This window comes from Hippopotamus amphibius, chromosome 16, assembly GCF_030028045.1.
Source record: "Hippopotamus amphibius kiboko isolate mHipAmp2 chromosome 16, mHipAmp2.hap2, whole genome shotgun sequence".
Taxonomy (NCBI): Eukaryota; Metazoa; Chordata; class Mammalia; order Artiodactyla; family Hippopotamidae; genus Hippopotamus; species Hippopotamus amphibius.
The window spans coordinates 32,064-153,959 of NC_080201.1; the positions used below are offsets into that span (position 1 = coordinate 32,064).

General features: G+C 55.3%; 7 protein-coding genes across 22 annotated transcripts; 4 read left to right on the forward strand and 3 right to left on the reverse strand.

The window, feature by feature from the left end:
* Window positions 1–19,890: 19,890 nt before the first annotated feature.
* PRDM7 (PR/SET domain 7) lies at window positions 19,891–33,619 on the forward strand. Its single transcript, XM_057711701.1, has 11 exons — window positions 19,891–19,966; window positions 20,371–20,487; window positions 20,810–20,917; window positions 25,698–25,747; window positions 27,533–27,689; window positions 28,329–28,430; window positions 28,646–28,917; window positions 29,503–29,570; window positions 30,679–30,872; window positions 32,583–33,021; window positions 33,355–33,619. Exons 1-11 carry the CDS (start codon window positions 19,891–19,893, stop codon window positions 33,617–33,619), a joined length of 1,848 nt encoding a protein of 615 aa, XP_057567684.1.
* A 10,248-nt stretch (window positions 33,620–43,867) lies between these two features.
* On the forward strand, window positions 43,868–46,593 carry LOC130838512 (5-hydroxyisourate hydrolase-like). Its single transcript, XM_057711710.1, has 4 exons — window positions 43,868–43,998; window positions 44,314–44,510; window positions 45,731–45,866; window positions 46,322–46,593. The coding sequence occupies exons 1-4, from the start codon at window positions 43,939–43,941 to the stop codon at window positions 46,409–46,411; spliced, it is 483 nt and encodes a 160-aa protein (XP_057567693.1). The 5' UTR covers window positions 43,868–43,938; the 3' UTR covers window positions 46,412–46,593.
* A 73-nt stretch (window positions 46,594–46,666) lies between these two features.
* GAS8 (growth arrest specific 8) lies at window positions 46,667–62,056 on the reverse strand. Of its 7 annotated transcripts, none has more exons than XM_057711702.1 (11): window positions 61,990–62,056; window positions 60,151–60,237; window positions 57,155–57,352; window positions 56,686–56,892; window positions 55,152–55,206; window positions 54,443–54,648; window positions 53,842–54,009; window positions 53,465–53,551; window positions 50,758–50,967; window positions 49,163–49,228; window positions 46,667–47,004 (listed from the first exon to the last, which is right to left on the reverse strand). In XM_057711702.1, exons 1-11 carry the CDS (start codon window positions 61,990–61,992, stop codon window positions 46,855–46,857), a joined length of 1,437 nt encoding a protein of 478 aa, XP_057567685.1. In that variant the 5' UTR covers window positions 61,993–62,056; the 3' UTR covers window positions 46,667–46,854. The 7 variants fall into 7 exon arrangements, with proteins under 7 accessions (XP_057567685.1, XP_057567687.1, XP_057567688.1 ...); XM_057711704.1 differs by having other exon boundaries at window positions 57,155–57,816; window positions 61,990–62,015; XM_057711705.1 differs by having other exon boundaries at window positions 57,155–57,472; window positions 61,990–62,013.
* Window positions 62,057–66,106: 4,050 nt separating this feature from the next.
* Window positions 66,107–73,204, forward strand: DBNDD1 (dysbindin domain containing 1). Its single transcript, XM_057712262.1, has 4 exons — window positions 66,107–66,145; window positions 71,473–71,619; window positions 71,760–71,900; window positions 72,958–73,204. Exons 1-4 carry the CDS (start codon window positions 66,115–66,117, stop codon window positions 73,113–73,115), a joined length of 477 nt encoding a protein of 158 aa, XP_057568245.1. The 5' UTR covers window positions 66,107–66,114; the 3' UTR covers window positions 73,116–73,204.
* A 1,843-nt stretch (window positions 73,205–75,047) lies between these two features.
* LOC130838931 (AFG3-like protein 1) lies at window positions 75,048–98,798 on the reverse strand. The gene is given in 19 exon segments (XM_057712656.1): window positions 75,048–76,298; window positions 76,351–76,488; window positions 76,566–76,766; window positions 77,177–77,265; window positions 78,220–78,330; window positions 80,587–80,712; window positions 81,314–81,421; window positions 82,740–82,893; window positions 83,106–83,243; window positions 85,153–85,285; window positions 85,287–85,394; window positions 85,810–85,852; window positions 85,855–85,933; window positions 88,999–89,067; window positions 91,215–91,364; window positions 93,967–94,061; window positions 96,762–96,849; window positions 98,076–98,694; window positions 98,737–98,798. Coding segments are annotated over 19 exon segments (2,853 nt in total). The 3' UTR covers window positions 75,048–75,956.
* Window positions 98,799–99,003: 205 nt separating this feature from the next.
* LOC130839382 (tigger transposable element-derived protein 1-like) lies at window positions 99,004–101,012 on the forward strand. The gene has a single exon (XM_057713631.1). The coding sequence runs from the start codon at window positions 99,375–99,377 to the stop codon at window positions 101,010–101,012; it is 1,638 nt and encodes a 545-aa protein (XP_057569614.1). The 5' UTR covers window positions 99,004–99,374.
* A 5,100-nt stretch (window positions 101,013–106,112) lies between these two features.
* Window positions 106,113–119,137, reverse strand: DEF8 (differentially expressed in FDCP 8 homolog). Of its 10 annotated transcripts, none has more exons than XM_057713634.1 (13): window positions 119,025–119,044; window positions 116,503–116,728; window positions 115,017–115,149; window positions 114,250–114,347; window positions 112,356–112,505; window positions 111,328–111,469; window positions 109,923–110,087; window positions 109,255–109,382; window positions 109,026–109,139; window positions 108,106–108,186; window positions 107,400–107,540; window positions 107,191–107,300; window positions 106,113–106,242 (listed from the first exon to the last, which is right to left on the reverse strand). In XM_057713634.1, the coding sequence occupies exons 3-13, from the start codon at window positions 115,138–115,140 to the stop codon at window positions 106,140–106,142; spliced, it is 1,356 nt and encodes a 451-aa protein (XP_057569617.1). In that variant the 5' UTR covers window positions 115,141–115,149; window positions 116,503–116,728; window positions 119,025–119,044; the 3' UTR covers window positions 106,113–106,139. The 10 variants fall into 10 exon arrangements, with proteins under 10 accessions (XP_057569617.1, XP_057569620.1, XP_057569619.1 ...); XM_057713637.1 differs by lacking the exon at window positions 119,025–119,044 and adding an exon at window positions 116,781–118,454 and having other exon boundaries at window positions 112,356–112,475; window positions 116,503–116,691; XM_057713636.1 differs by lacking the exon at window positions 119,025–119,044 and adding an exon at window positions 116,781–118,454 and having other exon boundaries at window positions 112,356–112,478; window positions 116,503–116,691.
* Window positions 119,138–121,896: the final 2,759 nt, after the last annotated feature.

Genomic DNA, 121,896 nt, shown 5'->3' on the forward strand with positions numbered 1-121,896 from the left:
GAAGCTTCAGATAAGCAAAGGAACCAGAGAATGAAGCTGAGCCCCTGGTGGCCACTCCTTTCTGGCTCTGAGTTGCTTCCAGCAGGACCACCGTCACCTGCACCTAGTCTGCTGTGACCCACCGGCCCCTGCCTGGCCTCTCCTCTTCCTCCCTGCGATGATTCCAGTGACCCTTCCAGCCTGGACCCCTCGCCCAGGCCAGGCGCCTCTGTCCAGCCACCGCGTCCCCATCTCACCTTGGGGCCAACAGGCCCCTCGGAGGACGGCGACCCTGCTGCTCCCCACGCCCAGGAGGCAGCCCCGCCTCCCTGGTGGCTGAGCCCAGACCCCTGCTGGGACCGAGCAGGACCCTATGGGGACTTCCCCAGACAGAGCCCTCCCCCATATGCTCTGTTGCAGCTCCTCTCTGAAGTGCCTGGATAATAGTATCGGATGCAGGCTTCCTGAGTTGTTTCACAGATGCTAAAACCACCACCAAATGGAAGAAATAAACTACCTGGTGATCCTGAGCACAGAGCCCCCAGACCGACCACTGCCTGAGAACTCACAATGCTAACTGCCTGTGACGTCCCCATCCACCAGGGCTCAGACTGCACAGGGCCTGCTCTCATTCCTCTGTATGTGACTCACAGGAGCCTCAGGAACGGAGGAGGGGGTCCCTGAGGAGAGGCACAAGATAGATGCTAGGCATTAACATCATGGCATTCACGTAAAACGTGCCTGAGCTACAGTCACATGAGAGGATTCTGTCCTACACGTGCACCCCCAGCAGCACCTTCAGGCTGAACTGCAGACCTCTGGCTTCACCATCTCCACAGAGGGTGTTCACTTCACCTGCTGTGAACCACCTCCTGTAGGATTTCCAGAACCACACAGCACGGAAGAGCTCATGCTGGTGTGTAATCACATTTCACAGGACCCACAGACCGTGCGCTAGCATCCAGGAGACCCTCACAGCAGACCGCCCAGCTGACCCCAGAACCCGTTTTCCTTTTTCCTGCTCACAGCTACTCTGCACCTCCGAGCCTTCCCATCCCTTGAAGCTGGGGTGCAGTTTCTCCTGTTACCAAGGGGAAGTGGTGGAGGTGGTGCCGGCCTTGGCCTGCCTGTGTCCTAGGACAAAGGGTCTGGTGCCTGTATGGCCACCCCAGCCCCTGCGGGTTGGAGCCCTCCACCCAGAAGCGGGGAAGAGAAACGGTGGACAGAGCCTGGGCCCTGACACCCACTTGACCTGGACTCTCACATGGAGGAGACAGAGACACGCTGAGCCTCAGCCCATTTTGCGGGGGACACTTTGTTCCAGTAACAAACCTTTGCCCTAAAAGCCAAGGTGCTTCACAAATCCCCACCCAGGAGTAACCGAAAATAAGGCTTAACTTCATCACACTTTTCTCAAACCACAGCCCACGCTGCGACCACTACTCAGGTGATGGTGCTTCAGCGCAGCCCCTTTAAAAGACCCCTGGACCCCAGCTCCCCGAGCTCTGCCTTCAGTTTCAGAGAGAAGTTCCCTTGACAACCTTGACAAACCTGCTCACTTTCCTTGACAACCAAACTTCGCCACCTCCCAAACTCTTCTTCAAACATTTCTATCCTAGGCTTGCTGCACCTAAAGTGACAGTGCCATCATCACGTGCCAGAAAGCGACGCCTCCAAGCCCGTATTTGTTACGTGATGCTGTTGATGAAATCCCAGAAGAGCCAGCTTTGCAAGGAAACTGCTGCTGGACTTGGCACTGGGCCCCTTTCCACGTACAGGATGGAGTGGCTGCTTCCACAGGCCCCGTGGCGGAAGAGCTCACCTGATGACGCCAGGCCTTGATCCTTTCCAGGATCCTCATTCTCCCCAGACCACCATCCACATGGCTGCTGTCTCTGACAGTCTATAGGAGACCTTGGTAATCTCCTAAAATGAGGGTTATTTTATACACAGATAATGGGTTGAATGGTGGCCCCAAAAGATGTGTCCTCCCAGAGCACATGAACAGGACTATATCTGGGAAAAGGGTCATTGGAGATGTAGTTAAGGTGAAGTCATCTTGGGTTAGAGTGGCCCTCCATCCAATGACAGCATCCTTATAAAAGACAAAAGAGGAGACACACAGACACAGAGGAGAAGCCCCGTGAAGACAAAAGCAGAGAGGGGAGGGAGGCAGCCACAACCCTGGGGACGCCTGGAGCCCCCAGAAGCTGGAAAAGGCAGGAGGAACCCTATCCTGGAGCCGCTGGAGGGACCTCAGCCCTGCAACACCTTGATCTCAGATGTCTGGTCTCCGGGACTGGGGGAGGATGAATTCCTGTTATTTTAAACTTCCCAGTGTGTGGTCATTTGTTAGAGAAGCCACAGAACAGTCGCACAGAGCCTGCCCTGTAGGATCCTGGGTCTCACTACAGGCAGGTAGAAGCTGGATTACAGAACCCTTAGAGTCAGCGTTGGGCTCCCAGAATCCTAAAGCGGTGGCTGGACACCCGAATGTTTTTTTTTTTTTTTTGGACACCCGAATGTTGAGGGGTCAAGTCAGAAGCCCATCCCGAAGGGTGCCTGCTGCACACAGCCTCTGCAGGTTCTCACACCTGTACATGTGGGGGGTACATATTTCCATCCTGATTCAGGACGTCTGATGTCACCATTCACGTTGCTAATTAAGAACTCAGCAGTTACACAGGTGAAAACCCAATCAGGAGACTTGCTACAGTGATAAACAAATCTGAAGTTGGTCAGAGGTGGGGACTTTCTCCCATGCAGCCAGCAGCCTGCAACAAGGAGCGTCCTCACTGGAAACCTGGTGGACCATGCAGAGGCGTCTCTGAGTAAACGTCAGCTGACCCCCAGGCCAGCTGCTCCTGAACCTTATCCACCCTCCCCAGGTCAGCAGACCTACATATGTGCAAAGGCCTTACAGGCTGGAGGGAAGGGCTTGGAGCCGCCCCAGCGACAGCATGCTTTCTGGTTGGCTCCTGCAGGCCATGCGAGATGCTCCTGGCCCCAGGCACTCTCATGGTACCTTTCCATTTCCCTGCCTGAATTACCCCTCCTGGCCTGGCCCCCACCCACTGCCTTTTACTCTGCCCGGGGAGAGCTTCCAACAGCAGGTACAGGCAACACATCTTCTTCCTTAGCAGGTAGCAGCCCAGCAACTCCTGTAGAAGGTCCAGCACAGGTCCACTCAGACTGGACCACCCACAAGACTATGGCCCCTCACTCCTTCCCTCCAGCCCAGCCCCACAGCCACTGACGGGGCAGGAAGTACGGCAACAGGCACAGCTGCAGGTGCGCATGCAGCCTGCAGGGTGTTTATACAGACCTCAACCCAGGCGCACCTGGGGAGGGCGGGCCGGCAGGTCACGCTGCCCAGGCCGGCCAATCCCCACCCACCAGGGGCTCACAGTTGAGAAAATAGTTGTTGTGCTGGCCAGGTCCAAGGAACAGGTGTCCCCAGGGTGAGGATGGACATGGGGCTGCAGCTCTGGCTTGTTTTCTAATCACTTTAACTAGCCCACGAGTGGGAGACAATTTCAAGAAGACCCTCTCCTCACAAGAGGAATCCAGGAGTCAGGGAGAGGAGGGGTGGTAGGTGGAGACAGGGACCCGGCACCCTCGGTGCAGTGTAAGCCTCTGGAAGACCCAGCAGAGGGAGGCTGCACAGAGTAAAGCCCAGGGTCACAGCCCTGTCCAGGAGCTGCTGTTTGTTACTTCAGGTCCTGCTGTGAGGTGCCCAGGCTCAGCTCTGACCAACAGGTGAGCCAGGGGTGCTGTGCAACAAGGGCTATGTGCACGCTTCCTGTGCGCCTGGGTGCCTGCCCGGGGGAGCTCCATGTCCTGGGAGGGGCCTGCCCACCAGAGCCCCGTGCACTGGGAGTGAGGCCAATGGACAGACAATAGGGGTGTGGGGACAAAGCTGGGTCACGGTCCGTTGAGAAAGGGTCCGAGGAGAGAGAACATGGCTGCCCTTGCCTGGTGAGCTAAGACTTAACGTCCACCCTGTGTCCGTCACGCCTCCACACACCCCACTGTAGGGCTTCCTTTCCTGGGTCCTGGGGCAAGGTCACGCGTGGGTGAAGCGTGTGGGCACGTCTGGAGGGAGCCGTCACCTGTCAGCGCAGTTGGATTGAGAACACCGACCAAGGGTGGGCAGGTGTGGGAACCCAGGGGAGCCCCAAGAGATGGTCCTGGGTGAGCGCTGAGGCTGGACAGAGGCCGTGGAGCTGGGGGTGATGGTGGTTGGCACGAAGAGCTTACCACCCGACAGGAGAAAGGCCAGCCCAGGCAGCAGGCGGAGGTGAACGCTGTGCTGACAGGAGGACGTGCAGTCCTGGGTAGGGTCAGTGGACAGACAGGAGGAGCTGTGTGGGCCAAGGATGGTGTCAGTTATGCTGACAGTCTTACATGGGGGGAGGCAGGGCTGGGCAAGGTGTGGGCTTGAGTCCTGCAGGTGCCACAGAGCAAGGGACGTGGGCCAGGCAGTGGTGCAGGCCTTACACCTTGACGGGACAGGGATCGTGGCCCTAAGAGGTGACCTCACACTTGCTCATCAGGGCCCTTCTGTGCAGAGTGGACATGTCTATGTCCAGAGTCACATCCTGCTGCTTTGGGACCTGACTGCTCAGACCTCTGCGTGACCTCTGCAGGCCAGCCTGAGTGGGAGCATGTTGTGTCAGGAGCCTCAGGCAGGTCACATCCTCCGGGTTCAGGGAGGACCCCCAGGAGGTCTTGGAGGCCAATTCCAGTTGGGAGGGCAGGTGGAAGGGCCCAACTCCAACCACCATGGGGAAGGTGACCAGGGTAGCGGGCGTCCCATGTGGGTGGGGCAGTGTCATCAGCGCACCTAAGAAAATAAACTTTCATGGCTCCTGTGTGTTATATACAAATCATGTTTCTACCATGTGGGTTTTCCAGTAACTGGAGGTGCTCCCGTCTTACTCTGCAGCTGTGCTCGTGTTCCAGCAGTGACCACGGACTGACTGCAGCGGCGTCCACCTCTCACCCCGAGGCAGGTTCCAGCCTCGGGGTGAGGGGAATCAAGCTAGAGGCTCCAGTATCCAGGGCTGCGGTCACTCAGCCAGTGCACGGCCACGAGCCCCCAAGGCTCTCACAGCTCGATGATAAAGCCGGCCAGCCCTCCCAGTGGACTCTGTCCTGCGCTGTTGGGGAGGCATCCGCACATGGGCTGAGCACCGGGTCTGCCTCTGGACTGTCCCGGTGTGGGGTCATTCATCCCTTCATGTACACTCCACAGCCCCTACATGGTCACCCAGGCGTCACCTGGGCAAGCAGACGGGCTCTTTCAGTGGAAAGGCGAATTCCCTGTGGTGTCAAGTTGTTGATGTGATGAACCGTGATTTTGTTTTGTGATAAGATATATGTAACATAAAGGTCACTATTTACCATTAAAGTGGACAACTCAGTGGCATGTATCACGTTCAGATGTTGTGCACGCACCACCTCCACCTGGTGCCAAAACGTTCTCAGCCCCCAGAGGAGACCCCGTCCCCGTGAGCTGTCACTTCCCATTGCTCCCCACCCCCCCACCCCCCCACACCAGCTCCTGGTGCCACTAACCCACTTCCTGTCTGTGGATGTGCCTGTTCCGGATGTTTGCTATAAATGGAATCATGCAGTTTGTGGTTATTCTGGGCTGGATGTTTGTGTCCCCACATAATTCACCTGTTGAAATCCTAACCCTCAAAGTGGTGGTATTAGGAGAGGGGCCTTGAGGAGGTGATGAGCTCAAGAGAGTGGAGCCCCCATGAATGGAATTAGTGTTCTTATCAAAGAGACTATAGAGAGCTCCCTCGGCCCTTCCTCCCCGTGAGGACACAGTGAGAAGACACCATCTGCCAACAAGAACAGAGCATCACCAGAACCTGCCCACCCTGACACCCTGATCTCACACTTCTGGCCTCCAGAGCTGTAGGAAACATATTTCTGTGGTTGAAGCCCCCAGCCTGGGGTTTTGCTGCGGCAGCCCAAGCCGACTAAGACAGCGTCCCTCTGTGCCTGGCTTCTCTCACTGAGCATCGTGTTTTCAAGGTTCGTCCACGTTGCCATGAGCACCAGTGCGTCACTCCTTTTCACGGCTGAGTATATTCCATTGTGTGGAGGGACCACAGTGCGTGTACCTGTTCTCTCTTTACCTCTGGATGGTCATTTGGGGGGTTCTCACCTTTTGGATGCTGTGAATCATGTGACTATGAACATGCGTGTACAAGTGTTTGTGTGGACACGTTTCTCTCTCTTAAGCTTATACATAGCAGTGCAGTTGCTGGGTCACGTGGTGACTCCATGTTTGACATTTTGAGGAACTGCCTGGCTGTTTTCCCAAATGGTGGCACCATTTCACTTTCCCACCAGCGGTGTTTGAAGATTCCAGTTTCTCCCCTTATTACTGTCTGTCTTTTTTATTCTAGCACTTTATTGGGAATGAAATGTTACGTCATGGGGGTTCTGTCAGCCCATCAGACCCTCACCCCTTTTATATCAAGTACTTTGTAACACTCCCTCACTTTCTGAAGTCAGATACAGAGATAACATAATCTCACTACACATATAATTTAAGCATAATTATACTTATGTGAGTATCTATGCAGCTATAGTTACAATAGAGAATTCAAGATAAATACATTTTAATGAAATAATGCGTAATTTAATACATGAGTGCATGGCTTCAACTACACTAAGTAATCAGATGTTTGCTTAAATTTTTCTTCAATTTAGAATTAAAGATAGGCAGGTAACATTTAACTTGATTCAACCTTTGCATTTAATATTTTTAAATGAGGACAAATAGGCATCATTGTATATAATTTGAATTACTGTGGTGACAGCAATCTTGGTGCATTTGCTGGCAATTCAGAAACTCTGAGCCCCTTTACCAGGAGATTTGATTTTCCAAAATGTCAGAGACTTCTTGGTAAACTTCTGAGTAACTATTAGAACAAGCTTTGATAGAATCACATCATTATTTTATTCTTGCAAAATTTAGCATATATTAAAGCCATACAGAAATAACTTGCTTGTGAAGTAGAACAGAGTCAGATTCTTGGCTCAGAAAATCATGGGCAGGTCCTTCCCAGGAAGGGCGGTCAGGCACAGGGAAGCCCTTCCTGCAGGATGCCTGGCAGCTAAGGGCACCCCCACGACGAGCCCTAGAACCCCAACTTTTGTGTCAACCACAAATGCACAATTCCACGTGTGCCTGAGAACCCAGCTGAGACCAGATGTTCCCAAACAGGGACATGTGCCCCCCTGTCCAGGGCGCAGGAGAGGGCATGGTTTGGAAAGGGTCACTTTGCAGCTGCCCCTGCGACTGGCCTCCCTGGAGCTCCTGCGTGCAGAGCAGCTCACATGCAGAGGCACCCTGGTGCAGCCCCCTCTTCCCAGGACATTAAATCCTTACGTCCCCATAAACGCAAGTTGTCTTAACTTGGCTACCACAGCAAATACAACACACAGGGCTGCTTAAACAACAGACGTTTGTTTCTCACAGTCCTGGAGGCTGGAAGTTCCAGGGCAAGGTGTCAAGCAGGGCTGGTTCCTCCTGAGGCCGCTCTCCTTGGTGTGTGGACAGCCATCTTCTCCCTGTGTCCTCATATGGTCATCCCTCTGTGTGTCTGTGTCCTAATCTCCTCTTCCTATAAGGGCACCAGCCCACCCTGGTGGCTTCATTTTACTTTAATCACCTCTTTAAAGACCTCATCTCCAAACACAGTCCCATCCTGGGGGTGAGGACACACCTTGTGAATTTTGAGGACACAGTTTAGCCCACAGCAGGCACATGCCCGTAACACAAGACTGCCTGCCTTTCCCGGCCCAGGTCAAAGACAGGAGATGAGGCAGGTGGCCTCACCGGGCAGCAGGACATCAGCTGTGGGGGGAGCCAGGATAGTTCTGCACGCGTGTCTTGTCCATCCTCCAACAACATGAGAACCACTGGCCACAGTGGAACCCACGAGGACAAGGTGTCCACAGCGCCGGTGAGAGGGGTGAACACAAAATTGTATGACTTTTTTAATACAAGCAGTTCTTCTCACCTTTTCTCTACATGAAAGGAGAGACCCCAGGAAAGTCACAGGTTGTCAACGGTCACGCTGTCCAGGACTGGGGTTGCGCCTGGAGCAAGCACTCGGTAACTCTTCCCAGGGGGTGTGCTTTCCTGCAGGGGCCAGAGCTGCTTCTGTTCACTCCATGTGTGGCTGGTCCTCATCAACCCTTAGAAAATGTTTATAACTGTTAGTAGAGTATCTATCTGCACACTTTTCTATTAATACAGTGCATTATACCTGCTGACCTGATCTGCCCCACCCCACCCCCAATACATACGTTTCTATTGCCTTGAAGTTTGACTGTGATAAATGCATTGAAGGCATTTTTTAATCTTTATGTCTTCTTAGTTATTTATTCTGAAGCTGAAAAAAAATTAATACACCCTCCCCCCCAACCCACACACACACTAGCAATGTACATTTCCAGAAAATACAAAGTAATCTGTAGGGACTGAAAGCAGATCTGAGTTTGCCTGGATGGGGAAGAGCGGGAGGAAACTTCTGGGAATGAGGGTATTGATGAAATAAAAATTCATATTTTAAGGCAAGACAAGAAAAATATTAAACATAAACCTTTTCTCTGCCCCTTGGCCTCCCCCCTCCCCACGGGGGTGCATGTGCACCTGTGTTCTGTGTTAACCTGGGCTCCCCAGTGGCAGAAATATCTGCTCAGCCACAAAAATAAATTTTTCTCTTTCTGGCAACCACGTAACTCCTTAGAAGATAACCTCCCCTTCCTTATTCTGTAAGGGGTCTCGATGACCCACCACTCACCTTGCATGTGCAGACATCTTTGGTGGACTTCAGGGACAATGCCAATGTATCATCTCCCTTACAGACAATGACTGGTGCAGAACAGATTGGTCAGACAACCGGGGGAGATACTGGGCTGTACCTAAAGCAAGTTCTTAGCTGAAATACTTACTTATGACCTTACTAATGTCACTAGCTGTATTACTTGTATTCTGCCTATTTTACAAAACTATTGCTTTTTGCATTACCAACAGTGTGACTGAGCCTCCAATACAGATAATGATGACTAGGTGACCTAAGACAATTGACCAGATACATAGTTCCGTAAGATCAGTGATGTTAATAGGGTAGCTCTAGATGTGGGAAGAAGCCACAGAGGGAACCATTTCCTGGAGCGTAACAGACTAGCAGGACAGGCGGCCCAGAGGCTTCGGGCTACGGTTAACAGCGCTCGTCCAGTAACAGCACATTGAGTGGCCTATCAAGGAAATCCTCGCCTGACCTGGGAGTGAGCATACCTAGCGCCATGGGATAGATTCGTCATGAAATGCCTCCTAAACCTTGGTCAATGTTAAGACCAAAAGGGAGGGAATTGTGACAAAGAATGTTGCCCACCATCCAGTTCTACAAGAATTAAGTCATCAACCTCCACCGTCACTGACTCACAGGACAGCCTGAAAGGCATTCAGGGCGAAGACCAGGACAAGGCACTTTGTGCCCTGGGGAAACTGGCAGAACTGGCCTTCAGATAGTTAGATATTTTCAGGACAAAAGGTTTACAACCCTGGATTCCTGCCTCTTCCCACACTTAGAAAAGCACTAAAGGGACTTCCCTGGTGGCACGGTGGATAAGACGCCACGCTCCAAATGCAGGGGGCCCAGGTTCGCTCCCTGCTCAGGGAACTAGATCCCACACACATGCCACAACTAAGAGTTCACATGCCACAACTAAGGAGCCCACCTGCTGCAACTAAGACCTGGCTCAACCAAATAAATAAATAATAATTTAAAAAAAAAAAAAAAAAAACCACTGAAGGGCTTCCCTGGTGGTGCAGTGGTTAAGAATCCTCCTGTCAATGAAGGGGGGGACATGGGTTCGATCCCTGGTCCAGAAAGATCCCACATGCCATGGTGCAACAAAGCCTGTGCACCACAATTACTGAGCCCACGCACCACAACTACTGAACCCACACACCACAACTACTGAAGCCCACGTGCCTAGAGCTTATACTCTGCAACAAGAGAAGTCACCACAGTAAGAAGCCCACTCACTACAATGAAGAGTAGCTCCCCCTCTATGCAACTAGAGAAAGGCTGTGCACAGCGATGAAGACCCAATGCAGCCAATAAATAAAAAATAAAATAAATAAATTTAAAAAAAGAAAAGCACTAAAGCCCTGAAGGCATCTATCTGTTCCTCCTGAACAGCAGTGGCCTCCTACCAAGCTGACTTCTTGGTTGCACGTACCCCTTTGTCAAAGCCGCATATATACTGGCCTCCCCTTACCTATTCAGAGCAGCCAACAGAGCTCCCTGAAAAATTGTCTCCCGGGTTATAATGCTGAGGTCGGCACACATACAATTCTCCTTTTCTTGCTTAGGTTGACCACTGAGTACTTTTTCATCGACAGTATAATCATTATCTTGATGGGGTACACGTGTTTCAAGTTGTACACTTTAAATATGTGCGTTTGTCGTATGTTGATTACACCTCTATAAAGCTGTTAAAATACCCCAGGGTTTTAGGTACTAATGCATCACTGCATGTCCAGCAGCTTAATGAGAAGCGGCATTTTGATCCCTCCTGCTTTGGTGGCTTACATAGGAACCATGACCACCCAGCTCCACTTTACTCTGACCTCAGCAGGGCTGCTCTCAGGGATGCGTCCTGCCGTTTGCCTCTCACCAGTTTGGTGAGCCTCCTCGCAGCACAAACACATTTTTCTTGCAGTGAACATTGAAATGAGTCTTGACGATCAGAGAATCCAGCCAGGCTGGTGGGCCAGGCAGGGAAGACAGACATGCCAACCATCTTCCACAAACAGAATAAGCTAAATGCGCAGATTTGAAGAAAATGCACTTACAGCACATTCTGCAGTAAGAGCCCTTTATTAAAATAGAACACCACACGCACAAAGGGGAAATACGATGGACAGTGGTGCAGCTTTCCCAGGCCCTCAGGTTAAGCAAGACTGTCTCAGAGAAAAAGTAGCTGCTCAAATCCACAGTTGCTCAGTTGCTGAGCCTGGAGAAGCCTTTGTCCTGCTTCCCAGGCACTGAAAAGGGATTCTCATAAATCCTCTTGGAAGTTTCACATGGTTTGCTTCCAATAAGATGTAAAGAAAAGCTAATCACACTGTCAGCTGATAGGTTACCAAACTTTCTGTGTAATATTTGGGTATGTAATTGGCAAGGAATTGAAAGAAAAAGTGGCATCTTTAAAACAAAACTCCCGCTCTTATCTGAACAAGGTGTCTCAGTGCTAATATCTAAAAAATACAAACTAGGAATGGATCTAATTATTTAATCTTTTCTCTTCCTAGCAATCAGTCATGGTCATCCTTGAGTAGACATAAAAAATGAAAGGGAAAAGTTAAATTCGTTCTATTAAAAGGTATAACTATTTGTCTTTGTTTAATAATATAAAAATGTGTAATCATATATATATACTGTTTTACTGACTTGTAAGTACTTATAACTGTGATAATAATTCAGAAAAAAATGTAACCCTTATAACTGTATGGTCATAGTTAATATAACAAAAATTTAGTTATCTCTTTATAAGCATAGATATGCTGGGTAATCAATGAGACTTTCAGGCATCAAAGTCCATCGCATTGGAATAACATCCTCTGAGTGATGTGGAATGAAAAGACAATTTCAAATAAACAAAGAACAGGAAGTTAGTCTGAGACGCTATGTCCTATGTGATTCCAACCAAATGACATGTTGGGGAGGGTGGAGTACAGAGACAGTAAGAGGGTTGTGTTGCCAGGGGCTGGGGGCATCAAACAGGCAGAGCACACAGGATTTTTAGGGCAGAGAAATACCCTGTATGTTACTATAGTTGTGGATACATGACATTGCACATTTGTCTACATACATATACGCTGATGTATGCACACACACATGTGTGTAAAATTACCCAATAATCAACAGCCATACGTATGTCCCAATCACACACAGCCCAGCAGAACACTGGGCCGGTCGTGCACAGCATGTCACAGGAGGGCACACGGAATGGGATAATCCACAGTGGGGAGGTGGTCCTCGACACGCGCCTTGTCCTATGTGGTCTGAGGGCCCACAGGGCTTCTCTTTCACCCACCGTGTTGGGGGAAGATGAACCAGAATGTCCAGCCCTGGGCCCTGTGTGTCTGACATGCCCCCGCTGGCCCCACTGGACATCTGGCTCCCAGTGGGGGAAACACAGCCCCTCGAGTCCTCTTTGGTCTCAGGTACAGGGAGCACCCCTCTGTGGCCCGGATGCCTTGGCACAGAGCAGCCACGGGCGGGGGCAGCCCCCAGGGAAGCAGCAGAAGAGGAAGGCCGCTGTCACCACGGAGGTGACCCTCTTAAAGAAGTACTTGTCCAGGGGAAGTACTCTGCGCAGGTGCAGCCACAGCAGGGAGACATGGGAGGGGACATGGGAGCTGCTGGGCGCGTGGTGGGGGAGGGACACGGGGGTGGGGCGGCAGGGGAGGGGTGCTCCACACCAGGCAGGGTCGGTGGCTCGAGCCCGTGGCAGCACCGCAGCCCTGTGGAGCCCTGCCTGCCAAGATGCCACGTGCGCCTGATCACATGTGTGTGTACCCGCTGGCCTGTCACATGCACGTGATCTCACATGTATACTCACTACTGATCCATCACATGTGCCTGATGTCACACACACATGTGTGCTCACCTGCTCCCTGCAGGCCCGTCACATACACTGAATCACACACCCACTCACCGCTGCCCGTCGCCCCCAGACCACATGGGTCGAGTCCTATAAGGAGGACGGAGTCGCCCTGCTGGACCTCATCAGCCCGTCCAGGGCTGCAGCTGCGAAGGGGAGCCTCACGCGGAAGCTTCCTGGGGTCCTTCACACTCGGGCCGTGAGCTGCACTCTCCTGCCCAGGTCAAGAGACCAGGCAGGCTCGGACCTTTTCGAGGGGCTGGCGTAGGTAAGGGGCTTGCTTCTTTTCTGGGCAACATTATCTGCTATCTCACAGTGAAGGGAAATTGTGTCCACCCAGGGAAAGATACATCCACATCATGACCCCAGGGACTCAGGATGTGACCTCATTTGGAAGTAGGGCCTGGTCGTGTAAGAAAGTAAGACCAGGGCATTACGGTGGCCCCAATCCCATGTGACTGTGTCCTTATAAGATGAGCAGAGACACAGACACAGAGGGAAAGCCACGTGAAGACGAAGGCAGAGGTGGGACGGAGGCAGCCACAAGCCCAGGGAGCCTGGAGCCCCAGCAGCTGGAAGAGGCAGGAAGGACCCTCCCCTGGAGCCTCAGCACTTTCCAACTAGACAGCTACCATGAGCAGGCCTGACCTGAAGGCAGCACCGTGGCCCCTGACTGTTCTGTCTTGCCCACATGGCGCCCTGGGGAGCAACTCTCACAGGACGCTGACCAGCGAGTTGATTTCACATGACACCATAGGACTCTGGTCCTGTAAACATTCAGGCCCACCTCACCCTTCCTCCTGGGCTCTGGTCACACAGGAGGACTGTGCCCTGTGTGGCGCTGGGCTTTCAGCCTCTGCACAGGACCCCTGGGTGTTGGTTAAAAGTGCAGGTTACACCCCGAGAAGGACGGAAGGTGACTGTCTCATCAGCCCTGTGCAGTGTAGGCAGGAACTCACAGTAAATTACAGCGTTGGAAGCAGAGAGGGTGACTGTCACTCAGCCACGAAAAGCAGTGACGCGATGACACAGGCTACAGTGTGCATGAACCTCGAAAACACGGGGCTCAGTGAGAGACGTCAGACACACAAGGACAATGAGTTCATTCCACTTACACGAGCTGTCCAAACAGGCACATCCGCAGAGACAGAGAGTGGCCGGGTGGTGCTGGGGCTCCGGGAATGAGGGATGACCTCTAAACCGTGGGGTTTGGGGAGATGATGCAAATGCTGTAAAATGGACGTGCTGGTGGTTGTACAACCCTGTGAACATGCACACACCACTGAGCTTTATACTTAAGATGGGTGACCGTGTGGTATGGAAATTAAATCTCTATAAAGATGGTATCAAAAGTGAAAAACTGGAGGCTTCCAGGCCCACCTCCAGAATCTGACCCCAGAGGTGAGTGGTCTGGCAAGACCTGCATGTCTGAAAGCCCTGTTGTGTTCAACCAGGTGGTCTGAGGGCACCTCACGAAATCCTCCCTGTGGCGTCAGAAGCATGGGGCCCTGGTGTGGTTAGGCCTCAGGCAGAGAGGCTGGATTCCGTGGCCTTGCCGTCCTCTCTTAAGGGTTGTGGCATCGTCTCCGTAGAAGGAGGTGGGTCAGCTTGAACCCCGCTTCCCTCTTCTGCACGTTTCTTCTTTCTCTCCCAGCGATGGTGCCGGCTGAGCTGTGCCAGAGCTACCAAGGCAAGAGCATCACGCACAGAATGACCGAGCAGTCTGACTGGGTGGGCACCCCTCAGAGGCAGTGACCCAGGGCCCAGGGCCCGGAGCCTCCTTCTGAGTGTCGTGGCCCCGGTGCCCCGCTCACAGGAGTTGTTGTCAGGCTCGATGGCTGAAGCAACCATGGTATCGAGATTTCACTGGCTCCGGAGGTGGATGGTGGTCGGGGTTGCACAACAGTGCAAATTACTTCATGACCCTGAAATGTGCACTTAAAAATGGTTAATGTGGTAAATTTTATGTTCGGTGTATTTGACCACAGTTTTTAAAAGCTTTTTTTAAAACAACAGGAAATAGTCCATGAATGCAAGAAAATGCACAACTTCACTAATAACCCAGGGATTAAAACCATAAGGAAAACTGCGTACACCTAGCAGACAGGCAGACAGGAAAGACACAGCATCAAATGTGAGCAGGACGTGGAGATATGGAGCCTGGTACCCGGGGGGGGGCAATTTTCACTTCTGAAACAGTCAGGCCCCAGAGAGCAAAGTCCGTGCACACAGACCCACAGGGCTGCTCCCAGTTAAACACATACTCACCAGCACTACACCAGGGCACACGGCCACAGACTCCACGGCCACAGGAGCCAAACCTGAAAAAACCTGGAGGCCATCACAAGAGGGGACAGAAATGAACCCTGCACAGGCCTGTGAAGGAATATCGCACAGCAGTGGAGTACGTTTTTGCTTACGGTTAGTAGAATTATAAAAAATATTTTAACAAACCTAACACTAACCCTAACCCTCACCCTCACCCTTACCCTAAGTACCGAACTCTACCCTAACCCTAAACGGTAAACGCTAAATACTAGCCCTAATCCCCTAACCCTAACCACGTAACTCTAACACTAACCCCATAACCCTAAACCCTAACCCTAACCCTAACCCTAACCCTAACCCTAACCCTAACACAGGGGGTGCTCATGAGCTTGGCGGGGAGAACCGTATAGAACGCTGTCACCATAGAAAAACCAACTGCCGCCATGGTGACGGTGGTCAGTGAGACCAACCTGGACTCCAATCTATGATGTTGAGTCAAAAATTCCCTGCACTCTGTTTATATTAAAACATCTATAAATTCTACAGCCAGAGTGCGGGTAATTTTTGACTCACCCTCATACTTCAAGTCGTTAACTCGGTGGCCATGGTGGTCTGGGATCACCATCCCGCCCTGAAAGGACCGGGAGCTGACCGGTCAGGGCTCTGACACCTCGTGCCGTTTTCACTTTAATGCAGTGGCCTAACTGGAGGCGGCGCAGACTACTGGTCAGAGCATCTTGGCTGGCAGATACTGTCAGCCAATTGTGGCCGAACACATGTGGGGCCAGGGTAAAACCCGGCCCTCCCTTGCGCCTCTGGGCCTCTCTTTCCTAGACCCTTAAAGGCCATTAGAATCTATAAAACTCCAAACGCTGCTGCTCAGGCAGACGAGCAGTGCAGGCAGAGGCCTGGGGTCCATCACACTCGCCCGGAGGCAGCTAGGGAGAAGTCCTGCCCCTGCCCTCCCCCCCCACCCCCCCCACCATAAGGACGCCCAAATCAGCTGGAAGCAGTGACAGAAGAGGGGCCTGCACACTTAGCGCCCCAAGAATGAAGAATGGGACAAAAGGCAGTGGAGGGGTTTGTCACCAGCGAAGCCCATTAAAAACTCCTGAGAGATAAGAATGGAATCTGGGCAACAAAATAAAGTGTAACCTTTTCTTCCCTTGTGCTTATTCGAGTTTCACTTGCTCCTAGGGTACCACGTGCAGAGGCCTCGCACCGGAACTTCAGAGCCAAGTTCCTCAAATGGCTGGGCGGACACCTCAGCGGACAGGCTGCGCGCAGTCACCCCACCCGGGGAAGAGCTCCGCCCCCTCCCTCCCGCGGACCCATCCAAGTACAGCAGCCCCGCCCACGGCCTGCTGGGGGAGCACATGCTTTCACCTCTCCGTTCTCTGATCAAAATATAAAGGTTCCCTTGGCTCCTTATCCAAACTCAGTCTCGTTCTATTGGGTCCAACGACACCTGGCAGCTGGACCCTTGTTGGGGTCTGACTCTGGAGGATCAGTAACAGAAATTGAGAACATTGTAACTTCAGTGAATGGACACATTAACCAAACTGCAATTAATGTAGAGCAGTGTGTAAGGCTGGTATAAAATAAGATGTTTCTAACACTTCCATTTGATATTTCCATCACTTTATTATAAGCAAGTTTAGTAGAGGGTTTTTGTCGTGTTTGTCAGGGCAAGTTTAGAGAAATTACGTGATTTTTTTCCAAGGATGCACATCTAATAATGTTGAAAATGGTGACTGAAGTTTCAATTTTCTTTTAAATGCTTTTCCATTGAAAATGATACCTCTCTTTCAGCTCCCTCATTTCCGAGGAATATAAAATCTTATAACTTATGCTTATATGGTTATAAGTTACCAAAGGGGAAAAGCAGGGGGAGGGTTAAATTAAGAGTTGGGGATTAACATACACAGACTGCTATGTATAAAACAGATGATCAACAAGGACCTACTGTATAGCACAGGAAACTACACTCAATATTTTATAATAACCTATAAAGGGAAAGAATCTGAAAAAGAATAGATATGTATATCTACGAGGGTGAGTCAAAAATTATCTGCACTCTGGTTATATTAAAACTTCTATAAATTCTACACCCAGAATGCAGATAATTTTTGACTCACCCTTGTACATCTACATCTATAACTATATCTACATCTATATCTATATGTCTATCAAGACCAGATCTGCTGGAACCTAAGGGAGGCCAATGATGACCGGGTCTGACCCTCAAGACTTCAATCACGGACCTCCCTGGTGGTGCAGTGGTTACGAATCCTCCTGCTAATGCACAGAACATGGGTTTGATCCCTGGTCTGAGAAGATCCTACATGCCTCAGAGCAACTAAGCCCATGTGCCACAATTACTGAGCCCACGTACCACAACTACTGAAGCCCACGTGCCTAGAGCCCGTGCTCCACAACAAGAGAAGCCATTGCAATGAGAAACCCACACACTGCAACGAAGAGTAGCCCTTCCCTCACCGCAACTAAAGTCCTCGTACAGCAACAAAGACCCGATGCAGCCAAAAAATTAAGTAATTAAAAAAAAAAGACTTCAGTCAACTAAAGCCTGGACTCTGCCTACCGCCCAAGGCCCTTCATGAACATGCATATACCCATAGCTTAAAAATTCCCCAGTTTGGGGGTTCAGAGTGACACTGCTTTGGAAAGATCCCTGGTGTTATCCTTACTTGCTGCAAGTGATACATCTTTCCTTCTCCCGAGCTTTGGCTGGGCTGTGTCTTATGGCTCAACACCCACCAAGACACAAACCCAGTTTTCTGGTAACATCTCTCCATCCAGAGTCCCAACCAGCACCGGTGGTCCCACCTTGATAATTCTACAGTCAGTGCTTGCTTCTAACACATGGAAATCGTGTTATTTTTCTGTGACCAAAGCTAGGGAAGGGCCAGAAACATTCTCCCCATTTTACCTTGTAACACCACCTCTGCGGATCCATTGGCCTTGAATTTGATGTCTCATTTTAATGGAAAACACTTGCTGGGATTTTTGGTTTTATTATATCTCATTTCCTAAGCCTTTTTAGACAACTACATTACTTAAACATACAGATTACTCATAAATGCCACTGCTACTTTGGGATTAGAAGTTCTCCCAGTGTCGAGATTAGGATTGCCATATATATATTACTAATAAGAAAAATAATACCAAATTGTACGCTCTACATATATGCAGTTTATGGTATGTTAACTGTATCTCAATAAAAGTTCTTTTAAAAAAATTCTCCCAGTATCTTTTCTAATATACTTATTTTCCACTTGTGGCGTTTAAATCTTTGACCATATGTTGCTTATTTTGTGTCTCCTCATATTTTAGTTAATTACATAGTTTTCCCCTGAATAAAGCAATACTCATCACATACAGTTCTTGCCAAAACTGGGTTTTACAAGGAGGGGCACAGGTGGGCCTAGGAGAAAGCTCGAGAGCACGACTACAGTCCGGTGGAGCAAAGACTCTGGTTCAGGGCATTGAATGGCCACGTCCATCCTAAACACCCACCGCCCACTTGAGGACCCAAGATGTGGACTGACTGCCTGACAGCGGACGGACAAAACCATAAAAATCTCCAAACTACGCCTGCGCGCTGGAGGCTTTTTGACAGACATTCGCGGGACCCAGAGAAGCCAATCCCCGAGCGGAGGGGCGGGACCTTCCGCGCGCTCCGCACAGATCCGGCCGCCTATTGGCGGGACCGCTTCGGTCGCAGCGCCGATTGGTGGCTTGTGCCTGACGCAGTCGTACAAGCCGGCTCCTGGCGGTGCGCGTCGCCTCAGCTCGGGAGGACGCGAAGCTGCCGGGCTCGGAGCGCGCGCCGGGCCGGGGTGGGCAGCGCGAGAGGACAGCGGGGAGACGGACGGGAACACGCCCGGCGAAAGCCTTAAAAGCCCTCAGCCCGAGGCCTTCACATTCCAGGCAGGGAGGCCCCAGAGCCCCTCACCCTGAGGGGCTCCACATCCCGTCAGTTTTGAGGCACCCCGGCTCCTAACCTGAGGGACCTCACATCTCCTCAGCTTCAGGGACCCCAAGTCCCTTCACCCACAGAAACACCAAATCCCCTAATGCTTAGGCCCCAAAGTACCTGGAGTAACCCCTAAAGGTTAGGCACCCTAAAAATAGCCCCCGCGGAGAGGCCAAATTTCCCTAACCGCAGAGACGCTGAATACCCTCAGCCTGGGAGCTCAACCCCTTCGTCCTCGAAGACCCCAGCTACCCTCAGTGTGGGAGAACCTGAGGCCCCTTAATGAGAGACCCCCGATGTCCTCCGCCTCAAAAATCCCAAGTTCTCTCAATCTGCGCATTTACATCCCTTCAGCTAAAAGACCCCAAATGCCGTCAGCATGAGGGACCCCGAATCCCCTCGGTCTGAGGAGCCCCAATCCCCTCAGCCGAGTGACCCCAATCTCCTCACGCTGACCAATCTCTCCCTTAGGCACAGAACGCACGTTATGCCCAGATTTTTCCAACGTCCCCAGGTGGAGACCCCCAAAACCCTTCTAGGAGAAATATTCCCTTTCCCTCGCTGCAGCAGAGCCCTGATGGTGAGCCTGACCCCAGCCCAGCGGTCAGGGGCCTCCAGGTCTCCTCTGGACTCCCTCAAACACCCACAGACACGTCCCTCCCGGTGCCTTTCCTCAGAGGGGGCCAAGGTGCAGGGGAACTAAGGAAACCAAATCTAGTTCTGGTCTGTTGTGGCCGGAAGGATCCGTCCATCCCATCCATACCCCCCACCCTGGCTTTCCCCACATCCTCTGATACTCACTGGGGTCCCCACACCTTCCTGGTCTGGGCACCCCACCCAAGGAAGACAGACCTGGCTCTGCGCAGTGGTCTGGGCTATCTCAGCACCTTCTCCTTCCACAGGCACCTTGGCCTTGAGGTGATCCCAGGGCCATGAGCCCTGACAGGTCCCCGGAGAAGAGCACTGAGGGAGACACTGGGAGAACAGAGTGCAAGTCCACGGTGAGAGGTGGCAGAGGCAAAGCCAGGCTCTAAGCCCATTCTATAGGAAGGACAAGGTGCTGGTCCCCGGAGGACCACAGACTCCTGCCCTGCACTGCTGGGTGACCGTCTCTGTGAATATTCACAGGGTGGAGGTGCCGGTCTTGTCTGAGGTGGTGGGTTGGGGGTGGGGGAACAGGATACTAGTGTCGTCAACTGCTCTGTGTCCAGGGAGAGTTAGGAAAATGCTCAGTGTTTGCTCAGGTAAGCATGACAGAGGCAGGAAGGAAAGTCTTCATCCTTGTCTCACAGAGACCACCCAGCGGCCTCAGGCTACACCCTGCACACAAGGTGGAGGACAAGGCCCAGCTCTAAGTTCTGACTTATATTAGTAAGTCACCGATGAAATCTATTATTTTCTTCAGGCCAAAGATGCTTTCAAAGACATTTCCATATACTTCTCCAAGGAAGAATGGACAGAGATGGGAGAATGGGAAAAAATCCGATATAGGAATGTGAAAAGGAACTATGAAGCACTGATTACTATAGGTAACAGGAAATGCTGGGTGCCTATGAGCCTGGGAAACACGAAACAGGTCTTCAGTCTCAGTGTTGGCTTGGCTCTCTCTTAGGTGGCTTCATCTGTTCACAGTTTCCTTCTGTGCAGAGACTAACCTGGGGGACATTTTTGTTCCTTTGTATCAGTGTGGAGCTGGCCCTGGCAACACAGAGCTCACCTCTTGCCTTGTTCTAGACTCTCCCAGCCCATCCTACTAAGTCACACTGACCTTGTGACGCTTTCCATTGCCTCTGTGCTTTGTTCCTCCTTCCAGCTCTTCTCTTTTAGAACAGAAATGCTTCTTCTCTCCAGGTCTCAGAGCCCCTCGGCCAGCTTTCATGTGTCACCGCAGGCAAGCTGTCAAACCCCAGGTGGATGACATTGAGGATTCTGATGAAGAATGGACACCAAGGCAGCAAGGTGAGGGGCCAGGAGCATTTACAGGTGTCTTCCTGAAACCAACCTGGGTTTAGGTCTCCGCTGCATCTCAGGCATTAGCAAATAAAACATAATTGTTCAGCAAACAAGCAAGATGCAAAACAGAATATTATACAGTAAGAGACTATCCATGTAAAGTTTTAAAATATGTAAAAGAATTAGCCTCCCCTGCTCTGCCATTCTATGTGCTGTTCACCCTGCTCCTCACCATGTCTTCTCACAAGACTTTCAGGATCAAGCGATTCCTGGCCAGGAAACAAAAGCTGAATCACAGGTACAACTCTAAGAGAAGACATTGGAGAAGAACCAAGCTGGGTCTATAAAGAGCTGCACATGAGGTGACACACATATTTATGCTGTGTCAAGCTCACTTTCATCTTCCCATATCACTCTGAAAACATCACTACTCTCTGAACAAATGCATTCGTTTTATTGAAAAAAATTTTCTCTTTATGTCACTGTTCGTGTGCTAGTGCTTTGACTCAGTAATAAATATGAAACCTTTGTTGGAAAAATTATATATATATTGTTTACATATATATATACACACATATACATATACACACATTAAAAACTGGTAAATATATAAAAGTCTGAATGGGAGTAAGAAGTACCAAATTCATCACCAGAGGAGTAAGGGCTGGCAGGTGGCTTCACTGTGTCTTGGTTAGTTTTTTGTTTGTTTTTATTTTGTTTTTGAATTTTGAAATAGAAATTAAAAGATCTGAAGTGGCTGTGGCAGAATGTTGACATAAGACAGAATGGGGGTGGATGTATAGGTTTCCTAGTATAATTCTCAAGTTTTTTTTTTAATGTTTAAAATTTATCGGGACTTCCCTGGTGGTGCAGTGGTTAAGAATCCACCTGCCAAAAGAAAAAAAAAGACAAGAATCCACCTGCCAATGCAAGGGACATGGGTTCGAGCCCTGGTCTGGGAAGATCCCACATACCGCGGAGCAACAAAGCCCGTGCGCCACAACTACTGAGCCTGTGCGCCACAACTATTGAGCCCTTGAGCCATAACTATTGAGCCTGCTCGCCTAGAGCCCGTGCTCTGCAACAAGAGAAGCCACCGCAATGAGAAGCTCGTGCACTGCAACAAAAAGTAGCCCCCACTCGCCACAACTAGAGAAAGCCCACGTGCAGCAATGAAGACTCAACACAGCCAATAAATAAATTAAATAAAATTTAAAAAATAAAAAACAAAATAAAATTTATCATTATTTTTCTTTTTAAAAAGGATTATTTTTGTTAAACATTCTTAACTAATGAAAGGGCAATTAAAGAAACCTTAATTCGACTGTAAATTCACCAAAGAGCTTTCTAATACTAATCTCATAATAGTTCAGTTTTTGGATTAAATCTCTTAAAAGAGAAAATGATTAACATATTATGTCAAGATACATTATTTGTGTATGTATATTTAACCACACTACATGATCTTTTTTTTAATAAATTTTTTTACTTATTTATTTATTGGCTGTGTTGGGTCTTCATTGCTGCGCACGGGCTTTCTCTAGTTGCAGTGAGCAGGAGCTACACTTCATTGTGGTGCGCTGGCCCCTCATTGAGGTGACTTCTCTTGTTTCAGAGCACGGGCTCTAGGCATGCGGGCCCCAGTAATTGTGGCACACCGGCTCAATAGTTGTGGCTCACAGGCTCTAGAGCACAGGCTCAATAGTTGTGGCACATGGGCTTTGTTGCTCCGCAGCATGTGGGATCTTCCTGGCGCAGGGATCAAACCTGTGTCCCCTGCACTGGCAGGTGGATTCTTAACCACTGCGCTACCAGGGAAGTCCCCGCATGATCTTCTCACCCCAAGATGAACTTCATTTTTTCTCTTGATTCTGGGAAAGTGTTTGAGAGAACTAGTCTCCCTGATCTTTCCCACATTTCACTGACAGCATCAGGTAAATACACTAAAGTACAATCATCATAAAATAGAAGTGCTGCTGCTCAGACTAGAGAGTTTAGAAGAGTCAATCTGCCTAGGCTGGAAAAAGCAAGGAGATTAGTTCTATGATTCCCCATCTATGGATTTCCGTTCCCTTAGACTCATAAAAGTAGCATAAGAGACGTGAAAACCCAATATGTGGTTGTCTGCAGAAGTTTTTTTGTTTTTTGTTTTTTATAAATTAATTAATTTATTTATTGGCTGCATTGTGTCTTCATTGCTGCACACGAGCTTTCTCTCTAGTTGCAGCGATCAGGGGCTACTCTTCATTGTGGTGCATGGGCACCTTATTGCGATGGCTTCTTGTGTTGCAGAGCACGGGCTCTAGGCACTTGGGCTTCAGTAGTTGTGGCACATGGGCTCAATAGTTGTGGCGCATGGGCTTCTTGCTCCCCAGCATGTGGGATCTTCCTGGAGCAGGGATCGAACCCATGTACCCTGAATTGGCAGGCGGATTCTTAACCATTGCACCACCTAGGCAGTCCCTCTGCAAAAGTTTTGACATGAAAAGAGATTCTCCATAGGGAACACATACCCCACAGTTTACCATACATCCACACATCTTTATTTTCCCTCTTAACAAGTCTTGAGTGTACAGTACACTATTGCTAACTATATGCACATCGTTGTACAACAAATCTCTAGAACATTTTCATCTTGCATGACTGAAAGCCTATACCCATTGAGCAACAATTCTCCATTTCTTCCTCCCCATAGCCCTTGGCAACCACCATTCTATTTTCTGTTTCCATTAATTTGATTAATTTAGGTACCTTATATAAGTGGAATCATGCAGTATTTGTCTTTTTGTGATTGGTTCATTTTACTTAGTATAATGTCCTCAAGGTCCATCCATGATGTAGCATGTGACAGAATTTCATTCCTTTTTAAGGCTGAATAATATTTTATGTATATGTATGTGTGCGTGTGTGTGTGTGTGTTCCACATTCTCTGTTTATCTACCAATGAACATTTAGGTTGTTTCCACCATCTTACCAACTGTGAATCATGCTTCAATGACCATGGGTGTGAACATATTTCTTCAAGATCTTGTTTTCAACTTTTTATGGATATATACGCAGGAGCTGGATTGCTAAATCATATAGCAGTTCTATTTCTAATTTTCCGAGGAAACTCCATACTGTTTTCCATAAACAGGGAAGTCCCTAGATCTTCATTCTTTTGCATGTGGATATTCTGTTTTCCCAGCGCCATTTGTTAAAGGGATTATCCTTTCCCCATTGTCTTGCTACCCTTGATGAAGATCATTAGACCATATATCCAAGAGTTTATTTCTGTTTATTTCTGGCTCTCTATTCTGTTCCATTGATTTATATGTCTGTCTTTACACCAATACTAGACTCTTTTGGTTACTGTACCTTTGTAATATGTTTTGAAATCACAGGCCTCCAGCTTTGCTCTTCTTTCTTGATTGTTTTGGCTATTTGAAGTCCTCTGAGATTCCATATTAACTGTAGGATGGCTTTTTTCTATATCTGCAAAAAATTGCATTGGAGGGACTTCCATGGTGATGCAGTGGTTAAGAATCTGCTTGTCAATGCAAGGGACACAGGTTTGATCCCTGGTCCAGGAAGATCCCACATGCCACAGAGCAACAAATAAGCCTGTGCACCACAACTACTGAGCCTGCACTCTAGAGCCCACAAGCCACAAATACTGAGCCCACGTGCTGCAACTACTGAAGCTTGTGCACCTAGAGCCCGTGATCTGCAACAAGAAAAGTCACCACAATGAGAAGCCTGTGCACAGCAACAAAGAGTAGCCCCCGCTTGCCACAACTAGAGAAAGCCCATGCACAGCAACAAAGACCCAACTCAGTCAATCAATCAATAAAATTTTTTAAAATTTTTCAAAAATTCCTTTGGGATTTTAACAGGAATTGCACTGAATCTTTAGATTGCTTTGGGTAGTATGGACATCTTAACAATATTGTCTCCCAATCCATGAACACAGGATGTCTTTCTATTTACTGTGTCTTCTTTAATCTCTTTCACAATGTTTTGTAGTTTTCAGTGTATGTCTTTCATCTCTTTAAGTGTACTCCTAATTATTCCATTTTTTTTATGCTATTATAAATAGAATTGTTTTCTTAATTTCTTTTTTGGAATGGTCATTGTTAGTGCATAGAAAGATTTTTGAGTGTTGACTTTGTCTCCTGCAACTTTACTAAATTCAGTTATTCTAACACGGTGTTGTGTGTGTGTGTGTGTGTGTGTGGAATTTTAAAGATTTTCTACACATAAAATCATGTTATCTGCGAACAAACATAATTTTACTTCTTTCTTTCCAAATCGGAATCTTTTGTTTCCTTTTCTTATCTAATGCCCTGGCTAGGAGTTCTAGTACCATGTTGAATAGAAGTGGTGAGAGTGGACAACCTTGCCCTTTTTTCTTGATCTTAGAAGATTTCACTTTTTCATCAATGAGTATGATATTAGAGGTGGACTTTTCATATATAACCTTTATCATATTGAGGTAATTTCCTTCTATTCCTACTTTGTTGGGTATTTTTTTCATAAAGAGCCAGTAAATTTCTTAGATACTTTACGAACATAGGATGAAGCACAGATGAGGTTTTGTCTGGTTTGGTTTTTTATTTTTTAAGAAAATTGTGTGATGCTCCCAGTAGAAGCACAGGCACTGATAATACAGAAATCATTTTCCATTCCCCCTTTGGTAATCTCTGTACTTGTCACTCTCTGGTTCAGAATTCTGTGTCCTTAATTTGAATGCCCAGAGTTTGCAAACATTTATCAACCAAAACACTGATTTCTCATCATGTTCTAGTTAAACCTTCTTGGGTGGCCTTCAGAGCGGAGCACAGTAAATACCAGAAGGTGAGTATGCTCACTTCCTGTTGACAAGAAAATCTTCTTCATATACAAAGCATCTAGAAACTGCTGCCTTCCTTACCTGATTCTTTAAAACAATGTCTGATATTAGAATCATTTTTATAGTTAATAAGAATAGCAACAATAGTAGGTTGTTCTGTTTTCACATTATTTCATTTTCATAATATTTCAGACTTTATTTTAAGCATTTTACAGGAATAAATTCACTTAAACCTTAAAATAATCCTGTAGTACCTACAGGTGGGTACTATAACTGTCACCATTTCTGTTGACTAGATCAAGAAACTGAGGTAAAGAAATGTTTGATTATATGCCTGAGATCACAGTATCACTGGTAGTGCAATCTAATCCAAAGCTCCTTCTCTAAACCATTTATAAGCTGATTAAAACTTCCATAGCTTTATGAAGTTTACACTGTCTTATGCATACATCTTTATATCATCCATCTGACGGATGAGTTCAACCTCAGTTCTTTTGTGCTAAAGTGAGTGACATGCTAGGACCATCTCACTAAGGGAAACTGACAAATCTGTAGGCAATCTGTAGAGTGGATGGTCCGAGATGAAGACGGAGATGGAACCCCCCAACCTCAGAGCCTCCCACTCTAATGAGAGGAAGCATCTCCCAGCCCTGATGAGCTTCAAGTTTGATCATTGAAAACAACAAATAACTTAACGAATTCATAAAGGTTACCCGCTGTGCAGTAGAAACTCATCCATCTGGCACTGATTTCAAACGCTCATTCTCACAGGAGGAAGTGACAGCTCCTTCCTCTGAGCTCTAATTAGGCAGCTTGCATATTTGGAATCATTTGTTTAGCCTGCCCCTAGGTTGGGAGCTTTGACAGCCTGGTCCATACCCGTTTCTTCTCAGAAGTCCCAGGCCCAGCTCAAGGCCCCTGAGGGCCCCCTGAATGTTTCCTGAGTGAGTGACTCCACATTTAAACATTCAACTAGAAGCAAGAGGGTCAAGGAACGCTAAAGATAATATCTGTGAGCTAGATTTCAAATATGGAGACAGCTGAGGGGGTAAACTGATAGCAGGGCTGGACACTCACATTCACACTGCATTAAATAGCTCACAAAACAACTTCGTGAACGTTATTGAATTTCACGTCCACTATAACATTAAGAATTAGCATGTATACCAGTTTATGGATCAGCAAGCTGAGGAGAAGTGGCTACTCGCACAGCCTTATTCCAGCAGAATTGATGGGAACCAGCTAGTCTAATCCCAAACATTCTCTCTGGGATATGGCAACCTGCAACCTTCAGTATCATTTTCTTTATTGTCTAGATATGTTTCTGCCAACCATTTCTTTGTTCTCTTCCCAGTCTCACTGCTCTGTCACCTCATTTTGCAGATGTGTTTTGTCCCCTCTGTACTTTTCCACATTTCCTGGTCCATCAAAGGTCCACTAGTTACTAGAAGACCCCCTCCTTTTCTCCATAAGCCCTTACCCGCTTCTTTCCCAGGCTTTGTTGATTCTTCCCAAGTGTTCTCCCTGCCTCGCTCTTAATTTAATGGAGAAATTTGAGATAAAGTTGAAGGGAAGGAACCTTAAGATATGGGTTCTAGTCCTGATTCACTATTCACTACCCACTTGGGCCCTTTGTTTACGCTCTAGTGTTCAGACCCCCCCACCCCCCGCCCAGGGCACTTCCAAGGGTTGTTGAAGTATAACTAAAGTCATGCCTGTGAAAACACTTCATAAGCTCTAAAGAACTAAAGAAATGCATGTTGTCTTACTGTGTGACTCTCCCATTGAAGGGAACATCCCAGGTGCCAGTAAGTAAGAAATCTAGTCTGAGGGAGCTTTCAGGAGGAGCACAACTGCCAAAGGCAAGTGGCCCCGAGCGGGCCCGGAGATCAGCGCCCCCTCCCGCAGAGGCAGGCACCTCCGGACGGCACGCTAGACAAAAACTGGGTAAGAGAAAATAACTTGGGTCTAACGGACCCTCTAATTCCTCTAGAAAGGCTGATAAGTATGGCCGAGGTGTGTGGGGTGGACTTGGGGTAGGTGTGGCTTTAAGCTGGACTGATCTGAGACCTGAAGTTAGCACTGGAGCCTTGGGAAAATCTTACACATTTTCTGAGGTCCTGATGCTAATGTGTAAAATGAAGATAAGGATACATGACTCACAGAGTGTTTGAAAGCATTAAATTAAATATAAAAGTACTGACACAGACAAGCTTTTCTAAAATCCATCTGTGATAACAGGGACCATGCTTTCTCAGTGAAGGCCTCTGCTCAATGACTAACGTGTAATGTGCCCTCAACAAACATTTTCTGAATGAGTAAATGTGTCAATGAACCATTTTCTAAGTAGAAAGGTTGGAAAGTTAAACCTAATAATGGCAGAAACAGGAAGCTAACATTGAACTGGGCATCTATAGTCAGTGTGGAGCCTCGGTCTCTCTGAACCGGTAGTTAAAGAGGGGAAAAACAAAGTATACAGAAGGACAGGTGATAATTTGATGGGAGGCGATTTCACATTTTCTGATAAAACAGGGACCAATACTCCAGACCCCACCAGGCTCGCTCACCTACTCTTCTCCAACTTAGAATGCAGAACAAAGGAGACTGAAGTGAAGATGTATAGCCTACGAGAAAGAAAGGGCCACGTGTACCAAGAGGTCAGCGAGCCCCAGGACGACGACTACCTCTGTGAGTGACCCCGCCGGCCCACCACAGAGAAGCCTGTTATGTCTAGGTACCATAATCTCACCTTACCATTTGGTCCCCAAATCATCCCCTTCCTCTAGTGACTTGGGGTACAGGACTGAGGCCAAATGAGGTGAGCGCCCCGGTTCTTTCTGAAGGTCTTTACAACCAGGAACATGCACTATACCTTCCCAAATCTCTGTTGCTCTCGCCTCCAGATTGTGAAAAGTGTCAGAACTTCTTCATTGACAGCTGTACTGCTCATGGGCCCCCCACATTTGTAAAGGACAGTGCAGTGGAGAAGGGGCATCCGAATCGCTCAGCCCTCACTCTGCCCCCTGGCTTAAGCATCAGATCATCAGGCATTCCTGAGGCCGGGCTTGGAGTGTGGAATGAGGCATCCGATCTGCCGTTGGGTCTGCACTTTGGCCCCTATGAAGGCCAGATCACAGAAGATGAAGAGGCTGCCAACAGTGGATACTCCTGGCTGGTGAGAAACATCTGCCTCTTCCCCAGTCCCCTGGCCTCCACATCCCTTCTGTGGATGGGGGACCTCACGTGCGACACGCTAGGATGTAGATAACATGCTTAGCTCTGTATCCTGAATGCACTTTGCATGAACACGGAACTTCTATTTAAAGATCAGAGGAGGGACTTTCCCAGTGGTCCAGTGGGTGAGACTCTGTGCTCCCAATGCAGGGGGTCCAGGTTCAATCCCTGACCGGGGAACTAGATCCTGCATGCATGCCGCAACTAAGAGTCTGCAAGCCACAACTAAAGATCCTGCAACTAAGACCCAGCATAGCCTAAATAAATAAATAAATATTAAAGATCAGAGGAGAGGTGGGAGCACAGTGGCACAGGCACAAAGAAGTGGCTCCTCCTGTGTGGGGCCCTCGACCTGAGCGGACAAATGGACTCAGACGTGTAGATGATTATCACGAGGTCACGAGTGGCAGTTGAATCCACACAGGCTGAAGAGCACTGGTGGCAGCAAAGTGAAATAACTCTTCTACTACCTCCCACAAAAAAAAAAAAAAAAAAAAAGCCGTTAACTTCTTCTTCTGACACTCAGATCACCAAAGGGAGGAACTGCTACGAGTATGTGGATGGAAAGGACAAGTCCTGGGCCAACTGGATGAGGTAAGTCTGGGAGGTTTCCAGGCTCCAGAGAGGACACTCACCTCCCTCAGGCCCACATCCCTTTCCTTCTTAAACTGCCCCCCCCTATCGTTTTTACACCTTCTTTTCCTCTTTTTTTCTCCATAAAATGCTCTTTCAAGAGACGTTAGGAAAAAGGAAATAAAAATATAGTGTATGCCTCAAAGTATAAATCTCTATGCTCAACAAAAACGGGGTACTTGAAAAGGACTTGAGGAGTCTAGATTCACCACGGACACTTTACCTAATTAACACTTAGCAGCACTTACTATTAACTTCCAGTTTAGACAACGGAGTTCACTACTTAAACAGATGACACAACCCATGTCCTTATGGAGGAGATACTGCAGACAGGCATTAAACAACTGACTTCAGGAATATTTAACCATAATTTTCCTATTTTTTCAAGAAGTGCACACCACCAGGATAACCTAACAAGAGGGACCTTTAGTCTGAGAGGGCGGCAACCTTCCCAGCCTCGGATCCAACGAGAACTGGGTTCTGAAGCCAGGGAAGGGGTGGGCTGCAGGAGGGCTGTGAGCGGCCCCTTTCTCTGAGGGCCTCTCCTCTCATCAGGGGAGGCAGAACGTGAATAAACTACTGTTGTTCTGTGCTTTGAGCTAAGTCAGAGAGCTCTCCAAGTTTCCACAGGAACCTGGGGGGGGGGGGGGGGCAAGTGAATGGGATCCTGGATACACCTGGGGAGACTAGAGGAAGGCCTCTCGAGAGAAGGTAGGCTGGGGCTGAGTGCTAACCTAGAAGCACTAAGTTCTGTGGAACAAAAACAGAGCTTAATCTGGAGTCTAGAGAAGCCAGAGGCCACCCGTTTTATGGCCAATCCAGGTGGAGACAAGTCTGGAATTGGGCTTTGGAAAATGGCTACTTAGGTAAGGAGAGAAAAGCACTCTGGCCAGGATCTGGTGATAGGAATTCACACGACATTGTCGAAGGTGTGAACGCAAGATTCCCGAGGAGTGGGGCCGGGCCGAGGGCAGCACCAAAGCAGGAAGGCAAGGAGCTGGCTTGGGTGCGACAGGTGGAGGGAACTCACCGCCTGTGCTTTCTCCCCCTTTCCCGGCCTCAACCCCAGGTACGTGAACTGTGCCCGGGATGACGAGGAACAGAACCTGGTGGCCTTCCAGTATCACAGGCAGATCTTCTACCGCACCTGCCGAGTGGTCAGGCCGGGCTGTGAGCTGCTGGTCTGGTACGGGGAGGAGTACGGCCAGGAGCTCGGCATCAAGTGGGGCAGCAGGTGGAAGAGCAAGCTCGCGGAGGGGAGAGGTGGGCGCCACTGCTCTTCCCACACAAAGAAAACAATCCTGGGAGCTTTCACGGCCCAACTCTTAAGTAGAGTAAAATCCACAATAGAGTCAGTAAAATTTCAATTAAGATGCTTCAGAAATTGATTTAGAAGTCTTTGACTCTTGGGAAAAGTTTTTATATTAAACATTTTTTCTTCTACCTTTTTTAATACTTTATTCAAAAAAATATATAACACCAAACAGGGCTGAAAGGCTTAGAGACAAAAGACCAAGTTATCAAACACCTACTAGCTCTCTCACCTCTAGTTGTTTCTTAATTTCCTCCACGTTTCCAGATTATATGTGCCCACACATTCACATCCAGCCACTATTTCGGTGTGTTGTCACGTGAGTTCATACTCCATGCGAGACAGGGCTCCGCGAACTGGAAATAGAGACTGAACAGCATGGTCAGAATCACTGCCCTAGAGCAGCACGTGCTTCCTACCAGTCAGGGGTTAGTGCTCTGAGGGAAACCAACCCAGGAGAAGTGCCTCGGGATCAGTGTGAGGACAAGTGGCGTGTGGCGGAGGCCAGTGGGGAAGGCTCTCTCCACAGATAGCATTTATGCGCAGAGGGTTCCAGGCAGGGGGGCAGCCAGTGCCACAGCCCCAGGGCAGCAAACAAAGGCCATTCGGTGGTCAAAGAAGGAAGCACAGAGGGAGAGGAAGGAGACTGGACAGAAAGTGGAAGCCTCAGGGCCTATGATCCATGCACATATACCGAGGCTCTTCCTGGGTGACGTGGAACGACTATGCAGTTTTCAACTGCAACTGGCATGTTCTCTGCTCTAAGATGACACTTTGGCTCATTTTTGGAAAGAGACAGCAGTGGGGAATCCGCTCAGCAGTCAGTTCATCACCAGGTGAGGGGGAGAGTGGACTGGCTGAAGAAAGGCAGGAGTCGGGGTGTATTTTTGAACGGGACTTCCTATTGCATTTTAAATGAACTAAGATGGAATGAAATGAATGAGCTGTGAGTACTCGTGAGGCTTGAGGGAGGACATATTTTCATTTTCTGATTTATGAGAAACTGAGAGAGAAGCAGTTCATGACTTCATGGGGGCAGCAGGAGCCAGAGTCCTTTAGGCAGTGGGACCTGGAGCACTCAGTCTCATCCACTCTGAATCCCACTTCCTCACAGAGATTCAGACACAAGACTGCTCGACTCTCATCTGTCTGTCTGAATGAGGAGCCATATACCCAACTTTACTCGCGCACGCTCTAACCACTACTCTATCCTGCCTCCCACATCCAGAGAGCTCCTGGCTGAGTGCCCCTAACTTGACAAATCCCCTTCCCCTCATAGAACGTCACCGGGGTGATTCCACCTAAGTCATCAAGAGTGTTCTCTCTCAACAGGATGAAATACCTGTGGCTACTGTGTCACAGAGTGACAGGACTTTTCAGATACTTACACATGAGCAAAGGTCACTGCAGTTCCACCTCCCGTAAGGAGTGACGCTACCTCTGATGCCAGTTGAAGGTCCTTAGTTTGGGCCATATGTAGAAAAGGCCCTTGATACAGGCTTTCTGGATTTCTGAAGAAGACATAGTGAATAAAAATGCATAGGAAAAGTAGATGGTAGAGGCACACTTGGTGGGAGACAGAGCTTGTCAACACTAAGATGATTAGTGGAGCAGGCCTTACCAGAGACAAACCACCTGACAAAAACTTCCTCTTTCAGCAGAACCAAAGCCCAAGATCCATCCATGTACCTCCTGCTCTCTGGCCTTCTCCAGTCAGAAATTCCTCAGCCAACACGTGGAACGCAATCACCCCTCACATATCCTCCCGAGAACATCAGCAAGAGACCACCTCCAACTACAGGATCCCCGCCCAGACAATCAAAATCAGCAGCAGCAATATTCTGGTTCACACAGCTGGAGTGACAAACCTGAGGGTCTAGAGGTCAAGGAAAGGTCCAAACCTTTGCTGAAACGGATAAGGCTGAGGAGGATTTCAAGGGCCTTTTCCTACGCACCCAAAGAACAACTGGGGAGTTCTAGGGTATATGAGAGAATGATGGAGGAAGAGCCCAGCACAGGCCAGGAAGTGAACCCAGAGGACACAGGCAAATTATTCATGGGGGCAGGAGTGTCAAGAATTATAAGAGTCAAGTACAAAGGGTGTGGGCAAGGCTCAGAGGATAGGTCAAATCTCATCACGCAACAGAGGACACACACGGGGGAGAAGCCCTATGTCTGCAGGGACTGTGGGCGAGGCTTCAGTCATAAGTCAAATCTCATCAGACACCAGAGGACACACACGGGGGAGAAGCCCTATGTCTGCAGGGACTGTGGGCGAGGCTTCAGTCGTAAGTCAGGTCTCATCACACACCAGAGGACACACACGGGGGAGAAGCCCTATGTCTGCAGGGACTGTGGGCGAGGCTTCAGTCATAAGTCAAATCTCATCACACACCAGAGGACACACACGGGGGAGAAGCCCTATGTCTGCAGGGACTGTGGGCAAGGCTTCAGTCTTAAGTCAGGTCTCATCACACACCAGAGGACACACACGGGGGAGAAGCCCTATGTCTGCAGGGACTGTGGGCGAGGCTTCAGTCGTAAGTCACATCTCATCACACACCAGAGGACACACACGGGGGAGAAGCCCTATGTCTGCAGGGACTGTGGGCGAGGCTTCAGTCGTAAGTCACATCTCATCACACACCAGAGGACACACACGGGGGAGAAGCCCTATGTTTGCAGGGAGGGTGAGTGAGTCATTACCAGTAAACCGCATCTTAGCCACAGGGGGAGAAATGTAGCAACCACATACCTCTGCTCTGAGGGGGCTTCAGAGGAAGTCTGTGACCCCTTACACTCCCCAACAGTGTGATGTGCACAGAAATAACTGGTTAAATAGATCCTCCACTTTCATGACAAGAGAGGAAGTAGATAAACAGCAGAAGGTTTCTTAAGTGCTCTGGAGATGTTCACACCAATTCCCTTCATGGTTTTTTGGACTCCTGTTCCAATAAATTGTGTCTCTATACAAATCTGAAAGCCAGACTATGTACCTCACTCCCCCCTTATCACTGAAAGCAGTAGGGCCCAGGAGGGTCACAGAGAACTCATACTCTCAGCCGTGTCCTCCACAGGAACTGAGGCCCTAGAAAGGCATTCTCCCTTGGCCTCTCCTGGTTCCTCTCTGGTTTCCTCTGACTTCTGTAGCCTCAAAGGTGAAGGCCACATGCACGTGTGCAAGTACATGTGCCTGGCTCGGTCTGGGGCATCTGGTCTCCCTCGCTCTCCCTTTGCTGTCCCCTCAGGGTCGGCACAGCCTGTGCACTCCAGATCAGCCCTGCCCTCACCAGCTGTGTGACCTAGGGCAGGGTGTTCAACCTCTCTGTGCTTTTCTAATCTATAAGATGGGATGGGAGCACCAGCCTTTGGTCTGACAGAGAAGCGCAGGCAGAATCTAACACAGAGGCTGGCTGAGAGTGCACAGCCCGCCTCTGTTACTCTTTCCCTGCCCACGTCTTCCAGGTCTTCAGAGCCATTCAGGCACCAGGCAGACACGGCCGCCCTGATGAGGAGGTCAGGATGCTAAATGCGGGCGAGCTCTCCTCCACCACTGCCCTTCCCGCTGAGCCTGAGCGGCCCCGAGACCCTCCACACAGGCCGGCAGGCAGCCCTCACCCACCCCTGCTGAGCCCGGCGTCTACAGCAGCCTGATGAGCCCCCCTTGCACAGAGTGTCGGTGAAGCCCACACAGCAGCTTCTCCAGTGCACATGCTGTGTACCTGGGCCCGTGCGCTTCAGGGCAACGCTGCTGCCACCTTGAAATTCTTACCTATTGAATATTTTATCCTTATACTTAGGTTTTCTAAGTGAAGTCTGATAGACAACGGGACGCGCTGTGGGCAGAGCAGACTGGTGCGGTGCGGGCTCACATTTAACGGCCCTGAGGCCCCGGGACCACCGGGTTCCCGTGGACCCAGCAGCGGAGGCGTGGGCTGCGTGTGAGGACGAGGGGGGCCTCCCCCGCTGGGTGGGTGAGGCTGCTGACTGCTCCAGGAGGCCAGGCTTTGCTTAGACCGGAAACTGAGTTCCAGCAGAGTGAGGCGGCGGTGTCCTAGGAGTCCACCCCATCCTCTCCTCCGTCAACGACCTCCCTGCCCTGAGGGAGCCCTCACGTAGCCCAGTCCTGTTCCCGCCAGGCTGGGGGGGGCAAACCCCATGACCGGGAACAAGGGCCTTGGTCCCCCTCCCCGTGCAGGCTCGTGAAGCATCTCTGCGTGAACCATGTGGACACCAACAATAAACATCCACTGTTATTTTCTCTTTTCTTTCCTGCTTTTTAAAGGAACATGTTTCCTTTAAAAAGTTTTGGCTTTGTTTCCCTATGGGAAGAGAAGCAGCATAAACTTTCCATCCTCTGCGGCTTTCAGCAGAGGCCACGGGAGGCACAGAGTTAGGGGCTTCCACAGAAATACGGTGGGAATGGGGCCCAGAAACCCAGGAGCTTCTTACCTGCACCTCCCACCAGAGCTGGCCCTGGAGTCCCCTGGAAGGTGGGCAGTTCAAGGCCTGCTCCCTCCCCTCCCCTCCGGCAGCAAACATCCCTCCAGGTGTGGCGGCCAGCCCCCAAGATGCTCCAATCCCCACCCCCCACCATACAGCCTGTGTGGTGCGATGGTGTGTGACCCCAGAGCTCGGGCACAGAAAGGCACTTCGGCCTCTCACCTGGTCTCAGCTCACCTCTAGCAAGGGGGCTGGTGGAAGAGCTCCAGGACTCACCGAGGCTGAGGGGGCCCTGAGACGCCAGTTTCCGATGGCAGGGAGACATGCAGGAAGATGGTTACTGTTGTTACGGTTTCTACTGCAGATACTAGCTGCAACGACGCATAATAAAGAGAAAGGCGTGATTCTTGCAGCAAAAATAAAGGCGCAGGGGGGTGGGGGGAGCAGGTGACAAGAAGGGCTGAGTAGAGAGAACAAGCAAATCCTGTGACCCCAGACCAGCTCTGCACTCCATTCCCTAGTCGCCTGGGAGCCTCCGCGTCCCCTGCTGTGGGGCTGATACACAAAGTTCTCAGCATAGTCACTGCTGTCATTAGTAGATGCTGAAGGCCCTCTAAATGTGGCGTCCCACCCAACAGACTGTTGGCCACACCCTCTGAGCCTGACCAAGGCCCAGACAAAGCCTCATATCACTGGGGACCCAGGTCCCCTCCCTGCTCTGCCCCCCAGGACGCCCTCACCCACAGTCAAAGTGAGTTCCCGGCCGGGTCCACACTCCACACCTGAGTGGGGAGAAGGAAGGGGCTGGGGGGAAAAGTGCCTCCAAGCAAGCAGTGCAGGAGTTCACCAGTCACCCCTCGTGGTCCATCCCTGGAGGCGTGGTCCCGTGTCACATCCAGCTGCAGGGACATGTGTATCCAGCTCAGGCACTTTCTGTGGTGTACGCGAGCTCTCTGCTGTGAGCACTGAGGCAGGAAACTCTGAGCAACCCTGCTGGGGCTGGAAGACTCTCCGGTCCTCAGGACATGAGACAAAGCTGGACAGTGGGTTCTCACTGGGACGGGCCTTCTCTAGACCGGCTTGGGGACAGCAAGGGTAGGACAAGGGGCCCCATGGAGACTGTGCATTCACCCGGCGGGTGGCCTTTAAGGGGTCTGTGACGGAGGAAGCCCACCACGCTAGACAATGGAGGGTTTTAGTAACACATGGCAGCAAAATTAGGGAAAATGTGAAGACTCTGGGAAACTAGACCACGAATATCAAAGAAAACCTCCCTGCACTGAAGGTTCCTCTTGAGATGAGCAGGGGCAGTTCCAGGCAGCAAAGGGTTTGTGCTTTCAAGCAGCAGAGACCCTGCTCCTCAGGGTTGGCACTGGGGGCTGGGGGACTGGGGGCTGGGGCACAGGCAGAATCTCACAGAGATGGGTCACAGGGATGACAAAGCAAGGAGGCCCTTCTAGGATTGTGTGGCTGCTGCTGTCCAGGCTCACCTGCCATCCAGGGTCACCCACCGTCCAGGGTCACCTGCTGTCCAGGGTCACCTGCTATCCGGGGTCACCCACCATGTGGGGCCACCCGCCGTCCAGAGTTGCCCACCGTCCAGGGTCACCCACTGTCCGGGGTCACCCACCGGCTGGTGGCCGCACCCTGGCTGCGTCCCTCCTGCTCCCAGACCCCCTCCACTGCGGCTGCTCCCATCCCCAGCTCCGCTGCTGGCTCTCTTGCTCCCTTCCCTTCATGCTCCCAATTCGTGCCCCTGAAAACAGGAACCTGATTGACTGCCCCTGATTCCAGGGCCAAAGTGATTCCCGCCAGCTCTCCCTTGGTGGCCACCCCAGCAGCTGCTTCTCCGGAAGCTTCCATGGTTTCACAAGGCACCACGGACAGCACTGCCATGTCCATGTGCCCAGAGTTTCTGACCGACACCTGGGGACGGATGTTGAGGTTCTAATCCTCCGGGACTGAAAGGTATCGGACCTTTCACGGGAAAGGGAGCTACGAGAGGGTGCTCTCTCTCCTCTCCTGGCCTGGGACCAGCAGCCACTCACACCTCCTCCTCAGTCTCTTCATGCCACCCGCCGGGCAGCACAGGCCATGTTCTGATCACTCACCTGAGGCACAAAACCATTTGACGTCCGCTCAGTGGACCAGACACCTGTCCCAGCAACCAGGACCCACTGCCCCCAACCCCTGAGCCCAGCCCTCACCACTTCCCTCCCTCTGGTCTGGGTGCTCAGCCCAGCTCCCGCCACGTGGCCAGTGTCCAGACGGGACTCCCCTGACAACGGCAGGAGAGAAAGGAGGACAGAAGGGGCCTGAGAGCAGTGGGACGGATGGAAAGGTGGGATACGGCACGCCACCCTCCCCGCAGCCACCTAGCAGGGTCTCAGCCCTGAAGTTAATCACGTTGATGGCACACAGGGTTCCTACAGTGACAGGTACATCAAAGGATGCCCTAAAGAGGGAGGGAATACGGGGATATGTGTATAAAAACAGTTGATTGAACTTGGTGTACCCCCCCAAAAATAATAAATAAATAAATAAAATTTAAAAAAAAAAAGGATGCCCTAAAGATTTCTGAAAAACTAAACAAATCATTTGGAAATAACTATAATGCTTTGGTGAAGTATTTAAACTGGAACTTCCATCACTGATGCAGTTTTACCATCCACATAGTGAGTAGACTAAAAAAAGGGAACACAATTTTAGATTTTATATTAATTCATTTTGTCATGCTGGTTGTTAGCTGCTGAGACTCCTTTGTCCCCCCAGGAACCTCTGCAGATGGTGACAGGGCTGTGGCCAACACAGCCACTGCCCACACCCTCAGCCACGACCCTCGGCGCCGCAACGCAACATGCTCACATCAACCAGCACACAGGAACTAGCGCTGTGCCCACTGCTGAGCTGGACCCACAGGCCAGGGGTCAGGAGTGGGCCACCCAGTGATGCAATCAAATCTACATCTGTCCCAGCTGGCGAGGCCAGACACCAGCCATGAAGACATTAAATGTAAGACACGACACCATAAAGCTCCTAGAAGAGATCATAGGCAAAACATAGTCTGACATAAATCGTACCAATGTTTTCTTAGGTCAGTCTCCCAAGGCGATAGATATAAAAACAAAAGTAAACAAGTGAGACCTAATCAATCTTACGAGCTTCTGCACAGCAAAGGAAACCATAAACAAAATGAAAAGACAACCTACAGAATGGGAGAAAATATTTGCAAATGATGCAACCAACAAGGGCTTAATTTCCAAAATATACAAACAGCTCATACAACTCAATAACAAAAAATCAAAATAAACAACCTAATCGAAAAATGGGCAAAAGACCTGAAAAGACATTTCTCCAAAGAAGACATACAAGGGACCTCCCTGGTGGTCCAGCGGTTAGGCCTCCACACTCCCTGTGCAGGGGGCCTGGATTCAATCGCTGGTCAGGGAGCTAGATCCCACACGTCACAACGAAGATCCTGGGTGCTGCAACTAAGACCTGATGCAGCCAAATAAATCAATAGATATTTAAAAAAAAAAGACATGCAGATGGCCCAGAGGCACATGAAAAGATGCTCAACATGGCTAACGATTAGAGAAGTGCAAATCCAACCTACAATGAGGTATCATCTCACGCTGGTCAGAATGGCCATCATCAAAAACTCTACAAATAACAAATGCTGGAGAGAGTGTGGAGAAAAGGGACTCCTCCTGCGCTATTGGTGGGAACGTAAGTTGGTGCAGCCACTATGGAGAACAGTATGGAGGTTCTTCAGAAAACTAAAATAGAACTACCATATGATCCAGCAATCCCACGCCTGGGCATATATCCAGACAAAACCACAATCCAAAAAGATACCTGCACCCCTATGTTCACAGCAGCTCTACTCACAACAGCCAACACATGGAAGCAACCTAAGTGTCCATCGACAGATAAACACATAACGAAGAGGTGGTACATACATATGATGGAATATTACTTAGCCATAAAAAAGAATGACATAATGCCATTTGCAGCAACATGGATGAAACTAGAGATGATCATACTAAGTGAAGTAAATCAGAAAGGGAAAGACAAACACCACATGACATCACTTGCTCGTGGAATCTAAAATATGACACCAATGAACCTATCTATGGAACAGAAACAGAATCACAACATAGGGAACAGACTGGTGGTTGCCAAGGGGGAGGGGTTTGGGGGAGGGATGGAGTGGGAGGTTGGGGTGAGCAGATGGGAGCTTTTATATACAAGATGGATAAACAACAAGGTCCTACTGCACAGCACAGAGAACTATATTCGATATCCTGGGATAAACCATAATGGAAAAGAACATTTTTTTAAAGAAAGCATATACGCAGGTGAGTCAAAAATTCTCCGCACTGTGGCCACAGAATTTATGGAAGTTTTAATATAAGCAGAGTGCGGAGAGTTTCCGGCTCACCCTCGCGTATGTATAATTGAATCAAGTTGCTGTGCAGCAGAAATTAACACAGTATTGTAAATCAACTATTTGTCAACTTAAAAAAATCCATTAAAAAAGAAAAAAACAGACACCATCCAATCAAAATAGACACTCAACCCAACAAGAAGAGTCTCCTGACCAACTGGAGCACAGACCAAGCGGTCGGAGGCGGCGGCTCTGCAGACAGGATTAGGCTGGTGCATAGGCAGGGTCAGCCCCGAGCACAGGAAACCCTGAGGTATCCCTGGAGGAAATCAGAACAGTACCCAGAAGACCTCTCCTCTAACTTGCAAAACGAAGTGGTCTGCCTCCCACAGAATGAGACTACGTCCCCTGGTGAAACCAGAAAACATTCCTGGCATCCTGACCCCATAAGTGTTGAACGCATAACTGCAGGGGTCCCAGGACCCCCCAGTTTGGTGCTAGGACTAGAAGCATGTCGATCAGATCCCAATCCAGGCAAGTCTCCTCCTGGGTCAGTTTCGGGAGGAGATGGCCTGAATGTATCAACGTTTGCTTCTCTGGAGAACATGGGCCACAATGAGCCCCGAGGTGTGCCTGACAGGATGGCGCTGGGCAGCCCCACGTGTGGTGCATCTGCTCTGGTGGCACCTCTGACCCCTGTGTGCAGAGTGTTGCACACGCAGCTGCCTCCACAGCTGCCGGCCCCCAAGGTGAAGGCTTGTGATGGGAGCCATGATCACAGACACTGACAGCACCAACCCTCCCGTCCTCAGCCCAACCACCAAGTCCACCTGAGGCCAGCAGATGTCTCGTGAACTACGTTCTACACGTGAGCATCAGCGTCACGGTGCAGGCCAGGGGTCCTCAGCGTGGAGGAACGTTAGGACCCGCTGGGGCGCATTGACCCACAAAGGCTCCCCGTCCCAGGCCAACGGCAGCCAATCCTGGGCCAGGCAGTGACCCGGAGGGGCACACGAGCGCAGAAAGCAGAGTCCACAACACAGACAAGGTACGGCTGTCCCGGGGCAGGGGAGGGGCCCCACCTCTGGCCAGAGCCCTCCAATCACCTGGCTCAAGAATAAAGAGGCCTTGGGCACAGCAGTGGGAACAGATGCAGAGCTGCTTCGGAGACGCGCAATGCAGGACACTCGGGTGACTGACGGACAGAGGGAGTTTCCCGTAAAGAAACCGAGTGTCTGGGCGGTCAGGTGGGCTTGGGGTGAAGCTGAGCCCTGTGGGGGCTGGGACGCAGAGCCTGGAAATCCTGTCTACATCTTTCCCGTGCTCTCTCTCATCTCCGCCCCTTTTCATCTACTCACCTCCCACCCTGCAGCCTGACGCCGTTTGGCCATGCACATCTGCACACTCATTCTGTCCATTCACTCAGAGGGTATTTCTTTAGCACCCACCTCTGGCCAGGTCCTGTTCCAGGCACGGGGACAGCCTTGAGGAAACAGACAATAACCCCAGTTCCCAGGGAGCTGAAATTCTCCCGGGGGCCAAAGGCGCCCCTCCTGTGGGCCCTCCCCACCCCCAGACGTGGTTCCATCTCAGCACCTCCCCTCCTCCGAGAAGACCACTCTCTAGACTGGCTGCCTGTCACCCTCTGGCACTGCACACCACGCGTCCTTCCAGCTCGTAGCTCCGCCTCAGTGTGCCTGGCACGTTCAGGATTTCCTGAGGTCGTGAAGGAAGGTCCCAGCTGCCGTCACGTCCTTTCTGTTGAGTTCTGACCACAAATGCCCATCACAGCGGCCTGGAAGGACTCCCGGGATGGGGTGTGGAGTAGGGGTGGGGGCTCAGGCCCCCTTCGTGTCACAGCCCAGCTGCAGTGGGGCCCTAGAGGGTGGTCCCATGGGGGCCTCTCCAGGGGTTCAGGGTAGGGCAGGGCCCCAGACTGCAGCCGACCAGCTGCCTTCTCACGGGGAGCAGGAGGAGGGGAGTCTCCTGTCACTGCTCAGGGTCTTGGCCGCTGGGAAGAATCGTCAGGTCCAAGGCACTGAGCACCGTGTGCTGTGTTACACGTTTTACCTGCAGGACCTCAACTCCCTGAAGCAGAAGTGCTTTGGGCTACATGCCTGGAAAGATCCACAAGAGTGGTTTAAAATCACTCCACGTGACACAATCCAGACATGGAAGGCCTCACCCACCTGCCAGGCAGCCAGCGGCAACACCAGGGACACAGCTGCTCTCCTCCTCCTTCCGCGGGTCTGTCTTCCTTAGCGCGTGTGTCCTGTCCTCCTGGTGCCAGGAGGGCTGCTGCACCTCCAGCATCACACTCAAACCGTCAGAAAGGAGTGGGAGGGAGGCAGTCAAGGCCGGTGTCTGGTCTTTTTTTACCAGAGGCCCACCAAGCAGACTGTGCTGTGTTCCCAGGAGTCAGAAAGTGGTGTGTGGCCACTCCTGGCTGGAACGTGCTAGGCAGCATGGTTACAGCTCAGGGGTCACACAGCGAGTGTGGCATGGCTGGCACTGGCCCTATTAGGCTGGATCCTCACACCTGCTTTTAATCAGTACACTGCCCTCCCAGAGGCACAGGGAAACTTCCAGATGAAGCCTGTATGTGGGGGAGGGGGCCCTAGAGGCCCTGCGACAACCTCCCAGAACTCGGGGCACAGAAGGCGTCAGAGCTCTAGAGGGAGGAGGTGAAAGGGCACCCACCAAAAAAGGTTTGATTGTTGTTACTTGTCAGCTTGCTTATGACATACGAGACATTGACTGTACAAAGAAAGGTTACAGGCTGGAAATAACCCTTGTCAACACTGCTTGTCCCAGAGGTGGTCCTGGTGTCAGTCTTTTGTGTACCACACTAGAAAATATTCCAATGCGTGGCCCCTCTGTGCCTCAGTTTCCTCCTCTATAAAACAGGGATTCTAATAGGTACACCCTGAGCTTCTGATGGTGATAAACAACCTAACCTTTGTAACAGAGTGAAAGCTATTGCAGATTTAAACCATGAAGCTATACACACTCCTCCCCTGCTTTGCCTTGTCACCAGCTGCAACTCCAGCAGACCGTTTACCCGGGCTGCACAGCTTCTGGTGTGTGGCAGAGCTCATGTATTTAACAATCCCCCATGGGGACAGTCTGGTTGTTTCTGGTCCTGTCCCCATGGCCGTTTGCCAGAACAGGTGTGTGTCTCTCTGTGGTTATCTCCTAAAAACAGAAGCCCTGCCAGACGTCACGTGCATTTAAATCTCAAATAGCCATTTCTTGATTACCTCCAAAGCAGCTGTAACCAACACCCAAACTCTGTTAGAAAGGTCTCCTTCCCCTCCTCCGCGGGGTCTGATTCTTAACGTAAAAATTAGCCACACTCACCATCCAATACTTAGAAAATGCACTTTGGCAAGAAGAAAAATAACCCCATATCCAAAGCAACACAACCCGGCAGGCATATTTTAATCGTCACCCAGATTTTAAACACAGAATGCCCTTATCTTTATTCATACATTATATAAAACCTGCTCCACGTGTACATCACGTACTATTTCAACACAATGATGGACTCGCGCCTGTGGGCTCCGCCTGTCCCTCGTTTCCTCTTTTCTGCGTAGCCCAGACCCTGCCCTGCCAGCGCGCAGGGCCCCTGCGCCTCGGGGGTCGAGGGCCAGAGGGGGAAGCGGGAGGGGCGGGCAGTGCGACCGCAAGGACACCGGTCCTGCCTGAGGCGCCACCGCGTGTCCCGTCGGGGCTTCCATCAAACCCTGCCCACCCACGGGAAGAACACGGACCACCCTGCTTCAGCGACTCCTGGGGGTCTGCAGGCTCGCCCCGCGCCTCCCGGCGGCCAGCGTGGACCCTGGCTGGACCCACCCGCCCCGCCGGAGCCCCGGCCAGGCCCCGCCCACGTCCCCTAGCCCCGCCCCCGGGACCCCGCCCCCCCGCCACTTCCGGCCTGAGAGGCGCCTCCGCGGCCCGGAAGGCCAGCGCGCCCACGCCGCCCGCGGAGTCCCCGGACCCTCCGGGTGAGCAGCGAGGGGAGGCCTCTCCCCGCCTTTCGCCCCGCCCCGGTTTGCAGACACGCGGCGCCCGGGGCCGGGGAGGTGCCAGGGGCAGGACAGGGCCGGGGCCCCGGGGAGGTTCTGGGGGTGGCGGCGTGGGGCGACCTCGGGCCACCCCGCCAGTCCCCAGGCCGGCCAGGCATGAGCTCCGGGGCCGCCTGGCGGCTGCAGACGCTCCAGCGACACCTGCGCTCCCCGGAGGCAGGGGGGCAGGCCCGGACCGGGACCTCTCCTCCGCCTGGGGCTGAGGGACAGAGCTGGGTGCCGGCAGGAGGACCCCGCGTGGCCACCCACAGCCGCCACTGGGCGCGGAGCCCCTTCAGTGCTGGGGGAGGGGGCTTGCTGCGGGCGAAGGAGGACGGGTCGGCGTTGTGTGCAACAGTGTGTTACCGCAGCCTCGGGGGCTGCTCGGCAATTCCACCCCCAGCCCCCCACCCCACCCCACCCCCCACCCAGGAGCAGTTTGGGACTTTGACCCCCGGGGCTGTTTACTCCAAGGCCACTGCCTCCTACCAGCGGGTGTGGACGCAAGGCCGGCCCCACACGCGCGTGGCTGCCTCTCCCGGGGCCCAGGGCATTGGGATGGAGCCGGCTGGCAGCCCACTGACCACGCACGTGCTGGACACTGCCTCAGGGCTCCCGGCCCAAGGCCTCTGCCTCCGTCTGTCCAGGCTCGAGGACCGTGGCCAGCAGTGGACCGAGCTGAGGAGAAGGTAAGAGGGCAGTCGGGGGCAGAACTTGGGTCCAGACAGCCTCCCCCCACCCCCCAGGGCAAGGGGTGTGGGCCGGAGGGCAGGGGGCAGGGCCGAGTGCAGCCAGATGGTCCCCTACAGACCCTCGCAGCCTCTGCCTCGCCAGGCTGTGCGGTCCTGGTCCAGGCCTCAGAGCGAGCCGGGACAGCGCACACCGCACGTGCCCGCTGCCGTGGGAACAGGGGTCTGTCCCTCCCTGCAGGTTGGGCCGGCCGAGGCCCGAGGTGGAGCCTGAAAGGCCTGGTTGCCACCGTGCCTGACGGGTGACCTGTGCTGGGCAGCAGGCGAGCACTGGGCGCCCTTCATGTCCTCACTGCACCCTGTGTGCAGACACCACGGGCACCCCGCACACGGGGGGGGGGGGGGGGGGGGCCCGAGGCAGCGAGAGCGCCACCGCCAGCAGCACTGCCCTTGCCCCGGCCCCGGGCCCAGGCTCTGCTGGGGAAGGCCCAGCCCAGACTGGCTGGCGCCACAGGGCGGCCTGTGAGCAGCTTCCCCGAGCCTCTGTCTAGGAGGCAGCTCCCGCTGGTGTGGGGTGGAAGGCTGGACCCCAGAGGTCCCGGGGCTGAAGGTACGGAGCCCTTCGGAAAAGCTGGGGGTCCGGGTCCCATGTGAGCCTGGAGGAGCACGTGGAGTCCCAGGGTGGGGGGTCACAGAGCCACTCGCAAGCCTGCTAAGCTGCGCTGCTCAGTGCTGCCCTCTCTGACCACAGCACAGACACCTGTGAGCAGGCTGGGGGTGACGAGCTCCTACAGGGCATAGGCCCTCGGAGCCTCCACGGGTGCGGCTGGAAACGGGCCCCACGCAGACAGTGGTCTGGGCACAGTTACTGAAGCACGAAGCCACGTGCTACATATTAAACGAGAAGCACACATCATGAAACAGCGTGACCCGTGTAACCCACTTCCTAAGTTTGTAAATAAACATAGGTATGCGTGGAGAAACTCGGGACGCACACGTACCAGACGCACAGTGCTCCTTGCTCACGGGGTAGCCCGCGGGAGGCTCCCCTCGTGCTTCTCTGTGATTCCCCACAGACAGCGCGGCACTGCCCCTGGGCTCACCCGAGTGCCATTCCGGCTGCGGGGACACCGGAGGCCACTGGGCACGCGGCCCCAGGAGACAGCCCCGGGGGTTCCTCACCCCCCTCTGCAGCACCCCTCCCCCCTCCCTCTCCCCAGCTACACGGACCCTGATGGCCGCTGCCCTGGGCTCCTGCCGGCAGGCCAGATGAAGGCGGGCACCTACAAGCTGTCCTTCGACACCGAGGGCTACTGGCAGAAGAGGGGCCAGGAGAGCTTCTACCCGTATGTGGAGGTGAGGGCCCAAAAGGTGGAGGCCCGTGATTCACTGGGACCCGCAGGCTGGTCCTGCCCCTCCCGCCACCTGGCACCTGCTCTGAGCTCCCAGAAGAAAGAGGTGCTGGACTTGACCACATGGTGCCCATCCCTGCCTCGCCCCGGGGTCAGGCTGACTCAGCCCCTGCAGAGAGAGGTTCACCCAAGCCCTGTCCACTCACTGTCCCCCTTCAGCTGACCTGTTTGGGGTGGACCCCTTGGGAACCCACAGGCCCAGGGGCCCCTCAGATCGAGTGCTATCTCTGGGCAGGACGCAGCCCCACACACAGCACCCCGGGGGCTCTGGGGCTCCTGCCCCCACAACTGCAGCCCCAGGCCGGCCGTCTGGGCTGCTGAGCCTGCGGCGGCACCAGGGCCAGGCTGTGTGCACTCCGCGCTGGCCCCTGGCTCTCCCGGTGCTCCCTCTGCCTACAGGTCGTTTTCACCATTACGAACGAGACCCACAAGTTCCACGTGCCCCTGCTGCTGAGCCCGTGGTCTTACACCACGTACCGCGGGAGCTAGCGGCTGAGCGGCAGCTGGCCTGCGAGCCGGGACCTGGCAGCACGGCAGACTGAGCCGCCCCCAACCAGCAGGACGGGCTTGTTCCTCATGGGCACCAGGCTCACACGTCTGGCAACGTTCTGGCCCCAATTTCCCAGTGGCAGTTGTCACTCAGGCTTCAATAAAGTCGCCGCTGGCCTCTGCGAGGTGGCTGCAGTCCCTAGGCAAGCTCGGCTGGAGCTGCCCCAACCCCAGGTGGGATGCGGGCGGGCGTGCACACAGAGCAGGTGGGCTCAGGGAAGGGGCCGGACGGCACTGGGGGCGCCTGTCCACACAGCCATGCAGCAGGACACGCGGCACATGCGGAAACCTTCATTTGCTGAGGTCGCAGGTCTACACGACAGATACCTGCTGTCCTTGGTGTATGAAGGGGGTGTCATCTGGGCAGTGGCCCCAGGCAGGGGCTACGTCGGGGTGCCCACGAGTCCTGCGGGGCCCTGTCCCAGCGTCTGCCCGATCACAGCCGTCTCCAGGGGCTTGAAGCCCACGTTGTCCAGGGGGACCCCGAAGGCCAGGAGCTTCGCCTCGTAGGTGCGCAGCAAGTCATTGTGGGCCTGTGGGGACACAGCGGCGTCAGGGGAGGGGCGGCCAGGGCTGACCCTCGCTCAGGCCCACCCAGCCCCATGGAGGGCCAGTAGCCTCTCGCAGCTGCTCACAAGCCCAGACCCAGGCCCACACACACTGACTGACATCTGAAGACCTAACTGGCTTTACTCATGGCGGCATCCGGTCTGGTAAGTGGAAGGGCGCCCTGAGGAGCTGTCCGAAGTGGAGGCTTTATGGGCACAGCATGGTGGCATGAGGACGTTAAAAGGGCGAGTTCCCTTAGGAGAGACAGGCGGTCTTAGCTCACCTCCCTAGTGCTGACTGATGGGTTTTAATGTCCACCCTGGGGAGGCTGAAACGTCAATTAGGTGAGGAATTAAGTCTTGGTAGGGTTCACATGAGTGACTCCACTTTGGGCCCCTTGTCTCTGTTTAATTGTCCCCCCTTTGGATCAAACTCTCAGCCTGAGAGATGTGGTCAACGTTGAAGGCTTAGTGCCGCCTCAGCTACCACCTGTATTCTCAGCTTTTGCGGATTCTGTTTGGGTTTTTGTTTGTTTGCTCCCTGAATCTCTGGGTTCACATTTTTAAGTCCATCATTCCCCACTTCTCTGCCAACATTCCAGTCTCGAGGAGGTGGCTTGCTCGGTGGTTAGTGGCTGTGAACACACACCTGACCCGCGAGAGACTGTGACGCACTGGGGTGGTTGTCATTACTACAGGCAGCACACACACCCCCGTTTGGAACCCTCAAGACCAAACCAATCAGAGAAAGGCCGCGTGGAAGGAGCCACCCTTTTAAGCCAGGCAGCTTGCCCAGGGACCTCACGTAGCTGAGTTCCCACCGCCCCGGGAGAGTGGGTCCAGGTGAGCAAGTGGTGACGGCCAGGCGCAGGCACCTCCCGCTCAGGGAGAAGACGACCTGGAGCGTCCCTTCTGTCAAGCACAGCTGGCCCGAATCTGAGCACGTCTCTCAGGCGCTACCCAGCCACTTCCTGTGTGGGACCTCGGGGCAGCCACGATGGGAGAGCCCCCACCATCCGTTTCACTGCTGGGGAGGCTGAAGAGGGGGTGCACTCAGAGCAGGACTGAGTTCCCAGTTCCCCACGGGCACCTCTCTCAGGCTCAGCACCCCTGCCTTCCCAGGGGTCGCCTGCCCCCACCTCGTCTGCCAGCATCTGCCCCCTCCCCCCACCCCAGGAAAGTCGCGATCCGGGCAGCAGCGCTGGCGGGGCCCATGCAGACGAGGTTTCTGTCCCCCTCTAGGAAACAGATGTTTTAAAGGGCACACTTCACCAGAGGGCGGCAAGGGTTTGAGGAGCTGACGTACGCAAATGCTCAGAGCCTGGCCTGACGACAGAGCAAAAGCTCCAAGGGGCTCCCTGTCCAGCATCAGCCAGACAAGGTGCTGGAAGCTGACAGTAAAGGGGGAGCCAGGCTCAGGCCCCAGGACGCACTCGGGCTGGGCCCCGGCCTTCACCCTTCTCTGGGTTCAGCCACAATCAGATGTGGGTTACGGAAATTCCCCCAAGAGCTGCCAGTGCGTGTACATATCAGGGCTTCCCAGGGCACCTGGGGAGGGCCCGATGGGCAGGGAAGGCCCTGGGGGTTTGGTCGCCACGGAGCCCGGTGCCCATGACAGGCACTGCCTTCGTCCTGGGGCTGCAGAGCCCAGGCTCACATCTGAGTCTCACCTGCGGGGTGCACGCTCTCAGTAAGTGCACCTGCAGGCAGCACTGTCTGCGTCCCCACAGGCCAAGCCCTGACCGCTGTGGGCTCGGCCACAGGGCTGGGGATGCTGGGGGCAGGGCACCGCCCTTCCCACCTGCAGGAGGCCCCTCTGTGTGGCTTTCAGCAGACTCACAGAGGACTCAGGAAAGGTCAGATTCCTAACTGCCCCTGCTTGGACAACGTGGACGTGAACCTGGGGGAGCAGAGACGCTCCCCCCAAAAACCGCCCCAGAGGCCAGGCTAGCCCTGTGGTGCCAGAGCAAGGGTGGGACAGGGACGTGGGGACACAGCCTGCCGGACACGACACCAGATGTGCAGCAGGCAGGCCCTATCAGGGACTCCAGGACAGCATCAGAGCTGTGGGGACGTGCTCCAGGCCACATGCAGGCCTGGGTGAGGGAGGGGCTCTGAAGGAGGGGTGGCGCGCTCCTCACACCTTGCAGACCCGGGCCAGCTCGTACTGCAAGTCCTTGATGGCACTGTTCTTCGATTCCAGAACATCCTGAGGGGAGAAAGGTGTCAGGACGTCCACACGGGGAGGGCTGGCGTGGGACGGTCTCGAGGGAAACAGGACCTGCGTCTCCATAAGGAAACTGCCCCGATGGTGAGAAGGGGCAGCCTGGCCTGCTCCTGGAGCCACCCCTGCTGCCAGCTCGTCCCAGGGAAGCCCCCTAGATCCCCCACGCACCCTGCCCCGGCCGCAGGCGCAGCCGCAGGGACTGCCATGGGTGGGTCTGGTTTTCGCCCCTCATCCTGGTCGCTGGCAGCACAGGACCTGGTCCAGCCGAGAGACCAGCTGCCCTTCTCAAGAGGAGAGCGGGAGAGCCGCCCTCTCCTTTGTGCTTCACACACAAAAGGGACGAGGGTAGAGAGGAGCCCCCAGATTCAGGACCGTGGTGCTGCCGGCCCAGACGCAGGCCCCACCGTGAGGCTGTCCGGCCCCGAGAGCCTAGCCCGGGGAACGAGGGTCCCCCAGGCACTGTCACCCAGAGCCAGCACCCGCCACTTCCCCTGTGAGCAAACACCTGGCCTCAGCCACAACCACGGGCACGACATCACCTCAGCCCCCAGCCCCTCCTCCACGGGTGACAAGTCCTCGTTCTGCGTCAGCCCTGCCCACCACCTCCTGCACCCTACTGCCATCTGTGGCCTGTGACCCAGAGGATCTGCTTCTGTGTGAACAGACAGCAGGGACACACAGGGTTCTCCAGCCGGGAGGGTCTTCCATGGAGTCGTGGAGGCCAGCTGTGGTCTGCGTCCATCTCCCAGACCCCCAAGGAAGCCGTCCCTGGGGCCACCTCAGGCGTGGCAGCCGCAGGTCACCCAGCTGGCCGAGACCCCAGAGCCAGGCCACGCGTCCCTGGCAGCACCGCAGGCCCCTGTCCAGCGTCACCCGTGCTTCCTGTGGCACACCCCAGCCAGGCTGGGGAGCAGAGGGACCAGGCCAGTTCCAGGTAAGGCCGCTGTCAGGGACATACAGCCTCCTGCCTGCTGAGCCCGCTGCCATCCTGAGTCCGCAGCTCAGCCCGCCGGCTTGTGGGCACCAAGGCCTCGTCTGTCTCTCTACTGCTGTGCCCGCACAGACCCAGCACAGAGAAGAACCACAAACAACTGCAGACCCACACGTGAACAGGCACTCCAGCCCCTGCTCAGACATGACTCCCTCTGGCAAGCCTTCCCGGGACCCACCACAAAGGCCACCCCCAGCCCTGCGTTTCCCCCGCCGTGGCCTCAACCAGCACAGCTCAGCTTCCCAGGTGGACGGCGACAGCGGCCTCAGCTGAGAGGCTAAGCTGGGACGGGCAGTGCACTTGGGCCAGCAGGTGCCAGAGGCTAAGGAGGGGCCGGGGCAGACCGCAGAGACATGAGAGCAGAGCCCGGGAGCCCAACGGCGCACACAGGCCTGGGCGCTCGGGCCCGGGAAACCACGACAGCCCCTCCCCGAGGTGAGCTGGGGGTCTCCAGTGGAGGGACGGAGGCTAAAGCCCAGGCTGCCCGCGGCCCCCTCCCTGGGAGCCCTCCAGGGCCTACCTCCAGCTTTCGGGACACGAGGGTCAGGGCCGCAGGGTCCAGGTTGGAGGCCGCCAGCACCTCATTGAACTGCACCTCCTTCTTCTCCACAGCGGCGGTCAACGCCTGCACTTTGCGCTCCAAAACAAGGTTCTTGAAGCCTGCCTTCTGCTGCACCTCCAGGATGGCTGCGGTGAACTTCCGGTACAGCTCATCCCGCTCCTGCTGCACCTGCGGGACAGGTCCGGGCATGTCACTGGCAAGAAGCCCCTCCCAGCTCTGCCCCGGGGCCACGACACGCCGCTTGCACCAGCGCCCAGCCGTGGGCAGGTGAGTCTGTGTCGTCTGCGCTGCCTGAGCCCCACTCTCTGTGACCAAGTTAAAGGTGTCCACACCGTGGGAGGTAAGAAGCACCTCTGGGAAGGTGTCTCAGGAAGCCACAGGTCCCTAGAACAAGCTGCAGAGACCCCCAGAGGGGCCGGAGCCAGCCCTGCCCTGGGTCTGGGCAGTGGGCTCAGGACCACATCCCTGATCATCCCCACGAGGTCCAGGGCCTCAGACTCAGCAGTGCTGGGGTGGGGTCTTCTTGGGGGTCCACTCCCTCTGCCAGCCCAGACCCTGGAAGCCCCCTCCCTGTCTACCAATGCCTGTGTCCTTTTCATCTCTTTTTACTTTTAACTGCACCATTAAAAAATCAAGACTTAGTAGGGAGACTTCCTAGGTGGCGCAGTGATTGAGAATCCGCCTGCCATTGCAGGGGACACAGGTTCAATCCCTGCTCCAGGAAGATCCCACATGCCGCGGAGCAACGAAGCCCGTGTGCCACAACGATTGAGCCTGCGCTTTAGAGCCCGTGAGCCACAACTATTGAGCCCATGTGCTGCAACTACTGAAGCCCACGCGCCTAGAGCCCGTGCTCTGCAACAAGAGAAGCCACGGCAATGAGGAGCCCGCACACCACAACGAAGAGTAGCCCCTGCTTGCCACAACTAAAAAAAGAAAGCCCGCACACAGCCAAAAAAAAAAAAAAGAATCTGCCTGCCAACAGCACAAGGGACGTGGGTTCAATCCCTGCTCCTGGAATATCCAACAAAGCCGTGCACCACAACTACTGAGCCTGCACTCTAGAGCCTGCAAGCCACAACTATTGAGCCTGTGTGCCGCAATTACTGAAGCCCACGCACCTAGAGCCCGTGCTCCACAAGAGAAGCCACCGCAATGAGGAGCCTACGCACTGCAATGAAGAGGAGCCCCCACTCGCCGCAACTAGAGAAAGCCCTTGCACAGCAACGAAGACCCAACATAGCCAATAAATAAATAAAATAAATTAATTAAAAAAAAAGACTTAGTAGGGGTGTTAAAAGGAGAAAGTAAACACTCCTCAACCCCACTTCCCAGAGACCACCATCTGAGCATGTGCTGTGACTCCTTCCAGAATGTTCTGCACACCCGTAAAAACACACATCACTGCTAGGAGAAGAGGGCCGTGCTGAAACCCCGTAGCACCGTGTCCTTCAGGATCTGCTCAATCCAGTCCTTCTTTAAAACTTGACGAGGGAGGGAGGGGATGTGGGGATATGTGTATACATACAGCTGATCCACTTTGTTGTGCAGCAGAAACTGGCACGACCGTGTAAAGCAATTACCCTCCAGTAAAGAGCTGAAGAAAAAAAAATGTTTACATGCGACGAATCTGGCTTTCTAAGGCGACACCGCCTGGCTCACCTCCCGCGGACCACACGCACACAGAAGAGAGGGCGGCAGAGCGCGCGGACGCCCTGTCCGCCTGTGCCCCCCCCCCCACCCACTCACGGCCACCTTGGCCAGCGGCACCTCCCCGGTTGCCTGTGGGCCCTGCCCTCGGGCCGCCCTCAGCCTGTGAGACTGCTGGAGGCTTCTCGAGGGCGAGTCCAGCTCTGAGCGCTTACAGGAAGTTCCCGAGGTACCGGGTCCTTTCCACGGCCACAGTCTGCGATGGTGAATCTCAGGTGAGAAAAGGAAGTGGCTGCGCTCACAGCTCACACGGGGGGCGGCTCTGCCCTCGGCCAGACCCCAGGGAACCGCGGAGGCAGGGAGGGCCGGCTCTGCAGACAAGCCAGTGAGACAGTTGCCACCCAGTCACGTCTGCGAAGACCTGGGGCCGGCGGGAAGTGGCCCCTTGGGCGCTGTGGGTGAGGCCACATCTCTGAACAGCCCTCCAGGCAGAGGAACACAAACGTTCTCACCCAGCAACTCCCCTGCGAGGAATCAACCTTCCTAAGAGGGATGCGCACAGAGGTGAACTTAACAGGATGCGCGTAACAGCCGAGGGTGGAAACAGATGTCAAGATCCGGACACAGGCCAGGCGGAGAGCGCGGGCGCATTCCAGGCGCCCCCGCTTCCGTGAAGCAGCAGCCCGACGCCAGAGCACACGGGAGTCTGCCCAGAGACACAGGAAGCTCTCGCCACGTGTGAGGACGCGCGCACGGCCCCAAGGCCGTCGTGTTTTCACCCACGGGCTTTCTTACACACACATAAAACTTTAGGACTCAGAAACACACACAGACGAGACAGGCCCTCCCTTCCAGGGGCCAGGCCGCCTCTGTGCTTCGGAGGAGAGCCCGCGGGGACGGCAGTGGGCCCCACCGGCCCGCCACCAGGGACGGCTCTCTGCGAGACCCGGGCCGTCGCCTGAGAGCTGCCGGGGCCGGGAGCCCAGCCCCACACCCGGGCGCCCGGGGCGCTCACCTCGAGGAACCGCTGCTCCAGCACCTCGTGCTCCCACTGCAGGCTCTTCAGCTCCTTCTCGGTGACTTTCAGACGGGCTTTTGTGCACTGGAGAGAATACGGGGGTGGGGTCAGAAAGCCTCCCCGGCGCAGGCACCCACATGACGCAGCTCCTGAGCAACGGCCAGGCCCGGCGACGGTCAGAGGGACCCGGCTCCCAGACGCGAGGGGCTGAGCCCACCACGCGGCCAGTTGGGGGCCACCTGCCTCCCAGAACGGGAGCCAACCTCACGCGCCCCAGGAGGACACCCGGCTGGCTCAGGAAGGAGGGATTCGGCAGCCCTGCCCTCCCTGCCCCGCCCCCCCAGGAGGAGGGCGGGAACTGGGCAGAGACCTACCAGCAGGACCTGCTTGTCCCCCTCGCAGCCCCCGAGCTGCTTCTGCATCGCGCTCATCTCCTGCCGAGCCTTCTGCAGGGGGTCTGCCAGGCGCCTGTTCTGGGCCGACACCTCCATCATCTCCTTCTCCAGGTGCTCCTCCTTCTTCCGCATGTCCTCCATCTGCTCCTGTGGGCACGAGGGCAGGGGGTCGGCAGGCAGGACCCGGGGCCGTGCCTGCAGGGGGAGGGCCGCGAGCGCTGCTGCCCGCAGAGAATGCTCCAGGCGGCACCGTGGGGACCTACATCTGTTTTGTGTGTAAACACAGAGTGTGTTTTTCACACTGTTAACGTGCTGTGAATTTTCCAGTCATGCAGCCTCCGTGTAAACTGAGATGACACTTTGCGCGTGCCCCCCCAGGGGACGCTCTCCGTGGCTGCCAGCACTTGGGTGACGGTGACGCCCCTGCGGTTCCGCCTGACCTTGCACGTGTCCCAGCGCACACAGGTGTAGCAGCTCCCCGCCACGCGAGGGTAGGGCAACAGCCTGGCCGCAGCGACGGCTGCAGCGGGCGGCAGGACCTGTGCGCGTGGCTCGGGGGCAGCAGCGGGGGCGGCGGCACCTTGAGGGAGTGGATGAGAGCCAGGTTGTTGAGGGTGATGTCGTTGTAGTAGTTCCTGATGTCCGTGAAGGCCTCCTCGTGGCGCTGCATCAGCACGCCGATCTGGCCGTTCTTCCTCTCCTCCACCTCGCGCACCTCCGTCTTCCTGCGCAGGTCAAGCTCGTCCCTGAGCATCTTCATCTTCTTATCGTACTTGGCCTCAATTTCTGAAAGGCAGCGGCACACAGAACAGCTGAGCAGAACACGGGCCCTGTGGCCCTGAGAGCGGATGGCAGCTGTGAGCAGGCCGCGCACACCCAGCGGGAGGAAGGCCACCCCGACGCGCTCTGCAGACAGCAGGACGGGGCGGGGAGCGTCTGCCGCTCTGTGGCACCAGCACCCACACCCGCTGACCACGGCCACCCAGCCAGACAGACTTGGGAGGCCGGAGCCCCCGTGGGCCAGGAGACATGGACACTGCCCACCAGGCTGGATGACTGGGGCGGGGGGCGAGTGGGCGGTCCTCACAGCCTCCCACCCCACCTGGAAATAAGCGGTTCTGGGATCCTGAGTGGTCCACCAGCCTCGGGAATGACCATATTCTCTCGTTTTGCATGTCTGGGCTGTTTCAAGCAGTTTAGCAAGTGCTGGTCTGCAATTCCTGCCTGATGGGCCGGGGGCGGGGGGGCGGCTCTGGGGCCACCGTACACGGAGCGCGGGAAACACTGACCTCGCACCTGCCGCTCAAAGTCGTTGCGCATCTTGGTGACCTCCTCGGTGTGTCTCTGCAGTGGCGGGAGCGGGCTGTCACTGGAGGTCAGACGGGGCCCGACAGACGCAGCCCCTCAGCCCAGCCCCACTGTTCACGGGCACTAAAGCCCGGCTCAGAAAGCCCTGCTTCTGCTGGGCTGCTCACCTCCAAGCTCAAGCGCGTGGACCCAGCCCTTTAACAAGGTTTGGTAAATTCCACGTTTCATAATGGACTTCCCTGGCAGAGGTCACCTCTGAGCTGGCCGTGCCAGCCCCTCCCCCACCCTGCCCACGAGCTGGACGGCACGGGCCAGACCCACAGAGAGCTGCAGGCTCCCCGCTGCCTGCTTCCTGCTTTGGCTGAGAACACCACTGCAGATGGCTTTCACAGACAGTTCTACATTTTGAATAAAAAGTTTAAATTATACTTTAAGCATATTTTCACAAAGACGGGCACTCTGACCATGTACCTACTCCACGCCCAGGCCTCGGGTAAGCAGAGAGCCCCACACCACTGTACCCTCTGGAAGCCAGTCCATTCTGTGCTTCTGTCGAAAAAGACCAGACCGCTCTCGAGGGCCCAAGACTTCAGCACCCTCAAGGTACACGGCAAAGTCTGCCATGTTACCAGAGTTTTTCCAGATTCCGTTGAGGCTGGGCAGCCTCCAGACATGAGGCAGATGTACTGACAAAGTGTTTCAAAGCCCAGCCAGGAAGAACCTTTGAAAACCAAAGCTGGACACATCCTCCCTTGGCCCACAGCCTCCAGAGGTCCCCGACCCAGTCCTGTCCCCCAGCCCCCCCATTCCTCACTCCTCGGGGCCTCCACCTGGTGCATCCCCAGCCCTTCTCACAGCCTGGTCTCCCCCAGCGCTGCCTCCCCCGCCTCTGCCCGGGTGTCACCTTCGCGGTCAATTCCCGGAACACAGAGGAAAATGCACCCTCCCTCGTCCCCAGCACCTGCCCCCAGTGCTGCTGCCCACAGACCTACGACAGGCATCTGACAGTCTGTCTTCTGTCTCAGGGGCAGCCTCTCCATCTCAGACCACCAGCCATGCGTGGGGAGACATTCTGTCAGCTCTGTCCTCTGTGTGCCCAGAGATCAGAACCAGGCCCGGCACTCAAGAAGGAATTCCAGCCTCCACCTGGAACCCCCCAGCCTGCCTCAGAAAGGACCAAAGAGTCTCAAAGGTCAGGGAGGTGCTCGAGAGCACAGCTCACAGGACAAACTGCCACGGCCGTTCACTTCGGGGGCCGTGTGCTCACCTCTGGGTCAGGGGTTAGCAGCCCATGGAGAAGGACCCTGGGCGGGATTTCCCTCTTGGGAAGCCAACCTGCCCCTCGAGCCTGAGACAGAATTCTGCCCCTGGCCCCGGATGGGCTTTGCTTGGCTACATGCTGCTGCTGCTGTTGAATATTTCAGCTACTTGCCAACATGAGAGAGTCTTTGTACAGAAATACAAACTCCCCGTCCGGCTGAGCCCCGAGGGGTTCACGGCCGCCGCAGCACCTACCAGCCTCAGGTTCCTCACCACCACCTCGCTGGCCAGCTCCTGCTCCTTCAGCTCCACCTTCAGAGCCCGCATGTCCCTGCGCAGCGTCCCCTCCTGCGCGCGGTGCTCCTTCTGCGCCAGCGTCATGACCACGGTGCCCTCTGCCTTCACCTCCGTCAGGCTGTTCTGATGCTCATACAGCAGGTGCTTCACCTTCTGCTTATAGACCTGCGGGCGGGCGAGGGGGAGCACTGCGGCTCACCTGCTCTGCCCGCGCACCTGCACGCACCTGCCCACCTGCACACACCCCACCTGCACACACAGGCCCACCTGCACACACGTGCTCTTTTTGTAAAAAATACCTTCAGGTTCCCAGCGTCAAGGACACACAGGGCGGTGACTCCCAGAACTGCGGCGAGACAACGCCCCCGCCCCTGGTCCAGCTCCCCTGCCCGCGAGGACTCCACGCGGAGCGGCCAGCCCCACGCACCTTGATCTCCACCTGGTGCCGCTCCTCGGCCTCCTCCATCTCCCGATCTTTGTTGCGCAGCTCTGCCTTCTTCTCCTCCAGCTGCCGCCGGGCGATCTCCCAAAAGGTGTGCATCTTGTCCCGCTCCAGCTGGAAGTAGTTGCGCTCCTCCCGCTCCCGGTCCAGCTCCTCCCGGATTCGGCCGATGTGCTCCGCCACCTGCCGGGGAGGGCAGGGCCGCTGAGGCAGCCGGGGGCCCACTCACCGCCACGGAAGGTGGACGGAGAAAGGCCAGGAAGACGGAGGGAGGGGCCGCTCTCGCCACAGAGTAAATCAGAGCTACAAGTGAGAAGTTAAAACAGGGGGCCAAGAAGGCTCGGGGACAGGGAACTTTTGGCAAACAGCAGAAATCTCCTGTATTTGGCCAAGAGTCATATAATGATTATATCCTTTTATTCATTCCTGGGAATTTACACTAAGGAAGCTTCTCAGAAGAACACAAGAGCTTTCTGCTTAAAGATATTAGCTACACCATTATTACAACAGCAAAAAAATTAAAAAGGAAATGATCTAAGATGCTTTTAAATAGGAGAATGGCTGGGAACTCCCTGGCGGTCCAGTGGTAGGCCTTCTTGCTCCCATTGCTGGTTTAATCCCTGGTCGGGGAACTAAGATCCCACAAGCTGTGCAGTACAGCAAAAAGAAAAAAAGAAAAGGAAAGGAAAGAAAAGAAAAAATAAAGGAGGTTGGTTAGAAGTTGGCCTGAGTTTGGGTTGACATGGTCATTCAGTTGCTACTAATAAAATTTTTTTAAAAAGGAGGGGGGGAATGTAAGTGAGAAAATTCATCTAAAATGCAAAGCAAGGGAATTCCCTGGCAGTCCAGTGGTTTGGGCTTCACGCTTTCACTGCCGAGGGCCCAGGTTCAATCCCCGGTCAGGGAACTAAAATCCCACAAGCCGCACAGCACAGCCAATAAACAAACAAACAAACAAATAAACAGAATGGCTGAGAAACTAGAGTACATCATTTACAAGGTTATATGGCCCAATGATATAAAGATATGAGAAAAATGTGAATATGTTCATAAAACAATGCAAAATGTAAGACCTTTCACCTTTAAAGATATACGTTAAGCAAAAAAATATACAGAACCAGGACTTCCTGGGTGGCGCAGTGGTTGAGAATCCGCCTGCCAGTGCAGGGGGACACGGGTTCGATCCCTGCTCCAGGAAGATCCCACATGCTGCGGAGCAACGAAGCCCGTGCACCACAACTATTGAGCCTGCGCTCTAGAGGCCACGAGCCACAACTATTGAGTCCACGTACCACAACTACTGAAGCCCACGCACCTAGAGCCCGTGCTCCACAACAAGAGAAGCCACCACAATAAGGAGCCCGTGCACCACAATAAAGAGCAGCCCCCACTCTCCGCAACTAGAGGAAGCCCGTGTGCAGCAACGAAGACCCAACGCAGCCAATAAATTTATTAAATATATGTGTATATATACATATGTGTGTGTGTGGGTGTGTGTGTGTATATATATACACACACACACACACACATGCAAAACCAGTAGACCCCAAACAGGCATGAGGGTTTTATCCAGAGCCAAATGCAAATCTGCAAATGGGCAAAGAAAAAAAAATGATGGATTCCCAGTTTCTTGGGACTCTCACTTCCAAGAATTTGTTATCTTCTGAGCATCACCCCAGGCCACTCACTGCAAAGTTCTTCTCTTTTGATAACCACGTTCCGACAAGGGAACCACATTTCTCGCTTCAAGAGTGGACCAAAACAAACACCAAGGAGGAAGGGCCACTGGGACGCGAGGAGGCCCATCCCCAGGAGGCAGGCCTGGCACCACGAGGGCTGCGTCTCCCAGTCACTCAACAAAGAATGTAAACCAGGCTCCTCCCGACCCTGACTGCCTCCTGCTGGATGTTCCATCACTCGATATCTAGATTTCTTATAAATATCTAGATTTCTAGCTTCTCTTCAAAATTCAGCAAACAGACAGCTCTGGAACCCAGCGCCCACAGAGTAACATGCAGCGAACTGGCCACAGCTCCCTGAGTCTCTCACTCCTGCCTGGACCCTGGAAGCTTCCAAGGTGTCCATCCTTGGAACACCCAACAGCAAGGCTCTGCTCTGCAGACCGACCCCTGCCGTGTCACAGATCTGTCCCCACCAGACAGGAAGGAAATGGGGAGCTGAGAAAACCCTGACTGTGGGGGCGACACGGTGGGTAAGCCCTTCTCCACACAGCAGCCCAGTGATGGCTCCAACGCACACCCTGACCCCACGAGCCTCTGCGGACACGGCCGACAGGTTCCCTGCCTGTGACACACAGCCTCTCCACCACCATGCAAGGGCCTTGGCCCAGCTCTCCAACTTCACGTCTTATGCCTCTTTCAGTCTCCTCTGATTTATCTTAAAACCATCACAAGTAAGGAAGGGTCATTTACACGGACAGGAGCGCTTGTCAGACGTTCCCAGACCACACTTGCTCTCACAGTTTGCACGTGGTACAGGTTTCAGGAGCCTTTTAATTGAAATTGTAATTATATAACCATGTTCTCTAGCCCTTAAATTCATCAAAATGAGCAAGTGGCCAACAGTAATTCACAATGTTTAATAGTAAAATAAATGAGAATGCTATAGGTGTATGTACTATAACAGCTCTGTAAACATCAGGTACCTAACAAGGATAAGAATGAAAGAAAATACAGGAAATGTAAAATAGCTTTCATATCAGAAAAGCATTTCCTTCCAAGTTCCTACTACCCTGTAAAAAAGGTCCCCCATGTACCTGCACTGCATTGCTTCACAACATGTACTGCACTTGGGAACAGGGGAGGCATATCCTGGGGTGGACAGGGAGGCAGGAGCCAGGCTGAGGGTGGTGGGCGCGGAGGTGGACGAGGTCTGAAAGCGGCTCCCAGGACAAGCACGGGGCAGCAAGCCCATCCCACCGGAACCCAGCACTGGGCCGCGGCTCAGGCCGGGCCGCTCACCTGTTCCTTGCTCATGTCCTCCGGAGCAAGCCCGTCAACAATCGGGGTACCTTTGGCTTTTCCTTTCTTCCCTTTCTTTTTGGGCGCCTTTGGTTAGAGAACAGATGGTTGGGTTAGGATTCACCTCCTGGCTGGCTGAGTCCTCCCAGAGCCGTTTGGGAGAGGAATGCCTGTCCTGGCTGTCCGCCATCCGACAGCCCACTGTCTCAGGCTCCCACCTGGACCACATCACTCTGCCCTGAGCTTTCCCACCCTCAACCACAGGCACATCCTGTTGACCCCTTTGGAGCAGCAAGCAGAAATCTTTCTCCTCAGAAGAGAACACTGTTTTCCCTCAGAAAGGAAGGGAGGGAAACATTCCTTAGTACATAACAGACCTCCTTGGTGCGGATGCAAAATCTACTCAGCCTCAAAAAGGAAGATCCCTAGCACCACACTGGCTAGGATGCTTGCCCAGCACCACAGAGAGCCCACGACAAACTGCTCAATGCGTGCAGGGAGCACCCATGAAGCGGCACGAGGAGGCTTCCTTGCCTCCAAGCACACGACTTCAGAGAGCCCCGGCGGAGAGAGCCGGAGCCCGCTGTGACGCTCACTGTGGGCTGTCAGTGGGGTGACGCCTGCTTTTAGCAAATTCAACAAGGTGCCAGAGGGAACCTTCCGCCCCCACTCCTTCCCGAGGGCCACTCAGCAGATACCGAATCTCCTTCTCCTTCTGCCTTCACTTCTCCCAAGTCTCTGTGGCCCAGGTGCTTGTGCGTGTGTGTGTGCATCCACATGTCTCTGTGACATTTTTATTACAAAAAAAGTTTATGTGGAAATCTTAGAAAACGTAAAGAAGCAAAAAGAAAAAAAAAGGAAAATCACCCATATTACCACAAGCTAGTGAGAGCAGATGTATTTTGGTGGTTTTTCCAGTTGGTTTTCAAAAGACCCATCCACAGAAATCTTCACTCCTTATACACTGCCCTCTTTCTAATCCTTCTACTCCAAGAAGTCTAAGCCATCAGAAGAGCCCAAAGGTTTGTCACCACCCAGCATCTGGGGCAGTCACAGCCAGTGGCCGGGCCTGGAAGAGCCCCTGGGGCTCCCTGACACAGAGGCATTCCCCCCCCACCCCCGCTGACGGCCACCCTGCCACACCTGCCTGGAGACTTAGTTACCAACAACCCTCACATCATGGCAGGGGTGGGAGGCGCAGCTGAGAGCCCTACCACAGAGAGGGGCAGGGATGGAGAACCCCAGAGGCAGCAAGCTCCCACCTTGCTCTGCTCAGTAGCGGCCTGACTCCTCACAAGCAGTTCCTCTACCCTGAAGCTCTGCCCTAAGGACTCCACGGGCACTGCACCCGCTGTCAGGACCCTCCGGTGGAGAAGGTCCTCTAACCACCCTGGTATGCCCCGGGCTCTCGATCCCAGAGACTAGAGAACCTGTGTGTCCCAGACCCCTGCCAGGTGAGACCCTAGGTCCCGAGGATCTGTTCAATAAGCCTTCCGTTCCAGGTAGGAATGCCCCCAGACCCAGGTTCTCTGTTCTGGACGCCGGGCACACCGGGCCCTGGGTCTGGGGTCGGGGGAGGCGGGTGCTCTTGGACCACCCCCACCCGCCGGGAGCACAGGATCCTAGCGAGCCCAGGTTTCTCAGCTCCAGGGGCGTGCGGGGCCTGGGGTCCGCACCCGGGCCCTCCCCGCGAGGACTCCAAGGGAGCACCAAGCCCTCGGTACCAGGACCCCAGCGCGCCAGGCCTCCCGTCCCGGGGTCTCCCTGCGCGCAGGGCCGGCCGGCCGCCGAGCGCCAGGACCCCGGCGCGGGCCACACCAGGCCCCCAGCTCTCCTCACCATGGCTCCAGCGTCCCGCCCGCCTGGACCCGCAAACCGACGCGCCCTCCCCGCCCAGGCTGCGCGGTCTCCAGGCAACCGCTGCGAGATCCCGCGCGAAGTCTCGAGGACCCTCGCGAGAGTCCGCCCGCGCAGGGGGCGCCTGGCAACGGCGGGAGCGCGTCCCTAGCAACGCGCCGGGCGGCGTCCCTAGGTTTGGGCTGCAGCTGGGCGTCAGCCGCAAGCTGGACCTCCACGACGCCCGTGAACACGTTCGCTGCGGGACGTGTCTTGTTTATCGCGGGTCTTCCCCGCTAGGACTCAAGCTCCATGGAGGTGGGAGGACCTGCTTCCGTCCACTTCGTACCCACCGTGCGTACGCACGGGTCCTACAGCGCTCAGCTTCAGCGAGCGAGGGGAGGGGCCGGAAAGACTCGCACCGCGACGTTACCCAAATTAGATTCAAATTCGGGCTGAGGCTCTGCCCCTGGCCCCACCCTACCCTGCCCATCTTTGTAGAGTCCTCCTACCTGAGGCTGGAAGGTAGCTGCGTTTCCACAAACCCTCAGAAGAAACAAAAGAAAAGATGTTCCAGCTGGGTCCAAAGTTTTGAAATCAGCAAATCCCCCCTTCACAAAAACTAACTGCTCTGCCTGAAGCGGCCTTATCCTCGTGGTGAGGAAAAACTAGAAACATTTGCCAGAGGTTTCCAGACAGGCACTGCAGAAAAAATGTCATCAAGTTCCTTTCCTAACCTCTTACTCTGAAAACAGCTAACCGCTTTAGGATTTTCCAAAGAGAATTTCCAATCCTTCCTACCACCCAATTAGCTACACACGAGGTGCTGTCTTTATACACCATTTGTTGTCTTCTTTTCTACATTCTCAACTTTAGCACCTTCCTAAATAGTGGTTTTGCAGCGGGTCATGTTTTTGCAGTAGTTTGGGATGGAGAAGAATCTTCTTTCCCTGCAGAGCTGCCTTGGGGACGGAGTGCAGGTAATGAAGAGATGCTCAGGTGGGGACGAGGGTGCCTCAGGCTCAGGCACCCATGGAGGGGCGCACATGTGAGAGCCACAGCAATGAGCCTGGAGGCCTTCCTGTTTGGCCACCCCAAGCCTTGATTGTTCCTGGAGAGGAAGAGCCCTTTGGAAGAAGTGTATCGACCCAGCTTGCCCAGAGCGGTGATTTGTTTATAGCAGCCCTGAGGCCTTTGTGAGGTCTGGTGCTGTCACTGTGCCTGGGCAGACAAGAGTCTGAGCCTCTGTGTTATAAGCCTCTGGCATGACAGGGGTCTTCTCCCCCAGGGTGTGGTCCTCCCAGAGGGGTTTTGGCAGGTGAGGCAGTGCAGCTGGGTAGCACAGCAGGGTAATGATTATTATTTAACACTTACTTTGCAGACCCAATATGCTAGGTGCCTCGTGCTGACTGGCTTTTTGCTTTAGAAGTCTGGCTGGGAGCCCTGAATTAAATAAATGCATTAACGATAATTCCTTTCAACAAAAAGGACCAGAATAGGAGGGTTAGCTCAGGATAATGAGACAGGGTATTCATGTGTCACAAACCAACAGCACAGCGTGGTTTACCAGTGTGCACTGCAGAGATGAATAGTTCAGCGAGGCCTTGCTGCCAGCTCTCTGGGCTCCTGCCGCGGCCCACAGTGACCTGTGCTTTTCATATTGGATTTGAGTTCAGATTTTTAGAAATGACCCTTTTCTTCACATGCGTGGCTTGTGATACTTTTATTCAGCATCAAGCTGTGCATCTCAGAAATCCAGATAAATGGCATCTGGTTTCCTGTAAAATCATAGACCACATGTTAATACATACAAACCCACTGACCCATGTCTAACATCTGGCTCTTCCTAACACCCAAGTACCTGGTCATCCAGGTAAACTGCCTCAAAACCTCAACAGCAACTCAATGGAGGCCTAGATGTTAGGATAACAGAGTGCTTAAGAAGACTAAACTCTCTCCTGGACATAAACAGTGAAGTATTTACAAATGAAATGACATAATACATATAGGATTTGCTTCAAAACAACCTAGCAGTGGAGGGGAAGTAGAGAAAAGCAGGATCAGCCATGAGGTGGTAATTGTCAAATCTGGATGATGGGTACTTGTGCGTTAATTGTGCTATTCTCTCTACTTTTGTTTGAATTTTTTTTGTTTTACTTTAAATTTATTTTTTAATTGAAATATAGTTGACTTACATGAATGTTTTTAACGAAAAGTTAAACACTAGCCTCTGGAATCAGATAACCTGCTGTTTACCAGCTGGGATGCCCTTGACAAGATTACCTCTGTATCCATTTATTCATCTGTCAAATGGGGATAATTATTAAACACCAAAACTGCTACAGTTACTATGGCTGTGTAACAGGCTGCCCCTCAATGAAATATAGTGACAACATCTGTTTTGCCCATGAATCTGCAACTTGGCTGGGACTCAGTGGGGACAGCTCACCTTAGTTCCACATATTATCCCCGGGGGTGGCTCAAAGGAAGGTTCTCATGTCTGGCTACTGGCTGAGACTTTATGTCTGGTTTATTGGCTACTGTGGGCCAGAAAACACTCAAGTGGCCCCTCAAATGGCCTGGGCTTTCTCACATAGGTTGGACGGGTTCCAGGGGAGCCTTCGGAGAGAGACCTGAATCCTACTTAAGACCCAGCCTTGGAAGTCACCTGGCATCAACCTGCCACAGTCCACTGGCCAGCAGCCACACGCCTTGCCCAGGTTCAAGCAGAAGGTTCTGGAAGACATGGGGAATCAGAAATACTGCTCTGACCAATCTGAGACAGTACAAATTTCCACCCCAGCTGACTCTGAGCAGCCAGTGCCCACCCACTGTCCTGACTGTCCCCACCACCCACCGTGCAGCACAGTTCTGTCCCCGAGGGGCTGACCTGCCTCTGGGGCAGCACAGAGTGCAGACTGCAGCCGCTGCTCCGGGTCGACACTCGGGCCACGCCGCCCTTGTCTTAGTGGCTCATGAGATCATTTTAGCAGTTTTTCTTTTGCTTTGCTTTGTGAACTAAAGAAAGACGGGAACGATCAGCCTGCCTCACTGACTGACAGTTTCCCAGGCCGTGGCTCAGCCTGCCGGGCTGGACTGGGTGGCGGGGGCCTTGGCTGGCTTGGAGCTGCACAGACAGCCTGCCTCTGGGAGGGCACCTTTCCCGCCAAGGCCAGGTGCATGCTCACCCTCCTCCCCTGCGGAGTTTTCCACTTCCCTCTGGGAACAAACTCTGTCTCCCTGACGCTCTCCGGCTTGTTTTGTCTTTGTGCAGACCACGTGCTTGCATTTGGATCTTCTGGCTTCCCGCGCCTGGCTGTGGCCCCTTGGTCGGGCTACCCAGCCTCTCTGTTCAGCTTCACCTGGAAAATCAGGATCCAGTCTTCCAAGGATTCCCCGGGAGAACTAATGCGACACTGTGCACAAGAGCTTGGCACAGAGCCGCCTTCCAGGGCCTCGTGCAGGGCCCAGCGTCTGGAAGTGGGACTCCATCGAACTGTCTGGTGCTCTCAACAGGCCCAGACCCTGCCTCCCTTCCGGCCGCCGCCTCTCTGCCCGCCTCCCTCTCCTTACCTCCCTCCGCCGCCACCCCCGCCTCTCCCCCCAGGCTAGCCCTGAGACGCTCTCGCCCCTCCCCACCCCGCAGGTCTCTGCACAGCGTTTACCACCTTCTGCAGTTCTCGGCTTATGGGCCCCAAGGCAGTGTGCGCGCCCCCCTGCCCCGCGGAGCGCGGGCACGTAGTTGGCGCCCCACCGTTACGTGGGGGAGAAAACACGCACGCAAGGCGGCGCGGCTGCTGCATCAGGGCGCGCGCAGGGGCCGCAGGGGCCGGCCTGGGGTGCGGGCCGCGGCCAGGTCCGGGCGGGCCGCGGGGGCCGCGGTCGGCAGGGGGCGCGCGCGGGGCGGGGCGGGGCCGCACCTGTGCTGCGGGGCCGGGCGGGGGGGCCGCGGCCCCGGAGCAGCTGCGCGCCCCGCCCCGCGGGCTCCTCCCCGCCGCCGCGGCCCCCCGGCTGCTGCCCCGATGCGCTGCGCCGGGAGCCGGGGCCGAGTCGCCGCCGCAGCCGCAGGGGCGCCCGGCCCGGGGGACGCCGCCGCCGCTCGCGCCCCTCCCAGGCCCTGCCGGCCGCATGGAGCTCCCGGAGGGCGCCAGCCCGGGAGGTGAGTGCGGCCCCAGCCCCCGGGAGCCCACGAGCTGCGCTTTGCCCGCAGCGGCCCGCAGCCCTTTCCCGCTGGGCCCGCTCATCCGCCACGCCCCGGGGCCGCGAGGACGCCCCCGGCGGCCCCGGGCCCCCCCTGCGCCGGCCCGCAGCGGGGGAAGCCTAGTCCGCCGCGCCCGGGAAACCCGGCCAGCGCACCTCCCGGAACGGCCCCCGCGCTGGGCGGGGGGCGCACGGACCGCGTCCCCGCCCCCTCGTCCTCCGCGCTCCCGGCGCGGGCAGCGGTACCTGGCGTTCCCCTGAGCGGGCGGCCCAGAGTTTGGTCCTGAGCCCCCTCCCAGCCGAGCCGGGCACGCGGCAGACGGGGCGTGCCGGGGCCAGAGTCGGGAAGCAGGTCAGCGAGGCGTGGGGAGATGCTGCGTCCTAGCCGCGCGTCCGCTTTGTTCGGCCCAGCCGCGCCTCCCGGGGGAAGGGCGGGGAGGCCGCGGCCGTGATCCTGCGGGGCACCAGGCTGAGATAGGGGCTGGGAGCAGGGAGTGCACCGGGGTCCGCCTGGGGGCCTCCCACGGCTGCAGGGGCTGCTGGCCGGGCCGAGGCCCAGGAGCGCACACATCTGGGAGGCCAGGTGTGCACCCCTCCTCACGGCCCGTCAGCTGTCGGGCAGTAGAGATGTGCCTGGGGTCCCTCCCCTTGGAGTCGGCCCTACCCTGGCCCTAGCCTGCCGGTGGGAGGAAAACTGTAGGAACTTCCCCTTTCAGGAGGGGTTTTCCTGTGCCATAGGCCTAGCAACTTGGATGCAAACTGCCGGGCTTCTCCACCCACCCAGCCAGGCCCCAGATCACCCGGGCTTCCTGGAGGTCCCATCCCAAGGAGCCACTCCCTGACCACACCGGGATCCGCTGGGGGTCCCCTAGCCACACCAGTGGCCTCCTCTGGAGACCAAAGTGCTGGCCCTGGAGGTTCCTGAAACAGTGAGTCCAACCTACTGCTCTGTCTGCAGGCAGTTGGGCAGGTGCATTCCAGACAGCTGTCTGGGGGCCCTTGTCACCCTCCCTCTGAGCACCACCAGACACACCCAAGGGCTAGTGGGCGTGGGTTTTCTTTGTTTTTGTTCGAGGGAGGGATCCAGCTTTTTCTTCCCATTGGCAGTACCAGAACCCCAGGGCTTGCTGGTGGCGACTTTGTGAGGATTTGATGGGGAAGTTTGGAGAGCAGGGCTGGGGAAGTGGGGAAAGTAGCCAGGCTCCCCTGCGCCGTGTCCCCTTCTCTCAGTGGAGACCCCCTTCCCTGCAGAGCAAGACAGCAGGGGGCAAGCGTGAGGGAGGGGAGCTTATCTGCCTTCAGCTTCTGCATCACTTACTGGAGCTCCAGAGACCTAACTCACTCAGGGCCCAGGCCCTGCGCAGGTTCCGCGGTGGGGCTGCAGCCACAGCGGGGCAGATGGGCTTCACACGCTTCCTCCGCCATGTCCTGCCCGCACAGCGGGTCACATGTGGGTGGCCAGGACATCGTCCTCGGAGTTCGCTGACTTTGGGAACTTACTCTGTAGAATGGGACACACACACACAAGTAGAGAGAACAGTATGGTAAACCACCCTCCCCCCCGGCCCACGCCTCCACCGACCTTCCTTCAGTAGTAATTTGTAGCAAATCTAGACATGTTATTTCATCCTTAAATATCTCTGACATTCCCTCTAAAATATAAGGTTTTTATAATTAAAACATTTTTGCACCTAAACAAATTAACTTCTTAATATCAAAGTGCACAGACATGGAGGGGAGAGGTGGGCGTGCACGTCTTGAAGGCGCTTTTGGGAGAGCAAGTCTCTAGCCCACCTACCTCCAAGTCTGTCTGACTGGCGGATAGAGGCCGGGGCCCTGCCCTGGGGGGCTGAGCCTAGACGGGGCCCACCCAGCGTCCTTGAAATCCTCCAAGGAGGAGCACTGACTCCAGGGCCGGGGCTGGGGACGTGGAGGACGGTGCCCACCCCTCCCTCCCTGAAGCCATGTTGGTTTTTATGCTCTCTGTTCATTCCCTTCATTGATTCACCCATCCTCTGTGGATGTGTGCAAAGCACCTGCTCTGTGCTTGAGGCAAAACCCCGGGCACGGCAGGGAACTTGAGATTGGGGCCAAGTTCTTGGCACGAGTGTGCCGGAAACTAGGTCAGCAGTGTAGCAAGGGTAACCCTGTCACATCCGTCCATTCCAGGCCCTGGCCCCCCAACTCCAGTCTCCCCGTGCGGGTGCTGCTTCCACAGGTCAGGGCGGCAGGCCCCCTGCAGGGGCCGTGGGCTTCACCCCCTTGACAGGGGCTGTGCCAGGCTGCTAGTCCACTGCTGACCCTGGGGCATCAGAAACACCACTCACCTTTGCCCTCACCCGGGAAACCCTGGGGTCTGCCCGCGGCTCAGCCAGGCTGCCGAGCACCCCTGCCCCCTTGCCTGCCTGTGCATTGGGTCACTCCTCTGCTTCACACCCCAGGAAGAGCAGGCGGTCTCACCCGCAGACCGTTTGTCCTTTCTTCCTACAAGGGCTTCTCGACAGGGTATCAGGTAGACTCAGGTGACTCCGAGCACAGCCGTTTAGGGACTCGGGTGGGGTCCTGGGCTTACGCGTTCAGCCAGCATTTGTGGTGCACCTGCTGTGCACTAGGACCAAGCCAAGGTCCTATTTCTTTCATATCCTTCCAGCCCAAAGATCAGTGTCCTTGATCCCAAAAGGTGCATCTTCTGCTTTTTCCTCCTCCTCCCCACAGCTTTGACACAGGCAAGGACACCAGGATTTACAAAACAAAGACCAGACCACTGCCAAAGGGAGATGAAAATAAAAAAGTAGACAAAAGGTGACTAAAAGTTCGTGGTCACCACATTCCATCGGCTCTGCAATACCTTTGACTAGATGGTTTGCTGCTTCTGGGATGACGAGATTTGATAAAGTGTGCTTCTTACAAGGAGTACAACAGGCCACTGTGCCTATGCGGGCTGGAGGTCTGTCGCAGGGGCTGTCTGGGGTCCCTGGATCCCAGGATCTATAACAAGGCGTATCTGCGTGCCCAGCCCTCGCCCCAAGGCCGGATCGGGGAGGAGGTCCTGCTTCCTTGCCGTGCCCCCATCTCAGCACCTGTGGACTTCCTCCTTCCCACCTGGACTGCGTGCTGTCCTATAAACGTGCAGGTAGCGGCTGTCCCGCTCAGCTTGGGCTCCCCCCCAGCTCACTCAGAGAGCAGCCAGAGGTGTCTCCCCACCAGTGTCCCCCTGCCCTCACCCACCCCGGCCATTCCTCAGAGGCAGCCATGTTCCCCGCAGGGCCTCTGGTGATGCTGTCTCTCCCAGATCTCACCCAGCTCCCACCCTCCTTCAGACCTGTCCCCAAAACGGGACCACAGCCCCCAGGGCTCCCTGGGCTGCCCCACCTCAAGAGGACAGTAATCACTTATTTTGTTCCGCACTCAGGAACCTGTGGGAGGAATGGGTGGACGGTGCCTTGTTTTCTACATGCGGCAAGAGAGGGCGGGTGTGAGCGGAGACCCTCCCCTGCCCCGGCTTTTACCCTAAATCCCCCTCCACCTGGTCAGGGCCTAGCTTCCCTGTGGGCACAAGGTTCAGAGGTCTCCCCAACCTCTGCTGGCCAGCAGGTGGTGGCTGAGAGCTACTGCTTCAAGGCCCCAAGTCACGAACCTGCAACACACGGAGCCTCTCGGGGTTCAAGGACAACACTCTCTGTCCCTCCCTCAGAGCCGGCTGTGACATTAGCTGAAGCACATATTGCAGGGACTCTGCCTGGCACAGAAACCCATGAGCCACTGTCACTTTTTGTGATTAACCCAGAGCCACCTGCTGCGTGTGGAGGCGCCAGAGGCACGGCAGCACCTGGCCAGAGCCCCCACCTCCCGCGACAGGCCACGCATGTGCACATGCAGCAGGGCCCTCCAGGCACGTGTGCGCCCTCAGGGAGGGGCCCCCGGCTGCTGTGCCGCCTCCCTCACCCCGAGAAAACAGCGTCCTGCAGAGCAAAGGTCCCCAAGGGCTTCCTGGGCCCTCGACCCTCAGCAGGGGTTCTGAGGGTCGGGAGGGGGCCCCCGCTCACCCCAGCTCCCACGCCCTCTGGTCAGGAAGGTGTCCTTGGCGGGCTGGGCCGGCGGGACACCAGGGGGTGTAACCCTACCCTCCAAGGATGCTCAGACACCACGTTCCAAATGCGGCAGCAAGGTGGAACCCAGATCCCGAGCCCCAGCGCAGCGGGCCAGCCCTGGGCCCTGAATGATGACACAGCACAGGCAAGAGCCTGGCAGGGCCCCTCCCCTCAGCCACGCTTCCCAGGGAGGGCAGCCCCACTAGAGGCCAAGGGCGGGCCGGCCAGCTCTGCAGCTACAAACCCCGCTCAGCCGGGCCCCGCCAGGCCCACCCCTCACCGCCAGCTGTCGGCACTGGGCCCCCAGGACGGCCGGCCACACTGCTGAGGAAGTGGCGAGGCGTTCCTCACTCTTTACGGAGCACCTGTCCAGCAGGGGTCCCTCAGCTGAGGGCAGGTGGGGTCTCTGGGGGCGGGTCTCAGGAGCGAGCAGCAGTGGGGATGCCGGGGAGCTGAGGGGTCCAGCTGCCTCAGGGTGCGTGCCTGACAGATGACCGGGACCCTGGCTGTGCGGGGACGGAGGGCCCTGGGACATTCTGGAGATGCTGACAGGAGGCGAGGATGGAGCTGGAGCGCAGCCCCTCACGACAGAGGGTGCAGCAGCCCTCGAGGGGCCTCACCTGTCACCCGACGGAGAATTACATGAAAACAAAAACTGCACTGAAAAAGCCCTGGAGGAACAGTCCCAGTCCTGAGGCGTGGTTGGTGGGGGAGGGGTCTGCCACGTCCCGACCAGGAACTGTTTTACTATGAGAATGTGTTGTTTGGATTCAAACACAACACAGGGCAGGCAGGTGAGCGGGTCTGGATTAAAGGGCACCTGAGGGCAAGGAAATACACGACCGCCCACCGGACCCCGGGCTGGACCAAAACAGCAGAGACAGGTGACAGCACTGGGGTCTTGGGGGCTCTGACAGGACCAGCAAGGGTCCCCACGAGACCTGTGGTTGTTCCTGCTCAAGTACTCAGGGCAGAGGGTTTGGAAATCAGAGGAACAGGGAAGGACAGCGTCCTCAGAGAAGACCCCACCCCGTCTGACCTCCTGACCCAAGGCCAGCCCTGGCCACTGTGGTCACTGCCCAGAGCCTCAGGGGAAGGCTCAACGGGCCAGGTTCTCAAGTCCTCCCAGCCTGCATCCCGGGGGTGGGGGTGGAAGACTGCAGTCCCTTCCCAGGTAACGCCTTCTCTGTTGCAGGGACAGTTAAGGAGGTCAAGGTGCCACAGGCTGCCCTGGGCACCCCCGTCCCTGGGACGGGGACCGACGGCCACTCAGCTGTGGCCGAGGAGGAGGTGGGCATCCCGGTACCAGCACCAGGGCTCCTGCAAGTCACAGAGAGGCGGCGTAAGTACAGCGCACCTGCCCGGCGTGCTCCTCGGGACCCACGAGCCCCCTGGGGGGCAGGCCGGGGACGGGTAGGCACCCCCCGGGTCACACCACGCTGGCCTTCACTGGGCCCCGCTGACGCACCCCTCTGCCCCCAGAGCCCCTGAGCAGCGTCTCCTCCCTGGAGGTGCACTTCGACCTCCTGGACCTCACCGAACTAACCGACATGTCCGACCAGGAGCTGGCCGAGGTCTTTGCTGATTCAGACGACGAGAACCTGGCTGGCGAGTCGCCTGCAGGTGGGAGCTGCTGCCGGGGTCTGGAGGGCACTGCGGGGAGGTCCCGGGCCCGCAGACCACCCAGCACCGCTCCCTAGAGACCCGTTTTGGAAAATGATTTCCTTTCTGATGTGGGGTGGGGGGGGGCTTTTTGTTTTTTTATTTATTTATTGGCTGTGTTGGGTCTTCGTTGCTGCACGTGGGCTTTCTCTAATTGCTGCAAGCGGGGGCCACTCTTCGTTGTGGCGCGTGGGCTCCTCATTGCTGTGGCTTCTCTTGTTGTGGAGCATGGGTCCTAGGTGCATGGGCTTCAGTACTTGCAGCACATGGGCTCAACAGTTGTGGCTCACGGGCTGTAAAGCGCAGGCTCAATAGTTGTGGCACATGGGCTTCGTTGCTCCGTGGCATGTGGAATCTTCCCAGAGCAGGGCTTGAACCCATGTCCCCTGCATTGGCAGGCGGATTCTCAACCACTGCACCACCAGGGAAGTCCTCTGATGTGTGTTTTAAATGTCAACACAACACCATTTCACTTAGCATTTCTGAACTTCATACACCTTTCTGCCAACTTTAAGGGATTTTCTGCCCCTCCTCAATTTCACTTTTCAAACGCCAACAGAAAGTCACGGCCACAGTCCCACTGAAAGCAGAATTCCCTACGCGGGCTTAATCACAAGCAGGCAGAGCACAAAGCCGGTGGCACGCACCAGCCCCAGCCCCTCCTCCGCTCAGCTCCCGGGAAGGACGGGCCCCTGCAGGCCGCAGAGACAGCGCGGGAGCCAAGGGCCTTCCTCCCTCCCTGCTCACAACCCACGCAGGCTGGCAGCTGAGGGGGCGGCCCCTGCTCTGGCCAGGCTCACACCAAGGGTGGGGTCTCAGCTGCATGGGGACCCTCCTGGGGGCAACAGAAAAGCCCCTGCCTGGGCTGCACCCAGACCCACGTGTACACACTGCTGGTGCCCAGGGGACCCCAATGTGGCTGGACCCCGTGTTGGAGGCACACACAGGCCCAGCCCAGTTGCTGCAGGAGTGACCTGAGACCCCAAGCCACACTGACCCCAGTCCATGTTCCCGCCAGGCCTCCACCCGCTGCCCCGGGCCGGCTGTCTGCGCTCCCCCTCCTGGACACGCACCAGGGCCGAGCAGAACCGTGAGAAGCAGCCCTTTGGGGACCCTGAGCGGCAGCCTGCCGTTGCGGACACGTTTCTCACCGTGGAGAGGCCCAAGGAGGACTAGTCTGGCTGGCCCAGGGCCGAGGCCCCGTGGACGCTGCCCGCCCCACGTGGCTGCGGGCTGGGGTCTCGGGGCACCTCGGCATAAGCACAGCCCAGTGGCCTCACGTCCAGCTTGTTCCTGGTCCCTGGATCGGGGGCGAGGCCCGGAGATGAGACGAGACTCCTGTCTGTGAGAACAGTGTTCTCACCCGTCACCTGACCCCGGGGCGGGGTGGGGTGAGCAGGGACCCGCCCGTGAGTGGCACGCTGCCACCCCCGGGGGTCTCGGGGTTCCAGTCTGTGAACAGCAGTGCCGAGCTCAAAACCACGGGACACTCTGCTGTCTGGCCAGGTAGTGGGTAGGGGAGTGAGTCCTGAAAACCACCACCTGCATCCAAACCCTGCCCACCTCCTGCAGCCCGGGAACTGTCCGCACCAGACCCCCCCAGACGCTAACACCCTGCTCGTCCTGGTCCCTGCCTGACAGCCAGACCCACCTCCTCAGCTCAGAACACCAAACATGTCACGACTGCCTCAGGCCGCCGGGCAGGGCAGGGGCAGGCAGGTACCGCCCCCTCCACGTCCTTGCCATGACAGCCCCCACGGCCCCCCAGGCGTACACACACACACACAGGCATGCACACGCGCGCAGCAGCCCAAGGGGTGGGGGCGTGAGGGGATCTGGGGCGCTGGGCTCGCGGCTCCGACGCTGCTTAGCTCTGCTAAGGGACAGTGCTGGCTTCCAGTCTGACAGCCAGTCCAAGGGTTTTAAAATAAACATGTAACCTTGCTTGTTGTCCCCAAGGCCACCTGCCATGACCCCTTCTCCACTGAAGTGTTTCTGGGGAAGGAAAGCAGACTCCTCTGTTGAAGCCCTGGGCACGTGCTGGGTCCACGGAGCGCGGCTACAGCACGGCCTGCCGGGACGAGGGCTGCCCTCTAGGCCAGGACTGGGGCGCTGTTCCCCCAGCGTCACGGGCAGCAGCACGGAGGCATCTTCCAGACACCACCTTAAGAGGGGTCCCATGAGGACAGCCGCGCCCCCACCCCCACCCGAGTCTCCTCCCCGGTTCCCACCCTCCTTGCTACAGCTTCTGCAGAATCTCCTTTCCAGAGAGCGGGATTAAAATGTCACCCTGCGCTACGCCTTGCTGACCCGTCTCTCTCTTTCCAGCTAACTCGGGAGCTCAGGGGTGCAGTCCGGGCTGGGCTGGCGGGGGTGGCAGGGGCTGGCTGCTCTAGGAGCTTCCAGGAGCCCACACTCTGGCTCTCCCCCAGCTGAAGCCACTGGGGGCTCTGCTGGGACACGCTGGGCTCTTATTTGGGTCATGTTTCAGAGACAAGTGCCCTGGTTCTCAAGGTATTAAGGAAGTGAAGACCCTGCCCCCACAAACTCCAGCTGGCAGAGGCGCCCCCAAGAGGCTCTTCCGAACCCAGGACAGGTTCCCGGGCAGGCAGCCGGCAGGTGGGACCCGTCTATAAGCAGAAGCCCAAGGAGGAAGCCTAAACCCCACTGGTTTTAATCACTGTGAGATGCAGGCCCCGTGCCCCGGGCCAGGCGGTTCCTCCCGCAGGGCCGAGCCTCCCTGAGATCCATGGCCAGGTCTCAGCCCAGGTGGCGTGATGGCCCGAACGGGGTCAGGGGTGAACGGGGGCTAAGGAGACGAGGGGGTGTAGACATGGGGCGTGCAGGCAGGGGAAGGGTGTGCCCTGGGCCCAGGGAGGTGCTGCACCCAGTCTCCCAAAGGACAGACCCCCAGGCTTGCGACAACGTGGGGCCTTCCTGGGGTCAAGGGAAGCACCCCACCTCCATCAGAAGGAGCCCCCAAGACAGGCCCCGGCAGGACCCCACGCAGCGCAGCATACAGAGGCTGAGTAGTGGAGACTGCATTAGAGGGTGAGCCCCAGAGATTTTACAAAGTCAGCAACACACGTTTCACAAACAAGGTGGAAAGTGTCTGTCCCAAGTTGGAAACTTATTTTTGAGGGAAACATACCAAATGATTTGGAAAATCTCATCCCTGAGGCCCAGCGTGTGGCTCTGGCCGGGCCAGCGGCGGCAGGCACGTGGGGCGGTGGCCCTCCTCCCGCAGTCGGCCCGGGACGCCCGTCCACCCACCCAAGACAGCAGCTGCCGCTACCGTCGCAATTCCGACACCTGTGACGCCCCGGCCGTGTGCTGGGGCCCTGAGGGACCACTTCCACCAACCCTGGCTCCCCGCGGGCTGGGCCCTGGTCTCACTCCAGGACCAACCAGACAACGGAAGGCCTCAGCCCTACAGCTTAGCTACGACCCCCTCAGTGGCTGTCCTGTCACGTCAAGCAGCCCAGAGCTCCTGCTCCTGGATTATGACAACACGGGGCCACAGGGAATGCAGCTTCCTGGAGACACACAGTTGGTAAGGCCCCCACCCTGAGAACGGGGATGGTTTTCTCCTGGTGTGACCCCCTCGGCTCAGACCCCCACGGACCCCCCCCCACCTGTGGGAATGGCACGTTCCCTCCATAAGGGCTACCTGGCCTCCCACCACCCTAACAGCTATTCCCTTGACACCTGGCTCATATTTTCCTTTCCTTAATTCTGAACCGCATCAAACGTTGAGGATTTCTGAACTGGGCCACAAGTCCCTTCTCCATCTCTCCCCGAGGCAGGTAAGGTGACCAGCACTGACGCCCCCACACTGGGTGGCTGTCCCCAGCAGATGAGCCCACGGCCCACCTCGATGGAGGCCCAGGGGGTCCCACACGCAGGCCCCGGGGGCGGGTGACTCTCGGCCAGTGCCCTGCCCTGACTCGGGCACAGGAATCCCCGTGGCTCAGAGGACCCTGATCTGAAAACACCCGTCTGCAGTCATCACGTGTTTTAATTTGCTCTCTGGAGATGCTGGAGGCAGCTCTGCAGGCAGGAGCACCAGGCCGGGCTCTCCTGCACAGGGCACTCAGTGCCGCCCTCCTCCAGCCCCCAGCGCCAGCCCCTCAGCCCCTCGGGCAGGGACGCGTCCTCCTCCAGGCCGCCCGTGCCCTCCACGAGCTCCTCGTAGGCGGTCTTCTCCACGGAGGGCCGCGGCCCGAGCAGCTCCACCAGGTCGGCCCGCTCCAGCACCTCCTTCTCCGGCAGCCGCCGGCCCACCCGCACACCAGGAGCGTCAGGCCGCCCGCGCACCCTGCGGAGCCCCCTTCCGCCCCCAGGGACGGGCCGCCCCCACTCGCCACGTCCACCTGCTCCCTGGAGGCACGTCCGCAGATCCAAGGTGCACGCGTGCACGGAGCCACCGCGCCTCCCGGTCGATGAGCTGGGCCGTGGCCTCGCCGTCCGGCTTCTCCATCAGCGCCTCGTCGGGCCGGGGCAGGTCGGACACCTGGCCCAGCTTCTCGCTCATCCCAAACCGCACGACCTGGGGCAAGCAGGCGGCTGGGTGAGCGTGGCGGACAGCGGCCCGAGCCCCCGCCACCCCCGCCGCCGCCACTCTACCTGTGCGTGGGCGCTCCGGGTGACCTTCCTCGGGTCGTCCTGGGCCCCCGCGGTGATCGGCCCGAAGAAGAGCTGCTCGGCCCCCCGGCCCCCCAGCGTGGCGCACACGCGGTCGCAGAGCTGCTCCCGCGGGCACAGGTACTGTTCCCGGGGCAGGCGCTGGGCGCCGTCGAGCCCCTCGCCCCAGGGGACGGTGGACACCTGCCAGACACGGCGGGCACACCGTCACCCCCCAGGGTCCCTGGGCATCCGGGACCAGCCTCAGCCCCCTGACTGCCCGTCTCTGCAAGAGCGTGCGCGAGAAGGCCAGCACAGACGGGGCCCCCCCAAAGAGGACCGCAGACACCCCGCCGGCCCGCCGGCCCAGGAAGCCGTGGAGGAGCCGTGCCGTCGGGGACAAGCTCTGCGTGAGGTGAGGTGGCGTGGAACCTCCAGGTGTCGCGTGGCCAGCATCCAGACCCTCCTGGAACAGCAGCCACCTCTGCCCCCCCCCCCCCCCCCCCGCAGTCTTGTAACAAACCCTAGACCACCGCAGCCCTCCAAGAGTGAGAGGGGTGCCACCTGGAACACGCAGTGCCGACACAGCCACCCCAGGAGGGGAGCGGGCCGACCCTGAGCAGGGGGTCCGCGTGGCCAGCCTCGCGGTAGGCCACCGTCCTCCTCTCATCGGGCCGCAGGACCCGTGTCTTCTTCTCGAGACCTACAAGTCAAACTCATGGGGAGAGGCAGAGGACGGACAGGCCGCTGGGAGGTGGGCGCCAAGGCCCCATCCTGCACTCAGGGCGCGCTGGGGGCTGGTCAGAGCTTGTGTCCGAACAGGACAGGACCCGCAGCCTGTCCACTCCACACACGCGGCTCGGGACCGCCGGGTGCCTGTCCCTCCGCACCAGACGCTACGCTGTCTTCTGCTCTGCAGAAGCCTCACGCCCCACCCCGTTCACTGTGCAGACAGCAGGTGGCTTTGGGGGCCCATTTTCAGCCAAAGGGATTAGGTACTCTCTGTGGCCTGACCAGCGATGAGGCCGGAGGCAGGGAGACAGGCGCATTCTCCACGCCGCCTACGCCCAGACACAGGCAGGGGGCAGCGCACAGAGAAGACAGGCGACGCGTGCGAGCCGAGCGTCACGGCTGGGCAGCTCGGCGGGGCCACCAGGACAGCGTCGAGCAGCTGTGGTGACCGCCCGGGGTTACCGACACTTGTCTGTACACGTCGCACTTCACAAAACAGTGAAGCGAAGACAAAGCAGCCCTGCCCACCTGCAGCCTGGACGGGCTGGCTCTCACAGCCGTGGGCAGGGTCACGAAGGACGGCTGCTGGCCACTCGGACGCCTCCCTGACCTCCGACCCCGGGAGCGCACCCGGGAGACCTCCCCCCACGCTGAAGCCTCCATCTCCTCAGGGCGCGCTGGCCCAGGAGGAGCACTGGGGCGGCCCCTCGAGCTTCCCAAGGAAGCACCCAAAACCTTCCTCTCGGCCACAGGCAGCCCCCGAACCGGAGTCTGATTCAGCGCCCTGGAGGTTACTCCTCTTTGAAATTCTAAACGTTGCTCTAGGAAAAGTCTTGAACACTGTCCACGGCTGCAGAGCACTGAAGTAAAAACGGCGCCCCAGGGCGGGCCCGCTGCAGGTCAGAGCTGGAAGCACCCCACTCACCTCCGACGACCCTCTCAACCGCCTGCTCGAAGTGCTTCTCCCGAACAAAAGGACTGAGGTGGCGGGCGGCAGTCAGGGCCGCTTCATCGCAAACGTTCGAAATATCAGCACCTGACCCAGAAAAGGGAAACGGGCCCATCAGGGCCCCGGGGCAGACTCAGGAAAACCCGCAGCAGAGGGACCAGAGCTGAACTAGGTCAAGGGCTTGAAGCAAATGGGACCTGCTTTGTCAGTCACCGTTGCTCTTAGCCAGCGTTTTAGTTCAATGATTTACTGAGGTATGATTCGTTTAACATAAAATCCATCCATTTTAAGCGCACATTTCAAAGACTTTTGGTAAATTCATCAAGATGGGCGACTATCACTCTAATCCCACCTCAAACGTCCCCACCACAGACGCGATGTCTGTGGCGGATCCTGTGCCGCGCCCGGCCGACCACGAACTGCCTTTCCGTCCTCTCTGTGGGTTTGCCTGCTCTGGGCGTTTCATGTTTCTTTCACTCGGCACAGAATTTCCACGTTCATCCACTAACACAGCGGGCATTGGTGTTTCATCCCCTCTCGTGGCTGAACCAGCTTCCACCACACGCACAGCTCCCCAGAGGCACCCACAGGAGATACCAAACCCCACGGACGCGCAAATCCCCGACCCAGCCTGGCCGGTGCAGCTGGCCCTGTGCACACACACCTGTCTGGCCTCGCACTGCCGGGCACCAGCGTGCTCTCCACCTTTTGGCGCTTATGCAGGATGCCGCTGTGAACACCCGTGTACAAGCCTTTCTGTGAACGTTTTTTCATCTCTTAGACACCTAGGAGGGGAACTGGGGGTCACACAGAAACTGTATTTCGCTTCCTGAAGAAGCACCAGGCCGCGTGTCACACTGTGACCCCCCCCAGTGCCATGTGCGCGCAGCCACCGCCCACACCCCTGCCAGCGCCTCCTCCCGCCCCCACGCCATCCTGGTGGGCAGACGCGGTGTCACGGTGTGGTTTTCACACACGTTTTCCTCAGGACTAATATCGCTGACCTTTTTATGTGCTTTCTGGCCATTTGCATCTTTCTTTGGAAGAGCGTCTATTCAAATCCTGTCCCCATTTTTAAATTGGGTTCTTCGTATATACTGGATTATAGACCCTACCAGATGCATCCTCTGTGGGCTTTTTCACCACCTCAGTAATGTTCCTTGATGCACAAAAAATTTTCATCTTGAAGAAGTCTACTTTGTTCTCTCACTTGTTGCTTGTGCTTTAAGAAACCACTGCCAAATGCAAGGTCACGAAGATTTTCCTTTCAGGCCTTCACAGTCCAGCCCCACAGCTTATGTTCCTTGTCCATTCTGAGTTCACTGCTGAATGTGGTCTGCGGTCCAGTTTCATCCTTTTGCTCGTGGAGACTGTTGTCCCAGCACATTCGATTGAACAGACTGTTCTTTCCCCATCAAATGGTCTTCACATCCTTGACAGACACAGCTGGGCGAGATGGACAAGCTGTACCCGGGCACGCAGTCCCGCTCTTCTGGGCTCCGCCCGCCCTGTTTACAGGAGCCCTGCAGGGAGATCTGCGCTGGGGGAGCGTGTCTGCCAGCTCTGCTCCGCACACGCTGTGCTGCCACCGGATCCCCGGGCAGCCCCACGGGAAGCGGAGGGTCAGTGTCTCCCTTTCCCGCTTTAACAACATACAAACCTTCTGCTCCCACACAGCCCCTCCCACCTTCACGGGTAACATCTTTTCACACCGTGTGCCTAGGAACAAGGACGTGTCTGTATGGTCTTCCGCGCCTGCCCCCCAACCCATAAAGGGAAGAGAGAGGGGCTGCACACGCCAAGCACAGCGACACGGCCTTCGTGCTCACCGAGCCGCTGCCTCCCCAGGGCTCTTCCTCACGCAGCTTCGAGTCCCTGGCCAGCGCCCTTCCGCTTCAGCCTGAAGGACTCTAGCACTTCTTGTAGGGCAAGTTTAAATATAAGAAGTTCCCTCCCCTTTAGAAAATACCTGGGAATGCCTTAATTTCTCCTCACTATTGAAGAACAGTTCTGCCAGGTCCACTGCCTTCGGGCCTCCATGGCTTCCAAGGAGAAATCGCACGCTAACCTTACCGAAGACCCCTCCCCATCACGTGCCCCTTCCCACCTGCTGGTTTCAAGAGTCTCTGCTCACGGGGCAGCACGCCGCGGGGCCGAGGCCCCATCACACGGTGCTGCGGGCGGCAGGAGGGCACACAGACACAGGCCAGCCCCGGGCGAATCACCTCCGAGGCCTCTGCTGTGTCCACCAGACTCAAAGTTCTACAGACAAGGGTGGCACCTGCCAGACACCACCCAGCGATGACACGGCCGGCCCCGCACGGCCCGCCTGGCCGCACTCACCTGTGAGGCCTGGAGTGAGCGCCGCAAGCTTCCTCGACAGGGCTTCCTCACGGAGGCTCTTGTCCAACTTGAGCGGATGCAGGTGGACCCTGAAGATGGATGACCTGCCTCTGATGTCAGGGGGGCCTAAAAGAGAGAGGCACAGACAGCCAGGGCGGGGTCACCTGCAGCCACTTCACTAAGGCCATGAAGGTCCTCGCCTGCGTGTCTGCACTACACACTCAGCTGTCCAACCGGGGCTGAGGAGCTCGGGGTGGCAGAAACCACCCACAGATCACATACGTTCAGCTCTTCAGTGCATCAAAGACCTTCCTGACCACGGAGGCTCTGGTCCAGGCAAATGTATCCCCAGGACAGGGGCCCCACAGCAAGCACGACTCGGGCGGCCCTGGCAGAGACGCAAGGGCCAGGGCGAGTGCTCCTCTTGCAAACCACCCCTGACTTTCTGTCACGGTGCACAAAAGACCAAAGCTGAGCATCCAAGTCAGCCACCCGCCCCCCCCCCACCCCACATGGACTGCAGTGACCTTCCCCCGGCCCCACCCACACCTGTCCCTCCCAACGTGGAGGACACGCACGCACCTCCCGTGTTTCACAGCGTCGTACTGACTGCTTTGGGACCCCAATCAAAATCTCCTCCAAATACCCAGCTAACGATCTAATCAAACGTCTAACCCAGAGGCAATGAAGAGCCAAGCCTCAGCACCCAGGCGTCCAGGACACTCACCGATGTAAATCTGACGGTCAGACCGGCCGGGGCGTGTCAGGGGTGGGTTGAGGATGTCGGGGCGGTTGGTGCCGGCCAGCACGACGACATCCGTGGCAGAGCTGAAGCCTGGACGTGAGAGAAGCAGGTGAGCCCGAGGAGGGGGCCCAGGCCGGCAGGAGCCTCTCCTCCTCCAGGCTCCTCCCCTGCACACCGGCCCCCATCTGCCTAGGACCACTGCCTGCCCTGGAAGCCCCATGCTGGGCCCGCCTCTCCACCACACAGGCTGCTCAGCGAGCGGAGACACCCACGCCGGGGGCAGGAACCAGTGGCTCTGGTCCCCGCGGCCCTGCCGCTCTGCCTGAGGCACGTGAGCACTGGTGGGTAACTGGATGCCGTCCTAATCCATTCCTGACAGCACACAGTGAGCTGCAGGGGCCAGGCTGCTCCTCCACTGTCAGCGCCCTGGGCCCCTGCGGAGACCTCCCTGCACCCAGGTCCTAGACAGCTTGCCAGGCCCACGGAGCCAGACGGCAAGGCAGGCGGGGCGCACATGAGGGCGAAGGCCTGAGTTCACCAGCCCTCGTCCTCAGAAGGGCCTGCTCACGGGAGCCCTCGGCCACCTCTGGGACCTAGGACTCAGGGAGCACCCCCGCTGCTCCCTGAGAAGAGGGGCTCCCTGAGCCTCAGCTGTTTTTGCAAACGTGTGGTTTCTACCAAGCACCTGCCTTCCTCCTGGGAGGCCGGGCTCATGGCACGTGCTCGGCAGAGGCTGCCAGGTGACTAGCCCCAGGGGAAAGCCCGTCCTGGTGGACTACACGCCGGAGTGTCGCCCAGCCCCCTGCCAGGGAAGTAGCTGCGCCCTGAGACTCAGTGGGCAGAGGGCTCCAGAGGCTGTGGCCAGTTTCCCTGGCCCCAAGGCACCCACTCCCCGTGGTCCTACTGTGTCCTGTCACCGTACTCAACTGTGCTCATGAATCCAACTAAACACGGAGTCCCCCCAGTGAATCACCAAACCCGAGGTGTCGTGTCAGGCACCCCGCCCAGCGCCAAAGCCAAAGTGAGGACAACACCTGCCAAAAGTCCAGCAAAGGCTTCTCCAAACTCAAAAACTAGCACCAACGCCTGGATGCTTCCCATAAAGCTTCAGCAGCCCTGATGGGCCGCCACGTGGAGCTAGGACCTCCTTGAGCAGCAGCCCCGAGTGGGAGAGAGGAGAGGGGTTCTAGGGCAGGAGGCGGCCTGAGTCAGGGAGGCAGCAGGACAGAGCCTGCTAGACGTGGAAGGGGCCTGGAGGTCGGCCCCGTCCTGTGCTGAGCTCTGAGGCCAGCGCCCTCCACCGTGCGTGCCTGAGAACAGCCCTCCTCAAAGCACTGCGAGCAGGGGTCCTCGCCCAGGAGCTCCCGCACGGAGGGAGCGCCCTGGGGGCTGTCGTGTGGCCGCTCACCGTCCATCTCCACGAGCAGCTGGGTCAGGGTGTTCTCCTGCTCGCTCTGGCCCCCGAAGAACCCGCGGCCACGCTTCCTGCCAATCGCGTCAGTCTCGTCAATGAATAAGATACATGGGGCGTTTTTTCAGGCCACTGCAAACATGTCACAAACCTGAAACAGGAGTCCACGCAGGGGCTGCTCTGTCACCGGTACCAAGACAGAACTAAGAGTTCACCAAGCTGAGCCCTCGCCTCTGGAACTCGACTCCACCTCAGCTGCTCTGCCCGCCGCCCAGGTCCCCCTGCACATCCATGCTCTGCTCTGCGCCTATCACCAGAGTCCCACACGAAGCCCAGGGCAAGGACAAGGGCACGTCCACCTACCCGAGCTGGCCCGACGCCGACAAACATTTCCAGGAACTCGGACCCGTTTACAGTGATGAAGGGCACACTGGCCTCCCCCGCAGTCGCCTTGGCGAGAAGCGTCTTGCCGGTACCAGGAGGACCAGTGAGCATGGCTCCCTGAAACAGAAAGGCGACAGCTGGTTCTGAAAGGGCCCAGACGGAGCCGAGGAGAGGGTCGTGTTCTAAAGCAGGCCGGTCGGCTGAGGTTTGCTTCCCACTCGATACCTCCTGCTTGTGATATGAATGCGGGCTCATCATGAGAAGGTCACGTGCTGCAGACACAGGACAGCCTCCCACACCCCCAGCCCAACCGAGCAGGTGATTTCTCCAGGCAACGCTCCCAGGGCAGGACTGGCTGCATCTCGGGGTCTGATGTGCTCTGTCAAGTGGCTGTATGAGACACACCACTCACACCAGGACGGACAAGCCCCCAGGCCCCAGACGTGGTGGCGTGACTCTGCCCGGCTGGCCCAGCGGCAGCTGTCAAGGTGTGTGGTCACCGGCACCTGTGCTCCCTGGTCGACAGCCCGCCTTCTTCTGTGCTGACTCAGGGTGTAAAAGCACAACGCACGTTCCAGTCACGCGCCTCGGTGTTCCTTTGGGGGATACTGTTACGCCAGAAACTTGAGAGATTTAAAAGGGTCTCATATTGTTCCATTTCTAGTAGAGGGTGTGGGTCAATATCTACTTCTTTCAAAGGAGCCCATGAGGTTGTTTTTTTAAGTCTTTAAGAACAAGACACGTAAAGGTGGGGAGCAGGGAGCCACAGAACTCGAACCCACAGGGTGTCAGGGCCCCAGGGCCCCGTGAACGTGGACACGGCTTCACAGAGGGTCTTCACCCCCCATCCCTGCCCGTCTCCTCAAGGCAGGGGCCGTGGGACCCAGGGTGCCTCCTGTGCCTGCCGCAGCCGGGCTTTCCAGCCAACTCTCCCCAGGTGGCCACACAGAAGCTCAAACCTCCTGCCCGCTCATCCCCCGCGGTCAGTGACGTCCTCCTGCTGTCCAGGATGCTCTGGGGGGAGCACGGGGCCGCCAGGAGGTCAGTGCAGTGAGCGCTGCCCACCCCCAAGAGCGCGCAGCCTGGTCCAGGGCCCAGGGATGCCCCAAGGGCTCTGTGAATCTATTCCACGTGAGCTGCTAAACGTTCTGGGAAAAGGACTCACAGCTTCTGCCAGGCCCTCAAAAGGTCCCTAACACCCAGAGGCACCTGCAGGTAGACCCAGCACCTCGACCTGTGTCCACACCCCACACCAGTCCCACTGCTGGGCCATGGCTTCCTGAGAGGTGCCTGCATCTGATCCCAGACCCATTTACGAGTTGTACTTGATACTTGACGGCGTTTTCTCTTGTTGTTGTTTTTTTCCACAACACGCGGCTTGCAGGATCTTAGTTCCCCGACCAGGGATTGAACCAGGGCCTCGGCAGGGAAAGTGCCAAGTTCTAACCACTGGACCGCCAGGGAACTCCGTGTGCTTATTTTAATTGTACACTTTAATAATAAAGTTGTTTCTTCAAAAACAAAGTCAAAGGCTTTAGATGATAAAGCAACATAGGCAAACGGTTAAAGAAAAAAATGCTGTCAAACTGAATGGATAGAAAACTGAAAGAGTAAGAAAACGTCATAAAAATATGGGATCCTACACTCAGATCACTTCTAAGTTCTCAGTTCATCACAGAGAGACAAAACTACAACCGGTAAGTGCTCCGGGCAGGAAATTTAACAGAGAATTTGATCACTGGGGCCAAACTCAAAGGAAGGGCTGTCCTCTAGACACCAACAAAGACGTCCGTTTGTACCTGAAGGTGAAATAAACACACTCCAGGTGGGCGTTCACTGCTCCTGTGACTCCAGTCTTATAGTTTGAAAGTTAATCAGAGTCGAGGATTTTCACTCTTCTACTCTGCAAATGCTATTTCTACACCCCGCTGTCATTAACAGAACACAGAATCATTACCAAGTGCTGCTTCGCCCACAATGAACCAGGGTGAGGTTCAGAGCCTCGCCTGTTCCCTCAAGTCAGTACCTTCGGAATTTTGGCCCCGAGGTCCTGATATTGCTTGGGATTCTTCAGGAAATTCACAAACTCCATGATCTCCAACTTGGCTTCTTCACAACCAGCCACATCTGCAAAGCGCACGCCAACGCTGCTCTTTAGAGAGGCCCCCTCCTTGCCCGCCACGCCCAGCCCCCATCGGGCCCCTCCTCACGGCACAGAGGAGAATGCCAGTCAGCAGAAGGGTGGGCACCGGGCTTCGCAAGAAAGACCTAGAAAGCCCAAGAAAACCACTGGTCACGTTCCCTCGAGACGCCATGAACTCTGCCTCCAGGCCGCAGGCAGCGGCCGGCTGCAGAACTTAGTTCTGCTACACACAGGGGAGCAGCTTCTTTCTTAAACGTGCCAGTCTGTGCATGCAGCTTCTCCATCTACACACATCTGTCAGCCCGACTTCACCTATGGGGTGGGCAGGGCAGCCGTGGCCCCTCCCTCAGAAGCCCCCCCAGACCCAGCACGGCCTCCCCCAAGCTAAGCCCTTCCCAGCCCCTTCTTTCCTCAATAAAAACAGCACTAACACATTTCTCTCCCCCCGCAGACACTGACTGCAGGAGGACCCTGTAACACGCCTGAGCGGGCTCAGCAAGCGCGGCGTGTCCAGCACCAGGCCCGGCCACGCCCCCTCACCCACCGCTCTCGGTGGTGTAGCCCATGGCCGTCTGCACAGGAACGCGACGCCCAGCTCCCAGGGGGCGGTCTCCAGGGTGCGCTCGCAGGTGTCCACGCTGCGGATGCTGCACCACACGGACTTCTGCAGAGACGGAGGAGCCAGAGGCTGTGAGAGGCACCCCCGTCCCCCGCTCCTCTCCCAGCAAAGCCTCCTGTCCTGGTCCCAACCACAGGCTTAGGTTTTTGTTTATGTTTTTGTTTTTTTTTAAGAACTTTTATTGAGATACAATTAACAGACAATGAACAGCATATATTTAGAGTGTACAACTTGGTATCCCAATCTCCCAATTCATCCCCCCCCAACCCTCCCCACTTTCCCCACTTGGTGTCCATGTGTTTGTTCTCTACACCTGTGTCTCTATTTCTGCCTTGCATTTCCTCTTTCATAGTTGTTAGCATTTGCCTTATGTATTGAGGTGCTCCTATATTGGGTGCATATATATTTATAATCATTCTCTCCTCTTCTTGGATGGATCCCTTGATCTTTATGTAATGTCCTTTCTTGTCTCTTGTAACATTTTTTATTTTAAAATCTATTTTATCTGATATGAGTATCGCTACTCCAGCTTTCTTTTGGTTTCCATTTGCATGGAATATCTTTTTCCATCCCCTCACTTTCAGTCTGTATGTGTCCCTAGGTCTGAAGTGGGTCTCTTGTAGACAGCATATATATGGGTCTTTTTTTTGTATCCATTCAGCCAGTCTGTGTCTTTTCGTTGGGGCATTTAGTCCATTGACATTCAAGGTAATTATTGATATGTATGTTTCTATTACCATTTTCTTAATTGTTTTGTTTGTGTTTTTGTAGGTCCTTTTCTTCTCTTATGTTTCCCGCTTAGAGAAGTTCCTTTAGCATTTGTTGTAGGGCTGGTATGGTGGTGCTGAATTCTCTTAGCTGTTGCTTGTCTGTAAAGCTTTTGATTTCTCCTTCGAATCTGAATGAGATCCTTGCTGGGTAGAGTATTCTTGGTTGTAGGTTCTTCCCTTTCATCACTTGAAATATATCGTGCCACTCCCTTCTGGCTTGTAGAGTTTCTGCTGAGAAATCAGCTGTTAAGCTGATGGGAGTTCCCTTGTATGTTACTTGTCATTTTTCCCTTGTTGCTTTTAATAACTTTTCTCTGTCTTTAATTTTTGTCAGTTTGGCTACTATACGTCTTGGCATGTTTCTCCTTGGGTTTATCCTGCCTGGGACTCTCTGTGCTTCCTGGACTTGGGTAGCTATTTCCTTTCCCATGTTAGGGAAGTTTTCAACTAGAATCTCTTCCAATATTTTCTCGGGTCCTCTCTCTCTCTTCTCCTTCTGGGACCCCTATAATGTGAATGTTGGTGCGTTTAACATTGTCCCAGAGGTCTCTTAGGCTGTCTTCAGTTCTTTTCATTCTTTTTTCTTTATTCTTTTCCACATCAGTGATTACCACCATTCTGTCTTCCAGGTCACTCATTCGCCCTTCTGCCTCAGTTAATCTGCTACTGGTTCCTTCCAGTGTATTTTTCATTTCCGTTATTGTGTTGCATATCTCTGTTCGTTTGCTCTTTAATTCTTCTAGGTCTTTGGTAAACTTTTCGATCTTTGCATCCAGTCTTTTTTCAAAGTCCTGGATCATCTTCACTATCATTATTCTGAATTCTTTTTCTGTAAGGGTGCCTATCTCCTCTTCATTTAGTTGTTTCTCTGGGGTTTTATCCTGTCCCTTCATCTGGTACAAAGTCCTCTGCTTTTTCATTTCTCTTATCTTTCTGTGGCTGTGTTTTTCAGTGCTACAAGACGAAATACTGCTGATACTGCTTGATACTGCTGTCTGCCCTCTCCTGGAGGAAGCTGTCTAGGAGGCTCGTGGGTGCTTCCTGATGGGAGGGACTGATGGTGGGTAGGGCTGAGTGGGCAGAGCTCAGTAAGACTTTAATCTGATTTGGTAGGCGGAGCTCAGTGACACTTTAATCTGCTTTTCTGCTAATGGGTGGGGCTGTGTTCACACCTTGTTGGTTGTTTGGCCTGAGGCTACTTAGCACTGGCGCTTACTGGCTCTTTGGTGGGGCTAATGGAGGACTCTGGGAGGGCTCATGCCAGTGAGCACTTCTCAGAACCCCTGCTGCCAGTGCCCCTGTCTCCTCGGCGAGCCACAGCTGCCCCCCACCTCTGTAGGCAACTCCCCAACACCAGCAGGTAGGTCTGGTTCAGTCTTCTATGGGGTCACTGCTCCCTCCCCCTGGGTCCTGGTGAGCACACTGTTTTATGTGCCCTCCAAGAGTGGAGTCTCCGTTTCCCCCAGTCCTGTGGAGGTCCTGCAATCAAATCCCGCTGGCTTTCAAAGTCTGATTCTCTGGGGATTCCTCCTCCCGCTGCTGGACCGCCAGGTTGGGAAGCCTGACGTCGGGCTCAGAACCCTCACTTTAGGGGGTGAACTTCTGCAGTATAACTGTTTTCCTGTTTGTAAGTCAACCACCCAGCATTTATAGGATTTGATTTTAACACAATTGCACCCCTCCTACCGTCTCATTGCGGCTTCTCCTTTGTCTCTGGATGTGGGGTGTCTTTTTTGGTGAGTTCCAGTGTCTTTCTGTCGATGATTGTTCAGCATTTAGTTGTCATTCCGGTGCTCTTGCAAGAGGGAGTGAGCGCACGTCCTCCTACTCCGCCATCTTAATCCTATCTCCACAGCCTTAGGTTTTACGTCAAAGTAAAAACACCCGTCCAAGTAAAAACACCCGTCGAGGGATGATGTCGCCTTCGACCCTCCTCTATCACCTACTCTTCTCCCTCCCGGGTCTCAGCTAGCGGCTGTCACGTGTTACTTGACAAAACGGAAGCACAGCTACAGCCTTAGGAGGGTCCTGTGCTACCTGAAAGACTGTTCCTGATGTGTGTCCACAAAACAAACAAGCACAGGTGGGTGCTGAGAAGTGAAGCCAGGGGAGGCATTACTCTAAAAAAAAAACAAAAAACTACACCTTGCTTGTTCTTTCAGCCACGCGGCTTATGGGATCTTACTTCCCCAACCAGGGGTTGAACCTGCGCCCTTGGCAGTGAGAGCATGGAGTCCTAACCACTGGACCACCAGGGAATTCCCAGAAAACTACACCTTAAACTAAAACCAACACCAAAACCTACCGGCCTTGAACACCGGCCCTGAAGGCAGTACTCACCTCAGACAATGTCCCAGGGGCGGGGATGACATGCACACACAGTTTGTTCACAACCTCCAGCCGGTCCACCTAGAGAAGAGACAATTGTCAGGAGAGCTGAGGTCCCAGGCGGGACGTGGCACCAACCCTGGGCCTTGTCCTCAGACGGGCTCCGCCCGCACAAGCTGCCCTCTGCCAGGGGGCAGCTCACGCTCCGCAGGACAGGTCTCAGGTTTGCTTCCTACCAACACGGACAAGGTCGGCCGCAAACCATTTTTCATAAACAGAAACAATTCCAGAGAAAGAATTAAAATGTGGCATACCTGAGCCCTAAGCCTCCAAACTGGCTTAAAACTCCAAAAGGAAAGGAGTTCCCTGGTGGCCTCGCGGTTAGGGTTCTGGGCTTCCTGGGTTCAATCCCTGGTCGGGGAGCGGAGATCCCACAACACGCGCGGCGCACCCCACCCCCCCAAACCCCTCAAGGGACACACGTGAAAATCCTGTACTGACCACAGAGCTGATTAGGTGGACGGTGCGTGCGGTGACATGCACAGCCAGAAAACAGCGCTCAGGAGGACGGCAGTGCGGCCCTAAGGCCTGCGAGTGGCTGTCGCCCCAGCAGCCCACCGCCCGGAAGCCACACGCCCACCGGGGAGCTTCGGCCAGACACGGCCTGCTGTCAACACCACCGTGACCGCGACAACGGGAACACGCACGACTGCACAGAAGACTCTCCCTGCCCCGCGGGACCCCTGCCCAGCTGACCTGTCACACCCCAGCTCAGTGAACCTGCCCAAGCGCACAAAGGACAGTCAGACAGAGGGTATAAAAGAGTGACCAGCCCTGCTTTCAGACTGGCCAGGAAGATCACAAAAAAGCGAGCCTGGATTAGCACAGACAGTGACTTCCTTCTTTATACGTCTATTTATTTCCCCCAATTTCTTTACATGCAGCAAGCATGTATTATATTTGTAATCAGGAAAAGCTACAATGCTGTTTTAAAATGAAGACTGCTGGGACTTCCCTGGCAGTCCAGCGGTCAAGACTCGGCACTTACACTGCAGGGAGTGTGGGTCTGATCCCTGGTCGGGAAACTAAGATCCCACATGCCATGCACTGCGGCCAAAAATACATCCATACACACGTAAAACAAAGACTGCTGCTGAGGTTTTGGGGTACTGCAGTTTTTTGTTCCCAAACAAGCCCTTCACAAAAGAACATCTGTTCCAGGTCAGCAACCTCTGCACCTAAGATGACTGACTTCTGTGACACCTGAGATGTTTTCAAGGGATCTCCTCAGACAACTTAGGAGAGGCTAAGAGAGGGTGCAGCCCTCACGTTCACGTGCTAGACTTCCCCAGTTCACGTGAAAGTTCCCCCAAGTGAACAGGATCTGGTCCTTGTCTAACTGAGCCAGGCAAGAGGGAGCCCCCAGCAGGCACCACAGGAGCTCAGCGCAGCCGCAAGCCTGCATCAGGAGCGCTGGGGAGGGAACAGCGCCCGACGTGCTCCACACTGTGTTTTGCAACAACCCTGTCAGCCACGTCAGGTGTGAAGGAAACCCTGGAACCCGTCCAGAACGCAGGCACAAGACACCTGTCTCCTCCCCACCCCCTGCAGGTCGCACCTGCAGGGGGCAGGTCCTTGGCAGAGAGGAGCTTCAGCAGGCCTTCCCCACCACGAAGGGAGCATCGCCACGGGCCTTTCTGAGGACAGAAGTGAGCACAGACAACACGGGCCCTGGCCACAGACCTAGCGGGAAACAAGAGCCCCTTGCGGACGTCACCACATGGACGGCGGGCCTGACTTCACAGTGTGGCCTTTATGGCAACGGGGCAGAACAGCCTCTGTGCTGGTGAAAGTCTACGCTCAAGCCTGAGCGTCCCACAGGACAAGCCTGGGGCTCTGCTGGTGTGACTCAGAGACCAGGCGACAGTGCTGGCCCCCGCGTCCCAGGGCCAGCCGGTGGGGCAGGGGTTCCCTAAGAGGAGGAAAGCTCTGAAGCAGATTCAGGACTGAACTGTAACAACAAACACACAGAAGTCTCAGAAGCCAAAGCGGACACAGGATGAGTCAGGCCGTGGTGCTGAAGGAGAGCGCGCGGGGCAGTGTGGCACCGTAGTACCCGGGGAAAGTAAAACCGAGTCACATCTGCACCCTGAGGCCAACAGGCCACATGCCTGGGCCACGCCGCAGGCCACCCCCTTCCAGCGCAGGCAGCGTGTGGATCCCCTCACCAGGCCTCTCGCCAGGTAATAATGCACAAAGTGCTTCCAGGTGATTTCCTTCCCAGGATCTCGGAAATAGAAGTAGAGAAATCCCACAGCCACACCTGCCCCCAAAACGGCCAGATTGCGGAAATCCTTGTCATCCCAGGGGACCTCTCCCTGTGGAAAAAGGGAACACAAACACGTGTTCCAGTTAAACGAGGGTGGGTTCTTTCACGAAAATGGCCATTTCCTTTCACAGACATGGGAGAAATAGCCCAAACCCTGCCTTCTGACACTGTGCCCGGCGGCCTCCATGTGCACAGCCAAACCTGCCCTCTGCGCATGGCTGAGACCACAAGAGCACCCCCGGCCGCACCCCCACACCCCCAACGGAGAGGCAGTCAGCATTCCTGAGGCAACTGCTCCTCTGGGTCTTTAAAAATTCAGATGGAAATCTCCCCAGTTTTAGAAATTAAATCCACTGCTTAGAAGAATCAAGATGGCGGAGTAGGAGGACGTGCGCTCACTCCCTCTTGCAAGAGCACCGGAATGACAACTAAATGCTGAACAATCATCGACAGAAAGACACTGGAACTCACCAAAAAAGACACCCCACATCCAGAGACAAAGGAGAAGCCGCAATGAGACGGTAGGAGGGGCGCAATCGCGTTAAAATCAAATCCCATAAATGCTGGGTGGGTGACTCACAAGCTGGAGAACAGTTATACCCCAGAAGTCCTGAGGGTTCTGAGCCCGACATCAGGCTTCCCAACCTGGCGGTCCAGCAACGGGAGGAGGAATCCCCAGAGAATCAGACTTTGAAAGCCAGCGGGATTTGATTGCAGGACCTCCACAGGACTGGGGGAAACGGAGACTCCACTCTTGGAGGGCACACAAAACAGTGTGCTCACCAGGACCCAGGGGGAAGGAGCAGTGACCCCATAGAAGACTGAACCAGACCTACCTGCTGGTGTTGGGGAGTTGCCTGCAGAGGTGGGGGGCAGCTGTGGCTCACCGAGGAGACAGGGGCACTGGCAGCAGGGGTTCTGAGAAGTGCTCACTGGCATGAGCCCTCCCAGAGTCCACCATTAGCTCCACCAAAGAGCCTGTAAGCTCCAGGGCTGGGTCGCCTCAGGCCAAATGACCACCAGGGTGGGAACACAGCCCCACCCATTGGCAGACAAGCAGATTAAAGTGTCACTGACCTCCACCCACCAAATCGGATTAAAGTCTTACTGAGCTCCACCCACTCAGCCCAACCCACCATCAGACCCTCCCATCAGGAAGCACCCACGAGCCTCCTAGACAGCTTCCTCCAGGAGAGGGCAGACAGCAGTATCAAGCAGTATCAGCACTATTTCATCTTGTGGAACTGAAACTCACAGCCACAGAAAGACAGAAAATGAAAAGGCAAAAGACTTTGTACCAGATGAAGGGACAAGATAAAACCCCAGAGAAACAACTAAATGAAGAGGAGATAGGCACTCTTCCGGAAAAAGAATTCAGAATAATGATGGTGAAGATGATCCAGGACTTTGAAAAAAGACTGGATGCAAAGATCGAAAAGTTGCAAGAAAAGTTTATCAAAAACCTAGAAGAATTAAAGAACAAACAAACAGAGATATGCAACACAATAACAGAAATGAAAAATACACTGGAAGGAACCAGTAGCAGATTAACTGAGGCAGAAGGGCGAATGAGTGACCTGGAAGACAGAATGGTGGTAATCACTGATGTGGAAAAGAATAAAGAAAAAAGAATGAAAAGAACTGAAGACAGCCTAAGGGACCTCTGGGACAATGTTAAACGCACCAACATTCACATTATAGGGGTCCCAGAAGGAGAAGAGAGAGAGAAAGGACCTGAGAAAATATTGGAAGAGATTCTAGTTGAAAACTTCCCTAACATGGGAAAGGAAATAGCTACCCAAGTCCAGGAAGCACAGAGAGTCCCAGGCAGCATAAACCCAAGGAGAAACATGCCAAGACATATAGTAGCCAAACTGACAAAAATTAAAGACAGAGAAAAGTTATTAAAAGCAACAAGGGAAAAATGACAAGTAACATACAAGGGAACTCCCATCAGCTTAACAGCTGATTTCTCAGCAGAAACTCTACAAGCCAGAAGGGAGTGGCACGATATATTTCAAGTGATGAAAGGGAAGAACCTACAACCAAGAATACTCTACCCAGCAAGGATCTCATTCAGATTCGAAGGAGAAATCAAAAGCTTTACAGACAAGCAACAGCTAAGAGAATTCAGCACCACCATACCAGCCCTACAACAAATGCTAAAGGAACTTCTCTAAGCGGGAAACATAAGAGAAGAAAAGGACCTACAAAAACACAAACAAAACAATTAAGAAAATGGTAATAGAAACATACATATCGATAATTACCTTGAATGTCAATGGACTAAATGCCCCAACGAAAAGACACAGACTGGCTGAATGGATACAAAAAAAAGACCCATATATATGCTGTCTACAAGAGACCCACTTCAGACCTAGGGACACATACAGACTGAAAGTGAGGGGATGGAAAAAGATATTCCATGCAAATGGAAACCAAAAGAAAGCTGGAGTAGCGATACTCATATCAGATAAAATAGATTTTAAAATAAAAAATGTTACAAGAGACAAGAAAGGACACTAAATCCATTGCTTAGAATCTCTGAATTAGTTTGCTCCAGAAAAGCTGTACAGAGCCCGAGCCTGCAGTCACTACTTCCTCGGAAAAGTGGCAGGCCACCTGGGACTGGTCCTCGGACTCACACAAACCTTCTGCATCCATTTCCACCAGGTAAAGTCATCCCGCTTGCCTCCTCTCTTGCCTCCACCCGCTCCAGGACCAGTATCCTTTGGTTCACTGGTTCCTAAGAGAAAAAACAAACTCTGACCTCAGAAAACAATCATATCTAACTGTCCAGAGAAAGAAAATGCTTTCCAGAAAAATTCTTTCCAACATACAATGTTGCTAACACTGGTGCCTTCTGGAGGTAAACAGGGAATGGAAGGAAAGTGGCTGGGGCGGCAAGGAGCAGAATGGAAACCTGGGGGCATCTCCCAAAGTGGGGAGGAAAACCTGCAGTGCCTCCTGGGATCAGGGCACGGGCCAGGTGGTGAGGACTCTAGGCCCACACCAACCCCAGACGTTTCCAGACAAGAAGGAAGTTTTCAAAGTTTCTTACACTCTTTGAAATCATGAGTGACTACATTCACGTGCAGTTGTGACCTAGGAGGCATCACCTTTTTTTTTTCCTCTGGCTGAGCCTCATGGCTTTCAGGATCTTAGCTTCCTGAACCTGGGCCCTCAGCACGCGTCCTAACCACTGGACTGCCAGGGAATTCCTTAGGAGGCATTACTTTTAAATAAGTGATGCGACAGGCTGGCACTCATGTCACCTACTCTCCTCAGAACACTTCTGACCCACAGACCAGATGACTGAATTCAGTTCCCAAGCCTCTTCCCATAACGTGCGTGGGTGAAGTAGAAACAGTTCAAATCACACCCATCCAGCCCCATAAGCAGCCCTGGAACCCCCCACCCTTCCGTCAGGTGCCGAGTACATACGGGAGGGATAGGTCTCACTTAGGACATGCCCGTCTGTGGTCTAAAGCCCCCATTACCTCCGAGTGCAATCAAAGGACCAGGTGGCCTCAATGGTCCTCAAAAGCTGGGCACATACGAGGGAAAAACCCTCCTCTCCCCATGTAACTAAATCAACTACACCTCCGATTAAAATTTCCAAAGGCATTTTATCGTACACAAAAATGACAGGGGAAAGGACATAAGACAAAGGCAAATAATTGCTATCATGGTGTCTGCCAGGCATTTACCTTTGTTTGACCCATGTGATACCTGCTTTTTAATAAGAAATATACGTTTGGTCTTCCTGGAAGAAGCTCCCAAACCCTTGTAATTTCTTAAGTGAGAAGAGAGAAGACGTCTTCTTGTTCATCGTAGCCCCTTTGAACCACATCAGCGTTCGTGTTAATGAGGTGACTTTCAAGGGTGGGGGCTGGGTGCCAGGGGACTGGAGGGTTGGAACTTGCAGCCCTCCCTCCCCACCTTCTCTGTGGTTTGAATCAACCACCAGTGATGTAATCAACCGTGCCCGTGAGACAGAACCTCCACAAAACCCAAAAGGGCAGGGTTCAGGGAGCTTCCGGCTTGGTGGAGAAGAACCTGCCCACATGCTGGACGGGGGAACACCCAACACTTCCCCAGGACGCTTCCCCACATCCCCTGTGTATCTCTCCATTGGGCTGTTCATTTATAACATCCTTTATACTAAACCAGCAGTCTAGTAAATAAACTGATTTCCTGAATTCCGTGAGCTACTCTACCAAATTAATTGAACCAAAGAAGGGGGTCATGGGAACCTCTGACTTACAACCAGTTGGTCAGAAGCGCAGGTGACAACCTGGACTTATGATTGGTGTCTGAAGTGGGTGTGGGGGGGGGGGAGGTTTGGATTTCAGGACTGAGCCTTTAACCCATGGGTAGAATCTGATGCCAACTCCAGGCAGAGGGTCAGAACTGAGCTGAGCTGTTGCAGAATCACTTGGTGGGGAAACCAGAAATAAAGAGTTGAAAGTGAAGAAGACACACAGGAACGTGTTTTTCCAAAGAACTTAGGAAACTAGTCCAAAACTCAGAAAATCATTCCCCTGGGACTCCCCTGGCGGTCCAGTGGTCAGGACTCTGCACTTCCACTGCAGGGGGCACAGGTTCCATCCCTGGTCGGGGAACTAAGATCCCACATGTTGCACAGTGTGGCCAAAAATAAATCAATTAATTTAATTAAATAAAGAATAAAAAAAATTCTGATGTAAAATTTTGACAGTCTGATCTGTCAAACTGTCCCGTTCACCATTTTTTTTGGAGGGGGGGGAGCTGTTGGTTTTCTAAGTCTGTGTTTCTTCTACTCCTCTTATAGAGTTTCTCAAACCCAAAATTTCTCAAATCCACAGGGACAAAATGATGAAGTTCTGGTACTTTAAGAGCACACACCACACTCACATAAGCAGCCATACTTCAAACCAGAGAGAGGAAGAGGAAGGGAGAAGCCGGTTTTCTTCCCAACTTCAGCCTGGAGTGATTAACATGCACCTCCGAGTGCTAAGTGCCTTGTGCTCTGCACTGCAAGCCCTCGCACACAGGGTCTCCTGAGAGACACTGAGCACAGCCCACCACCTGCGCTCACAGGCACACGTGCTCCTGTCCACACGAGGCCTCGGTTCTGCTTTCCGAACCTGAGACTCAGCTTGGCCCTCAGATGTGCAGAAACAAAGGTTTGCTCCCATGCACCCCCAAAGACCCACCCAGCAACTTCCTTCTGGAAGAGCTTCTTTTTCACCACCTTCACTAACATATCAACACTGTAAAGAGACGGGGCAAGGGACCCAGAAATGGGAAGAGCTGAGTGTGACTCAACGTGGAAGCCAGAAAATGGGAGGCCCAGGCCTCCCGAGCCGTCATGCACTCTGTCCCCACTTCCCACAATGCATGACACCAAGGAAGCCACATTTGTGGCTTATGCTGCCGACCACGGTAGCAGAAAGACCGGTACCTTTGGGTGGTTTTGAACACAGCCACCGGGAAACTGACGTCAGTCTCGTCTGCAGAGCCAACTGCTGAAAGTGGATCCCCTGGGGGCACTGAAACAGGAGAGAGAATCAGCTTCCTCTGCAACCCAGAGGGGCTTCTCCTCACAGTGGCAGTTACGGGTTCAAAGGGACCAGGATTCAGGCTGAGGTGTAATCCTGAGGCCTTTATCAGCTTTATCTCATTAAAAATATGATTCCAACAGGAGAAGCAAAAACTAAGTTCAATGCAGAAATACACGAAGAATTTTTAGCTACAGCTGTGAAAAAAAACTAATCACTTCCTGCCTGAGGCAATTTAGGTCACTGAAATTATTACAGCCTCAGAAACAAACATTACTCTAACATTAAAATCATGTGAAATTTAAAACCAAAAGGTTTCATGCTTTATCTTTGATCAGCCACAGGTTAGTGTCTTTGTCAGGAAAGCAAACGTTTTTCTAGACACTGTATTTTCTTTAGTTCTCACAGAGGAAAATAACAGTTTTTACCATAAGCTGCTAACAATACTTAACATCAGTTAAGCACAGAACTAAGGACAATTTCAGTTTTTCACTATCATAGGTCAAACGCGAGCATAGCAAAAACAAGCAAAATAAAAGCCACCTTGCTAAAAACATGCTCTGTGCACACTCATCAACCTAGTATTAACTGTATTCCAAAAAAAACCCCACCTAACCAAAGATTCAGGTTGACCCCAATATTTTATTACAATCAAACTGGATCCACAGGTGACGACACTTGTGTTACTTCAACAGTGCCATCTCTCACGGTGAGGCAGGCTATTTCCCAAAGCAAACTCACTCCCTAATGAGTGCATCATCTCCAAAGTAAATAGAGATGAGAGAGGAAAGTTCACTCCTGAAGACAGGACAAAAAATTGAACCCACGGAACGGCTTCGTCCTTCAATACTGTCTTAAAACCAAGATAACTTTCTCTGATCAGGAGTCCATTAGGAAAGAAACCGATGTGATCACTGCTCCCTAGGATGTATCAGTACAAAAATAAACCTTCACATACGGTATATTTCAGAGTATCTAACCCAGCGGAAGGCATACAATACAAAATACCTAAAAGTGAAGATGGGGGCCAGCTGAGGCCTTCCTTTCCCTCTCCTTTAAAGCAGGGTTAGAGCAGCTCCTACCGGCAAGGACACGTGTAAGGCCTAAAGGAGACAGTCCCTGTAAACCCCCTATCACGGAGGCCCTCAGTCTCAGCTACGATTAGAGTGGCAGGACGGGGCTGGACGAACACTGTTTGAATAAAAAACACAGAACACATCACAACACTCTTTCACGTCCGTTATCACAGCGGAGAGGAACCCTGCGAGATGCAGCAGAAGGCACGGCACCGGGGAGCCCAGGAGGACCCCGCCTCGCGGTGGGAGCGCGCGCGCGCGCGCGAGAAGACGCGGCAGGTCCGCGGCAGGGCGAGGCCGGCGCTCCTGCGAGCCGAGACTGAGGGCGCGGGCAGCGGCGGGGACTGGCGAGCACCAGGGCGGAAAGCGCCGCAGCGAGAAGGGCGGCGGCTCGGAGGGCAGGCAGAGACTGGCTCGGGCCAGCGGCGGCCGCCTCGCCGCGCAGGTGGGCTGGAGCCCCGGGGCGGCCAGGGGCACGGTCGCCGCCGCCGCGCCCCCGCCCCCCGCTGCCCAGGCCCCCGCGCCCCCGTCCCGCGGCGGCCGGCGCACCTGGATGGCGTCACCGCGCCGTCGAGCGCAGCCGCCGCCCCGCCGCCCGGGACCGGCGGGCCGCGCCTCCCCGCTCACCCGCTGGGCGGTTCCGAGCGCCCTCACGCCTGCCCCAGCCGTGCGGCAGCCTCGCGGGCCACCGCCGCGTCCCCGCCGCACAGCGAGCGGCCCGGCCGCCGCCAGCAGCCGCGGCGACACCCCCCAACCCCACCTTGCGCCGCGCGGGCGCGGGCGCGGGCGCGTGCACGCGCACCACAGCGGCGAAGAGGTCACGGGGCGCCACGCCCCCAGCCGCCCGCCGGAAGCCTCGCGCATGCGCAGCGAAGCCAAGGCGGGCCCTCCCCTTAGGTGTCTACTCTACTGCCTAACGTAGGTGTGAACAAGCGCGCGGCCCTGCCCTACGGTGGCCGATGCGGGCGAGGCGCTGAGGGGAGAGCCTGCGCCTTTGGCCTTATTTTAAGTCCGGCATCGCCAAGGACACGTCCTTCCGGGGTCCTCCATGGGAAGCGGCCCACGGGCGCGAACGCCGCCCCGCCTTGCGGAAGGGCTCCTCGGCGCTGCGCTGGGGCCGGGTTCCGGCGGCCTTGCTGCCTCTCACGGACTTTTCTTTTCTGCACCACGGAAGCCCACGCCTGCTGTCCGGGGATTTGGACGCTCTGAGCGAGGCCGGAGGCCCACGCTGCCGCCCCTGGAGCCCAGAATGAACCAGCCTGGTCCTGGGCCGTGTCGTGGGCCGGCCTGTGCTGCCCCTTCCACGTCCCAAGGGACGGCAGCCTGCGCCTCCTCGAAGCCCCACTTTCTCTTCCCCAAGTCCTGCAAGGGGGCATAGAGTAACCAGAGGCTTTCTCGCACCTGTGACTGCTGTTATTTTAGCACATTCCGGAGGCAGAGATGCCTGGGAAAAGGCCCCTACGTGCAACGGCCATCCCTAGTGCCAAAAGGGAACGGAAAGCAATTACTCTCGACGTGAAATTGGAAGTGTTAAGACGCTTTGAAGTGGGTGAAAAGCTCAGCCAGATAGCAAAGGCCTTAGGCCTTGCTGTCTCTACAGTGGCGACCATCCGGGACAATAAAGAAAAAATCACAGCGAGCTCACAGATAGCTACTCCTTTGAGAGCCTCCCGGTTGACCCGCCACCGAAGTGCAGTCATGGAGACCATGGAGCGGTTGTTGCGTGTGTGGCTCGAAGACCAGAGCCAGCGAAACGTGCCCCTGAGCGTCACCATTATACAGGAGAAGGCCAAGAGTTTGTTTGATGACCTGCAGCGTGAACGAGGTGAAAGCTCTCAAACAGAAAAGTTTAGTGCAAGTAAAGGGTGGTTTGTGAGATTCAAGGAACGCCACTGTTTGCCCCACTTCAAGATGAACAGCACGGCTCCTGGGAAGGAAGATGTATATCCAGAGATACTGAAAAGCATCATCCAAGAAGGTGAGTACACCCCCCAGCAAGTTTTTAATGTAGATGAGACAGGGCTTTATTGGAAAAGAATGCCTGAAAGAACGTTTATTTCGGTAGAAGAGAAAGCTGAGCCAGGGTTTAAGTCATCCGAAGATCGGTTGATGCTGCTTCTTGGTGGCAATGCAGCTGGAGACTTTAAGTTGAAGCCCTTATTGGTGTACCACTCAGAAAACCCCAAGGCTCTGAAGGGGTACTCCAAGCCCAATCTGCCTGTGATTTGGCGCTCAAACAGAAAGGCTTGGGCAACCAGGAGCATCTTTCATGAGTGGTTCACATACTTCTTTTGCCCTGCTGTTGAAAAATACTGTGCCCAAAATAATCTCACCAACAAAGCACTGCTCATCTTAGACAATGCACCATGCCACCCAGTAAATTTGAGCGATCTGTCTGACAATGTAAGAGTGGTATATCTTCACAACAGTACAGCTGACTCGATCCAGCCCATCTGTCAAGGTGTGGCCTCTACCTTCAAAGCTCATTACCTGAGAAGGACTTTTGAACACATCCTAGAAGCAACAGATGGGGAGGATGCAGCTGAGATCAGGGAGTTCTGGAGAAACTACAGCATCATGGATGCTGTGGACAACATTGCAGTGGCTTGGGAGGAGCTCAGACCAGCAACAATGAACAGTGTGTGGAAGAAGATTTGGCCCGAGTGTGTTCAGTTCCCGAGTGTTTCCCAAACCGACAACGTTGCACAGCTTCAACAAAATATTGTGACCCTTGCTAACAGCATGGCTCTTGGAGAGGTGGGAGAAGCTGATGTGCACCAGCTGCTGCAGTCCCACGAGGAGGGCCTCTCCAATGAGGAGCTGATGCAGCTGGAGCAGGAGCAGGCAGGAGAGGAGGAGGGGGAGGAGGGTGAAGAGGCTGCACCTGCCCTGCGGCAACTCACCACACGGGAGCTGTCAGCAGCCTTCTCACATTTTGAGGCTGGCTTGCAGGTCCTTACCAGCAACAGCCCTGATGGCGCATGGAACCTGAAAGTTTCAAGGGCAATCAGTGATGCAATAAGCTGCTACCGGGAGCTGTACAGTGAGAAGGAGCGGCGCTCCAAGCAGCTCTCCTAGGCGACCTCAGGGGGCGCCACCAAGCTTAAGGAGAGGGAGGCAGACGCAGCAGGGCAACCTCCTGGACAGGGCCCAGCCAAGCTTCTGCTTCCAGATGTCTAACACCCTTGCAGACCCTGCTTCTGGTATTTTCATTTTGACACTTAAGAGCATCAAATTTTGTCGTTCAAACTTTACTTAAATATGTGCTTTAAGAAGATCAACTGAAAGAAATTCCAGAATAAGTTATTTAAAACAAACTACAAGGAGACTAGCCCTGCTAGACGTTAAAAAACACTATGAAACCTCTGTGATTAAATCAGGGAGGTATTGAGACCTATAAAATACAATAGAAAGTCCAAAAATAGATACAGATAGGCTTTTTTTTTTTAAATAGTGCAGGACAGGTGGTTAAAATATGGCAAAAGGTAGTTAATTCATACCTCACAGCACACACGAGAGTAAACAGACGAGGGCTCTAAACGTAGAAACCGAAACCACGCAAGTACCACAGAACACACGAATGAATGCCTCTGTGACGTGGGTGTTGGAGAAGATTTTCTAGGATTCAAAATCCAGATGAAATTTAAGATTAATCAACTTGACCGTATGAAAAATATAACAAAACAAAACTTTCTTATGAGGATAAAACACTACAAACAAGATCAACGGCAAATGACACACTGGAAGAAAGTTTCTCAGTTAATGGGCTAATATCCCTGATGTGTGAAGAACTCAGAGATTGAGAAGAAAATACCAAAAATCAGATAGAGAAGTGGATAAAAGCTGTAACTCATGAATAGGTAAATTAGATCTTGAAACATAAATTTGGCCTCACTCAGAGAAGTACAGATGGAAACTACACAGATACCATTTCTCATTCAGATCGGCGACAGTCAGAAAGCATGGCTGCATGTTCTGTTGGTGGGGCTGTGGGGTCACAGGCACCCTCACTCATTGCTGGTGGGAACGCAGATTTGTACATCCCTTATGGAGGGACATCGAACACTAATAAAAGTATCTCTTTGGACCTAGCAATCCTACTTCTAGGATTATACCCTGAAGATACACTTCCAACAAAAGAAAATGTATACGCACAGATCATGTGTTGCAGCCTTGTTTGTAACTGTGAACGCTAGGGAACAGCCTGAAGGGTCTCAGAACAGTCAGATATGAAACGGCACTTCCACACTGTGGAGTGTAAGACAGATACGAACGATGGAAACTACGATAGCAATAGAATAAGGAAGAGCTCAACTGACGTGGCGAGGGTCCCAGGATATATTATTAATTGAAAAAGAGCAACATGTGAGAGTGGAGTATGCTAGCTTTTGTGGAAGGAAGAAGGGGAAATAAGGAAATACACATGCATCTTACTCTTTTGTACAAAAAAACACAGGAAGGAGAAATCAGAGACTAAAGAGATTGGTTATGGGGTGGGGGGATGTGACTGGGAACCATGTTAATATATTGTACAAACAAAAGTAACCAAGGATAGAGAAAGAACAGAACTGTGTTTTGCATGAATTACAAACCCACAGTGAAGTTGGAGAAACTCCCAAGTACGTCTTGAACACGTATTTTGACTATGTCCTCAGGCTAGAGGAAAGAAATATAAACAAATACTAGACGCTTGTTAGTGGCCTTGTTCTCACCTGCATAGGTGAGCAGTGCCAGAGGTGCTTTCTGTGTGCTCTAGGGTTGAGCAGACAAGCACATTGTGGGTGATGTAGCCAGGTGTCTCACTGCCAAGCAGGGGGTTACAAATATGAAAAGGGGAAAGAATGACTCTTGTGTTGTTTTGAAATTGGAGGTATCCGTGTCAACTCACGGTTTTTCATATGTTCATAGACCAGTGAAGAAATAGACACAGGGGTACCATTTCCTAACTCTGCCGAAGGGACCTGGAGGCAGTGACAGCCCAGGAGCAGTGAGCACGCCCGACAATCACATCTTGTCTCCTGAGTACCATTCTCCACCCACCAGAAGGTTCTGAGGCTCCTCAGAGAAATGATCAGTTTCAGGGCTGGGACTGGGAAAATTACAAAGTAAGCCTGAAATACCTCTCTGTGCTGGAAAGTAAACAAGGGCCTAAAGAATGCCAGGAACACATCGAAAGGATGCAGCAGACAGGTGGGGCAAAGCATCTGCAGGAGCAGGACAGATGACACACTGCAGACACAGTGTTGCTGCTGTGAAAATCCCACCAAATGTGCGAGGTCCAAACCCCAGCAGGAAAACCCACACTGAAGGAAAGACTTCCGAATAATTAGCCTATACTTTCCAGTGTCAGTCATGAGCCCGTCCAGATTAAAGGCTAAAATGACAAGGCAACTGAATGGCAAAATCTGAACACGGTTGGTTATAGGTGTCATGGTCCCAAGTCAGTGTCACCTTCCTGACGTTATGACTGCACTGCGGCCGTTATGACTGCACTGCGGCCGTGTAAGGCAGCGTCCTTGTTTGGGAGTAACACACAAGTACTTAGAGGTGAAGGTGTGTAATCTCTGCAACGTACTGCCAGATGGTTCAAAAAAGTGTGGAGAAAGAATAAAGCAAACGGGGCAAAATGTTAACATTTACGGGATCCAGGAGATGGGTGCCTGGGAGTGTTTCTGCAGCACTTCTGCAACCCTAAATTTGTCAGAATTGAAAGGTTGAAGGAAACCGCTCTCGTACCTGAAGGGGGTGGGTGGAGACTGCGTCCTCCATCTGTTATCTGAGAGCGGCTTTAGTTGTTTGAGATTGGATGCCCAGCACCAGGCCCACAGACAGCACTCACACGCCTCTCCCCCCGCCTCCGCCAGTGCCCCTGCCGAGCTCTCGGCTGTCCTTGGCCCCAGGACTGCTGTCTGTCAGCCTGTCTGGATGCAGCTGAATAAAGGCACCTTCCGGAGCACATTCCTGGTGTTTTCTTTGAGATCCTGGTCAAAACCAGAGGTCATACCTCTAGAGAAATGTACATACACAGAGGTTTGAATGAAATTTGGCAGGGGGTGTAGGGTTCTTCTGAAGTCCAAGGGCTCATTCAGTGGGTCCAGCTTGTGAGGCCGAGAGAGGCTCCCAGGAGCTAGACCCGGGACCTGCACTGCTTACGTCGAGTTCACGAGACAGCCTTTCCACTGGGAGGATTCTGGAGACAAGACATAGCTTCTGTTTACAGAGCATTCTGCGTGCCAGGCTGTGCCCAGTGCTTCCTGGAGCCCAGACGGCCCCACAAGGGGCGTGTTCTAGCGCATCTTTCAGGAGAGGAGTCCGCACACTGCGGCTGAGGTCTGGTGCTCAGCTCATGTTTGACCCCATTGGAGCGAGGGCTGTGGGCTGTGACTAAACCTGCAGTTGGTTCATATGTCAGTGAACCCTGCCCTGTCCTCAGTTCATCACACACACCGCGGTCTGGAGAACACAGATTTAGTGAGACGGGGCTGCAGCCTGTTACACAGCTCTCCTGGGAGGGCTGGGTTCTTGCTACTATGACGTGGACTCAGAAAGACCCACACACGATTCTGTTTAAAGAATTTGTCATCCAGAAGGGGTAGGTGGGGAAGAGGTAATGTGAGGGGTAGTTTTAAGAAAAAAAAGGAGCCAGCTTTGCCCAGCAAGTGGCAGTCTACTCATGTTTCTTATGGACACTGACTAACTGGACAACGTGGTGTTGGCCACACAGTAAACCAGGAGCAGCCAACACTCCTGTGACAGAAATGCGATGCCACAGTGCGACGTGTGTGGGTCTGGGGTGTAGGAACAGGGTGCTCAGGCTTTAACCCCCTTTCAACCTGAGAAGAAAGGGGAGTGCGGCAGGCCCGACGTGGGCCAGCCTCCCACTCTGACACGCCGAGGCAGCTCAGCACAGAGGGGGCCATCTGAAGTCACTGGGCACAGCCTTCCTGGGGTGCCGAGGGGCGAGGAGGAGGTGGCGCTGTCTTTACCCACCCCCACATCAGCCCGCGAGCTGAGCTGGCCTTGCTGCTGGCCGCGCCTCTCCTCAGACTTCCCAGTCAAGGGTCATGGACGTCCAGGGCTGCGTTCCCTGCCCACCACCCACCAACCTGTGTGTGTCAGCCCGCAGCACAGCCCAGCACAGTCCAGGGCGAAGAGAAAGGCAGGAGGGACTGAGCAGCCGTATCCTGCGGTGTCCTTTTCCCGAGGGCCTTCCCCTGGACAGCAGGGTCTCCAGAGTGTCCCCACACAGGTGCACGGGATGGCTGTGGGTCCGTCCTCCATCCAAGGCTCCCTCTGCCAGCAGGAGGCAGGACCTCCCGCACGCCCTGCTTCCTGCCTGGCGCTCCCTGGAGCAAATATCTCCAGCGCCTGATCTCAGGACCCCAAACAGAAGGCCCCTGGTTGGGGGGTATCCGAGCCCTCCACAGGCATGGTGGCGGCAGGACGCAGCTCCTTGGCACACCTGGTGTCCTGACCTCCCCGGGGGCACAGTCCCTGCTCCACACCTGGAAGCAGGGCAGCCTCTTCGGACAGGACCCCCAGCCACCCAGCTTGGAGCACCAGGGTAACCTGGGCTGGGCCAAGGCAGGAGCGGTGGCCCGTCCACCCGGGGCTGAGAGCTCGACGTCTCCTTCCTTCCGTGTTGCACAGAAAGAGCCGGTAACCCCTGGACTGGCCCTGCCAGGGGCAGGGGCAGGGCCCTTGGGAGAGTCAGGAACTGCCCCAGCCAGGGACACCCCGCGGTCCCCAAAGAGACAAGGGGCTGGGGGACGGAGCCTCCAAGTAGAACCCAAACCGCCCACCGCGGGTGAAGCTCACGCCAAGGCAGAGTGTGGGCGGTGGCATCCTGAGTCTGCTTGGCGACCCGCCGGAAGCCCTCCAGGACTTCCAGAGTGGCCAAGGCCCAGCAGCCTTGGTCCCAGGGGTGTGGGGGGCTCTCGGCCAAAGGGGAGATGAGAAGAATCCCTCTCCCACTCCCTGCCCTTAAAGCTCTGCAGTGGGGGGAGGGGTGCATTTCCACCCGGGAAGCAGCCCGGCCCGAGTCCCAGCAAGCACCAGGGGCTGACGGTCCTCGTGGTGCTGGCCCAGCAGTGGGGAGAGGTCCAGGGGCTGTATCCTAGGGTCTCCAGGGCACAAGAAACACCCTGACTTTGGCAACGACCAGCAGGGTAGGCCTCAGGCAGGCCCAGGAGGGGTTCTTCTGCTCTAGGCGTCCACATCTGGCCCAGGCTCCTGGAAGAGCGACTGCTTCCGCAAGGTGAGGCGGGCACACCGAGGGCACGTGGTGGAGTTGTCGTAGTAGCAGTCCCTGAGGCAGGGAGACGGGGTGAGCCCGGGAAGGGGCAGGGCTCCTGCATGTAAAACTACCCCTGAGTCTCCACGAGCTTCTTAAGACAGATCCCAATATCCCCCTAGACAGACAGGGAAACTGAAGCAGCGTTTCTCCCAAAGGGTCAAAGCGGAGGGCTGCGCTTAGGCGTGCCTGCCAGGCCTGCTACCTGGGACCTCTGTCAGGCCCCTCCTAAGGGGTCCACACCTATCGCCCGTTACACTGACGGAGAGGGCCCTGTGGAGGTGCACACGGTCCCCACGGCACTTTAAACGTGTGACGTGGGCACGGCAGTATTTGACAAGTCAGACACCACACAGACCGCTAGCTCAGCGGAGCTCACAGTTGTGCGTTTCTGCCAGTCACTGAGACGGCAGTCCCGGCTCTGCAGACCTACGAGATCGGCGGTCGCTCTGAGGAACGCCGAGTTCCAGGGAAGACCAGCGTGAGCAGAGACTGTGTGGCAGGTTCCACTGGAGCCCAGTGCGAGGAGCCGTGCGGGGCACCTACGGGCAGCTGTGCTAAAGGAATGCGAACCTCTCTCTTGATTCACGTGTGTCATTCTCCCAAACATCCACGAGTCTTCAGGACATAAATGCTTAGTTTGAACCTAAGTACTTGATAAAGAAACATGTTAGGTATTTCTTGTGGCCTAGGGATGTTTGAAAAAATATCACAAGAACTAGGAAGTGTAGGAAGCCCTGGCCTCAGCTGAACCTCAGTCCCGGCGGGCAGGGAAGCCAGCTGGACGCATACACACACCGTTCCCCAGCCCACGGGGGCTTCTTCAGCTGAGGCTCACACCTCTGGGTCTAGGTCCACATCTCAGAATCAAGGTAAAGGGATCTGAAACCGGGCGGCAGAGATCCAGGCCCGTTGTCTGTCTGCCTCTCCCCGCGTCTATCACAGGGAGTCCCGCGCACCAACCTGTGGAAGACGGCAGCGCAGTCGGCACACACCGACGTGTGGCTGTCGAAGGGGAAGAGCACGTCGCCCTCTCTGCAGAGCTCACACACAAAGCCCTTGGCCTGGCACCGCTGGGGGCGAGGCGGGGAGGTCAGTGCCCACGCCCTGACTGGGGGACACGACCGCCGAGCCCCCCTCCCGCCCTCCCTACCTGGCCCGTGGGGGCCCACCTCGCAGTCCAGCTTGATGTGCTTGGCAAAGAGCGTGTGGGTCTCAGCCAGGGAGCAGCCCAGGCGGCCCGTGTGCGCGTCCAGCAGGTCCTGCACGGAGTACATCTCGTCGTTCTCCACAAAGTGCTGCCGGTCCTGGAGCTGCAGGCCCAGCCACCGTGACCCCTGCTGCCAGGCCAGGGCGCGCGCCTTGCCTACACCCGCCTTGCCCAGCGGCCGGGCCCCCTTCCCCGCTCCGTCTCATCCACAGGCCTCACCACCCCACTCGCTGCTTCCTGCTTTTCTCGTCTGCCCGACCCAGAGGGCACTGCGCCTCTCCCTGCCCCCCAGGACCCGACACTGTCTGCCTGCAGCAGGCACCCGGGAGGGATTTGTGGAACAAATAAAAAGGGGAGCCTTGAAAAGTGTTCTGTGGTCAACCCTTCCTGGGCTGGCCCACGCCTGGTCCACTCCACGGAGGCTGCGGGGTGAGACCTGCAGCTCTCAGGGCTTCTCACGCGGACGGAATCAGAAAACGCTTTTGTGGGTGCGCTGCCTGTTTGCTTACAGCAGACCTAGTGTTCCTGGGGACAGGGTGGAGACCCTCTGCTAATGACACAACACACAAGTTATCAAGTCACCCCTCACAGCCCTGGTCTGTTTCCCACCCGCCCTGCCTCCCCGACAGGTCCCCTTCTGTACCCCCCACCCCCCGGGGCGGGCTGACCTGCAGGAGCAGACGGGCCGCCATGGCCTCCTTGCAGGTGATGAAATACGGCTTCATGAGCAATATGTCCTGACGCAGCTTCTGTGGACAAGAGGGGCAGTGGGCGTCGCCGCCGGGGCAGGGCTGTGCCCGGCACGTCCGCGTAGCCGGTGGGAGTGGCGCCACACTGGCCCTGCTCTGGCTTTGTAGGAAGTTGCATCACCTCACACTCTGGGTCAGTAGGGAACAGGAGGTACCTTCCCGTCCCCCAGGACAGTTCCAGATCTGAGCGCTCCAGCCAAGCTCAAGTTCAAGCCACAGCTTCCCGGCCAGGCAGCACCCTGGGGTTCCTTCTTCTGCAGTCACTCCCCCAGCCCAGCTCCACACGCACACACGCCCCTCGGCTGCGTCTCAGCTCGCGTCCAGACTGCCCCGTGGAACCCGGCTCTTCTCCTCAGCCCGCTGTGCCTCAGCCCCTCCCCCTCAAGCCCCGTCCCTCGCCAGCGGCAACCCCCCCCCCCCCAGCCTCCCGCTGCGTGGCAGAGAGCGGCCCCCAGCCACGTACAGCTCCTGAGCACACAGACGTGGCGGGGCTGACGCGAGACTGCGGTTTAGTGGAGAATACACACGGGGACGCAGAGACGAGTGCAGAAAGAAAAGCAGCGCAGTGTATCTCCACAATGTACACTGACAGGCGGCGTTAAATAAAAGACATCATAGAAATAAATTTCACCTGCTTCTCATTTTTCTAATGTGGCTACTAGAAAATTTCAAATTGCCTCTAAGCCTTGCGTGGTGTTTCGTATTGTGACTGGACAGCTGCTTTAGCGACTTGAATTTAGGGGACAGGGCAGGGGCCCAGCTTAGCAGGTGGCACCGCCCGGCTCACAGCACACCCTGTGGGGAACAGGGCCACCCCCCCGCCCCCTGCGCAGCCTCACCCGGATCTCCACCAGCTCCTCCACGAAGTTGAACAGAAGAGGGTTGATCTCCCGGAGCCGGAGCACCGGCCTCGACACCATCAGCGCCAGGTAGCGCATGCTGCCGCGGGACACCTGGGGGGGGAGGGGGCGTCTCGGGTGCTCAGCCCCACCCCCACCCCCGGCCACACCCCTCCCCCGCCCACTCCCCCGCCGGCGAGGGCTGTACCCCAGGGCCGCGTCCCCCCACCTTGCGCGGCTCAAAGTCCCAGTTGTGCACCACACGCGCTGGGATGACGGCCAGGTCGTTCCAGTGGCAGTGGCTGCAGTAGTACTGGCCGGTGTAGTCGCACTGCCGGGCCTCGCTGGGCACGCCCCCTGTGGAGGAGGTGGGCGTTACAAAGTCGAGGAGACTTGCAAGGTCCCCTCCCCCAGCAGGGCCAAGGGTTCCACCCTCCACAGCTGACTCATCCTCTTCCGGGCCACCCTGCTTCCCTGTTCCTCACCCGTAAACTGGGACAGTCACAGGACCCCCGCCAGGGGACTGCGGAGGCAGGATGCTTCTAGGAGGAAGGCCTGACACGCAGCGTGTGCGTGAGTCGTGTGTGATTTTCCCATCGAGGTGGGTTTTCTGTGACAACGGAGCCCCACGTGGGAGGCTGAGTGCAGCCCAGCCCTGCAGGGACTCCCAGGGGGCCCACGCTGGACCGTCGCTCTGGGGGGGTAGCGGGTCAGGGGCAGTGAAAAGGCACCAACAGCAGCCCTTTGCAGCTTCCCCGGAAGAGCAGCAGGACTCACCCAGGGAATCAGGCTGCCCTTAGCCACCGCACGCATCCGGGTTTCTCATGCAGCTGCTGGAAGGGCTCCTGGCCCAGACAGCTCCCCCCGCCCCTGCGCCCTGCTCTCCTGGGCACTCACGCAGAGAGATGGGCGCCCGGCACTCGGCACAGCGGTAATCTTGGCTGTCCAGCCCTGCCTCGGGGCAGATGTTCAGCTCGTACTCGGCCTGGTGGCTGACTTTGGACCGCACGCAGGGCTTGGAGATGAGGTTCAAACACTTGCTGTGGCAGCGGTAATAACACCCTGGTGGGCGGCGGGGCGACAAGGTGCCTCTTAGAAGGGAGGTCACCTTGCAGCCCAGGCAGACCTGCAGCTGCTGGGACCCCCAGGGTGGGCTCTACTCCGATTCCCAGATCAACCCAAGAGCCTCTCCAGGCACTACTGCACGTCCCCAGATGTCAAAGTCCCTTCAGTCCCCACCTAAGCCTTGCTCTGAAGGAACGTGCAGACCTCCCCCCCAACTCCAGACTCAAAAGTCCAGGGGCCTACCTGCCATTCCCACCTGGGTGCCTAAAGGGCTCAAACCCATGCTGTCTAAGTGCAACCCGGCTCTTCCTCAGCAACCTCGCCCCAGCCTTCCCAGCTCAGGCTTCACTGCCTCCGTCTTTGCACCTGCTGAGACGTCATCTCCTCTCCTCTCTTGCACTCGTGTCCCATGCTTCAGCTACGGCTGCGCCTGGCCCCTTCTCATCTGGACGCCCCACCCTGGTCACAGTCCATCATTTTCCCTCCTTCAGACCACGCTCAGCTCAGCAGCTGGAGTTAAAACCTAAGTATGTCCTGCACCCACCCATGGTCCCAGTGTACTTACAGAAAAGCCCCCACCACCACCTCCAAGCCCACTTCTACCATGCCCCCTCCCATACACAGTGCTCCAGCCACACTGCTCTCTGCTCCTCCTCGAAGACACTGGACACGCACGGACCACAGGGCCTTTGCACAGACAGCTCCCCTGCAGAGACGTTCCTTCCCAGATATACTCCTGGTTTGCCCCCAACCTCCAAGTTTTTTATTATATGTCACATGATGCCTTTCATTTCACCCTAAAGCAGCGCCCATCTCCCTCGTTGACACGTGCTAGTCCCTTTCCTTTTTTTTGTTCACTGTATGGCTAACCTACCATTTCATTTCCTTATTCGATTTCTCATCCGGAACATCACCTCCAATGGAATTCTCTGCAATGATGGAAATGTCCTGTCTGCACTGTCCAGCAGGGTGGCCACCAGCCTCATGTGGCTATTGCATACTTGGAATGTGCATGGTGCAACTGAGGAACTAGTTATTTATTGTAATTAATGTAAACTTAAATTTGAGTAGCCACACGTGGCTAGTGGGTGTGAGCCAGGTGAAGGCAGGCATCTGGGTCTTTCAGCCCTTGCTGTAAGCCCGCCTGCCGGAGGGCTCAGGAAATACTGAGGACACAGTAGAGCACCCCCCTCCGCTAGACTGCCGGCCCAGAAGGAGCAGTCTGGTCTCAGCCCACCTGTGCAGGTGTACCAGGTCTGAATGAGACCCCAGATGACGGTGTTACACTTGTCACAGGTTTGCTTCACACTCTTGCTCTTCTCCTTGTAGAAGCGGTGCTCGAGAAGCACCCGGATGTTGGGCTCATCCTCACTGGGGTCCTGGGGGGGCCAGGGAGGGGTCACAGGTGAGCCGGGGGCAGCTCTCTTCCCATCACGTGAGCCCCTCGACTAGGTCTCCCAGGCACCATGTGTAGCGGAGGCTGTGATTTACCCCAGGGTGACAGCTCTTCCCTTCACGACAGAAGGCGGTGATGGTCAGGCCTGGGCCACCCGGATTACAGACCACCTTTGTACCTAGGTGCTGCCCCAGGGCCACGTTAGGGCCAAGTGTACAGAAGCAGGAGGGAAAGGGCCTTCGCTGCCCTCCCCACATTGTTTTTGCTGTCTGAGAGCAGACCCAGATGCGCTGGGGGCCGTCGTGGACGTGCCAGGAACCGGCAGAGCAACAGGAAAGGAGGACCTGGGGTCTCCAACACCCACAGCTGCCAGATGGGCCCTGGGCCACCTACACTTCCACATGAGTAAAGCCACACCACCAATTCCCGTAAGCCACTGCATTTTGGGGCGTCTTAGCCTGCACCATAGCCTAACCTACAGTCTAATGCACACTCCACTTCCTAAATCCCCAGGCACTCAGGAACCAGTACAGGGATGCAGTGGCACCCAAGACAAACAGGGCACAGACTCGGGGGGGCTACACGCTGGACCCCTGCGGCGTGTGGCTTCAGGGCCCACGGCCCCTTCGGTTGGCACCTTCAGGAAACCACCCCCATTCTGGGTCGTGTGGTTCAAGGTGGGACGAACTCACCCACTTGCTCCAGTGGGTGGACACACGACCCAGGGCTGCGATCACGTCACACTAGGGAAGACACGGGCTGCACCTGGGGTGCGAGCCCCCCGCCCTGCCTGCCCGGGGAGCTGCGACCTCGGCCCCGGAGGCAGCCCCAGCCCGGCTCCAGCCGCCCGCCGGGGGGGCAGCACCCACCTTCAGCTCCTGCAGCTTCAGCCGCAGGTGGATGAGCCGCACCACGGCGTCCTTCTGCTTCTCCGAGTGCTCGGGCAGCTCCAGGATCACCTGCTTGCACTCCTGGATGGCCCGCCGCAGCTGCTGCACGTCAGAGGCCAGGAACAGGCCCTGCTCGGGGGGAGGGGGCCGGGGGGGCGGTGACCGTCAGATGCCCCCCCGCGCACTCTCCTCATTGGCCAGGCTCAGCCTCGCAGATGGCGGGGCCCAGAGAAGACCTCCCCGTCCCTCGCTCGCCCAGACAGCCCAGAGAGCCCCGAGGACTTGCTCAAGGCCCGGGAACATGAGCAGCAGAGGCGGGACCCCTCCCCCCACACACACACCACCTGCCCCCTCTCTGGGCCTGTCCGCCCATGGGCCTCCAGAGACCTAATTCAGGATGTGTTTCAAAATACAACTTCCCTCTTTTAGAAATTCAATTGCTTTACTGGATATGCTATTACGCTTACTTCTACAGGACTTCCTCTTGAATGAAAGGAGGGGAAATGACCTGTGCTGTCAAGGAGAGGAAATGGCAACTGGTTCAATCACCGAGCTCAGAAACACCCCGGTCACCCACCCCACCTCAGCCCCAGCCCCTCACAGGCTGACCCAGGGTTCAGCCCTGCCAAGCCCCCAGACTCAGGGGCAGGGAGACAGGCCAAGGCTCCGAGCTGGGGGCTGGGGCCGATCTCGCCCCAGGAGAGCGGCATCAGTGCCTCAGGAGCCACGCTCTCCGCCCCTCCGCGCCGGTACACGGAGCCTCCAGGCAAAGAGGAGGTGACGCCCCTCTTGGAAACCAGCGTGTGGCCCATAGCAGGGGCTCAGAAATGTCATAATAAATGAAATAGAGGGCTTCCCTGGTGGTGCAGGGGTTAAGAATCTGCCTGCCAATGCAGGGGACACGGGTTCGATCCCTGGTTCAGGAAGATCCCACATGCCACGGAGCAACGAAGCCCGTGCGCCACAACGACTGAGCCTGTGCTCTAGAGCCCGCGAGCCACACCTATTGGACCCACATGCCACAACTACTGAAGCCCGCCCGCCTAGAGCCTGTGCTCTGCAACAAGAGAAGCCACTGCAGTGAGAAGTCTGCACACCGCAATGAAGAGTAACTACGGCTCTCCACAACGAGAGAAAGCCGGCGTGCAGCAACGAAGACCCAACGCAGCCAATACATAAAAACAAACAAATAAACAAACAAACAAAAAACAAACGCTACAAAAAAATTAAAATAAATAAATCAATCAATGAATGAATGAAATAGGTATCTGTACCAGCAAAGCGTAAAGCTTAAAGGCCACAAGAACAACAAAAACGAACAGCAGAAGACAACTGGGAGCTCCAGGAGAATGTTTAAAAAGTCATATCTGAATGCTACTATAACGTTTCTCTCAAAAGCTGGAGATAGTTCGCGTAAAATGGAAAGCTTTTCAAACTTAAAAAAAAAAAATCATTAGGGCCCTTTTATTAAAAACAAAAACAAAAAAAAAGCGAGGTTTCCATGGAACAAAATACAGCACAGACAAGGGTGACCCTGCCTAGTGGCACGGCCCTCTCCCACCCCCACCCGCACCCTGCAGCAGGACTACAGGATTCCCTAGGACCCCAGATAGAACCAACCCTCACATTTGCTTCAGCGGATCCGGGTATGGAGGGGACAGAACGGCCCTCCAGGAGAATAGCAGCCCAGGCTCCCAAAGCCAGGTCCAGCCCGTCCCCACAGGCCCGCAAACGGGTTCTGGGGGTGGGAGCCAGGTGTCACCTGGGCCTCAGATTCCAGGCCCGGGAGCCCCAGCTGAGGTGGACACGGCAGGTTCCTCTCGCTCTGGGGGCTCACCTTGTCCTCTCCCCACCCGCAGACCCTGAACCTTACCACGGGTCGGGCAAAGTGGTCCTCAGACAGGCCAAGATCCATCACGCGCTCCGGGCAGCGGAACTCCGGCTCCCCAGGGGGCAGCTCGGGCAGGGCCTCTGGAGCAGGGCCAGGTGAGAGAGAGTCAGCCTGCCGCCCCTAGGATGAGGCTGCAGGGGGCCCTCGGGGAGGGAGGGAGCCCACGGGAGGGGAGAGGGAAGCAGGGCCTGCCCTGGCATCAGCCCTGTTTGCATTTGCAAAGGAACCCGTATCTTCGTGCAGACAGGAGAGAACCATACAAAAAACAGTGTTACAGAAACACGCTGCTGTCTGAGGTCCACGCCTCACGTGTGCGTCTCTGGACTCGAGAAAGGCCGCTGGAGGGCTGCACACCAGAACACGCGAAGCCCCACGTGGACTCTAGCCTCCTCGCACACGCCCCGGGGCCTCCAACACCCTGCTGGCTCCATCGGCAGTCTCGCGGCTCAAGCCCTGCTGACCGACCTGGGCCCTGCCTCCGCTGACCTCTCACCCTGCAGATCTCGGCGCTGAGCTCACGCCCCAAGTGTCCTCCAAGTGAGCACCTGCTGGGTGCTGGGCCCCGGGACACACACCCCTGCCCGGGGGAGCGTTCGCTCCCGCAGGGACAGAACGGGGACAGCAGTTTGTGCTGCAGAGACGAGGGGAGCGCCTGCGTGCTCCACAGGAGGAAACACTGAGAGAGGATGGAGGTCCGATGAGAGGGGTCAGACCACCCACACAGCACCCTGCGCCCTGCCGGCACCCACCTTCAGAAGCGATGTCCGGGGCCTCCTCGCCTGCCCTCCGCTCATGCTGCCTGGGCCCGAGCTGCTTGTTGAAGGGGTTGAGGTGGGCCTGCCGGAACCGGGCGAGCCTCTCATCCTGTTCCATAGCACCCACCTGCGGGCAGGCCGGAGGGGCGGAGCTGGGCGTCCAGCTCCGGGCTCACCGCGGGCCCCTCCCCCTTCCCAGCGCCCGAGGCTTCAGGGGGAGGCCCGGCCCCTCTCAGTTCCCCAGGAGGGTCCGCGCGGAATAGCCCCACACCACAGCCTCCCCCCTCAGCCTCTCCCCAAACCAGCTCAGCCCCCTCACCCCGGCCCCCACGGGTGGCGTCCCCTCAGTAAGAGCAGTGACATCCGAGCCTCTGTGGGGGCAGGCGGGGCTTGGAGGGGTGCCCAGCCAGACCTCCAGCCTGGTCCAGCCGGGCCCTCCCCGTGTCCACTGTCCACCGAGGCACGCCTGCCAGGACTCAGCCCCTCCCTCTGGCCCGGGACCCAAGGTGCTCCTTTCCTGTCAGAGCATTCAGAAAACACCGCCCGCCCCAACAGAAGGGTCAGTGTAGATGATGCCAGGGCTCAGGCCGTTCTGCCACCTGCAGTGTGGCCTTGGTCAGGGCCCACACCCCGCTGTCCCGCGGAGAAGCCCCACGAATGCTGTGTAATCAGCACGTGGGCCAGGGCTGCACGGCACTGACACCCCGTGTGGCCAGAGCCCATGCCCAGCCCCACACCTCGGGACCCCAGGAAACAGGCAGGAAGTGCCTCGTTCATTGCCTGGTGCTGCTTTGCCCTGCCCAGAGCTTGGCAAACTGCTGACAAACAGGGCTGATGGCTCCAGAGATGGAGGAAGGGACTCTGGCTGGGGTTTGCCCCCGAGGTCCCCCCACTTAACTAGCTGGTCCACGTTCCTTAGCCTCTCTCTGCTTCAAGGGCAAAACAAGTTCATAGGAGGTTGGACAAATGTTTTTTTAAAGCTTTGTAGTAAGGGCACAGATGTTGGTTATATTTTCCTTATACCTGGTTACAGTCTGAAACAACTTTTCATAAAAGGCAATCCTATGGCTCCTATCTGCACCCCTGCCCCCCCTGCAATGAAAGGAGGACTGAGCCAGAGGGGATGGCCCCGGGCCACCTCACCCACCCAGTGCTGACCTGCGCCTGGGCAGGGACTTCCACATCCCCCACCACCATGGGACCTGGCCTGCCTCTCTGGCCTCTGTGGTGGGATGTGGGTTGGAAGTTCCGGGCCGGTAGAACCTGGCACCCATCAACTAACGGCCCCTCGGTCAAAACCGGGCGGGACAGAGGTAGCATGCGCCCAAGTCCCCATCTCCCTTATGACCTGATGTCTCTGGGCAGCTCACACAGGGTGGTCCGGCACGGATGCCAGCACCTCCACAGATGGCAGGGGCCACAGTGCCCTAGGAAGCCGCCAGAGTGCAGGGGAGAGCCAGCTGCCCCCACGTTCACTAACCTTTCTTCCCGAGTGCTGAGGAAGCCCTGAGCTGCTCACCCCCAGGCTTCCTTCCGTTTAAACTGTTATTGGGAGGAGGATTTCTGTCTCTTGCAGCCAAAACAAATCCTGACTGATCACCCCAACAGCCTTGTGGTCAGCAAATTGGCGCTCTTCAAATCCCAGCTCTGTCAGCTCCAGCTGTGTGACCTTGGGCAAAGCCGAAACCTCTCTGTGCTTTTGAGTTCTGTTTCAAGTGGGCATAATAATAGTATCCACTGTGTACAGTTAAAGATTACCTTAGTCTATACAAAGTGCTGAGTGTCTTGGCCAGAAATACATATCAGCTGCAACTTATTGTTATCATTGTGACGATTAAGAATCGGGCCTGATTTCATGCTGCCTTTCCCAGTGAAGAGCATTTTCCTGCCCATAAACACGAGAGAATGCCTGCCTCCTGCGGGGGGGGCGGAGCACTGCGCGCGCGGCAGTGCAGCCTGCAGCCCACAGTTGCTGCAGAGCAAACTGCCTCTGATGTCACATGATCACCAGCCCCACCCCAAGAGACTGGACGGCCAGGAGCCACCCCAAGGGGTCTCTCCCAGAAACCTCCCAGCGTTTTAAAATATGGCCAGAGGCACTATGGAGAACAGCATGGAGGTTCCTCAAAAAACTAGAAATAGAGGTGCCATGTGATCCTGCAGTCCCACTCCTGGGCATATATCTGGAGAAAACCATCATTCAAAAAGATATCTGCACCCCTATGTTCACAGCAGCACTATTCACAATAGCCAACACATGGAAAAACCTAAATGCCTATCAACACATGAATAGATAAAGAAGACGTGGCGCTTCCCTGGTGGCGCAGCGGTTAAGAATCCGCCTGCCAATGCAGGGGGCAAGGGTTCAATCCCTGGTCCAGGAAGATCCCGCATGCTGCAGAGCAACTAAGCCAGTGCACCACAACTACTGAAACTGCACTCCAGAGCCCGCGAGCCACAACTACTGAGCCCGCGTGCTGCAACTACTGAAGCCCACACACCTAGAGCCTGTGCTCTGCAACGAGAAGCCGCCACAATGAGAAGCCTGCACACCGCAACGAGGAGCAGCCCCCGCTCTCTGCAACTAGAGAAAGCCTGCACGCAGCAACAAAGACCCCACACAGACAATAAAGTTTATACTAAAAAAAAGAATCATCCGTATCTATAACTGAATCACTTTGCTGTACACCAGAAACTAACACAGCATTGTAAATCAACTGTCCTTCAATAAATAAAAATTAAAAATGCACAGGTCCTCAGGCCCTACTCAGAAAATAAAATAAAATATGGCCAGAGGAGCTCAAAGGCAGGAACACCTCTGCTCTTCCCAGCAGCCCTCCTTGGGCCACAAGCTCTCTTGTAAGAAGCTTCTCTCATTAACCTCCTCATGGGCAGTGCCAGCCCCAGGCCTGGCAGAGGCCTCGGATGCGTGAACGAGTGGGGTCACCTGACCTCTCTCAGCCTCAGTTTCTCTCCTGCCAAGTTGGAGGATCGCATTTCCCCAGGGTGGGGGGGCAAGGCTGCCAAGGGCAGACGGAGGACATCCTAGCACAGGGGCCCGGCAGGTGCAGGGCGCGGCAGCAAGCTTTGAGGAGACCAACAGCAAGCCTCAGCAACCGGCCAGGTTCACCCCTGCCCCTGAAATTCAGGCTTGGTCTCAGCGAGGAGCACGCAGGAAGGCAGACACTGAAAGGGATGCTGGAGGCCCCCTACTGCACGGTCTCCCCTCCTCCAGAGACCGCCCCTCACGGAGGGTGTGGACGCCACCGCTCTGCAAGGAAAGGAAACTCAGAGCAAAGCCCAGGAGCTCTCGGCCCTGAGGAACCTGGGGCTGAAGCTCAGAGGTGCCAGAACCAGCCTCCCATGTTCTGCCTGCGGCACGGCCACCAAGGGGCCCTGTGATCACCCTGGCTGCCACCGGAGGCCCCCGACCTCTCCTCGGAGGGGAAGCAGCGAAGATGCCGCCTCACCGTCACACCTGCAAGGAGGCCGGCCTGGCCCCGCGGGGCGCAGGGGCAGGGCCACCGGGCGCCGCTGACGCTGGGCAGCAGCCACCCCCAGCCCCTCACGCCGCGCCCGCCCGCGAGGCCCGCAGCGGCAGCCGCCCCGGGGCCCGCCCTGGCCGGCTGTGCGCAGGGCCGGCGCTCCACCGCGCCCGCCGCTTCCACGGAGCAGGGGCGCGCCGCGCGCAGGGCGGCACAGCCACGGGGCCCCGCGGGCCTCACGGGCCCCACGGACGGCGCGCGCTGGCAGCGGCGGCGCTGCCTGGGTCGCCCGGGCCCCTCCCGGCTACACCCCGCTCCAGCCGGGCGAGGGCCGCCCGGGTCCCCGAGCCCCCGGCCCCGGGCGAGGCGCCGCGGGCCGGAACCCTGCTTGGCGCCGGGGTCGGGGTCTCGGGCCGCTCCCTCGGCCCCCGCGCCCCGGGGTCCGCGCCGGGAGGGGCCCCCCGAGCGCCCACGCCCCCCCACGCAGACCCCGCCGGCGCCCGCGCCCGCCGCTCACCGGCCCGCCGCCGCCCCCGCTGCATCGCGTCTGCCCGCCGGCCCGGTGGCTCCGCGCCCGCCCCGCGCGCTGCTGCCGCCTGCGGCCGGGAGGCCCACGGCGCCCCGCGCAGCCTGCCCCGCTCGCCCCGCCCCGCCCCGCTCGCCCCGCCCCGCTCGCCCCGCCCCAGCGCGGCCTCCGCCTCCCGCTCCGGGAAGCGGGTGACGCGGCATTCCAGCTGTTCAAGATGCTGTGAAATGAAATTCATGTTTTATGGCAAGACAAGAAAATTGTAAACATAAAAATGTCCTCTGCCCTTTGGCCTCCTCTCTCCCCACTGTGTTTCTGTCTGCGTTTATGCATCGATTAAACCCGCCGCCCCATCGGCAGAAACACCTGCTCGACCGCAAAGAGCGACCTTCTCCTGGCATCCACGCCAGCTGCTTGAAAGATAAGGTTCCTGCGTGATCTTGCAAGGGGCCAGGATGAGCTTAGATCTGGATCATGTAAACTGTCAATAATACGTCATTTGATGTCCAGCCCTCTGTCTCAAAAAACCTGTATAACTATGACTTAACTTCTAATGGCAGAACACTCCGTGGAGGTTTCTGAGATGCTGTTCCTGGATTATAATCCTCAAATTTGGCTCGAATAACATTTTCCATTTATTCCTTGGATCAACTGATTGATTTTTCGTCGACAGTGCTATGGGGGGGAGGGGGCCTGCGGGACAACATTGCCTAGATTTTCCGTCATCACAAAAGTCCTGGCTTAAATCAAAACCAAACACTCTTTTGAAAGTTGGTATTTAATTTTCGTTTAAACCCCAGTGGTTGAGGGGAGAAAAAGGAAGAGGGAATCGCTCTGCACACAGCATCTTGTGGTGCTTGCTTCTGCCCGAGTTCACAGCTGGTGAGGGAGAGAAGCATTGCAATTCTACCCCATTTCACAGAGGAGGAAACTGAGGTACAGTGAAACCAGGGGCTGCTCAGTGGAGATGGGGTAGCAGGGGCGATGGAGAAGCCTGTGTCTGTGGGAACTGGTGTAATTACTGCTCTCCAGGGGCCCCTGCTGTGTTTCTCCCCATAACTTGTGTCATTGTCTGATGTCTTCTTGTACATCTACACTTGACTTTTTTCTGTCTCCACATCAGCCCCCACCGCCTGCCCCACACCAGGCACTAAATGAAGGCTGCAGGCAAGGGTTTTGTTTGCTTTCTTCACTCTTTGCGGCCTAGAACAGTACCTAGACACGTAGGTGCTTAGTTACAGGGACTGAGGAAGGGCCAGTCCCGAGTGAGACCAGCCCCAAGAGGAAGAATGTTCCACCCCGCAGTGCTGTTAGCCGGGAGAAGACAGACACGGCCCCAGGACTCAAGGAGCCAGACAGACAGTAAGCAAAGATGCACATCAGTAAGAGATGTGAAGCACAATAAGAAAAGAGACTGGATGAGAAGGTGGCAAACAAGATCTGGGAGGAGGACCCAAAGGGTAAGAAGGAGAGAAGCACAGGACAGCTGGGAAAGAGGGCTTGGGAGCTGCACCTGAAAGGCCCGCAGTCAGAAGAGGCTGGGTGCCTGCGGGGAACACGGAGCAGGTGCCTGTGGCCAGAGGGTGGTGAAAGGGGACGTGAGAGGGGAACAGGAGATGGGAGGGGCTGCAGGGCCTTGTAAACACAGTGGCTTTCATTTGTGGTGAGATAACAACTGCTGGAAGTTTCTTTTTTCTTAACAGCTTTATTGAGGTGTGATTGACAAACAACAAACTGCATGTTTAAGTGCACAATCCGATCGGTTTGGACAACTGCATACACCTGACCTATCCACCTGTGACGATCGTTAAGATGGTAACCCTAGGTGTCATCCTCAAGGCTTCCTCCTGCCCCGTTGCAATCTGTACCCCCCCCCGCCCCCACCTCTATCCCCAGGCAGCCACTGATCTGCTCGCTCTCCTAGGCAGGCTGACTAGATTCCAGTGTTAACACAACCATGTGCATCTTTGTTCTCTAATTTTCCTCGGACAGCCATGCTGTCCCAGGGCTGCTGGGAGGATGTTAGATGTGTGACAGATGCTGGAAAGTGGAGGAATCCTGGGGAGACTCTGAGCTGACCTTACAAACAGCTCCTGCTGGAAAAGAAGACAGTCTGCCCCCAAAGACCCCCAGAGAAGAAGACAGAAAACCACACGAGAGTGTCCGCCTCAATGTCCTACACCGACTTGAACTCTGCAGTTCCCCAGGAAACGGGGTCCTAGTCAGCTTCTTTGTTTTAGACACTTTATTTTTTTTTTTAGACACTTTTTTTTTTGGATCATTATATTTTATTTTCTAATAAAAGGTGTTCACTTTTGTCTTCGGGTAGCATTTTTTTTAAATTGGAATATGATTGCATTACACTCTTGTACCAGTTTTTGAGGTACACCAAGGTCAATCATCTGTATTTATACACATATCCCCACATTCCCTCCCTCCCTCGACTCCCCTCACCCTCCCAGTCCCAGTCCTCTAAGGCATCATCCATCCTCGAGTTGAACTCCCTTTGCTACACAGCAACTTCCCACTGGCTATCTATTTTACAGTTGGTAGTATATATATGTCTATGCTGCTCTCTCACTTCATCTCAGCTTCCCCTTCACCCCCCGACCCCCCAAACCTTGAGTTCTCCAGTCCATTCTCTGCATCTGCGTCCTTGTTCTTGTCTTGTCACTGAGTTCATCAGTACCATTTTTAGATTCTGTATATGTGAGTTAGCATACAATATTTGTCTTTCTGACTTACTTCACTCTGTATGACAGACTCTAGGTCTATCCACCTCATGACATATAGCTCCATCTCATTCCTTTTTATGGCTGAGTAATATTCCATTGTGTATATGTGCCACATCTTCTTTATCCAT

Excerpts from the sequence above, each read along its gene's own strand:
- PRDM7 (XM_057711701.1), top strand. The coding sequence starts at position 19,891 with ATGAGCCCTGACAGGTCCCCGGAGAAGAGCACTGAGGGAGACACTGGG. Across the intron at positions 19,967-20,370 it reads GTGCAAGTCCACGGTGAGAG|ATGCTTTCAAAGACATTTCC; the intron begins GTGGCAGAGGCA and ends TTCAGGCCAAAG. Across the intron at positions 28,918-29,502 it reads ACAGTGGATACTCCTGGCTG|ATCACCAAAGGGAGGAACTG; the intron begins GTGAGAAACATC and ends TCTGACACTCAG.
- LOC130838512 (XM_057711710.1), top strand. The coding sequence starts at position 43,939 with ATGAGCTCCGGGGCCGCCTGGCGGCTGCAGACGCTCCAGCGACACCTG. Across the intron at positions 43,999-44,313 it reads GACACCTGCGCTCCCCGGAG|CGGGTGTGGACGCAAGGCCG; the intron begins GCAGGGGGGCAG and ends GCCTCCTACCAG. Across the intron at positions 45,867-46,321 it reads GCTTCTACCCGTATGTGGAG|GTCGTTTTCACCATTACGAA; the intron begins GTGAGGGCCCAA and ends CTCTGCCTACAG.
- GAS8 (XM_057711702.1), bottom strand. Across the intron at positions 57,353-60,150 it reads AGGACATGAGCAAGGAACAG|GTGGCGGAGCACATCGGCCG; the intron begins GTGAGCGGCCCG and ends CCTCCCCGGCAG. Across the intron at positions 53,552-53,841 it reads GGGACAAGCAGGTCCTGCTG|TGCACAAAAGCCCGTCTGAA; the intron begins GTAGGTCTCTGC and ends TATTCTCTCCAG.
- DBNDD1 (XM_057712262.1), top strand. The coding sequence starts at position 66,115 with ATGGAGCTCCCGGAGGGCGCCAGCCCGGGAG. Across the intron at positions 66,146-71,472 it reads GGAGGGCGCCAGCCCGGGAG|GGACAGTTAAGGAGGTCAAG; the intron begins GTGAGTGCGGCC and ends TCTCTGTTGCAG. Across the intron at positions 71,901-72,957 it reads GGCTGGCGAGTCGCCTGCAG|GCCTCCACCCGCTGCCCCGG; the intron begins GTGGGAGCTGCT and ends TGTTCCCGCCAG.
- LOC130839382 (XM_057713631.1), top strand. The coding sequence starts at position 99,375 with ATGCCTGGGAAAAGGCCCCTACGTGCAACGGCCATCCCTAGTGCCAAA.
- DEF8 (XM_057713633.1), bottom strand. The coding sequence starts at position 115,140 with ATGGAACAGGATGAGAGGCTCGCCCGGTTCCGGCAGGCCCACCTCAAC. Across the intron at positions 111,470-112,355 it reads TGAAGCTGCAGGAGCTGAAG|GACCCCAGTGAGGATGAGCC; the intron begins GTGGGTGCTGCC and ends TGGCCCCCCCAG. Across the intron at positions 110,088-111,327 it reads GACCTGGTACACCTGCACAG|GGTGTTATTACCGCTGCCAC; the intron begins GTGGGCTGAGAC and ends GCCGCCCACCAG.